The sequence below is a fragment of the Paralichthys olivaceus genome, chromosome 10 (genome assembly GCF_024713975.1).
Source record: "Paralichthys olivaceus isolate ysfri-2021 chromosome 10, ASM2471397v2, whole genome shotgun sequence".
NCBI classification, from domain to species: Eukaryota; Metazoa; Chordata; class Actinopteri; order Pleuronectiformes; family Paralichthyidae; genus Paralichthys; species Paralichthys olivaceus.
This window is the reverse complement of record NC_091102.1, coordinates 3,803,220-3,947,398: the sequence shown is the minus strand read 5'-3', so window position 1 is coordinate 3,947,398 and position 144,179 is coordinate 3,803,220. Positions and strand designations below refer to the sequence as shown.

The window sequence follows — 144,179 nt, the reverse complement described above, 5'->3', positions numbered from 1 at the left end:
CCTAATCATAACCCTAACCCTAACCCTAATTGCAACCCTAACCCATATTCACCATAAGGTGAATAACTCCGCGCTGCTTGCTCGAAACGTGCTGAAATTCGCCGTGGTTGTGTGGCAGGCTACCCTTTACTAAACATGAAATGCCCAAGTCTCTATGACTTTCAGAAAAAAAGTTATTCCGAAATATCTTGTACTTTTTTTTTAGATTTGGTGGTTTCACCATTTCTGAAGGTCGTAGAAGCTCGGGGATGGTCCCAATGGATCGGGCATAGCCACATTAGTGGAGATGGAACCAACTTCCAAGTCTCTATGACCTTCAGAAAAAAAGTTATTGAAGAATATCTTAAACTCCTATAGGTTTTCATCCCTAACCCTAACCCTAATCACAACCCAAAAATGTAACACTAATCACAACCCTAACCCTACCCCTTCCAAAGGTCGTAGAAGCCTGCGGGTGGTACCAATGGATCAGGCATACCCACATTAGTGGAGATGGAACCAACTTCCAAGTCTCTAAGACCTTCAGAAAAAAAGTTATTGAAGAATATCTTGATCTCCAATGGGTACTCATCCCTAACCCTAACCCTAATCACAACCCTAACCCTAACCCTAATCACAACCCTAACCCTAACCCTAATCACAACCCAAAAATGTAACACTAATCACAACCCTAACCCTACCCCTTCCAAAGGTCGTAGAAGCCTGCGGGTGGTACCAATGGATCGGGCATAGCCACATTAGTGGAGATGGAACCAACTTCCAAGTCTCTAAGACCTTCAGAAAAAAAGTTATTGAAGAATATCTTGATCTCCAATGGGTACTCATCCCTAACCCTAACCCTAATCACAACCCTAACCCTAACCCTAATTGCAACCCTAACCCATATTCACCATAAGGTGAATAACTCCGCGCTGCTTGCTCGAAACGTGCTGAAATTCGCCGTGGTTGTGTGGCAGGCTACCTTTTACTAAACATGAAATGCCCAAGTCTCTATGACTTTCAGAAAAAAAGTTATTCCGAAATATCTTGTACTTTTTTTTTTAGATTTGGTGGTTTCACCATTTCTGAAGGTCGTAGAAGCTCGTGGATGGTCCCAATGGATCGGGCATAGCCACATTAGTGGAGATGGAACCAACTTCCAAGTCTCTATGACCTTCAGAAAAAAAGTTATTGAAGAATATCTTAAACTCCTATAGGTTTTCATCCCTAACCCTAACCCTAATCACAACCCAAAAATGTAACACTAATCACAACCCTAACCCTACCCCTTCCAAAGGTCGTAGAAGCCTGCGGGTGGTACCAATGGATCGGGCATAGCCACATTAGTGGAGATGGAACCAACTTCCAAGTCTCTAAGACCTTCAGAAAAAAAGTTATTGAAGAATATCTTGATCTCCAATGGGTACTCATCCCTAACCCTAACCCTAATCACAACCCTAACCCTAATCACAACCCTAACCCTAACCCTAATTGCAACCCTAACCCATATTCACCATAAGGTGAATAACTCCGCGCTGCTTGCTCGAAACGTGCTGAAATACGCCGTGGTTGTGTGGCAGGCTACCCTTTACTAAACATGAAATGCCCAAGTCTCTATGACTTTCAGAAAAAAAGTTATTCCGAAATATCTTGTACTTTTTTTTTAGATTTGGTGGTTTCACCATTTCTGAAGGTCGTAGAAGCTCGGGGATGGTCCCAATGGATCGGGCATAGCCACATTAGTGGAGATGGAACCAACTTCCAAGTCTCTATGACCTTCAGAAAAAAAGTTATTGAAGAATATCTTAAACTCCTATAGGTTTTCATCCCTAACCCTAACCCTAATCACAACCCAAAAATGTAACACTAATCACAACCCTAACCCTACCCCTTCCAAAGGTCGTAGAAGCCTGCGGGTGGTACCAATGGATCGGGCATACCCACATTAGTGGAGATGGAACCAACTTCCAAGTCTCTAAGACCTTCAGAAAAAAAGTTATTGAAGAATATCTTGATCTCCAATGGGTACTCATCCCTAACCCTAACCCTAATCACAACCCTAACCCTAACCCTAATCACAACCCTAACCCTAACCCTAATTGCAACCCTAACCCATATTCACCATAAGGTGAATAACTCCGCGCTGCTTGCTCGAAACGTGCTGAAATTCGCCGTGGTTGTGTGGCAGGCTACCCTTTACTAAACATGAAATGCCCAAGTCTCTATGACTTTCAGAAAAAAAGTTATTCCGAAATATCTTGTACTTTTTTTTTAGATTTGGTGGTTTCACCATTTCTGAAGGTCGTAGAAGCTCGGGGATGGTCCCAATGGATCGGGCATAGCCACATTAGTGGAGATGGAACCAACTTCCAAGTCTCTATGACCTTCAGAAAAAAGGTTATTGAAGAATATCTTAAACTCCTATAGGTTTTCATCCCTAACCCTAACCCTAATCACAACCCAAAAATGTAACACTAATCACAACCCTAACCCTACCCCTTCCAAAGGTCGTAGAAGCCTGAGGGTGGTACCAATGGATCGGGCATACCCACATTAGTGGAGATGGAACCAACTTCCAAGTCCCTAAGACCTTCAGAAAAAAAGTTATTGAAGAATATCTTGATCTCCAATGGGTGCTCATCCCTAACCCTAACCCTAATCACAACCCTAACCCTAACCCTAATCACAACCCTAACCCTAACCCTAATCACAACCCAAAAATGTAACACTAATCACAACCCTAACCCTACCCCTTCCAAAGGTCGTAGAAGCCTGCGGGTGGTACCAATGGATCGGGCATAGCCACATTAGTGGAGATGGAACCAACTTCCAAGTCTCTAAGACCTTCAGAAAAAAAGTTATTGAAGAATATCTTGATCTCCAATGGGTACTCATCCCTAACCCTAACCCTAATCACAACCCTAACCCTAACCCTAATTGCAACCCTAACCCATATTCACCATAAGGTGAATAACTCCGCGCTGCTTGCTCGAAACGTGCTGAAATTCGCCGTGGTTGTGTGGCAGGCTACCTTTTACTAAACATGAAATGCCCAAGTCTCTATGACTTTCAGAAAAAAAGTTATTCCGAAATATCTTGTACTTTTTTTTTTAGATTTGGTGGTTTCACCATTTCTGAAGGTCGTAGAAGCTCGTGGATGGTCCCAATGGATCGGGCATAGCCACATTAGTGGAGATGGAACCAACTTCCAAGTCTCTATGACCTTCAGAAAAAAAGTTATTGAAGAATATCTTAAACTCCTATAGGTTTTCATCCCTAACCCTAACCCTAATCACAACCCAAAAATGTAACACTAATCACAACCCTAACCCTACCCCTTCCAAAGGTCGTAGAAGCCTGCGGGTGGTACCAATGGATCGGGCATAGCCACATTAGTGGAGATGGAACCAACTTCCAAGTCTCTAAGACCTTCAGAAAAAAAGTTATTGAAGAATATCTTGATCTCCAATGGGTACTCATCCCTAACCCTAACCCTAATCACAACCCTAACCCTAATCACAACCCTAACCCTAACCCTAATTGCAACCCTAACCCATATTCACCATAAGGTGAATAACTCCGCGCTGCTTGCTCGAAACGTGCTGAAATACGCCGTGGTTGTGTGGCAGGCTACCCTTTACTAAACATGAAATGCCCAAGTCTCTATGACTTTCAGAAAAAAAGTTATTCCGAAATATCTTGTACTTTTTTTTTAGATTTGGTGGTTTCACCATTTCTGAAGGTCGTAGAAGCTCGGGGATGGTCCCAATGGATCGGGCATAGCCACATTAGTGGAGATGGAACCAACTTCCAAGTCTCTATGACCTTCAGAAAAAAAGTTATTGAAGAATATCTTAAACTCCTATAGGTTTTCATCCCTAACCCTAACCCTAATCACAACCCAAAAATGTAACACTAATCACAACCCTAACCCTACCCCTTCCAAAGGTCGTAGAAGCCTGCGGGTGGTACCAATGGATCGGGCATACCCACATTAGTGGAGATGGAACCAACTTCCAAGTCTCTAAGACCTTCAGAAAAAAAGTTATTGAAGAATATCTTGATCTCCAATGGGTACTCATCCCTAACCCTAACCCTAATCACAACCCTAACCCTAACCCTAATCACAACCCTAACCCTAACCCTAATTGCAACCCTAACCCATATTCACCATAAGGTGAATAACTCCGCGCTGCTTGCTCGAAACGTGCTGAAATTCGCCGTGGTTGTGTGGCAGGCTACCCTTTACTAAACATGAAATGCCCAAGTCTCTATGACTTTCAGAAAAAAAGTTATTCCGAAATATCTTGTACTTTTTTTTTAGATTTGGTGGTTTCACCATTTCTGAAGGTCGTAGAAGCTCGGGGATGGTCCCAATGGATCGGGCATAGCCACATTAGTGGAGATGGAACCAACTTCCAAGTCTCTATGACCTTCAGAAAAAAGGTTATTGAAGAATATCTTAAACTCCTATAGGTTTTCATCCCTAACCCTAACCCTAATCACAACCCAAAAATGTAACACTAATCACAACCCTAACCCTACCCCTTCCAAAGGTCGTAGAAGCCTGAGGGTGGTACCAATGGATCGGGCATACCCACATTAGTGGAGATGGAACCAACTTCCAAGTCCCTAAGACCTTCAGAAAAAAAGTTATTGAAGAATATCTTGATCTCCAATGGGTGCTCATCCCTAACCCTAACCCTAATCACAACCCTAACCCTAACCCTAATCATAACCCTAACCCTAACCCTAATTGCAACCCTAACCCATATTCACCATAAGGTGAATAACTCCGCGCTGCTTGCTCGAAACGTGCTGAAATTCGCCGTGGTTGTGTGGCAGGCTACCCTTTACTAAACATGAAATGCCCAAGTCTCTATGACTTTCAGAAAAAAAGTTATTCCGAAATATCTTGTACTTTTTTTTTAGATTTGGTGGTTTCACCATTTCTGAAGGTCGTAGAAGCTCGGGGATGGTCCCAATGGATCGGGCATAGCCACATTAGTGGAGATGGAACCAACTTCCAAGTCTCTATGACCTTCAGAAAAAAAGTTATTGAAGAATATCTTAAACTCCTATAGGTTTTCATCCCTAACCCTAACCCTAATCACAACCCAAAAATGTAACACTAATCACAACCCTAACCCTACCCCTTCCAAAGGTCGTAGAAGCCTGCGGGTGGTACCAATGGATCGGGCATACCCACATTATTGGAGATGGAACCAACTTCCAAGTCTCTAAGACCTTCAGAAAAAAAGTTATTGAAGAATATCTTGATCTCCAATGGGTACTCATCCCTAACCCTAACCCTAATCACAACCCTAACCCTAACCCTAATCACAACCCTAACCCTAACCCTAATTGCAACCCTAACCCATATTCACCATAAGGTGAATAACTCCGCGCTGCTTGCTCGAAACGTGCTGAAATTCGCCGTGGTTGTGTGGCAGGCTACCCTTTACTAAACATGAAATGCCCAAGTCTCTATGACTTTCAGAAAAAAAGTTATTCCAAAATCTCTTGTACTTTTTTTTTTAGATTTGGTGGTTTCACCATTTCTGAAGGTCGTAGAAGCTCGGGGATGGTCCCAATGGATCGGGCATAGCCACATTAGTGGAGATGGAACCAACTTCCAAGTCTCTATGACCTTCAGAAAAAAAGTTATTGAAGAATATCTTAAACTCCTATAGGTTTTCATCCCTAACCCTAACCCTAATCACAACCCAAAAATGTAACACTAATCACAACCCTAACCCTACCCCTTCCAAAGGTCGTAGAAGCCTGCGGGTGGTACCAATGGATCGGGCATAGCCACATTAGTGGAGATGGAACCAACTTCCAAGTCTCTAAGACCTTCAGAAAAAAAGTTATTGAAGAATATCTTGATCTCCAATGGGTACTCATCCCTAACCCTAACCCTAATCACAACCCTAACCCTAATCACAACCCTAACCCTAACCCTAATTGCAACCCTAACCCATATTCACCATAAGGTGAATAACTCCGCGCTGCTTGCTCGAAACGTGCTGAAATTCGCCGTGGTTGTGTGGCAGGCTACCCTTTACTAAACATGAAATGCCCAAGTCTCTATGACTTTCAGAAAAAAAGTTATTCCAAAATCTCTTGTACTTTTTTTTTTAGATTTGGTGGTTTCACCATTTCTGAAGGTCGTAGAAGCTCGGGGATGGTCCCAATGGATCGGGCATAGCCACATTGGTGGAGATGGAACCAACTTCCAAGTCTCTATGACCTTCAGAAAAAAAGTTATTGAAGAATATCTTAAACTCCTATAGGTTTTCATCCCTAACCCTAACCCTAATCACAACCCAAAAATGTAACACTAATCACAACCCTAACCCTACCCCTTCCAAAGGTCGTAGAAGCCTGAGGGTGGTACCAATGGATCGGGCATACCCACATTAGTGGAGATGGAACCAACTTCCAAGTCCCTAAGACCTTCAGAAAAAAAGTTATTGAAGAATATCTTGATCTCCAATGGGTGCTCATCCCTAACCCTAACCCTAATCACAACCCTAACCCTAACCCTAATCATAACCCTAACCCTAACCCTAATTGCAACCCTAACCCATATTCACCATAAGGTGAATAACTCCGCGCTGCTTGCTCGAAACGTGCTGAAATTCGCCGTGGTTGTGTGGCAGGCTACCCTTTACTAAACATGAAATGCCCAAGTCTCTATGACTTTCAGAAAAAAAGTTATTCCGAAATATCTTGTACTTTTTTTTTAGATTTGGTGGTTTCACCATTTCTGAAGGTCGTAGAAGCTCGGGGATGGTCCCAATGGATCGGGCATAGCCACATTAGTGGAGATGGAACCAACTTCCAAGTCTCTATGACCTTCAGAAAAAAAGTTATTGAAGAATATCTTAAACTCCTATAGGTTTTCATCCCTAACCCTAACCCTAATCACAACCCAAAAATGTAACACTAATCACAACCCTAACCCTACCCCTTCCAAAGGTCGTAGAAGCCTGCGGGTGGTACCAATGGATCGGGCATACCCACATTATTGGAGATGGAACCAACTTCCAAGTCTCTAAGACCTTCAGAAAAAAAGTTATTGAAGAATATCTTGATCTCCAATGGGTACTCATCCCTAACCCTAACCCTAATCACAACCCTAACCCTAACCCTAATCACAACCCTAACCCTAATTGCAACCCTAACCCATATTCACCATAAGGTGAATAACTCCGCGCTGCTTGCTCGAAACGTGCTGAAATTCGCCGTGGTTGTGTGGCAGGCTACCCTTTACTAAACATGAAATGCCCAAGTCTCTATGACTTTCAGAAAAAAAGTTATTCCAAAATCTCTTGTACTTTTTTTTTTAGATTTGGTGGTTTCACCATTTCTGAAGGTCGTAGAGGCTCGGGGATGGTCCCAATGGATCGGGCATAGCCACATTAGTGGAGATGGAACCAACTTCCAAGTCTCTATGACCTTCAGAAAAAAAGTTATTGAAGAATATCTTAAACTCCTATAGGTTTTCATCCCTAACCCTAACCCTAATCACAACCCAAAAATGTAACACTAATCACAACCCTAACCCTACCCCTTCCAAAGGTCGTAGAAGCCTGAGGGTGGTACCAATGGATCGGGCATACCCACATTAGTGGACATGGAACCAACTTCCAAGTCCCTAAGACCTTCAGAAAAAAAGTTATTGAAGAATATCTTGATCTCCAATGGGTGCTCATCCCTAACCCTAACCCTAATCACAACCCTAACCCTAACCCTAATCACAACCCTAACCCTAACCCTAATTGCAACCCTAACCCATATTCACCATAAGGTGAATAACTCCGCGCTGCTTGCTCGAAACGTGCTGAAATTCACCGTGGTTGTGTGGCAGGCTACCCTTTACTAAACATGAAATGCCCAAGTCTCTATGACTTTCAGAAAAAAAGTTATTCCGAAATATCTGGTACTTTTTTTTTAGATTTGGTGGTTTCACCATTTCTGAAGGTCGTAGAAGCTCGGGGATGGTCCCAATGGATCGGGCATAGCCACATTAGTGGAGATGGAACCAACTTCCAAGTCTCTATGACCTTCAGAAAAAAAGTTATTGAAGAATATCTTAAACTCCTATAGGTTTTCATCCCTAACCCTAACCCTAATCACAACCCAAAAATGTAACACTAATCACAACCCTAACCCTACCCCTTCCAAAGGTCATAGAAGCCTGAGGGTGGTACCAATGGATCGGGCATACCCACATTAGTGGAGATGGAACCAACTTCCAAGTCCCTAAGACCTTCAGAAAAAAAGTTATTGAAGAATATCTTGATCTCCAATGGGTGCTCATCCCTAACCCTAACCCTAATCACAACCCTAACCCTAACCCTAATCATAACCCTAACCCTAACCCTAATTGCAACCCTAACCCATATTCACCATAAGGTGAATAACTCCGCGCTGCTTGCTCGAAACGTGCTGAAATTCGCCGTGGTTGTGTGGCAGGCTACCCTTTACTAAACATGAAATGCCCAAGTCTCTATGACTTTCAGAAAAAAAGTTATTCCGAAATATCTTGTACTTTTTTTTTAGATTTGGTGGTTTCACCATTTCTGAAGGTCGTAGAAGCTCGGGGATGGTCCCAATGGATCGGGCATAGCCACATTAGTGGAGATGGAACCAACTTCCAAGTCTCTATGACCTTCAGAAAAAAAGTTATTGAAGAATATCTTAAACTCCTATAGGTTTTCATCCCTAACCCTAACCCTAATCACAACCCAAAAATGTAACACTAATCACAACCCTAACCCTACCCCTTCCAAAGGTCGTAGAAGCCTGCGGGTGGTACCAATGGATCGGGCATACCCACATTAGTGGAGATGGAACCAACTTCCAAGTCTCTAAGACCTTCAGAAAAAAAGTTATTGAAGAATATCTTGATCTCCAATGGGTACTCATCCCTAACCCTAACCCTAATCACAACCCTAACCCTAACCCTAATCACAACCCTAACCCTAACCCTAATTGCAACCCTAACCCATATTCACCATAAGGTGAATAACTCCGCGCTGCTTGCTCGAAACGTGCTGAAATTCGCCGTGGTTGTGTGGCAGGCTACCCTTTACTAAACATGAAATGCCCAAGTCTCTATGACTTTCAGAAAAAAAGTTATTCCGAAATATCTTGTACTTTTTTTTTAGATTTGGTGGTTTCACCATTTCTGAAGGTCGTAGAAGCTCGGGGATGGTCCCAATGGATCGGGCATAGCCACATTAGTGGAGATGGAACCAACTTCCAAGTCTCTATGACCTTCAGAAAAAAGGTTATTGAAGAATATCTTAAACTCCTATAGGTTTTCATCCCTAACCCTAACCCTAATCACAACCCAAAAATGTAACACTAATCACAACCCTAACCCTACCCCTTCCAAAGGTCGTAGAAGCCTGAGGGTGGTACCAATGGATCGGGCATACCCACATTAGTGGAGATGGAACCAACTTCCAAGTCCCTAAGACCTTCAGAAAAAAAGTTATTGAAGAATATCTTGATCTCCAATGGGTGCTCATCCCTAACCCTAACCCTAATCACAACCCTAACCCTAACCCTAATCATAACCCTAACCCTAACCCTAATTGCAACCCTAACCCATATTCACCATAAGGTGAATAACTCCGCGCTGCTTGCTCGAAACGTGCTGAAATTCGCCGTGGTTGTGTGGCAGGCTACCCTTTACTAAACATGAAATGCCCAAGTCTCTATGACTTTCAGAAAAAAAGTTATTCCGAAATATCTTGTACTTTTTTTTTAGATTTGGTGGTTTCACCATTTCTGAAGGTCGTAGAAGCTCGGGGATGGTCCCAATGGATCGGGCATAGCCACATTAGTGGAGATGGAACCAACTTCCAAGTCTCTATGACCTTCAGAAAAAAAGTTATTGAAGAATATCTTAAACTCCTATAGGTTTTCATCCCTAACCCTAACCCTAATCACAACCCAAAAATGTAACACTAATCACAACCCTAACCCTACCCCTTCCAAAGGTCGTAGAAGCCTGCGGGTGGTACCAATGGATCAGGCATACCCACATTAGTGGAGATGGAACCAACTTCCAAGTCTCTAAGACCTTCAGAAAAAAAGTTATTGAAGAATATCTTGATCTCCAATGGGTACTCATCCCTAACCCTAACCCTAATCACAACCCTAACCCTAACCCTAATCACAACCCTAACCCTAACCCTAATCACAACCCAAAAATGTAACACTAATCACAACCCTAACCCTACCCCTTCCAAAGGTCGTAGAAGCCTGCGGGTGGTACCAATGGATCGGGCATAGCCACATTAGTGGAGATGGAACCAACTTCCAAGTCTCTAAGACCTTCAGAAAAAAAGTTATTGAAGAATATCTTGATCTCCAATGGGTACTCATCCCTAACCCTAACCCTAATCACAACCCTAACCCTAACCCTAATTGCAACCCTAACCCATATTCACCATAAGGTGAATAACTCCGCGCTGCTTGCTCGAAACGTGCTGAAATTCGCCGTGGTTGTGTGGCAGGCTACCTTTTACTAAACATGAAATGCCCAAGTCTCTATGACTTTCAGAAAAAAAGTTATTCCGAAATATCTTGTACTTTTTTTTTTAGATTTGGTGGTTTCACCATTTCTGAAGGTCGTAGAAGCTCGTGGATGGTCCCAATGGATCGGGCATAGCCACATTAGTGGAGATGGAACCAACTTCCAAGTCTCTATGACCTTCAGAAAAAAAGTTATTGAAGAATATCTTAAACTCCTATAGGTTTTCATCCCTAACCCTAACCCTAATCACAACCCAAAAATGTAACACTAATCACAACCCTAACCCTACCCCTTCCAAAGGTCGTAGAAGCCTGCGGGTGGTACCAATGGATCGGGCATAGCCACATTAGTGGAGATGGAACCAACTTCCAAGTCTCTAAGACCTTCAGAAAAAAAGTTATTGAAGAATATCTTGATCTCCAATGGGTACTCATCCCTAACCCTAACCCTAATCACAACCCTAACCCTAATCACAACCCTAACCCTAACCCTAATTGCAACCCTAACCCATATTCACCATAAGGTGAATAACTCCGCGCTGCTTGCTCGAAACGTGCTGAAATACGCCGTGGTTGTGTGGCAGGCTACCCTTTACTAAACATGAAATGCCCAAGTCTCTATGACTTTCAGAAAAAAAGTTATTCCGAAATATCTTGTACTTTTTTTTTAGATTTGGTGGTTTCACCATTTCTGAAGGTCGTAGAAGCTCGGGGATGGTCCCAATGGATCGGGCATAGCCACATTAGTGGAGATGGAACCAACTTCCAAGTCTCTATGACCTTCAGAAAAAAAGTTATTGAAGAATATCTTAAACTCCTATAGGTTTTCATCCCTAACCCTAACCCTAATCACAACCCAAAAATGTAACACTAATCACAACCCTAACCCTACCCCTTCCAAAGGTCGTAGAAGCCTGCGGGTGGTACCAATGGATCGGGCATACCCACATTAGTGGAGATGGAACCAACTTCCAAGTCTCTAAGACCTTCAGAAAAAAAGTTATTGAAGAATATCTTGATCTCCAATGGGTACTCATCCCTAACCCTAACCCTAATCACAACCCTAACCCTAACCCTAATCACAACCCTAACCCTAACCCTAATTGCAACCCTAACCCATATTCACCATAAGGTGAATAACTCCGCGCTGCTTGCTCGAAACGTGCTGAAATTCGCCGTGGTTGTGTGGCAGGCTACCCTTTACTAAACATGAAATGCCCAAGTCTCTATGACTTTCAGAAAAAAAGTTATTCCGAAATATCTTGTACTTTTTTTTTAGATTTGGTGGTTTCACCATTTCTGAAGGTCGTAGAAGCTCGGGGATGGTCCCAATGGATCGGGCATAGCCACATTAGTGGAGATGGAACCAACTTCCAAGTCTCTATGACCTTCAGAAAAAAGGTTATTGAAGAATATCTTAAACTCCTATAGGTTTTCATCCCTAACCCTAACCCTAATCACAACCCAAAAATGTAACACTAATCACAACCCTAACCCTACCCCTTCCAAAGGTCGTAGAAGCCTGAGGGTGGTACCAATGGATCGGGCATACCCACATTAGTGGAGATGGAACCAACTTCCAAGTCCCTAAGACCTTCAGAAAAAAAGTTATTGAAGAATATCTTGATCTCCAATGGGTGCTCATCCCTAACCCTAACCCTAATCACAACCCTAACCCTAACCCTAATCATAACCCTAACCCTAACCCTAATTGCAACCCTAACCCATATTCACCATAAGGTGAATAACTCCGCGCTGCTTGCTCGAAACGTGCTGAAATTCGCCGTGGTTGTGTGGCAGGCTACCCTTTACTAAACATGAAATGCCCAAGTCTCTATGACTTTCAGAAAAAAAGTTATTCCGAAATATCTTGTACTTTTTTTTTAGATTTGGTGGTTTCACCATTTCTGAAGGTCGTAGAAGCTCGGGGATGGTCCCAATGGATCGGGCATAGCCACATTAGTGGAGATGGAACCAACTTCCAAGTCTCTATGACCTTCAGAAAAAAAGTTATTGAAGAATATCTTAAACTCCTATAGGTTTTCATCCCTAACCCTAACCCTAATCACAACCCAAAAATGTAACACTAATCACAACCCTAACCCTACCCCTTCCAAAGGTCGTAGAAGCCTGCGGGTGGTACCAATGGATCGGGCATACCCACATTATTGGAGATGGAACCAACTTCCAAGTCTCTAAGACCTTCAGAAAAAAAGTTATTGAAGAATATCTTGATCTCCAATGGGTACTCATCCCTAACCCTAACCCTAATCACAACCCTAACCCTAATCACAACCCTAACCCTAACCCTAATTGCAACCCTAACCCATATTCACCATAAGGTGAATAACTCCGCGCTGCTTGCTCGAAACGTGCTGAAATTCGCCGTGGTTGTGTGGCAGGCTACCCTTTACTAAACATGAAATGCCCAAGTCTCTATGACTTTCAGAAAAAAAGTTATTCCGAAATATCTGGTACTTTTTTTTTAGATTTGGTGGTTTCACCATTTCTGAAGGTCGTAGAAGCTCGGGGATGGTCCCAATGGATCGGGCATAGCCACATTAGTGGAGATGGAACCAACTTCCAAGTCTCTATGACCTTCAGAAAAAAAGTTATTGAAGAATATCTTAAACTCCTATAGGTTTTCATCCCTAACCCTAACCCTAATCACAACCCAAAAATGTAACACTAATCACAACCCTAACCCTACCCCTTCCAAAGGTCATAGAAGCCTGAGGGTGGTACCAATGGATCGGGCATACCCACATTAGTGGAGATGGAACCAACTTCCAAGTCCCTAAGACCTTCAGAAAAAAAGTTATTGAAGAATATCTTGATCTCCAATGGGTGCTCATCCCTAACCCTAACCCTAATCACAACCCTAACCCTAACCCTAATCATAACCCTAACCCTAACCCTAATTGCAACCCTAACCCATATTCACCATAAGGTGAATAACTCCGCGCTGCTTGCTCGAAACGTGCTGAAATTCGCCGTGGTTGTGTGGCAGGCTACCCTTTACTAAACATGAAATGCCCAAGTCTCTATGACTTTCAGAAAAAAAGTTATTCCGAAATATCTTGTACTTTTTTTTTAGATTTGGTGGTTTCACCATTTCTGAAGGTCGTAGAAGCTCGGGGATGGTCCCAATGGATCGGGCATAGCCACATTAGTGGAGATGGAACCAACTTCCAAGTCTCTATGACCTTCAGAAAAAAAGTTATTGAAGAATATCTTAAACTCCTATAGGTTTTCATCCCTAACCCTAACCCTAATCACAACCCAAAAATGTAACACTAATCACAACCCTAACCCTACCCCTTCCAAAGGTCGTAGAAGCCTGCGGGTGGTACCAATGGATCGGGCATACCCACATTAGTGGAGATGGAACCAACTTCCAAGTCTCTAAGACCTTCAGAAAAAAAGTTATTGAAGAATATCTTGATCTCCAATGGGTACTCATCCCTAACCCTAACCCTAATCACAACCCTAACCCTAACCCTAATCACAACCCTAACCCTAACCCTAATTGCAACCCTAACCCATATTCACCATAAGGTGAATAACTCCGCGCTGCTTGCTCGAAACGTGCTGAAATTCGCCGTGGTTGTGTGGCAGGCTACCCTTTACTAAACATGAAATGCCCAAGTCTCTATGACTTTCAGAAAAAAAGTTATTCCGAAATATCTTGTACTTTTTTTTTAGATTTGGTGGTTTCACCATTTCTGAAGGTCGTAGAAGCTCGGGGATGGTCCCAATGGATCGGGCATAGCCACATTAGTGGAGATGGAACCAACTTCCAAGTCTCTATGACCTTCAGAAAAAAGGTTATTGAAGAATATCTTAAACTCCTATAGGTTTTCATCCCTAACCCTAACCCTAATCACAACCCAAAAATGTAACACTAATCACAACCCTAACCCTACCCCTTCCAAAGGTCGTAGAAGCCTGAGGGTGGTACCAATGGATCGGGCATACCCACATTAGTGGAGATGGAACCAACTTCCAAGTCCCTAAGACCTTCAGAAAAAAAGTTATTGAAGAATATCTTGATCTCCAATGGGTGCTCATCCCTAACCCTAACCCTAATCACAACCCTAACCCTAACCCTAATCATAACCCTAACCCTAACCCTAATTGCAACCCTAACCCATATTCACCATAAGGTGAATAACTCCGCGCTGCTTGCTCGAAACGTGCTGAAATTCGCCGTGGTTGTGTGGCAGGCTACCCTTTACTAAACATGAAATGCCCAAGTCTCTATGACTTTCAGAAAAAAAGTTATTCCGAAATATCTTGTACTTTTTTTTTAGATTTGGTGGTTTCACCATTTCTGAAGGTCGTAGAAGCTCGGGGATGGTCCCAATGGATCGGGCATAGCCACATTAGTGGAGATGGAACCAACTTCCAAGTCTCTATGACCTTCAGAAAAAAAGTTATTGAAGAATATCTTAAACTCCTATAGGTTTTCATCCCTAACCCTAACCCTAATCACAACCCAAAAATGTAACACTAATCACAACCCTAACCCTACCCCTTCCAAAGGTCGTAGAAGCCTGCGGGTGGTACCAATGGATCAGGCATACCCACATTAGTGGAGATGGAACCAACTTCCAAGTCTCTAAGACCTTCAGAAAAAAAGTTATTGAAGAATATCTTGATCTCCAATGGGTACTCATCCCTAACCCTAACCCTAATCACAACCCTAACCCTAACCCTAATCACAACCCTAACCCTAACCCTAATCACAACCCAAAAATGTAACACTAATCACAACCCTAACCCTACCCCTTCCAAAGGTCGTAGAAGCCTGCGGGTGGTACCAATGGATCGGGCATAGCCACATTAGTGGAGATGGAACCAACTTCCAAGTCTCTAAGACCTTCAGAAAAAAAGTTATTGAAGAATATCTTGATCTCCAATGGGTACTCATCCCTAACCCTAACCCTAATCACAACCCTAACCCTAACCCTAATTGCAACCCTAACCCATATTCACCATAAGGTGAATAACTCCGCGCTGCTTGCTCGAAACGTGCTGAAATTCGCCGTGGTTGTGTGGCAGGCTACCTTTTACTAAACATGAAATGCCCAAGTCTCTATGACTTTCAGAAAAAAAGTTATTCCGAAATATCTTGTACTTTTTTTTTTAGATTTGGTGGTTTCACCATTTCTGAAGGTCGTAGAAGCTCGTGGATGGTCCCAATGGATCGGGCATAGCCACATTAGTGGAGATGGAACCAACTTCCAAGTCTCTATGACCTTCAGAAAAAAAGTTATTGAAGAATATCTTAAACTCCTATAGGTTTTCATCCCTAACCCTAACCCTAATCACAACCCAAAAATGTAACACTAATCACAACCCTAACCCTACCCCTTCCAAAGGTCGTAGAAGCCTGCGGGTGGTACCAATGGATCGGGCATAGCCACATTAGTGGAGATGGAACCAACTTCCAAGTCTCTAAGACCTTCAGAAAAAAAGTTATTGAAGAATATCTTGATCTCCAATGGGTACTCATCCCTAACCCTAACCCTAATCACAACCCTAACCCTAATCACAACCCTAACCCTAACCCTAATTGCAACCCTAACCCATATTCACCATAAGGTGAATAACTCCGCGCTGCTTGCTCGAAACGTGCTGAAATACGCCGTGGTTGTGTGGCAGGCTACCCTTTACTAAACATGAAATGCCCAAGTCTCTATGACTTTCAGAAAAAAAGTTATTCCGAAATATCTTGTACTTTTTTTTTAGATTTGGTGGTTTCACCATTTCTGAAGGTCGTAGAAGCTCGGGGATGGTCCCAATGGATCGGGCATAGCCACATTAGTGGAGATGGAACCAACTTCCAAGTCTCTATGACCTTCAGAAAAAAAGTTATTGAAGAATATCTTAAACTCCTATAGGTTTTCATCCCTAACCCTAACCCTAATCACAACCCAAAAATGTAACACTAATCACAACCCTAACCCTACCCCTTCCAAAGGTCGTAGAAGCCTGCGGGTGGTACCAATGGATCGGGCATACCCACATTAGTGGAGATGGAACCAACTTCCAAGTCTCTAAGACCTTCAGAAAAAAAGTTATTGAAGAATATCTTGATCTCCAATGGGTACTCATCCCTAACCCTAACCCTAATCACAACCCTAACCCTAACCCTAATCACAACCCTAACCCTAACCCTAATTGCAACCCTAACCCATATTCACCATAAGGTGAATAACTCCGCGCTGCTTGCTCGAAACGTGCTGAAATTCGCCGTGGTTGTGTGGCAGGCTACCCTTTACTAAACATGAAATGCCCAAGTCTCTATGACTTTCAGAAAAAAAGTTATTCCGAAATATCTTGTACTTTTTTTTTAGATTTGGTGGTTTCACCATTTCTGAAGGTCGTAGAAGCTCGGGGATGGTCCCAATGGATCGGGCATAGCCACATTAGTGGAGATGGAACCAACTTCCAAGTCTCTATGACCTTCAGAAAAAAGGTTATTGAAGAATATCTTAAACTCCTATAGGTTTTCATCCCTAACCCTAACCCTAATCACAACCCAAAAATGTAACACTAATCACAACCCTAACCCTACCCCTTCCAAAGGTCGTAGAAGCCTGAGGGTGGTACCAATGGATCGGGCATACCCACATTAGTGGAGATGGAACCAACTTCCAAGTCCCTAAGACCTTCAGAAAAAAAGTTATTGAAGAATATCTTGATCTCCAATGGGTGCTCATCCCTAACCCTAACCCTAATCACAACCCTAACCCTAACCCTAATCATAACCCTAACCCTAACCCTAATTGCAACCCTAACCCATATTCACCATAAGGTGAATAACTCCGCGCTGCTTGCTCGAAACGTGCTGAAATTCGCCGTGGTTGTGTGGCAGGCTACCCTTTACTAAACATGAAATGCCCAAGTCTCTATGACTTTCAGAAAAAAAGTTATTCCGAAATATCTTGTACTTTTTTTTTAGATTTGGTGGTTTCACCATTTCTGAAGGTCGTAGAAGCTCGGGGATGGTCCCAATGGATCGGGCATAGCCACATTAGTGGAGATGGAACCAACTTCCAAGTCTCTATGACCTTCAGAAAAAAAGTTATTGAAGAATATCTTAAACTCCTATAGGTTTTCATCCCTAACCCTAACCCTAATCACAACCCAAAAATGTAACACTAATCACAACCCTAACCCTACCCCTTCCAAAGGTCGTAGAAGCCTGCGGGTGGTACCAATGGATCGGGCATACCCACATTATTGGAGATGGAACCAACTTCCAAGTCTCTAAGACCTTCAGAAAAAAAGTTATTGAAGAATATCTTGATCTCCAATGGGTACTCATCCCTAACCCTAACCCTAATCACAACCCTAACCCTAACCCTAATCACAACCCTAACCCTAATTGCAACCCTAACCCATATTCACCATAAGGTGAATAACTCCGCGCTGCTTGCTCGAAACGTGCTGAAATTCGCCGTGGTTGTGTGGCAGGCTACCCTTTACTAAACATGAAATGCCCAAGTCTCTATGACTTTCAGAAAAAAAGTTATTCCAAAATCTCTTGTACTTTTTTTTTTAGATTTGGTGGTTTCACCATTTCTGAAGGTCGTAGAAGCTCGGGGATGGTCCCAATGGATCGGGCATAGCCACATTAGTGGAGATGGAACCAACTTCCAAGTCTCTATGACCTTCAGAAAAAAAGTTATTGAAGAATATCTTAAACTCCTATAGGTTTTCATCCCTAACCCTAACCCTAATCACAACCCAAAAATGTAACACTAATCACAACCCTAACCCTACCCCTTCCAAAGGTCGTAGAAGCCTGAGGGTGGTACCAATGGATCGGGCATACCCACATTAGTGGAGATGGAACCAACTTCCAAGTCCCTAAGACCTTCAGAAAAAAAGTTATTGAAGAATATCTTGATCTCCAATGGGTGCTCATCCCTAACCCTAACCCTAATCACAACCCTAACCCTAACCCTAATCATAACCCTAACCCTAACCCTAATTGCAACCCTAACCCATATTCACCATAAGGTGAATAACTCCGCGCTGCTTGCTCGAAACGTGCTGAAATTCGCCGTGGTTGTGTGGCAGGCTACCCTTTACTAAACATGAAATGCCCAAGTCTCTATGACTTTCAGAAAAAAAGTTATTCCAAAATCTCTTGTACTTTTTTTTTTAGATTTGGTGGTTTCACCATTTCTGAAGGTCGTAGAGGCTCGGGGATGGTCCCAATGGATCGGGCATAGCCACATTAGTGGAGATGGAACCAACTTCCAAGTCTCTATGACCTTCAGAAAAAAAGTTATTGAAGAATATCTTAAACTCCTATAGGTTTTCATCCCTAACCCTAACCCTAATCACAACCCAAAAATGTAACACTAATCACAACCCTAACCCTACCCCTTCCAAAGGTCGTAGAAGCCTGAGGGTGGTACCAATGGATCGGGCATACCCACATTAGTGGACATGGAACCAACTTCCAAGTCCCTAAGACCTTCAGAAAAAAAGTTATTGAAGAATATCTTGATCTCCAATGGGTGCTCATCCCTAACCCTAACCCTAATCACAACCCTAACCCTAACCCTAATCACAACCCTAACCCTAACCCTAATTGCAACCCTAACCCATATTCACCATAAGGTGAATAACTCCGCGCTGCTTGCTCGAAACGTGCTGAAATTCACCGTGGTTGTGTGGCAGGCTACCCTTTACTAAACATGAAATGCCCAAGTCTCTATGATTTTCAGAAAAAAAGTTATTCCGAAATATCTTGTACTTTTTTTTTAGATTTGGTGGTTTCACCATTTCTGAAGGTCGTAGAAGCTCGGGGATGGTCCCAATGGATCGGGCATAGCCACATTAGTGGAGATGGAACCAACTTCCAAGTCTCTATGACCTTCAGAAAAAAAGTTATTGAAGAATATCTTAAACTCCTATAGGTTTTCATCCCTAACCCTAACCCTAATCACAACCCAAAAATGTAACACTAATCACAACCCTAACCCTACCCCTTCCAAAGGTCGTAGAAGCCTGCGGGTGGTACCAATGGATCAGGCATACCCACATTAGTGGAGATGGAACCAACTTCCAAGTCTCTAAGACCTTCAGAAAAAAAGTTATTGAAGAATATCTTGATCTCCAATGGGTACTCATCCCTAACCCTAACCCTAATCACAACCCTAACCCTAACCCTAATCACAACCCTAACCCTAACCCTAATTGCAACCCTAACCCATATTCACCATAAGGTGAATAACTCCGCGCTGCTTGCTCGAAACGTGCTGAAATTCGCCGTGGTTGTGTGGCAGGCTACCTTTTACTAAACATGAAATGCCCAAGTCTCTATGACTTTCAGAAAAAAAGTTATTCCGAAATATCTTGTACTTTTTTTTTTAGATTTGGTGGTTTCACCATTTCTGAAGGTCGTAGAAGCTCGGGGATGGTCCCAATGGATCGGGCATAGCCACATTAGTGGAGATGGAACCAACTTCCAAGTCTCTATGACCTTCAGAAAAAAAGTTATTGAAGAATATCTTAAACTCCTATAGGTTTTCATCCCTAACCCTAACCCTAATCACAACCCAAAAATGTAACACTAATCACAACCCTAACCCTACCCCTTCCAAAGGTCGTAGAAGCCTGCGGGTGGTACCAATGGATCGGGCATAGCCACATTAGTGGAGATGGAACCAACTTCCAAGTCTCTAAGACCTTCAGAAAAAAAGTTATTGAAGAATATCTTGATCTCCAATGGGTACTCATCCCTAACCCTAACCCTAATCACAACCCTAACCCTAATCACAACCCTAACCCTAACCCTAATTGCAACCCTAACCCATATTCACCATAAGGTGAATAACTCCGCGCTGCTTGCTCGAAACGTGCTGAAATTCGCCGTGGTTGTGTGGCAGGCTACCTTTTACTAAACATGAAATGCCCAAGTCTCTATGACTTTCAGAAAAAAAGTTATTCCGAAATATCTTGTACTTTTTTTTTTAGATTTGGTGGTTTCACCATTTCTGGAGGTCGTAGAAGCTCCTGGATGGTCCCAATGGATCGGGCATAGCCACATTAGTGGAGATGGAACCAACTTCCAAGTCTCTATGACCTTCAGAAAAAAAGTTATTGAAGAATATCTTAAACTCCTATAGGTTTTCATCCCTAACCCTAACCCTAATCACAACCCAAAAATGTAACACTAATCACAACCCTAACCCTACCCCTTCCAAAGGTCGTAGAAGCCTGCGGGTGGTACCAATGGATCGGGCATAGCCACATTAGTGGAGATGGAACCAACTTCCAAGTCTCTAAGACCTTCAGAAAAAAAGTTATTGAAGAATATCTTGATCTCCAATGGGTACTCATCCCTAACCCTAACCCTAATCACAACCCTAACCCTAATCACAACCCTAACCCTAACCCTAATTGCAACCCTAACCCATATTCACCATAAGGTGAATAACTCCGCGCTGCTTGCTCGAAACGTGCTGAAATACGCCGTGGTTGTGTGGCAGGCTACCCTTTACTAAACATGAAATGCCCAAGTCTCTATGACTTTCAGAAAAAAAGTTATTCCGAAATATCTTGTACTTTTTTTTTAGATTTGGTGGTTTCACCATTTCTGAAGGTCGTAGAAGCTCGGGGATGGTCCCAATGGATCGGGCATAGCCACATTAGTGGAGATGGAACCAACTTCCAAGTCTCTATGACCTTCAGAAAAAAAGTTATTGAAGAATATCTTGATCTCCAATGGGTACTCATCCCTAACCCTAACCCTAATCACAACCCTAACCCTAATCACAACCCTAACCCTAACCCTAATTGCAACCCTAACCCATATTCACCATAAGGTGAATAACTCCGCGCTGCTTGCTCGAAACGTGCTGAAATTCGCCGTGGTTGTGTGGCAGGCTACCTTTTACTAAACATGAAATGCCCAAGTCTCTATGACTTTCAGAAAAAAAGTTATTCCGAAATATCTTGTACTTTTTTTTTTAGATTTGGTGGTTTCACCATTTCTGGAGGTCGTAGAAGCTCCTGGATGGTCCCAATGGATCGGGCATAGCCACATTAGTGGAGATGGAACCAACTTCCAAGTCTCTATGACCTTCAGAAAAAAAGTTATTGAAGAATATCTTAAACTCCTATAGGTTTTCATCCCTAACCCTAACCCTAATCACAACCCAAAAATGTAACACTAATCACAACCCTAACCCTACCCCTTCCAAAGGTCGTAGAAGCCTGCGGGTGGTACCAATGGATCGGGCATAGCCACATTAGTGGAGATGGAACCAACTTCCAAGTCTCTAAGACCTTCAGAAAAAAAGTTATTGAAGAATATCTTGATCTCCAATGGGTACTCATCCCTAACCCTAACCCTAATCACAACCCTAACCCTAATCACAACCCTAACCCTAACCCTAATTGCAACCCTAACCCATATTCACCATAAGGTGAATAACTCCGCGCTGCTTGCTCGAAACGTGCTGAAATACGCCGTGGTTGTGTGGCAGGCTACCCTTTACTAAACATGAAATGCCCAAGTCTCTATGACTTTCAGAAAAAAAGTTATTCCGAAATATCTTGTACTTTTTTTTTAGATTTGGTGGTTTCACCATTTCTGAAGGTCGTAGAAGCTCGGGGATGGTCCCAATGGATCGGGCATAGCCACATTAGTGGAGATGGAACCAACTTCCAAGTCTCTATGACCTTCAGAAAAAAAGTTATTGAAGAATATCTTGATCTCCAATGGGTACTCATCCCTAACCCTAACCCTAATCACAACCCTAACCCTAATCACAACCCTAACCCTAACCCTAATTGCAACCCTAACCCATATTCACCATAAGGTGAATAACTCCGCGCTGCTTGCTCGAAACGTGCTGAAATTCGCCGTGGTTGTGTGGCAGGCTACCTTTTACTAAACATGAAATGCCCAAGTCTCTATGACTTTCAGAAAAAAAGTTATTCCGAAATATCTTGTACTTTTTTTTTTAGATTTGGTGGTTTCACCATTTCTGGAGGTCGTAGAAGCTCCTGGATGGTCCCAATGGATCGGGCATAGCCACATTAGTGGAGATGGAACCAACTTCCAAGTCTCTATGACCTTCAGAAAAAAAGTTATTGAAGAATATCTTAAACTCCTATAGGTTTTCATCCCTAACCCTAACCCTAATCACAACCCAAAAATGTAACACTAATCACAACCCTAACCCTACCCCTTCCAAAGGTCGTAGAAGCCTGCGGGTGGTACCAATGGATCGGGCATAGCCACATTAGTGGAGATGGAACCAACTTCCAAGTCTCTAAGACCTTCAGAAAAAAAGTTATTGAAGAATATCTTGATCTCCAATGGGTACTCATCCCTAACCCTAACCCTAATCACAACCCTAACCCTAATCACAACCCTAACCCTAACCCTAATTGCAACCCTAACCCATATTCACCATAAGGTGAATAACTCCGCGCTGCTTGCTCGAAACGTGCTGAAATACGCCGTGGTTGTGTGGCAGGCTACCCTTTACTAAACATGAAATGCCCAAGTCTCTATGACTTTCAGAAAAAAAGTTATTCCGAAATATCTTGTACTTTTTTTTTAGATTTGGTGGTTTCACCATTTCTGAAGGTCGTAGAAGCTCGGGGATGGTCCCAATGGATCGGGCATAGCCACATTAGTGGAGATGGAACCAACTTCCAAGTCTCTATGACCTTCAGAAAAAAAGTTATTGAAGAATATCTTAAACTCCTATAGGTTTTCATCCCTAACCCTAACCCTAATCACAACCCAAAAATGTAACACTAATCACAACCCTAACCCTACCCCTTCCAAAGGTCGTAGAAGCCTGCGGGTGGTACCAATGGATCGGGCATACCCACATTAGTGGAGATGGAACCAACTTCCAAGTCTCTAAGACCTTCAGAAAAAAAGTTATTGAAGAATATCTTGATCTCCAATGGGTACTCATCCTTAACCCTAACCCTAATCACAACCCTAACCCTAACCCTAATCACAACCCTAACCCTAACCCTAATTGCAACCCTAACCCATATTCACCATAAGGTGAATAACTCCGCGCTGCTTGCTCGAAACGTGCTGAAATTCGCCGTGGTTGTGTGGCAGGCTACCCTTTACTAAACATGAAATGCCCAAGTCTCTATGACTTTCAGAAAAAAAGTTATTCCGAAATATCTTGTACTTTTTTTTTAGATTTGGTGGTTTCACCATTTCTGAAGGTCGTAGAAGCTCGGGGATGGTCCCAATGGATCGGGCATAGCCACATTAGTGGAGATGGAACCAACTTCCAAGTCTCTATGACCTTCAGAAAAAAGGTTATTGAAGAATATCTTAAACTCCTATAGGTTTTCATCCCTAACCCTAACCCTAATCACAACCCAAAAATGTAACACTAATCACAACCCTAACCCTACCCCTTCCAAAGGTCGTAGAAGCCTGAGGGTGGTACCAATGGATCGGGCATACCCACATTAGTGGAGATGGAACCAACTTCCAAGTCCCTAAGACCTTCAGAAAAAAAGTTATTGAAGAATATCTTGATCTCCAATGGGTGCTCATCCCTAACCCTAACCCTAATCACAACCCTAACCCTAACCCTAATCATAACCCTAACCCTAACCCTAATTGCAACCCTAACCCATATTCACCATAAGGTGAATAACTCCGCGCTGCTTGCTCGAAACGTGCTGAAATTCGCCGTGGTTGTGTGGCAGGCTACCCTTTACTAAACATGAAATGCCCAAGTCTCTATGACTTTCAGAAAAAAAGTTATTCCGAAATATCTTGTACTTTTTTTTTAGATTTGGTGGTTTCACCATTTCTGAAGGTCGTAGAAGCTCGGGGATGGTCCCAATGGATCGGGCATAGCCACATTAGTGGAGATGGAACCAACTTCCAAGTCTCTATGACCTTCAGAAAAAAAGTTATTGAAGAATATCTTAAACTCCTATAGGTTTTCATCCCTAACCCTAACCCTAATCACAACCCAAAAATGTAACACTAATCACAACCCTAACCCTACCCCTTCCAAAGGTCGTAGAAGCCTGCGGGTGGTACCAATGGATCGGGCATACCCACATTATTGGAGATGGAACCAACTTCCAAGTCTCTAAGACCTTCAGAAAAAAAGTTATTGAAGAATATCTTGATCTCCAATGGGTACTCATCCCTAACCCTAACCCTAATCACAACCCTAACCCTAACCCTAATCACAACCCTAACCCTAACCCTAATTGCAACCCTAACCCATATTCACCATAAGGTGAATAACTCCGCGCTGCTTGCTCGAAACGTGCTGAAATTCGCCGTGGTTGTGTGGCAGGCTACCCTTTACTAAACATGAAATGCCCAAGTCTCTATGACTTTCAGAAAAAAAGTTATTCCAAAATCTCTTGTACTTTTTTTTTTAGATTTGGTGGTTTCACCATTTCTGAAGGTCGTAGAAGCTCGGGGATGGTCCCAATGGATCGGGCATAGCCACATTAGTGGAGATGGAACCAACTTCCAAGTCTCTATGACCTTCAGAAAAAAAGTTATTGAAGAATATCTTAAACTCCTATAGGTTTTCATCCCTAACCCTAACCCTAATCACAACCCAAAAATGTAACACTAATCACAACCCTAACCCTACCCCTTCCAAAGGTCGTAGAAGCCTGCGGGTGGTACCAATGGATCGGGCATAGCCACATTAGTGGAGATGGAACCAACTTCCAAGTCTCTAAGACCTTCAGAAAAAAAGTTATTGAAGAATATCTTGATCTCCAATGGGTACTCATCCCTAACCCTAACCCTAATCACAACCCTAACCCTAATCACAACCCTAACCCTAACCCTAATTGCAACCCTAACCCATATTCACCATAAGGTGAATAACTCCGCGCTGCTTGCTCGAAACGTGCTGAAATTCGCCGTGGTTGTGTGGCAGGCTACCCTTTACTAAACATGAAATGCCCAAGTCTCTATGACTTTCAGAAAAAAAGTTATTCCAAAATCTCTTGTACTTTTTTTTTTAGATTTGGTGGTTTCACCATTTCTGAAGGTCGTAGAAGCTCGGGGATGGTCCCAATGGATCGGGCATAGCCACATTAGTGGAGATGGAACCAACTTCCAAGTCTCTATGACCTTCAGAAAAAAAGTTATTGAAGAATATCTTAAACTCCTATAGGTTTTCATCCCTAACCCTAACCCTAATCACAACCCAAAAATGTAACACTAATCACAACCCTAACCCTACCCCTTCCAAAGGTCGTAGAAGCCTGAGGGTGGTACCAATGGATCGGGCATACCCACATTAGTGGAGATGGAACCAACTTCCAAGTCCCTAAGACCTTCAGAAAAAAAGTTATTGAAGAATATCTTGATCTCCAATGGGTGCTCATCCCTAACCCTAACCCTAATCACAACCCTAACCCTAACCCTAATCATAACCCTAACCCTAACCCTAATTGCAACCCTAACCCATATTCACCATAAGGTGAATAACTCCGCGCTGCTTGCTCGAAACGTGCTGAAATTCGCCGTGGTTGTGTGGCAGGCTACCCTTTACTAAACATGAAATGCCCAAGTCTCTATGACTTTCAGAAAAAAAGTTATTCCGAAATATCTTGTACTTTTTTTTTAGATTTGGTGGTTTCACCATTTCTGAAGGTCGTAGAAGCTCGGGGATGGTCCCAATGGATCGGGCATAGCCACATTAGTGGAGATGGAACCAACTTCCAAGTCTCTATGACCTTCAGAAAAAAAGTTATTGAAGAATATCTTAAACTCCTATAGGTTTTCATCCCTAACCCTAACCCTAATCACAACCCAAAAATGTAACACTAATCACAACCCTAACCCTACCCCTTCCAAAGGTCGTAGAAGCCTGCGGGTGGTACCAATGGATCGGGCATACCCACATTATTGGAGATGGAACCAACTTCCAAGTCTCTAAGACCTTCAGAAAAAAAGTTATTGAAGAATATCTTGATCTCCAATGGGTACTCATCCCTAACCCTAACCCTAATCACAACCCTAACCCTAATCCTAATCACAACCCTAACCCTAATTGCAACCCTAACCCATATTCACCATAAGGTGAATAACTCCGCGCTGCTTGCTCGAAACGTGCTGAAATTCGCCGTGGTTGTGTGGCAGGCTACCCTTTACTAAACATGAAATGCCCAAGTCTCTATGACTTTCAGAAAAAAAGTTATTCCAAAATCTCTTGTACTTTTTTTTTTAGATTTGGTGGTTTCACCATTTCTGAAGGTCGTAGAGGCTCGGGGATGGTCCCAATGGATCGGGCATAGCCACATTAGTGGAGATGGAACCAACTTCCAAGTCTCTATGACCTTCAGAAAAAAAGTTATTGAAGAATATCTTAAACTCCTATAGGTTTTCATCCCTAACCCTAACCCTAATCACAACCCAAAAATGTAACACTAATCACAACCCTAACCCTACCCCTTCCAAAGGTCGTAGAAGCCTGAGGGTGGTACCAATGGATCGGGCATACCCACATTAGTGGACATGGAACCAACTTCCAAGTCCCTAAGACCTTCAGAAAAAAAGTTATTGAAGAATATCTTGATCTCCAATGGGTGCTCATCCCTAACCCTAACCCTAATCACAACCCTAACCCTAACCCTAATCACAACCCTAACCCTAACCCTAATCACAACCCTAACCCTAACCCTAATTGCAACCCTAACCCATATTCACCATAAGGTGAATAACTCCGCGCTGCTTGCTCGAAACGTGCTGAAATTCACCGTGGTTGTGTGGCAGGCTACCCTTTACTAAACATGAAATGCCCAAGTCTCTATGACTTTCAGAAAAAAAGTTATTCCGAAATATCTTGTACTTTTTTTTTAGATTTGGTGGTTTCACCATTTCTGAAGGTCGTAGAAGCTCGGGGATGGTCCCAATGGATCGGGCATAGCCACATTAGTGGAGATGGAACCAACTTCCAAGTCTCTATGACCTTCAGAAAAAAAGTTATTGAAGAATATCTTAAACTCCTATAGGTTTTCATCCCTAACCCTAACCCTAATCACAACCCAAAAATGTAACACTAATCACAACCCTAACCCTACCCCTTCCAAAGGTCGTAGAAGCCTGAGGGTGGTACCAATGGATCGGGCATACCCACATTAGTGGAGATGGAACCAACTTCCAAGTCCCTAAGACCTTCAGAAAAAAAGTTATTGAAGAATATCTTGATCTCCAATGGGTGCTCATCCCTAACCCTAACCCTAATCACAACCCTAACCCTAACCCTAATCATAACCCTAACCCTAACCCTAATTGCAACCCTAACCCATATTCACCATAAGGTGAATAACTCCGCGCTGCTTGCTCGAAACGTGCTGAAATTCGCCGTGGTTGTGTGGCAGGCTACCCTTTACTAAACATGAAATGCCCAAGTCTCTATGACTTTCAGAAAAAAAGTTATTCCGAAATATCTTGTACTTTTTTTTTAGATTTGGTGGTTTCACCATTTCTGAAGGTCGTAGAAGCTCGGGGATGGTCCCAATGGATCGGGCATAGCCACATTGGTGGAGATGGAACCAACTTCCAAGTCTCTATGACCTTCAGAAAAAAAGTTATTGAAGAATATCTTAAACTCCTATAGGTTTTCATCCCTAACCCTAACCCTAATCACAACCCAAAAATGTAACACTAATCACAACCCTAACCCTACCCCTTCCAAAGGTCGTAGAAGCCTGCGGGTGGTACCAATGGATCGGGCATACCCACATTAGTGGAGATGGAACCAACTTCCAAGTCTCTAAGACCTTCAGAAAAAAAGTTATTGAAGAATATCTTGATCTCCAATGGGTACTCATCCCTAACCCTAACCCTAATCACAACCCTAACCCTAATCACAACCCTAACCCTAACCCTAATTGCAACCCTAACCCATATTCACCATAAGGTGAATAACTCCGCGCTGCTTGCTCGAAACGTGCTGAAATTCGCCGTGGTTGTGTGGCAGGCTACCCTTTACTAAACATGAAATGTCCAAGTCTCTATGACTTTCAGAAAAAAAGTTATTCCAAAATCTCTTGTACTTTTTTTTTTAGATTTGGTGGTTTCACCATTTCTGAAGGTCGTAGAAGCTCGGGGATGGTCCCAATGGATCGGGCATAGCCACATTAGTGGAGATGGAACCAACTTCCAAGTCTCTATGACCTTCAGAAAAAAAGTTATTGAAGAATATCTTAAACTCCTATAGGTTTTCATCCCTAACCCTAACCCTAATCACAACCCAAAAATGTAACACTAATCACAACCCTAACCCTACCCCTTCCAAAGGTCGTAGAAGCCTGAGGGTGGTACCAATGGATCGGGCATACCCACATTAGTGGAGATGGAACCAACTTCCAAGTCCCTAAGACCTTCAGAAAAAAAGTTATTGAAGAATATCTTGATCTCCAATGGGTGCTCATCCCTAACCCTAACCCTAATCACAACCCTAACCCTAACCCTAATCATAACCCTAACCCTAACCCTAATTGCAACCCTAACCCATATTCACCATAAGGTGAATAACTCCGCGCTGCTTGCTCGAAACGTGCTGAAATTCGCCGTGGTTGTGTGGCAGGCTACCCTTTACTAAACATGAAATGCCCAAGTCTCTATGACTTTCAGAAAAAAAGTTATTCCGAAATATCTTGTACTTTTTTTTTAGATTTGGTGGTTTCACCATTTCTGAAGGTCGTAGAAGCTCGGGGATGGTCCCAATGGATCGGGCATAGCCACATTAGTGGAGATGGAACCAACTTCCAAGTCTCTATGACCTTCAGAAAAAAAGTTATTGAAGAATATCTTAAACTCCTATAGGTTTTCATCCCTAACCCTAACCCTAATCACAACCCAAAAATGTAACACTAATCACAACCCTAACCCTACCCCTTCCAAAGGTCGTAGAAGCCTGCGGGTGGTACCAATGGATCGGGCATACCCACATTATTGGAGATGGAACCAACTTCCAAGTCTCTAAGACCTTCAGAAAAAAAGTTATTGAAGAATATCTTGATCTCCAATGGGTACTCATCCCTAACCCTAACCCTAATCACAACCCTAACCCTAACCCTAATCACAACCCTAACCCTAATTGCAACCCTAACCCATATTCACCATAAGGTGAATAACTCCGCGCTGCTTGCTCGAAACGTGCTGAAATTCGCCGTGGTTGTGTGGCAGGCTACCCTTTACTAAACATGAAATGCCCAAGTCTCTATGACTTTCAGAAAAAAAGTTATTCCAAAATCTCTTGTACTTTTTTTTTTAGATTTGGTGGTTTCACCATTTCTGAAGGTCGTAGAGGCTCGGGGATGGTCCCAATGGATCGGGCATAGCCACATTAGTGGAGATGGAACCAACTTCCAAGTCTCTATGACCTTCAGAAAAAAAGTTATTGAAGAATATCTTAAACTCCTATAGGTTTTCATCCCTAACCCTAACCCTAATCACAACCCAAAAATGTAACACTAATCACAACCCTAACCCTACCCCTTCCAAAGGTCGTAGAAGCCTGAGGGTGGTACCAATGGATCGGGCATACCCACATTAGTGGAGATGGAACCAACTTCCAAGTCCCTAAGACCTTCAGAAAAAAAGTTATTGAAGAATATCTTGATCTCCAATGGGTGCTCATCCCTAACCCTAACCCTAATCACAACCCTAACCCTAACCCTAATCACAACCCTAACCCTAACCCTAATTGCAACCCTAACCCATATTCACCATAAGGTGAATAACTCCGCGCTGCTTGCTCGAAACGTGCTGAAATTCACCGTGGTTGTGTGGCAGGCTACCCTTTACTAAACATGAAATGCCCAAGTCTCTATGATTTTCAGAAAAAAAGTTATTCCGAAATATCTTGTACTTTTTTTTTAGATTTGGTGGTTTCACCATTTCTGAAGGTCGTAGAAGCTCGGGGATGGTCCCAATGGATCGGGCATAGCCACATTAGTGGAGATGGAACCAACTTCCAAGTCTCTATGACCTTCAGAAAAAAAGTTATTGAAGAATATCTTAAACTCCTATAGGTTTTCATCCCTAACCCTAACCCTAATCACAACCCAAAAATGTAACACTAATCACAACCCTAACCCTACCCCTTCCAAAGGTCGTAGAAGCCTGCGGGTGGTACCAATGGATCGGGCATACCCACATTAGTGGAGATGGAACCAACTTCCAAGTCTCTAAGACCTTCAGAAAAAAAGTTATTGAAGAATATCTTGATCTCCAATGGGTACTCATCCCTAACCCTAACCCTAATCACAACCCTAACCCTAACCCTAATCACAACCCTAATTGCAACCCTAACCCATATTCACCATAAGGTGAATAACTCCGCGCTGCTTGCTCGAAACGTGCTGAAATTCGCCGTGGTTGTGTGGCAGGCTACCCTTTACTAAACATGAAATGCCCAAGTCTCTATGATTTTCAGAAAAAAAGTTATTCCGAAATATCTTGTACTTTTTTTTTAGATTTGGTGGTTTCACCATTTCTGAAGGTCGTAGAAGCTCGGGGATGGTCCCAATGGATCGGGCATAGCCACATTAGTGGAGATGGAACCAACTTCCAAGTCTCTATGACCTTCAGAAAAAAAGTTATTGAAGAATATCTTAAACTCCTATAGGTTTTCATCCCTAACCCTAACCCTAATCACAACCCAAAAATGTAACACTAATCACAACCCTAACCCTACCCCTTCCAAAGGTCGTAGAAGCCTGCGGGTGGTACCAATGGATCGGGCATAGCCACATTAGTGGAGATGGAACCAACTTCCAAGTCTCTATGACCTTCAGAAAAAAAGTTATTGAAGAATATCTTAAACTCCTATAGGTTTTCATCCCTAACCCTAACCCTAATCACAACCCAAAAATGTAACACTAATCACAACCCTAACCCTACCCCTTCCAAAGGTCGTAGAAGCCTGCGGGTGGTACCAATGGATCGGGCATAGCCACATTAGTGGAGATGGAACCAACTTCCAAGTCTCTAAGACCTTCAGAAAAAAAGTTATTGAAGAATATCTTGATCTCCAATGGGTACTCATCCCTAACCCTAACCCTAATCACAACCCTAACCCTAACCCTAATTGCAACCCTAAGCCATATTCACCATAAGGTGAATAACTCCGCGCTGCTTGCTCGAAACGTGCTAAAATTCGCAGTGGTTGTGTGGCAGGCTACCCTTTACTAAACATGAAATGTCCAAGTCTCTATGACTTTCAGAAAAATAGTTATTCCAAAATCTCTTGTACTTTTTTTTTTAGATTTGGTGGTTTCACCATTTCTGAAGGTCGTAGAAGCTCGGGGATGGTCCCAATGGATCGGGCATAGCCACATTAGTGGAGATGGAACCAACTTCCAAGTCTCTATGACCTTCAGAAAAAAAGTTATTGAAGAATATCTTAAACTCCTATAGGTTTTCATCCCTAACCCTAACCCTAATCACAACCCAAAAATGTAACACTAATCACAACCCTAACCCTACCCCTTCCAAAGGTCGTAGAAGCCTGCGGGTGGTACCAATGGATCGGGCATAGCCACATTAGTGGAGATGGAACCAACTTCCAAGTCTCTAAGACCTTCAGAAAAAAAGTTATTGAAGAATATCTTGATCTCCAATGGGTACTCATCCCTAACCCTAACCCTAATCACAACCCTAACCCTAACCCTAATTGCAACCCTAACCCATATTCACCATAAGGTGAATAACTCCGCGCTGCTTGCTCGAAACGTGCTGGAATTCGCCGTGGTTGTGTGGCAGGCTACCCTTTACTAAACATGAAATGCCCAAGTCTCTATGCCTTTCAGAAAAAAAGTTATTCCAAAATATCTTATACTTTTTTTTTTAGATTTGGTGGTTTCACCATTTCCGAAGGTCGTAGAAGCTCGGGGATGGTCCCAATGGATCGGGCATATCCACATTAGTGGAGATGGAACCAACTTCCAAGTATCTATGACCTTCAGAAAAAAAGTTATTGAAGAATATCTTAAACTCCTATAGGTTTTCATCCCTAACCCTAACCCTAATCACAACCCAAAAATGTAACACTAATCACAACCCTAACCCTACCCCTTCCAAAGGTCGTAGAAGCCTGCGGGTGGTACCAATGGATCGGGCATAGCCACATTAGTGGAGATGGAACCAACTTCCAAGTCTCTAAGACCTTCAGAAAAAAAGTTATTGAAGAATATCTTGATCTCCAATGGGTACTCATCCCTAATCCTAACCCTAATCACAACCCTAACCCTAACCCTAATTGCAACCCTAACCCATATTCACCATAAGGTGAATAACTCTGCGCTGCTTGCTCGAAATGTGCTGGAATTCGCCGTGGTTGTGTGGCAGGCTACCCTTTACTAAACATGAAATGCCCAAGTCTCTATGACTTTCAGAAAAAAAGTTATTCCAAAATATCTTGTACTTTTTTTTTTAGATTTGGTGGTTTCACCATTTCCGAAGGTCGTAGAAGCTCGGGGATGGTCCCAATGGATCGGGCATAGCCACATTAGTGGAGGTGGAACCAACTTCCAAGTCTCTATGACCTTCAGAAAAAAAGTTATTGAAGAATATCTTAAACTCCTATAGGTTTTCATCCCTAACCCTAACCCTAATCACAACCCAAAAATGTAACACTAATCACAACCCTAACCCTACCCCTTCCAAAGGTCGTAGAAGCCTGAGGGTGGTACCAATGGATCGGGCATACCCACATTAGTGGAGATGGAACCAACTTCCAAGTCTCTAAGACCTTCAGAAAAAAAGTTATTGAAGAATATCTTGATCTCCAATGGGTGCTCATCCCTAACCCTAACCCTAATCACAACCCTAACCCTAACCCTAATTGCAACCCTAACCCATATTCACCATAAGGTGAATAACTCCGCGCTGCTTGCTCGAAACGTGCTGAAATTCGACGTGGTTGTGTGGCAGGCTACCCTTTACTAAACATGAAATGCCCAAGTCTCTATGACTTTCAGAAAAAAAGTTATCCCAAAATATCTTGTACTTTTTTTTTTAGATTTGGTGGTTTCACCATTTCCGAAGGTCGTAGAAGCTCGGGGATGGTCCCAATGGATCGGGCATAGCCACATTAGTGGAGATGGAACCAACTTCCAAGTCTCTATGACCTTCACAAAAAAAGTTATTGAAGAATATCTTAAACTCCTATAGGTTTTCATCCCCAACCCTAACCCTAATCACAACCCAAAAATGTAACACTAATCACAACCCTAACCCTACCCCTTCCAAAGGTCGTAGAAGCCTGCGGGTGGTACCAATGGATCGGGCATACCCACATTAGTGGAGATGGAACCAACTTCCAAGTCTCTAAGACCTTCAGAAAAAAAGTTATTGAAGAATATCTTGATCTCCAATGGGTACTCATCCCTAACCCTAACCCTAATCACAACCCTAACCCTAACCCTAATTGCAACCCGAACCCTAACCCTAATCACAACCCTAACCCATATTCACCATAAGGTGAATAACTCCGCGCTGCTTGCTCGAAACGTGCTGAAATTCGCTGTGGTTGTGTGGCAGGCTACCCTTTACTAAACATGAAATGCCCAATGCCTTTTTCTTTTTCCTTGTTGTGTCTATTTACCAGAAAAAGATGGATGTGTTTGTAGGGATGATGATGATGATGATGATGATGATGATGATGATGATGATGATGAAATGAAGATGCAACATATGTGGTTGAATCACTTTCACATTGTAAATTTGTGTTTTTCTATTGGGTTAAATTACTTTGAAACCACTTTTAATAAATGTCTGCAGCCAAGATGAATATGATGTTTTTTACTATCCGAAGAGTAAAGTTTAATGTGTCCTAATAGAAACTTTATTGTTCTTACTCCAAACCATCGTGGGGCCTGTATGTGTCTCCATTGGCTAAATGCTACTGAGGCATTTCATTGAAAGGAAATATCACTCACATGTCTGCCTCAAAAACAAAGCACCTTCATTCACTTTTGATGAGGACAAAGGCCTGAGGAAGTAAATTATGTTTTAAGGGGCAGAAAAAAGCAGCAGATCATGACAGGGGAGCCCACAGGAGCCCACACGCCTTCTGAAAAGCCCATGGACATCAGCAGAGAATGGCGTCTGTGGTGGAGGTGCGCTGTGATTTAAATAGGCAGCCCGCTGCATAAAAGCCTGTCTCGCTGTTCTTCTGGCTGCAGCCTTTTCCGCTTGCATGGTTATCATAATTGTTCTTGCTCAGAGGACATGCTGCTTCCGTCAGGGCCACGTCTTCTTGCATTAGAGCTGAGGAGCCTCAACCAAGCAGAACCTGGCTCCGCAGGTAGACGCCTCTCTTTTTCTCTCATCTCCTCAGAACACCTCATGAAGTTTGATACAAGGAATAATCAGAGGGTACCCAATCAGTGACAGAGTAATTGCTTATCAGCTTTAGTCAGCCAGCTCTGATTTGACCTTCTATCACTTTTCCATTGAACTTTCAAATCTTTTTTGACTTCCTCTTCAAGTAAAACTCCAAAAATCCACCGGCACCTTCTATTGTCAGAGTTACAAAGTTGAAACATGACGAAAGTTGCTATGAAGTTCAAGGTAATTGTAAAGAAACACTGTGTTACTTTGACTGAACAGCAGCGCCCTCTGCAGCTACACATATCCATTAGTTTGGTTCGAAGGGATTAATTGTCTTTAGCTCTAAAAATTAGCTTTCGAACAATTTTGATTCTAACATGGGGAGGGAGCAGCGGAAATGCCTCGATACTGCTCCTGTGCTGTCACCCAATTCATTCCTTTTCCTGTAAACATAAAACACACAAGAGAAAAGAACAACTTTAACAAGGTCTTGTTACGATGATCTGGCTGAGCCGTCTTTAATATAAAGTATTCTGTGGGAAGAAAAGAATGTCTAATGAAACTTTTAAAATCAAGCTGCCACAATAAACTACTTCTCTGTTGTCTATTTACTCATGTTGAGTTCAACTGTGTCTGTAAACATCTGTTTAGCCACACAGTGAAACATCTGTATGCAGCTTGATGGTTGGTGCAGTTTGGACGTTATGATGAAAGAATTAGAAAGTTTTACTGTCATTGCACATCTTCCTAACTAAATTTGCTGTGTTGTGCAGCAGCAAAACAACGATACACACACATCTGTCTACATTCATTATCAATAAACAAACAATACTAAGAAAAATAAAATCAGTAAAATAAGAGCATCATATCATAAGCATCGCAAAGCACTGTAAAAATATTGCACAAGTGTTACCAGTTGCACTTCAAGGTAAATAATCGAGTTCGTACTGAGATATTATGATGAATGTCTATTAGAGATCACTACAGTGATGCATCGTGGGAAAAAAGCGTTTTTTCAGCTGTAAAACCAGTGGACTTGGAAGGTTTTTTTCCAAAGCTCTCTATCAAGTCTCTTTAGTATGAAATTACATTTTAGTTTTTCGCTCCACAGCATTTGACTGTTGAGCTGTAAATGAAATTTGCAGAAGAATCAATTTAACTTCAGATAAAGTTTGAATCATATAATTGCGAGGTAATGATTGTGTGGATGCACAGGGCCAGTATTTCAGTCAGAGGAAGCTGTGATAATGAGCATACTCACGTTTTATATGTTGCTCGAGACACAAGTTTATCAAACCCTGACTGTCACAGCCCATAAACCTGAGACCTGCACGCACTAAATCAACATGCACAGGTGTGCGTCTTACTTACATCTCCCATCAGTCCGTCCTTTGGTTTTTAGATACACCCCTGGAGCGTTTATATCTTAATATGTTGTGTTTTCCCACAGTAGCGGCCAAATACCTCAAATTCAAAGGTGATGAATTAGCAAATTAGCTGCCAGCTGTCAAACGCCGGTAGCTTGAGCCTTCGCAGCTCATCGCTCCTCATCAAGAGCACCTCGCCCTTTTTAATATGTTGAAGATAAAGTAACAGGCGCCATGATGGCAGCCCTGCTAAATGAGCCATTTGAAAGCACGGCTCATTTTTCATAATCCCAGAGAAGTCAATTAAGGGACTTGTGGAGCTCAGGCCGGCCCAAGGAGACCCTGAGGTGCAACAGTAGAAAAGAGACACCAGTGAGTTTTTGGTCACAGGAAGAAAGAAAACAAGCAGTGGAATGACACACAATGGAGAAATGTGAGAAAAGAGGAAAACAACCAGCTCTCACAGCCTCTGACTGGACAAAGCAACATAAACCAAAACACAGAAAACACTTGACTAAAAGAAAATGATTGTTCCCCTCTGCGTGTTTCCGTCTGCTCCCTGAGACCCTGAACATCCACAGCACCAGAGGAGGAAATTACGATTGAACTCCAGCTGAAAGTGTTTGACGGAGGACATGAATGTATTTGTTTAGACCTCATTGTAAAAACTGTTGTTTTCTTCTCACAACATCCCACAAAGCAAATAAAATGGCTGCTGCTCTGTTTGATGTAGAGATAAAACTGGGTTTGATCGGATTCTGATTCCTCTCTTGGTTTATTAAAACTTCCAAAATTCAAAACAAATAAAGAAACTCAGTAATGTGAATAAATACGTAGATGCATAAAATCGTTAAATACATAGATAAAGATGAATATATAATTATGAATATAGTCTGGTGTCCCAAAAAAGCTTATTTCTGCATTTGTAAATGTATTTATTCATTTCTATATTTATCAATTTCCATATTTATCTACATTTATTTATTTTTAGATTTCTACATTTTTATTCGTACATTTATTAACTTCTTTATTCATCAATTTTTTGTGCTTCTTCATTTCTTTATTTATCTTTTTCATTTTGGCAATTTTTGACTGTTTGGTTTTATCTTTGACATGAATTTAAAACACTAAAATCTGAATTCTTGCTTTAGTCCACTTGAGGAACTAATACATAAAAAACTATATATTTTAACTTGTACTTAATGTTTGAGTAAACTGTAAATCAAGTTTAAATATTTTTGTGCCTCTGCATGTTGTGGTTTTCTGTGTATTTAGTTTTATGACTCTTATTTTGTATATTTATGACTTTAAACCCCTACGGACCACTTTAACATGAAGCCACATCAATGGAGTCTTGGTGATTGGAAACATTACAAACACATTATGAAGTTCCACTGCTAAAACAAAACAGCTTTCAGTGTTTGTCTTAAAACCATTTAAAGCAACTTTTCCTGGGACTCTATCTTCAATTCTCTTCCACCATAAATAACAAACACCCACACACCCACAGTAAAATGTTTAAATGAAAAACATATTGTCTTTAGCCTGGTCAGGTTTAAATTGTTCATTTTCAATTAGTTTGTGTTATTTTATACATCAGACTTTTGGTGGTTCACAGAGAACACAGGGGAAGAGGAACGAGCTTAAACTGTGTCAATAAACTGAAAAGTCAAAACAAAGCGATTCTCTTTTCCGCTGCAGGATTTGTGATGAATGCGTGTGACAGCTCGTCTAAAACCAAAAGCAGACCGCCATAAAACAGTGGATTAATTGTACGTCCCCGCAGGCCTGTTTTGTAAATGCCATGCAATCATTTGCGGCACACCCAACCTGAAACCACCAAATCTGATCTCATGTCAGGCCATTTGTGAATGTGAGGCCCAGGTCAGGAGTTGCTGTCAGCTTTAATGGCGCCGGTTCAAAGGATCACAAAGGGAAAAGTGATCTTATATAGATGAGGTTAAATTAATCACAGCATCTTTATATGTACACACACACAACCAGTGATGCTAAGTGGAACCAGGCTGGAATTCAGTTTATCTGTGTTCAGACTCAGAGATGACTGTTCTCACCAGAAACCAGAGAATGAGCTCATCCCCGGACGGGCCACCAGGGGGAGGGCACCGAACAAGCTGGCTTTAAATGGAAGTTTAAAAAAAAAAAGAGTGAGTGAGGTCAAGGCTGCAGGTCACACTCACGCTCACGGTGATTCGTGTTTGAGGTACGACAGGAGCAGGACGATTTCCGAGAAGGCAGGAGTCCTCGGAGGCTTTGACTGCTCCCGCCTCGGGACGATGAGCGAGAACATTATTGAGCTGCCAAAATAACACAGCAGATGAGTTCAGGTCCCAGCAGAGCCAGAAGTAATCTGCTGCTTAAAGGCTCAGTCTGTCAGACACATGAAAACAACAAGGTAAAAAAACTAAACTCACGACTGCAACCGTCCATCAATCTTACATAGACTGACACGTGTTGAATCATTTTATACTCTGAAGGGAAAATATGTTTTTATGGTGTTTGGTCTTGAAATGCTTAAAGAAGGAACCCAGAGTTTTCAGCCATGTAAAATTTAAACATCAGCCAAGTCAGACTTTATGTATATAGCATTTTTAAAGTTTTTATCTAAATGTTGTTTATCTGGTTTTGAAAGATGCTATAGAAGTTTATCATTATTATTATATGTTGGGCTCATTTCCTGATGTCAAACATTCATTACTATTTGTTGGTCTAAAGAGGAAATCCACCGATATCGCATATTTTGATCCGTTTACTGGATTATTGCCTTTGTCTGATCTACTCCACCGATGACATCAGCTCTATGATGTCATCTGTTGCGCCGAGACGATTTGTCACGTCTGAGAAAATAACCTAGATGATGTCATCAGAGTTATTCGAAGCGTTCATCGAGCTCCACCCATGACAGGAACCAACAACTTGTTCCTCTATAAGCTAAAAAAAAAAAAGTTGTATAACGTTTCCTTAAACCGAAGCAACAAGCTAATGAATGCATTAAAGTCTGGTCGGTGCATCTGTAAAGAAAATACACAGGAAATAATGGACCAACAAGCAAAAGTGCTGCATCCACAACAGCTGAGTTTTGAGTAAGTAGCTCTGCTGTGATAATGGAAGCAAAATAATAACATAACTCAAAGTTTGAGAGGTTTGAGATGTGCATATCTATACTGGGACGAACTGGAAATGTAGATTATTAGTGTACGAGCCACTAAATAAGAAAAATCTTAATAATAACCTTCATCAACAACAGGAGAACAAAAGCGTCATTATTCATAAAATGTTCATTTTAATAAGGTGCTGGAAATATTCTAGTCACATTTGTTCTTTTCCTTTCCACTGAACAAGGACATTTATAACCCAGAGCCCAGGAAACAGCAGAGTGAACAGAAGAACATGACCTTTAACTCTATATACAGACATAATAGTCACAGTGTGGATGAGAGGGACACGGAACGCACTGCACCGGGCAATTAAGGCAACACGTCAAAGAGGTAAAAAGACAAACTTCTTCTGTACAGGGAGAGTAAAAAATAAAAAATACACCAAGCACCAGGAAACACGGTACAGAGTTTCCTTATAACCCACAGGAGATCACATTAAAACACGTCTTCTAGACAGAGACACAAAGTGAAGTCATGGACAAGTCAAAGAGAAAGTTTGTCTGTGAGCGACAGATGTTTTCCATTTGTCTTCATGTGTTTCTTTGTGGTTATTTCCCTCTCGACTCGGAGCTGCTTTCTTTCACAGCTCCTGTTTTATCAGTCAAGGAATCCATGAAAATGGCAACTTCCTCTCCTCTTTTTCTTTCCCTCAGGGGTTTCTGTCAGTGAACTCTCAGTAGGCGCAGAGACACCTGCTGGTGCTTTGGAGGAGGAGCAGCTTGGCAATTACAAAACAATATCATATAATCCTCATGACTGTAATAACAAACAATCTCCCTCAGTGTGTCGCATCCTTGTCGATTTCACAACCATTTTCTACGCAGCTGAGTGTTAATGTTGTTAGTGTTGAGACGTTTCCAATAAATACTGGCAGACTGCTGAGGAGAACCAATGATTACAAACTTTAGAAAACAAATTAACATTATTCCTTTTGATTAAAAAGCAATTCTCCCAGAAATGGACACAAATGACAATAAATTATTCAAAAACAATCTGAAATGTGACGATGTAACAGTTCAGATGACTTCCACGTGGACGATTCATCGGTAGCAAAAAAGCGCAGGCTTGTGAAATCCCAGACCACGTCGGTAGCCGTCATCCAATCATCGATCTCGGCCCAGTTTTGCATATTTGTCTTGAGAAGGTAATGAGAACATAAATACCTGTCTCTCAGTGACAAGAAGTCTCACGTGTTGCTGAACAGCGTCGGGTCCGTCTGTAGCAGCTCTAAAACACCCGGAGGTCCCACGTTGATTTCCACTCAGCACAGCCAGGCCTGCTGATTGGCTGATGAAGCTCTCTCTTGTTACCGCCCTTCGATTCCTCGTGCCATTGACGACGCCTGACGCTGACCTGGAGTCAGTGACGTCCGGCTCGTGAGCTTTGAGACACTGTCCAGTTTATTTTAAAGACGATCAGGGAGGATGGCGAGTGGAGCAGCCGGCGACACTGAGAGCAACTTTAAATATTCCATTATCTGTAAACAGTCTGTCACGCCTGGTTCAAATAAAAACATTTGTTCACATAAAAACACAGGCTGACATATAAAAACAGGTAATAACGTGTTAGACAGTCACATCGCATTGAATTGAACACATTTAAATAGGAAACACTGATGTGGAATCACTTTGTGGTTCTACAACAGCAATCCATCACCACCGTCCACGAAATATATTTACATCCTAAAATCATAAAAGAGTGTCCACTTTCCCTTCACCTCCCTTTTCTCCTTTCCTTTGTGCAAAGAGTAATTATTCAGTCCCTTTTGTTGAGTCGTCTTGTTATTGTCCCCCTTGCGACGTCACACGGCGACGAAGACGTCCAAGTAGAGGCGGTCGTACGACTCCCTGAAGAAGAGGACAAGGACGAGGCTGAAGACGCAGGAGCCCGTTAGACACCAGTTGAGCCACGACAGCTCTGAATGGAGAGAGAGAGAGAGAGAGAGAGAGAGAGAGATGATTAGGGTTAGTTTTTTTTTAGCGTTCAGTGATGTCATAAGGGTTTGATAACGACAACTTCAGTCAGACATCAGTCAGGATCTAAACCTCATTCAAAACCTGAGGGATGAACTGAAAAGCTTCGAGCCAGAGGCCTCATCACCCGACATCAGTGTTGCTATGACAACAGAGAGATGCCCAAGGTCTGTGGAATGCCATGTTCGACAATCATATGGGTGTCCACTTACATCTGGCCACTAAATGGAGTAAAATAATTAAATAAAAATGTTTATATAATAAGATAATACACGTGTACGTAATATTCGTTGTGGTTCAAACAGACACATTCATCAAATCGGTTATTCAAGGTGACATCATATCAGATTGGTGCATTAGCTGTTGAATGGAACAAAGATCCCACTGACTTCAAGGTTGTCTCAGCACAGAGCAACAGACCACAACATGTGACCATGTGTTCCTTCATCATGAAATATGAGTCATCTCCAGACCCCCGGTAAACTAATGACAGGTTTTACAAAGGGACCTTGAATAATTTATGAGAACAATACGGGACTATTGACTAATCAATAGGAAATCCTGACACAACATATCGGAAATGAGCACAGCCTCCTGATTTTGAATTATTCAATAATGCTGGCAGTGGTGCCCATTATCACTGACCTACACTTGAACCTAAACATGGTGCAGAATGAGGCGCTCTATTTTCTCAGCTCTTCTCAAGCTCCATTAACCACAGGAGAGGAGCTGCCTGCAATAACGCAGAATGTGGAGGACAGACGGGAAGCTCGCCGCGCCGCTGAACCACCGGCATCTTGACTCATTAGCACACAGACAACTTCTCCGTCTTCTCAGCCTCTGTGAACGCTCCCTGATTTTATGTTCGCCTGCACATACACGCAATCACACCTGACACCGGCATCACGTCAGCACACTGCCCGAATCTATAAAACTCAGTCGTCCAGATGCTTTAAGTAGAAACTGTCAGCAGGACAAAACACCAATGAGTTGTCGACACAGCCAGAGAGGTTTAGCAGAATGTGCCCCTGCCTGGTGAGGGCAAACTTCTCAGCCAGGACGTGGCGGTGGCGGCTCGGGGCCCCGATAACGATCCAGACTAAATATAGAGAAATCAGGTCGTGTTTGCAGCAGAGCCCCGGGGCCCCCGCCAGCTCAACACTTCAACTCTGCCTCGACTTCACTCAGCCGGGTTTTCACAACATGGCCAATCAACCGCCCTGGTCGAAAGCAAGCACCAGATCAATGCCTCAAGACTCTGGTGTTTGGATGCAGACACTTTGTTATAACTTTCGGGACACAAACCGACATGTGCTCGAGGATTCAGGAAGCGTGTGGGGTAAAAGGTGCAGAGATGGAAGTGAAGGATAAATTGAGGTAAGAGATAGGTGGAGACGGGGCTCGCGAGTCGAGGAAGGTGAGGGATTGGGTGAGGGTGTTTGCAGCGAGGTGTCGAGACTCCTGAAGCAGCCTCATTAATCAGAAGCGTGTAAGCCGGACAGGGGGCGACCCGGCGTGGAGACGGGTTAATGGAGTTGTGTTTAACTGACCTAAAGTCTTCTCCGTCCAACTTTGTCTCGATTTCACACACGTGAGCCCGAACAAAGACACACGGTCTGTTTGTGTGTGACTGGTCTGATAGAGTTAGAGGAATGCTAATGTGCTGCTGAGAGATTCAATCAGGCGATGTGGTCAAAATGAACAAGCAGCTCAATCGCTCTCCCTCGGATGTCTGAGGACACACCTGCAGCAAAGTTAGGAGGAAACACAGTTAATGTTAAAGTTTGGATGAACGGTAAACAGAGAGGAGGGGAGATGAGGAGGAGGAGGAGGAGGGACGATGTGAAAAGATCAGAGCAAATAAGATAAAAGGAAGAAAAGATGAGCAGAGTCACTTTGCTCTGTTTCCGGAGGCTCCTCAGATCAGTGGTTTGCTTTAAAGTTGATTATTAGATTTTAATGATCACGGTTTAAAGGACACATAAGTCTGACTCCAGCTCTGTTGCAGGCCTGTAAACTTTTAACAGGACTGACTTTGAAACACTTTTATCTTTTACATCTCTCGTCATAATCATCCGTAACTTCTCACTTTTAATAGTTTTCATCTGTTGTGTCCTGTAGTTATCACCTGTTTTAATTCATTCAATTATTCAGCTTTCATGCAAACATGCACATGATGCAAACTATTAATCAGGCAATTAATCTGCCCGGTGCATGTGAATGAAATGAAAAAAATGGTTATCCTTCTCCTTCAGGTTAAATACCGCTGAGTCAGAATGAAAGAGGCCTCTTGGACGAGAGGTGAAATGTCTTCAAGTGTCTACAATTAATACCATTTGCCCTCGAGTCAACTTTTCTTGGAGTACCATGACCCGGATGACCGAGGTAATATTTGTATTTAATTTTCACTCTCTTTTCTTCCACTTTACCTGACTTGAGCACTGTGGTCCTCACAGCGGTGCCATGGCAACAGACTTGAGGTCAAAATCCTGAGCTTTAATTATCATCTTTGTCAGTTTCACAAGAGGAGACTTTTCCTACAGTGCAAGTACAAGAGAGGCATGCAATTTATTTCTTCAATTATGAATCTGAGCTGAAGCTAAAACTTATCTATCTATCTATCTATCTATCTATCTATCTATCTATCTATCTGTCTATCTATCTATCTGTCTATCTGTCTATCTATCTGTCTATCTCTATCTATCTATCTGTCTATCTATCTGTCTGTCTATCTGTCTATCTATCTGTCTATCTATCTATCCATCCATCCATCTCAATCTTAATATCCTCCATTCCTCTTGTTAGGAAATGTATGTCGTCTTTCCTGTGAAGACCTCCTCCCCCACCTCCTCTCACTCATCACCGTGGGCGTGCGTCAACATTGACAACCCAGCGACTCGCTCGCTCATTAGAAAACAGTTTCTAAATAAGCAACCTGCGACACTAGTCAAGGATACATGACACTGTGGCAAGTAGCACTTCATCTTTGTTTGTATCTGTGTTGTGAAGGAAAGAAACAGACTCACAAAGGAGGAATCACAGAAGATGCAATAATAATAACCATCTCCACCACAGGGGAATCATCACCTTTTCCTAACTTTGCTAGTTTTATTGTTAAATCTCTGCAGAGGCTAAAGATGAGATTCCTGTTGAATCATTAAAGATTTCTATTTCTTTATTTTGTGAATACTTTTTTTTGTTATCCGTCCAATTTTTATATTTATATTTCTGTTCTAATGTTGTCTAATGTTGTGTGATCATCAAATTGCTTTTAATTTCCTATTATTTGCCTTCAATTCTTAATTTGTGTTTTAAAGGGGGCTATGGAAATAACATTTATTACCTTTGTAAAGAATGTCAAAACAGTGCCTTTCATTCATCAGCAAAGGAAAATGATGAGGGAGGACATCGAGCGTCGAACACTGTTTTCAACAATTACACATCAGCCACAAACGAAACTCTGACTGGTCACTGGTGCCGTGAACTGGGGAGGGATCACTGTGACTGTGTGATCATGTTCAGAGGACGTCAGAGGGAACAGTTCATCACATTAACAGCTTATTACTGTCTCTGTCAGCAGAACAAAGCTACAGATGAAGAGAGAGACACGAGTGGACAGGCGAATTATGGCCTTGATCAATTTTAATTGAGGTCACTGCAGCGTTATAATTAATGTGGCTTGGTTCTCCTTTACGACTGCAGCCTTTGTTTGAGAGGACTGGGGTCGCACCTGCAGTCACATGGACGAGCTGTGTGATGACCAATCACAAAACTTTCTCATTACGACGCATGGGGAAATATTTACCGTAGTCTGACGTGTATTTTTAAAGTGTTCACTGTGTATTTACCCAGCTAGCATTGCCTTGAACTCTTACGATTCCAAATTGAAAAAAAAAAAAAAAGCTTCTTATTCTCCCAGAGGTGACTGAGGCTGTTTGTGTTGTTTTTAAACACCTCCATGGTTTTTACAGGGCGGGTGGAAAAAGTTAGACTGCAAAGGTATTTTCCACTTCAGACGAGAATGCAAAGTTTAGTAGAAAGGGGGGAAAAAAGTGCTCGGGACTTAAGAACTGCAGCAATTATTTCTGTGTGTTGAATAATTTCTGCTTTACCCCAAATGCAGAAGTCTCCAAACGGAAACTCAACACTACCCCTCCCCTCGCTCCTCATCTTTCATCTTCCTCCTTCCTCCACAGAACCTCTGAGGCTCTGTTGCTCCACAATACCTTTCTGCTGCTTTGTATTGCACCCGACGCTCCGAGCTAAATGACACAAACACACAGAAGATGAAATTGAGAAAGAGCAACAAGCGTGGATATACGACCCAGAGGTTTCCATTCATGTTTCTGAGTCACATGGTTCGGAGACTTAGGGGAGATTTTAGAAGCATGAAAACAGAGTCAAGAGGACAGTTAGGGATCAATGATACAAGACCGAGCCTCTCGTGGATATTAAAATGGACACGGAGCTAAATTCATGAACTTCTTTCACCTCGCAGGGGAAAAGGAGCCATAATTCAGAATGCATAACGAGGCAATGGGCAGCCGAAGGGAAAACCCTGAAATGAACTATAAACTGGAAATAGATGGAAATCTTTAAAGGCAGAAAGTTGCCAATTTTCAATATCAGGAGTTGAAAGGGTTTTGAAAAGACGAGGCTCATGGAGAATTTATCAGTTGTGAAGTCTGCATATTTTTTTCCAAATCCATTATGGGACACAAGAGAGGAAATTATAGTAATGAAACGGCCCAGTAGAAAACTTCCAAGGGGAATTTTGCATAATAATCCACTTCATCTTCACAGGAGTGATCGCTTCAGGAGAACAGCTGGTTTCCAAACAGGAAACGTGCACGTCTTGTCAATTCCCATAGATTCAATTAGACATTAGTAAAACTCAATGTCATGTCCTTTTTACTGTGAGACACCAATGATAGACATGACAGCTGTCCAAAAGTAACGCAGAATCATCTAGACTGCCCCCTGGTGGCGAGCTGCAGCACAGGTCCATCGATGACCCGTCGTTGATCGAGCGCATGTACAGTATCAGCGGAGCCTTGTTACCACGGCCACGACTTCGCAGACTCTGGTTCCAAATGAAGTAAAAAGCACAAGATGGCAGCCTCCAATATTTTTAGCTTAATTAAATGTTTTCAAACAAAAAACCTTCTGGTTTAATGATGAATTCCAAAGATGTGCACAAAGAGGTACGTTTTAAAGACAAGAAAAAATCTGTGTTCTTTTAATAGTGTTTACTGATCCTGTTTACTGCCGTCTGACTTTGAACGCGACACCAAGAAGAGAGAAAAGCAAACTCTTCTCAAGGTTATGGGTCCATCGCTTTTTTGATGGTTTTACCTGCTTTTAAAAAAACGAATTTGTTTATTTTCGTCAACTTCAGGGTGTGAAGTGAAGAAAACTGCAGCGAAAGCCTCCATCAAGTCAGTTTTATCTTCTCTACAGCTGCCACACGGAAGTTGTCAGCATCCATCTCAGCACATCAGTCGCTGGCTTGCCCCCCCCCCCACACTCACACACACACACAAACGCATTGAGGTGCACCTTCAACCACACCGAGACGCTTTAGTTCAACATTGTGGAGAGAAATGTCGAGCAGAGAATACGCAATGTATTTTTAATGAGTTCTACTCTACTTGTGATCGATTCTGTGTGTGTGTGTGTGTGTGTGTGTGTGTGTCGGCCTAGAGCTGCTCTACCTAAACTTCCATCTATACACACCTGTTATATTGTTGTCTAATCAATGATTCATCAACATATGGACACCTGACAGACACACACTACTTGTCATTTGAATCACAGTTTCATTTCTGTTTATTTTCTCACTTTTACCCCAGTTTTTAAATCGACATCCCTCCGTCTTCATCCTCAACTTTTTTACGCCCTGATACTAAAACTGATACCTGGGCTTTGGGTAGAGATCAGCGTTCGGTTATAAGATGTATTAGCTACAATAAAATGCATAAACAATTTGTGAATGAATTCTTAAATCAGTAGGTTGACAACACTCTGGCGTTGGGGGAAATCTATTGGCAGATGTTAGGCTGAGAACTTCAGAAGAGTATTTTTCATTATTTTCTGCATCCTATAAGACAAACTATTAATCATTCCATCAGAAAATATGATCCACAGATTAAACCAGAATGAAGATAATCCTTAGCTGCAGCTTTAATTTCGTCCCATGCTGATATCACGCCATGTTAGAGACCTGCTGTTCTTGACAAGACAAGCTGTTTTCCTGCTATGGCTGTCATACTTGTTAGCTGTCCCAGTGGGCTGCTGGGCCTCACGGCTGTTAAGGTCACACAAGAATCATATCCACCTTCGCTGGCAAGACAAGCCAGAAGGAAGGATGAAGATATAGTTGTTAGGCAGCAGCTGTCAGTGGTCTCGTAGCATTCCGAAGGATTTGGCAGAGGAAGAGGAGGAGGAGGAGGAGGAGGATGAAGCTCATGAATATTTATGAGGGTCTGAGAATATTTTTCTTATTTACTAAAACACAGGAAAGAAGGAGTGAGTGTGTGTGTGTGTGTGTGTGTGTGTGTGTGTGTGTTTGTGTGTGTGTGTGTGTGTGTGTGTGTGTGTGTGTGTGTGTGTGTGTGTGTGTGTGCGTGTGTGTCAGAGATGGATCAGTGTTTCCAGCCGATTGTTGCTGTGACGTAAGCCAACTTAGATATAGGGATGAAGTTTAAGACAGATAAGCAAAGATCATAGAGAAGCGGGACTCATGGAACATAACTTGAGTCCCGAGCACACTCTGACATACACACACAGACGCTAAGATGGATGACTGAGCCGGGTTTACTTAAGAATTCACTTGTCCTGTGAAAGCTGCAGTCGGAAGAGAAGCAGATGACATGCTGTCCTCTCAGCTGTGGCCCCAAATTATTAGATCAAACTCTGTCAGGCAGCCGACTCAGAGATAAGTCTGGGGCTAAATTACAGCAGGAAGTTTTTCTTTCTTTGTGCTGAATGTGTCAATTGCATTGGAGCCTAATTTTCACACTGTCCGCCTTTTATCGGCAGCATCTGCAGGGCTTCAGATGGATTTTTTTGAAAATGAAGGAGCTTGTGGCTTCTGAGAGGTGAGAGAAATCCACGGGGGGGGGGGGGGGGGGGAATAAAGGACATTTGACTGTTTTCTATTGATAAAAGAAACAGTTAAGTGGTTTTATCCTATCACCATGATGATCGGGACTTTGGCTGCAGAAAATGAACAAATGAAAATCTTTTTCTTTTAAAAATATTGATAAAGCAGAAGTAAAGTTTTTTTCTTCATGGTGTATTGATTCCTTATTTGAACGCACTAGAATGTAGATGCCCTGAGACGGGCCGGGTTGGATTTTTGAGTTTTGGTTGAATTTCAGTCACACCGGCTGAATGTGCCTGTAATCGGGATTCGGGTTTGGACAGAAAATTGCAGCCTGGGCTGCACTATGCTACACATGCAGTCTTACCTGTACAGTAAAAGGTGAGGAAGAAGAGGAGCAGGCCAGTGACCAGGTTCCCCAGGAAAGTGACCACTCCACAGGTGATGCCTTCAGGGACTGGGTACACCGTCTCAATGAAGAGTTCGAAGAATATCGGCACGCTGCTGTTGATAAAAATGCCCACCAGGATGCAGGAAGTGTACAGGATGGCTGTAAGAGTGCAAAAGGAAAAAAGTGAGCTGCGTTTCAACTGGGAACTTTGATGTAATTGGGCATCAAACACCATCTGAGCAACTGTTGGAAAACATCGGCATACCAGTCAAGTTTGTGGAACAGCAGATGTGATTTATTCCCCATCCTGAAGCTTCCTACTGAATCATTTGTTCTCAACAGCACTGAGATTTATGACGAACCCTCATCCAGAAACATTTCATTTAGAGTGTCGCCCCTTGAGGTGGCAATTTACTGGAAACAAAACCAAAATACTATAGGGGCTCTGAGGGAAAATGGGCACTTTGCAACAAAAACATAATTTCACATTTTCAAGTTTGTAATTGCCTTCACTTGGTCTGCAGTGTCACATGATAAGTTGTACATGTCAGGATTGTGTGTTTTTGGTCACGTGCTCACTCCTAGCAAGGATAAGATTGAGAGTTGGTTTGTTCGTCAGCAGGATTACACAAAACCTACAAACCAGATTTTAACACGACTTTGAAAAAAAGGATGCGACATGGGTCAGGGAAGAAACCATTCAATTTTGATATCTGTCACCTTAGAGACAGCTAGAAAGCCTCTTTTAACAAATCAGAAAAGGCCAAGCTTCCTAAATTTTAAATTGATTTCAAACCGACATAAATTCAATTAGAATTAATGATTTATGTTAGTGGAATCTTGCTGCTCTTAGTTTACTTGCATTCAGTGTGTTTGGTCGTCTCAGGGTCTAGTTCCAGCTCCGCTCCTTTGGCCGGAACCGAATGTAAAACGCGTGAACAAGTATTTGAGTGGATGTGCTGACAGATTAAGCCATCATCTCTGGAGCATCACGGCACCCTCCATCTCCCTTATCAGTGCAGATTGGTCCAAATGAGCTCCCCATTAGCCTCCACGTCCCTTTAATCATGATGCCTCTGAGGGCCCTCGCGTACCCGCCTGCCTGCCTGCCTGTGACAGGAACCCAAGCGGCACTCATGCAGCCATCAAAGCCAGCCACCCTGCTTGTCTTTATTGAACCCTAATGAAGCACTGATATCTAACCTCTAAGAGCACTTCAACCGCTGCACTTTTCCCCCTTGGGTTGTCAAACAAGACTATCTACTGCCAGCTCCCAGAGGGGAGCAGGAGATCACGGCAGCAGAGGAGCTTAGTATGCACCTCACTGGTCTGAAGAACAATGTTGTTTCTACAAATTATTTTAGGTGTCTAAGGTTCGACATGTTTGTATTAAGGGCTGCAACTGTGAATAATAATAAATGTTAATCACTTAACCTTTTGATCTGGAAAAGCTCAAGTTGATCAAATGTCTTGTTTTGTCCGTAACTCAGTATCCAGTAAACGCTGTTCTCTCTAAAATCATCTCCAATGGCTAATGAAGTATGTCACATGTTTGGCTGCAATGAAGGAAACTGAATCATTTTTAAAGTGGCTGAGAATTAATGTTGTATTTTGGCTGCTCCCATGGTGGGTTGCTGGAGCGGGTCACCATCTGCATACTTGAAATTTTTTTTTTATGTCCGATCTCCCTGATGACACAACCTGGGTTCAGGAGGGACCCGAAAGGCCAGAATGAGGGAACCAGGGCCAATTTCTGTACCACCTGAGCCACGGCCGCTTTCGCTAGAAAAGACTAATATCCCTTAATCGCATGTGAGTAGATGAGCAACGGTCTGAGAAAATGTATTCAAGTAAACATGCCGTTCCACATCAGTCTCTCCAATCATCTCTCTACTGTCAACTTGTTTTATTACTTTAAAAACATGTACATGTGAGTATTTACAGGAAAATCCATGCATAATAAATCAGGTGGGTCTAGTATTTTTTGAAATTTTGAATATTTTGGGGTTGATTTTAGGATGTCAATGTCTTTTGATAGGACCATAGCAATGAGACTACCTTTATGGAAACTCTTTTCACCCCAAAAAAAAAGATCAGGTGTTCGCAGAAACAGCAGATTAAGCTGATCTGTGTGTGCATGTGTGTCTGTCCCGCTGGGATAATGAGTGGTTCTGGCAGATTGTGTTGCAGCATCACGCCGCCCTCTTGTATGACACGCCAGGTGGATGAGCGAGGTTGGAGTCTGGCTGCTGCAGACGGCCAGTGACTCTGATAAGTGCCAGAGCTTGGGGAATGATGATAGATGATGATAGCTAGTATCAGGGGCTTCGAATTATATGCTGAAGCCAACTTCAGGAAAGGCAGCAAAGTCCACTAATGTCCCTGATGGGGTTATCACACATCTACTAATGGATTGATACCATTGAATGAGTACCAGTTTGTACAATTATTGCACAAGATCTACTAGATATGACCTTAGGAAGACAATGACCCTTTAAATTCGATCTAATGCAATAATTATGATTATTTAATGCAATAATTTCTGTTATATTTGTTATATTATATTTGACTCAATATTTTAGAACCTGGGGCAGCACGACAGCACTGTCCCCTCACAACCAGAAGGTTCAATTCTGTGTGGAGTTTACATGTTCTCCCTATGTTTTCTCCAAGCACTCCCACTTCCTCCCACAGGTCAAAGACACAGATTGGGGTTACGTTCACTGGAGACACTGTTAATATGAGTGTTGGCCCTGTGATTCGCTGGCGACCTGTCTGGCCTCACCCTGACCCTTGTGACCCCTAAAGAATAAGTGGTAGAGATGGATGGATGGGTTTTACAGCCGTCGTTCTTTGTCTTTCAAAGCAATGTGCAGGAGTGCAGGTCCGTACTTTATTGTATTTTGTGCATTGACAATCAATTCTATTCACTTTCATGCTGGAGTATATGTAGTAAGCTGAAATGTAAGAAAAAAAACATGTGCTGTCGCTCAGTGCAGATCCACATATGCATTCAGAGTGGATTGTCTGGCCTTTGGCAGATCTATCAGGGCAAAAGCACCGAACTGCCCACTCATTTCACTTTGGCTCCGGGTCGTATCAGAGCACACCAGCTGCACCGTCTGTGTCTGCAATGTCACCTTGGCAGCGACACTGTTTTTTGACCTACCTGCAGTGGACGGGAGGTGAGTATATCTGCTCAGACAGGTGAGTGTGAACCAGGTAGCGGACAGTGAGGCTCCTGCTAACATCAGCACCAAGATCAGCTTCAACATCCCTCGGATAGAGTCTGCAAACCTGCGGGTGTGGAGGGATGGAGAGGGGGGGGGGGCAAAGGAGGAATGTCAAACATATTCAAAATACTGATCTCAAAAAGCACAAGGACAAGATTACTGAAGGGAGGGACGACAGCTGCTTCAGAAACAAGAGGCATCCTTCATAAACAATGAGCAGCCATGTAATTTCTCAACGTCTGCCGCCTCTGTGACTTGTGTCATCTTCTATTACGGGAAACATGCATTGTTTCGGAGAAAGGCCAGATCATTTCCTTCTTCCACTTGTTTCCGAGTGTGTCGATTGTGCTTGTCATTACACAAGTAGACACTATTCCCAGAGTTGATTCAATTTGTCTCATCGGCTAAACAGACAGACTTGAGATGTGCGTTGCGTTATATTGTGGAAGACAACAGATTCGGCCATTCTCAAACTCTCAGGGGCATCGTGGTTTTCCCTTTGTAGCCTTTTCCAAACACTCATAGTTCATTAGCTCCTCTGCTCCTCTGGGTGAGCAGACATATGCTTGCAAAAAGATTAGACCGAGCAACAGAAGCCGGTAGCAAAGACAGACACTAATTACTTTTGTTTTGTCGCTCACAGATGAGATGCTTAAGAGGAGAGAGCTGAACTTGACAATGAACTTAATGCACGAATAAAAAGAAATGCTGGAAACGGCTGATTAGTTTGGCGAAGTGTGAAGTTCTGTCAGTATGCTGAGAGCCAGGGGAGGAGGGAAATCATGCTTTGGGCGGATAATGAGAACACCTCTACTCAGAATATTCCGGGATGGCATTTTTAGATGTCACTAATGTCCTCTGGGATTTTATGAGCTGTCATTCACGGCCTCGACACATTACCGTTTGCAGGACATCCACAGGACAGGCTACCTTTGGACTTCAAATCATTGCGGGAGAATTTAGAGCAGAGCTGAGGGGCATAGCATGATGAATTCTGTCTTTTCTGATTAACACATCTAAAGCCATCAACTTCCTTTTTTTTTTTTCCAAGAATGAGCTGGTTGCGCTGAAAAAAGCAGAGTCAGAGCTCGCCGCTGAACAGAGATGCTTCGTTTCTGTGCTCACAGCAACACCACTCAAATCTGCATCACGCATCTGCCACTGGCTGGCTCACGTCCACGACCCTTCAACCTCCCCCGGTGCCAGAGAGGGATAAAAAATCCTTAGCCTGCACGCAGCCAAACCCTCATCTCTTTACATAGAGGATCACAGGCTACTCCCCCGTATCAGTTCAAATCGATCCTCTGGGCAGAATCACCATAAGTAGCTTATTTTGCGTACTCAACCTCTGACGGTCCCTGAGTCCACTTGATAAAGAGCTTGGTCACTGATTGCCAAGATAAATCATGTGCGACACAGTTTGAATAAGAAGTGATACAAATAAGCAGAATATAGATTTTGAAAACGACCGAATTAGAGCAATAAATAAATAGATATCCTATATTTTTAATGGTAACCTGCAATATGTTCTTACTGTTTCCAAATTCTATAAAGACATACAGTCAATGCCACTAACAAGTAATGCCTGGTATTGTCAAAGCCTTGTTTACTCCTTTGTGCCACAGAGCTCTACTGTAATTCCAAAAGCAATTCTGAACACTTCAGTGAGTCGCCCTGTTGCCATGATTGAAATGTTTTTTTAATTATCACAAACATGGCCAGTGTAATTTAGTCTGAGTCAATCTATAGAGCGTATGCAAAGATTGACATCAGCACAGCTCCTCAAGTTAAGTTTAGGTCATAAATTCCATCTTCTCCATGTTAACAGATGGGACGTGGCTCAAAATGCGCAAGATAGCAGTGTCTGTACCCGGGACAGTTAATTTCTGGATAGTGGGAGGGCGTGGAAATGTGTTGTTCATCTAAATATACAGCCTTTAAGTCAATCACCCATAAAGAAAATGAAATTACCTTTTGTATAATAAATCTGCATCTTACTAATTACTTATTCTGTCAAAGAAGCCAAGTGATATATCTTGTTGGTTTTTCTGTTTGCATAGAATTTATAGACAATAAAGAAAATGATGTTATGATATTGTAAGAAAACACTTTTCTCCAGTATTCAGTCAGGGAGAGCAAATTCCAATAAACTGGTGGAGGACGGCTACTTCACTAATCCAGGTATCGTTTAATGTCATTCAGACGCTACACTACTGAGTAAAGAGGGTCATCTCATCTCATGAGGCAATGTCAGAATTAAAAGCCAATCTTTTACACTCCTCCAACAGGATTTATTAGCCATAAAGATGGGATCGTTTAAGAATCAGATTCCATTTTCTGCTCCTCTCCCAGTGCCTGCAGGGTATCATGAAATATTATCTGTGTGATATTATCATTTGGGCCTGTCGGTTTTTAGTGAAGGAGTTGCAGTAAATACCCAAATAGATGTCGACGGCATAATCGGATGACCAGCTTGCAATCACAGATAGTCCCTGTTCGCAGGCAGCAGCTGATACTCATTTGTTTTTGCTCGATCTCGTCTCATTAACCTAGAGTGTTGTCTGGCGAAGACCTTTGTGATGAGCCGGGGAGTAACACGGCTCGGTTTTCTGACACCTCCGCTCCCCCCCTCTTTTTTCCAAGGGCTTGTAATGGTAAGATAATGAGGGACCCCTGATAGTTATTCTTCCCCTCCTCAATCTGAGAAAAAAAACAGCCTCCTCCAATCAGCCTCTACCAAGGAAACACAATCAAACAGTTTCCAGACGTTTTGTCAAACGTTTCCAGGACGGGTGCCGCACCTTGGAGCATCCTCCACTAGCGACTGAGCCTGTTGCATTAAGCTCCCCGCCATTCAACTGGCAAGACACAGGCACTGAAATAATGTTTTTTGGCAAAGGGCAACTGCTGATCCCCTAAGAAATGCAGCTTTGCAGCCACTTAAAATGTGAGACTGCAACACAAAGATCATTTAAAGGGGGGCCATTTTCTGACCCCCTGTGGTACACTGTGCTCAGCGTTGGCGTGGTGCTGTGCCAGCTGAGGGAGAGGGACGGCTAGCGGCATCTAATAAGTCACATCTAGACATTAACATCTTGAGGGCTTCTAGTGGGTGCACGGGGGACAAGCATTGCTCTCTGCTCACTTCATTACCACGGGCTTTCTTGGGAATGTGTGTAATGATGCCACGTTAGCGTACGATGATGGAGAAGGAGAAAGAAAGAGCTGAGTGTTAAGTTTTAATGGAGTAGAGAGAGGAAGAAGAAATTAAAATCTGAATCAAAGAACCGCGGCCATATTGCAGCTCAGGGTCACGTCCTGATAGACTTTACAGACAAAGAGGAGACATGAGGGAACATCAGTCCAGTGAGTAAGAATTCCAAACGAATGGTCCGCTTCCTGTTTTACATCATCAAGGAGCAGCAGCCACAAATCACACCTCGATTATTATCTATCTCAGCATTAGATTATTACACACAGTGTAAGGGTCTAAGGTTAAATAGTAATAAAATATATTACTTTGAATTTCTGAACGATGAAATTATTATGCACGTAAGTTGTGTAACTACTTTTTGAAAGTGTATTAACTTTCATTGTGATCACATCCATCCACCTGAGTTTAATAAATTCATAATTTTCCATTTCACCCTTTAGCCACATTGATCTGTGTATTCATCAAAGTCAGACATTTTCGGTATCTGAGGTATTTCCAATGCTGGTATCTGTACTGAAATATCTCTAAAAATAAACATGATTATTTTTTAAATGTACTTTAATTTTGTAAATAAACGTTTTTATATATCTGTGTACCAGAAAAAGTAAAAGCCCATACCGGAATTTTTTGTGAAAGTCTCATATCGGCTGATTTTTATCAGCCAATTGACAAATTCTTCACGGAACACGACTCACCGACATGATCAGTGAAGTTCAAACCTACCAACCATGTGTAGTTGAACATAGAGCAAATAACATGCAGCATATTATTTCACTCAATTTCATTTAACTATCAAATGTAGCATCAAAGAAAGAATAATGAATTCCTCCTTGGACTCAATGTAATCAACACCGATAATTCAACAGCTCTGTTTACATACACTCATCTTGTGCTGCAAACAGTTTCATTGATTATCAGTGGGAGTTATGGGCTCATTTCCCTGATTACAACTTAAAGAAAACAGCGGTGCTGCCTGGAAGTGCTGATTGGGCGATAAACATACAGTGGGCTCCAAAACTCTGATTTAACTTTTCCTACTCTAAGTGAATGGGTAAAGTGGCCTCAGACCTTTGGACTCCCCTGTATATCTGTCAGAGCAGAGACGGAGCGGCTGCTTTTGCAGACTCCACACTTCATCTTCGCAGTGTTGCTTGTTATTCATCGAGGGAGGTGAAGTGGCAGATGCATTAGCGTCTATCCCCCCCCCCCACTCTATCGCAGTGTTGCTGGATTCGGATCGTATATTAAAGGAAAGTAGATTGGATGAAGAGAGCAAATGAGAGACCTGACCTTAACTCAAGTCAACCACTTTTCTATAGAACTGATGTGTTATTAATTATGTTATAAACAGTATAGCTAGTTTCTAAATTACAAGTGTATGCATACCAAGTGACCACTGTGAGGAAGATTCAAATGGCACAATCGTGTTATTCAGGTAGAAGAGACACAGGCAAAGCAATCACGTAGAAAACAAATTTCCCTCTGGGGGCAATAAAGTCTAGAACTTAAATTGATTATCTCTACATTTAAAGGGCAGTTTGTTCTATTTTTGTACTTTATTACACCTAATTAACAATAATTCCTGGAACAGGTGGTTGTTGACAGTGTTTCTGTCAACCCTCAGGTTGCAGATATGTTGGATTCGTGCTTACCACTGTGTAATCAAATGATTTTCTTCCTCCATTTAACTGACATAAACCAACAACATAAACCATTCCAGTGAAAGTAATTTCTATTTCTTTAAATTGAGCTCCAAATAGAGAAGTAGTCCCCAACATTTCTGTCCAGTAAACCCTTAAAAAGTCTCTATTTGTGACCATTCACCATTTTGTACACAAAGAGGTAAAACTGTGCTGTATTATATAAGAGAAAAAAAATGTTCTTGTCCAATAATCTACCCCTCAGATTTGTCTTACAAACCTTTTGTGGGTCCTGAGTCAGAGGTTAGGAACCAGTGATCTACACCACTTTGTTATATATTTTTGCTTCAGCAAGTACTTTTTCATAGTTCTTTCAACATATAACGCTCTCGACCTTTAGAGTAGAGTAAAAGAGTAAAAACCTTTTTTTCACTGTTACTGCCAAAAGATTTTCATCATTCTTCCTCACTTAAAGAAGAATTCCACTTCATTTCAACCGGGTGTATTTCCTATGAATGTGGCTCAATGGGACCAGCTAACTCTGTACTTCATCACCTCCATTGAACATATTCGGGGGAAACAAATATTCAGAGTATCCCCGGTTTGTAAATGTAAATGAGGGGTTACAGTTAAAGCTTATTTTCTAATTTGATGCCTCACCGGGTCCATCAAGTTCTCAGTGAGCTGGGTGGTATTAGCCTAATAATCAGACTGAATTGCCATTTTGTTTTCAACACTGAGTTACATAATAACATGGATGAGTAAGCTGTGTATAGGCAACCCAGGTCCATGGAGTCTGTTTGTGGGAAATGTTGATTAGGGAGCCTGTTACACATCAGCAGTCTAAACTCGCTTCACCAATCTTATGGTACAACTTCATGTTGAAAACGAACAAAGTGAGACAGTTACGTGATAAAAAGAAAAACAAGGTATCACTTACCTGGCCATTGCCACTCCGAACACACACCCGCCCACAGTCGACCAGAAGCCAATCCAACCTGCATCCACCTGTGAAAAAAAGATAATGGGATGATGGAGGGTTAGAGCCAAGATAAAAGAAGAAGAAGAAGAAAGAGAGAGAACGTAGAGTAGAGTTGCAAAGGGAAGGTTATTTAGCGTTCAACAAGCAATTCAAGACTATGAGGACAGAGACAGGGAGCAAGTGTCTGAAGTCCACTGAGGCCTGTCAGTCAGTGGGTCTGATAAATTGCCAGACAGCATAAGTATAAGATGAGGTAGGTGTGTGTGTGTGTGTGTGTGTGTGTGTGTGTGTGTGTGTGTGTGTGTGTACAACAGACCGTTGTCTCTTCTTCTTTATCCTGATAAAGGCCAACACATATATTTGGCCTTAAAGTCAGAAGAAAAAAATGTTGTGGCCGAGGGACTGCAGCAGAATCAATATGAGGTAAAGTGTAGTGCACAAGCAAACACACACGTGCACACACCCACAAAGCCAATCAGTGTGTGGCACCTAGGCGAGAACGTCTCCAAGTGCCAATGAAGGTGTTTGGTTCACATCAATCTCCCCGAGGCAATAACTCACATTCAACCAAATTCAACCAGATGGGAGATGAGACGGCGAGGGAGCAGAATCTCAAGTAGGATCTGATGCTTTTTGTTTAATCACACTCTGCAATGACCTGTCAGGAAAGTCTATAATGAAGAAAAGTGGACTATCAAAGTTATTAAATGTAAAACGTATTCTGGCTGAGTAAGTGATGAATGCCAGAATGTTATTATATTTTATCTAAATTACACTAAGAGTGTTCTGTGTGGGCCAGCCGCCTGTAACACACGTAATACTTCTCTGAGAAGCATGCATGGGCCGCCATGAGTGAACTCCACCTCGGCCAATAAATGCCACTGAACAAGATACCTGATTTGCAAACATTTTTGATACCCACAATCCCCATGGCACCTATACCTGCTGCTTGTTATCTATGCAGGCTGAGCAGCACAAATGCAAGGGTTTTTAACTGCGCGTTATGTCACATCGGTTTGTGCACCAATTTAGGAAGTGAAATACAAATTGCTTGCCAAGCCATTTCAATTCTGAGATGCAAATTACGATGTTTCATGTGCGGGTGGAGAGTTAATTAACTGCAGTACTCTTAGCGCCTGAAACCCTAAAAAAAGACCAGATTTGAAGCTTAATCACGTCTGGTATATTGCGATTATGTCAATAAGCTGGAGAGGACTGTTGTCAGGATGGGGAAAACCAGGTCTTCAGGCTCTTGACACATTAACGTGTTTGTTTTCCTTAATTTTCTCTCTCAGTCCCTCGTTATAAGCCATTTTAAACCAATAACCAAAGACCTCATCCTTAGCTTTATATTCTAAAATGGTATTCCTACTCCACTTCGAGAGTAAATCCAACCGTCTGTAATAGTGTTCTGTCTGAAGGCAGAGCATATACTCTGATAAACTTAAACCGTGTTCCAGAACTCTGAAAGTGGTTTCGTGGGGGAATAAAAACAGCTATCAAACTGAAAGAAGCGGGATCGGCCTTCTAGTTCTTTGCACTCTAAATGGCTCGTCTCGACAATGGGAACAATTATAAATGAGCGATGATCACAGTGCGGCACCTGTTTCCTGAGTCATACTCATTATGGTAATGCTAAGCTCTGTGCTCAGTCCTTCCGTCTGCAGGTCGAACACATTTCCACCCCGCAGAGCTCACAGAACAGATGTTCAGACCTCAGCAGGCCACTGCTTTTACACAATCTTTCACAATCCTGCTTCCACTTCAGATCCAAAGATCCAAGAATTACACACTTAAGCATTGTCGGACCATAACCTCACTCCCATCTCCCACCTATAATCACAGACACTGCACTGCTGCCGCATAATTGGCTGAATGGATCACTGCATGAATAAGAAGAGGTAAAGGTGTTCCTAATAAAGTGTGCAATGAGTGTGAGGAGCACAGACTGTATAAGATGGACGACATTAAAGCTCTGAAAAGTGAAGGCAGAGCATCTAAATCCCTCTCTGGTAGCTGGCTGCAGAATAGGTCACAAACCCAGCCATGGCTCAAACTAAAAAGTGGAAATAAACGTCAAATGAATCTTTCTCAAAGATTGTTGCTGTAATTTTAGGCAGTTCTAATGAGTGCTTGAGTTATTTGATGCTGTAAAAATGGAATGAAACATCATGATTGACAGCTGAGATAAACTACCGATGGATCAAGTGCATGGATCTCGATATACTGCTTCATTCCCTGATCCCTGGTACGCAGTCTCTGGCTCATAATGTCATCACCAGGGCAAGAAAGCAGCCTTCATAACCAGCATATTTTGACTTCATTTTTAAAAAGGAGGAAGTGGAGACGTATTGTCCATCTTCTAATATACCTCTGTTTTCAGGTCTATTTCTCAATGGAGAAGTTAAAGTGAAAAAGTTTCCCCCTGATCTGCCTGTGCCCTATAACAACAAGAGCTGGGCTTGAGAAGGTTGTGTGTGTGGCACTAAGCTGCAACGCCCAGCTGTTACTCTTCCCACCACAGCTTCACCCGGAATCAACCCAGTTTCCTAATTATGCATTTTCCACCATGACAGATGTGACCAGGGAGCTGGATTTGTGTTGGATCAGTCATTGGCAACTGTAGTGCCTGTTTCTTTTTCCCATTTCATTGTTTTAGGGTCTTCAGCTGTTGAATGGGCACGTTTGTGTTTCCCATCAAATAGATGGCAACATTTGTCTTTTTCTTCTGTTCAATGACAACTGGTCCTGCTGCCTCACAGCAGCCACGGTCACCTTTCAGCTGGACTGCATGGCTGGCAGAGAAGCAAATGACAGAAGTATCTATATCTTTAAAGAAACACCTGAAAAAATGCTGACAAAGATTTTTGGAGGGTAGAGAAGAAAGGATAGAAGAGGCAAGAGCTGGAAACCAGCTAAAGATAAATAATTGCTGGAAGCACATGTCAAATAAATGCTGTAAACTAAGATTAGATATACAGGAAAGGGAGAAAAATAAAGAGACATCCAACTGTAGGCAGAAACCTTCATTGAGGACAGACGATGTAAATAAACCAAGATAGCTGCAAAAATGTAAGTGAGGTGCATCACAGCATGTAAGTGGTGCACTTAGGCAAAAAATTATCATGCTTGTATCCTGCCTATTTGGAGCAGGTAAGATAAGGTAAGATAAGTGGTGAGCAGGCTACACAAAAAGAGTGGGCTGGGTTCCAGTTCAATGCAACAATTATCAGTAAAGTAAAGGAGCACCAATGCAAATCTTTCTGAAGGCACCCATCCGCACTAAAATGAACAAATTGCAGGGAGCATTAGCTTACAGGCATTCTGTTTTCCGAGATAACAGGTACCTGCAGTGTAAAACATCAATTGCAATGAGCCCGTGTGCTTGAGTACTCATGAGGCATAGTGAGATTCAACACAAAGACAACTCAATATTTGTTTTTCCACAGTTCAATTTGACTTGGAGAACATCTGTGTGTGAAGAATAACATAAACTTTCAAAACTCCTCTGTTGCATTAGTACTCCTCCAACTCACCTTGGAGGACTGAATAATTTATTTATTTCTTACCTCAAAGTTTTGTACCAAAGAGATCCTGTAACATACCTCACCTCACTTCAATAAACTCTTATTCTTAAGACACTTTTTTATCTCTTTAACTAACATGGAAAAAAGAAATGTGGAGGAGAAAAAAAACTCTTTTGAGAACAAATGAAATCCAAGAAAATCTGGCATACGCTCGGCTCCCTCTTGACAGGCGTATAAAGAGAGAGGTGTGACTGGAAGTGTTTCATCCTCCACTCGCCTGTATGTGATATCCTCTTAAGCAGCACATGTTTGATGACAACCTTGAAAAAAATCCTCAATTTGTCTTTCAGCATACTGCTGCATCGAAACCTGAAAGATTCAAACAGTACAAAGCTTTTTTCTTTGACCTGCACCTACAACCAGCCAGCCCTACTTAACCTCCTATTTTGACTCTCTGAAGTTGAAGAGCAGGCATGCAAATGGTGAATTGTAATTGATCGGGTCAATCACAAAAGATGGACAGAAGCGCTGAGTTTTTCCTCTTTTAACATTCCTGGGAATATGACTAAATCTATTCCTCAAGTCATCTCCAGTATGTAAGCATTGACTTTAAAGATTGGTCATTACACAAATTTGACGACAACATGGCGCCTCTCGTTTATACTTGTGCTTGACGTGGCCTCATTTGTGCAAGGTTCTGCAAAACGCTGGCTCACTGAGGTTTTCAAAATGGGAAAAGAAAAGAAAATTGAATGGCAAGCTACTCCTGCTGCTTCCTTTTTATGCATAAATACAATGGTAAGTATTCTATTCATGTTTCTAAAGTATCCACCTGAAGGTTAACCAAGATGAAACTCAAGTGTTGGGCAGAATACGTGCTGCTCTAGTCTGCACATTTTCACAAAAAACGTCCAAAATAGCAGAGGATTGGACCTCTTTGATGGACTGGTGTTTGAATAGCTTCCCACACAAACATTTCTTGGAGACATGTTTGCTGAAGAAAACGCCCACTCATAGAAAAGTAAGTGAACCCTTTGGAAACACCTGTTTCCTGCTTTATTTATCCATAAATAAAATATAATCTGATCTAGGTCACGGGTGTAGACAAACACAATGTGTGCAAGGTAAGAACACTCAAGTAAGTATAATCTATTGTGTTTTTAACAAACACATATAATAAAAGTTCACAAAACTGAAGGACAAAGTAAGTGAAGCCTTTTGATTTAATACAACAGGCAGCTACTTAGAGCTTCTTCCCCAACAACTCAACTTTAGTCCACAAAACATTTTTCCAGTAGGATGGTGCAGTTTCAATGTGCTCTTTAGAAAACGTAAGCTATGTTTGTGATGTTTATCTCTTTTGGAAGAGAAGTTGTTTCCTCCATCACGTCCTGCCATGAACACTGCACACGCGCTCCATCATTTGCAAACGTTAGATACATGAACATGAGATGTTAATCAAGCTCCAATTAATCTTTTAACTTTTGAGCAGTTTCTTTTCCACATTGTGCCTTTGGAGTCATTTTAGCTGGACTTGTAGAAAAAGTAGCCACAGAGCTAAAGCATCTATTTTTATAGTCAATGAACAGTGAACAGATGAATATCTACACTCTTCAAGATAACCCTTTCCAGCTTTTTTCAAGTCAACAATTCCTGATAAGACATCGTCTGAAATCCCTCTTTTGCAAGGCACTGTTCACATAAGCAGATACATCTTGGGAAACAGCAAATTCAAAATGTTCAAAGTGTTTTATTTCTCTAATCCACATCTCCTATCTTTTTTCATTGGTTCCTGACTTCATTGGCTCCTTCTTCACTGTATATGTGACTTTAGAACAGGGATTAACCCACACGGTGAATATATTAATGGTGTTTTCAGTATGGACGAAAGAATATAACGATTTATGTTTCATTAGTTAAAATAGATAGTGTTTGCTCAGTGAAGACAAATGTATACATAAATAAAGATAATTCAAAAGTGACCTTGATCTTTTTAAACAAGACTAACAACAACATTAACAAGATTAAAAGCGATATGTTATTCTGTGGTGTGTGTCTGCTGCTTACCTGACTGACTTTAGCTGGAGTAAGGACCATGTCAAGGACTCCTGTCCAGCCTGCAATCACTCCCGTGGGGACTGCATAGGCCAGCGCCACCATCAGGAACCGAAAGTTACTGCAGGGGACAAACACACAGACATTCATGAGTGCCCTCAGGAAAAAAAGTCTAGCATCTATATTGTTTATGTACTGACTCTTATGTGTTCTCTGACCAGGTGTATTTTGCAATGATTAGATTATGTTGTTAAATCTTCTATAACACACTGGACAACATAACGGCCAGTGAAAAGACGGAGGGTTATTATGCTCAACTCTCGTTTATATGTTAACCACTGATTTATGTCCTGTAAAAAAAAGCCTGTTAAAATTAAGTTCAGCTTACATCCTATCTTCACTGGCCTGAGATGAGAGAGCGACAGCAACATAATGGAATGTCTCCTTCTCTTCTTGTTCGCTGGAGTTTGGAGGCCTGCCATCACCTCCAGGTCTTTGCTATCACTTTACACACACGTACGCACAAACGCACACAGACACACACCCCTGGCTCATCTCCCTGCTCCTGTCACAGAGTAAGATCTATCCTTCTGCGGAGCTTAGTGACAGAGAGATAAGCAGCTAATGGGCAGAGCTGCCAGAATAAAGCTGAGAGGGATCACGGAGGTCAACATGCATCTAAGACTGAACAATACAGTCCAAAGCTATGGATTTATAGGGGTTTTCAAAATGCCCTCAAAGCTTGGCATGGTCCTGTGTTGTTTAACAGGTGGAGTGAGAGAAATTATGCAATCAGTTCGCTCTGGATTTAACAATAACAAACCAAACACTCTGACTCAAAATGATCAAATTGAATGGAAGCCCGTCTCCTTCTACAAAGACTGAAAAGCTGAAACTGGTGCTGCCATATCTGTGACTATCACAGCAACTTCTACAGTTTACGCTCAGTAAAATCAGCATATTTTAAAAGTATGTCTGATTGTTTTAATCACAATCCATGCATGATCCCTCGGGAAAATGGAGAAAATGTTGAAAAATGCCTCACGATGTTGAGGTGAACACATAACCTCATTGGTGGAGGTAAAAATAGGGGGGAGGGATGAGGAGAAATTCCTTTATTCTGTCTACTGTCATTATTTTCATTGAATTATCTCTTATTTGAATTATTCTCTGGTAAAACAGTGACAATATTTAAAAAGCCCGATCTCACAATGTTAAAGAAAGAGGAAGAAAATTCACAGATCGGCCCCCTGATCCAGATCTTCATCAAAATGTTAATGATATCTTCTCTAACCCAGGCTGCATCCTGACACGGAGCTTTGTGGAAATCACACCAATCAACAACAAATGTTCAGGGGTGAAAACACAACCTCCTTGGGGTCGGTAAAAATGTTACTTTCTACATTTCAATTTTCAGCACTATACTGAATGTAGTCACAGCTGATGAATCTTAATCAAGTTATCATATGAAATCAAACTTCACAATAAGAGATGAAAACAAGCGCCATCTCTAAGCTGTGATAAATCGCTTCAGGCTACAGATAGTGTGCTGCAGGGTTTCGTTTGGAGCCGTCTGCTGTATCTCATCAGCTCAAACGAGCGAGATGCGAGAGGGAAAAAATAACTTCCATATGTTTAGTTATGTATGCATATCCTGCATACACATAGAGAGCTCACTTCTTCAGGGTATATGGCCCCTTTCCACTCTCATGCAATCCAATTACAATCACTTGGAACACCCACACTAATCACCTTCGCCCAATGAGGTGGCATGCTGATTTAAATCGGTGCCACCTCCTCAACCCTAACAATGTGATTAGAATCGCTGGGCGTCTGACAAACGAGGCCGGGCTGCCAGAGCAGGCAGCAGATTCATAGATTGTTTTGTTTTTCCTGCTCTCCTCTTTTTTTTTGTTTTTGTTTATGGACGCTGTTTAATGCTGTTTATTCTCCACCTGCTCCCTTCATTACAATGCAGGCAGCATCTTGAGCAGTATCGTGCAGGGACATCTGGAGAACTCTTTTGGCCTCCCGCATCTCCACTGTGACTTCAAACGCTCGAAACACACACAAAGTTCACACACACACACACACACGCACACTTTGAGCCAGTCTTTGAATTGCAAACTATGGCAGGAACTTGTCCCAAGATACCAAAGCTGTAGAGCAAAAGAACTGTTGCTGTAAACATATGCACACCCTTCCCCTTTCCCTGACACTGGTGCACTTCAGCCAATGAATCGCTTCTTTTTGGAGAAAGCTTTGCTCCACATGGAAAACAAACACAGCCTGTCTCTCTGCTGCAGGCCCGTCTTGTCCTACGCAGTATGAAGCTATTTGGCCTTGCAGAGAGTAAAGAGGGACAGTCATAAAAGCTCCGTGATAGAGCACCCTCTTCGCTTTTCTCCCAGTACCCTTTTCATTAACCTAACCACAACAGCAGGAAATCAATATCCATGCACCTTTTTCTCCATCTGGGAGCTTATTTGGATAGCCAAACACACGCAAGCACCCGCTAGCTACTGGGTAAAGAGCCGGGACATTTTTTTTTCACTTCCCTTCCCGCTGGTGATGAAATATTTCCGAATAAGTCTCAAAGCTGCCGGTGTCATCAGCTAAGTGCCATTTGTCCTTGGCAGACCTGGCTGGGGATCAATGCATCAAAATGACAACTTCCATAGCTAGAGTGAGTATGACATCAATACTCGGGCTCCGGGCTGTTTAGCATTCCCTCAGACTGCGATCAGAATACAATCATAACTTTACACCATGTGTCGGGACATTCAGGCTTCTAATTAGACTGCTGCTGTGGAGGCAGATGTGAGCAGCTGGACGCACTCATCAAGCTGGAGATCATTAACCAGTGCTCGTACGCTGGCAGGCTGAATGGATGAACGGATACATCCACAGATAGGAATCAGGTGGACAAACTGACTAGTTGGCACCCACTGTCACTTTGAAGGGTAGAAGTTGTTATCATTTTGTCAACTTCTCAAGATAGAAACTTTACAAAACATGCACCAAACAACTCCACAAACTCTGTGGTAGTTTCTGAACTGATGCTGACCTTATTAAACAGAGCCGGTTATCACCCAGATGCCACAAATCCACTTTAAATACAGTTTCTTCATCGATGTCATTATAAAACTTCCCACTAAAACATTTATTAGGTCACAACCAACTTAATATTTAGAGCCACAGAAATCTCTTGCCTCATGTTACCTTACAAAAAAAATGGTTCACACTCTTGTGGTCCCATGTAATCTGGGGGGAAAGGAGCAGGACTTGCAGAATCCTCAGGCTCAGCCTCTGTCACAAAAGAGCTCTTATTAAGTTTTGAAGTTTAAACATCAAGTAGACACAAAGTAACATGAGCATTTATTTCGGAACAGGGTCGACCTCAAACAAGAAGGTCGTAGGTTCAAACCCTGCCAACTCCATTTTTATAGCTTTGTTGAAACCCAAAACAATGAGCTTAACAGGGCTTAAAGTTCCAAAGATGATTTTCTGTTGACTTATCATCAAACGTAACCCTGCCTTTTATTTAGTAGTGAAGCTTTAACCTTTCATTCTTGTGTTTCAATTGTTATATCTACCGACACTAGACTCTATATTCCTCCTTTATGTCCAGTCTCTGCAGCATAAATCTGAGGCTTGATGCTGCTGGACTGAGATACAACATGCTGCCCAAACAGGTCACTGGAAGGCTGCCTATCAGAAGTGGAACAGAAACCCTCTCAGCTGGATGGCCTAGTTAATTTAGCCAATGTGAGTGTGTGTTTGTCCAAAACTATGCATTGAGTTGCTATCTGCTCAGTCCCTGCCATCTATCTGAGGAAGCTCTTACAGCGAGTTAAACCAGTCGATGCTGGTCAGAGGGCTTACAGAAAGCCTGGTGCAGTAGTGAAGCTATTTCTTACTACAGGGGACCAAGATGAAGCCAACAGAGGCAGGCCAATTCCCCAGCTGCCATCGCCCAGCGTCTATTCTCCCTCCTCCAGCCCTTTAATCCCTGGCCACTGCCAAAGGCCTCATTCCCCCACAAACACAGCAAAAGCTTGCAGGATAAATATGTCCTCAGTACAAAGTGTAAGAAGAGGGGTGGGGTGTTGCAGAGTTAAAGGGAAATGTGACTCAATCGTTGTCTCTAGATTTCCTCCTTGCTCCTTTTTCCGGGGAGGAAAATAAATAGACAAAGGTGATGAAACATCAATATATGCATTCAACTAATACTGAGATTCAGGACCTTGTCAAGATAGATTATCTCCCTCGTTCTTCAACTACATGCTCCACTGGTGTCCTCAGAGTATATTGATAAGAGACTCTGATGGTATAGATGCAGAGGATGATGTAGATTTCAGCAGCGACCAGTGTATTAGAGCTTAGTAATTAATCCAGAGGGAACGCTGGGGTTTCTTTGATAATGACCCAAGCAGATGGTGAGTGGCAGACCCCTTCATTAAGATTCCATATCCTTCTCCAGAGTCTGTCACTTTAACTTTCTAAGAAAAAGAAGAGCTCTTTGCATCAGCAAATCAGATACCAAGCTAGACCTAATGGATTGGTAGACACAGTTGTTATAAAGCACTGGAGGTGTTGCAGAAATCTCCTGACGAGTTTGATGTTTTAAAATATGAGAGCATCTGAACCTGATTTCAATGCACTATTGAAGTTTCACCTTTTTTTGCACTCGAGTTAAATCAAGGACATATCAAGTTAGGCACAGTGAATGACTAAAAGAATGGTTTCAACAAAAGGCGTCAGGTGACATTGATCTTTCAGATTACTTTGTGTGTGTGTGTGTGTGTGTGTGTGTGTGTGTGTTTACCTGAGAAGTCTGCAGATGCTGCTTCTGTAACTGAGTCTCTGGCTCGCCGCGGCCACACTGGGAGGCATTGGGGGGCGTGATGGAAAATACACTAGGACCGCTGTAAAGAGCACTGCAATTGCTGCCAACTCTGCCGGAGCACAGTGACACAGATAAGAGAGACACACAGGTTATCTTCATGGAAAAGGCAGAAAGACCAATTTGACATTATATAAAAAAAAAAAAAAAAACGTCACTGTGAGGTCATCTAAACCATCTCTGGAATGAACAGAAAACTGTACTAGACTAGAAAGAAAGATGCCCATGTTATATTAGTGTGCAATATAACAAAGTACTGGTTGATATCTCATTGTTTTCTTGGCAAAGAAACTCATTTTACAGTTTGGTTATTTAAACAAGCGCTCAACCAATCATAAATAAATATGCAAATAACCCAACTTATGAACTACCTAAAATGGCAGAAACCATCTTCTAACATGGCAGAGGCAGAGTTTATGAGCTATACTGCAGCCAGCCACCAGGGCTTTACTTTCGGAGAGCCAACGGATCTTGATCGCTGGCTCAGAGAGAAATTCATTTGGCTTGTATTTTCACTTTTAACTTTGGTCCACGTCCCATCTGCTAACATAGAGGAGGTTTATGACTTGTACTCCAGATGTCGTCCACGTGTATATACAGTCTATAGTTATTTCTAAAAAGGTCAATTGCAGCCATATGCATGTTCCCTTTTCATTATATCATGTATTGAGACACTGAAAAACACCTGCTTGTTGCTCTACCTCATGTGTAGATGTAGTCGTTGCGACAATACAAATTGTTATGTGCTTCATATTTCTGTCATTTTTTGTTTTGATAACTTCTAAAACTTGGCTCATAAAGTGATCCCGCTTTGCCCTTTAAAAAATGAGTAACTATATTACCTTAGGTTAAACAAAGGCCACTGCCTCAATCTATTACAGGATGCTTGTTTCTTTTTTGAGCATGATTTTAATTTTCTGAGTCAGTTAAGCGTAACAGTCCCAGCAATCTATTTTTCAGAGGGGCAGTTATCAAGATTGCAATGGGAGTTTTTTGGTGTTTGTGCAAAATTCTTGGATCCCCCTCTCCTGATAGTATTTGTGTCCCTTGACAGTGCTGACATGATGTCGAAATGATGTGCTATTGATCCTCCGCCACCTGAGAGGTTCTGTACCTGCATACAAAACAAGCTGGATCCTGTCTCGGATGTAGCTGTCGGAAACTGCCGCTACCATCATGGGGGCTTTCTGGGTGTCATTGGGCGACGGCACAACAAGAGGTCCAATTACAAATGCCACAGCGCTTCCAAGGTAGGAGAAGAGCGTCGCCACAGCCGTTGCGGTGGCTCTCTGGTCGGGAGCAAACCACGTTGTTGAGAGGTAGGGGCCAGCGCTCATTATGGTCGGGCCAGCTAAACCGTTCAGAAGCTGACCTCCATGTATTAACCTGTCAGAGAAAGAGCAAGAAAAAATGGTAATTAATTGTCACTAAAAACAACAAATGAATAAAAAAAATTGCACACCATGTTGGAAATATAAAAAAGAGGTGTGGTTGTAGAGATAAACAAATATCAAGTTTTATAATCCTGTGATGACCATGGGTTTAAATCACCTTTTATAGTTAGGATACACTGTTTTCTCAAAATTCCCTTGAGATAATGTGTAGTCCGTTATTTGATGCAACGTAAGAACTAATTTAAATCCATCCATTATGTACAGCGCTTATCCTTTTGAGGGTCAGGGGGGAGAAAGGCAGGGTACACCCTGGACAGGTCTCCGGGGGTATCACAGGACCAAAACATAGAGACAAACAACCATAGACATTCACACCTACGGCCAATTTAGAGTCTCCAATTAACCTAACCCCAATCTGCTTGTCTCTGGACAGTGTGAGGAAGCCAGAGTCGTGAAGAAAACCGACAGACACAGGGGGAAAAAGGCAAACTCCACACAGAAAGATCCCTGTCAACCACTGCACCGCACACACTGCCCTAATTACAATCTCATATGAAATTAATTAATTACCCTGCCAGAGCACAGGGTAATAATTAGGGTAGTATATTCGAAGGGTGAGACCGGGCACTCAGGGTTATCTGGCCAATTAAAGTCTGACTGCTGGTATCAAGTTTTGTAATGAAACTGTCTCTGAAAGGTTGAGTCTGCATTGTGAGGGTCTATAATCACCTCAAAAAGCTACTAGACTATATTCATGAAGATATAACAATTCTCTATGATATTTAAGTTTCCCTAAACAAATATGAAATTTCAGCTTTCAGCAGTTGCAGAAATATTGCACAAAAATCAAGTTTGGAGGTCTGTGACACCTCTTACAGTTCATTTAACAGCCTAACTTTGACTTTATTACTACTACTATTATTTTGGTCAGTGTTCTCATTGTCGAGGACTTTTTTTTAAACTGGGAAAAATAAAAAATAATTTAATCCCTGTTTCACAACATGGCCACAGCCCTGAGCCTAAAAAAAATAAACTGCTGACATGAAAAAATGTGCTGGAATAATAAAGGAAAGAAAAGAAAAGATGCAATTATCTGCAGTGGCTAAACTAGTAACCTGCTCCACAGAGAGTCTAACTTATAGGTTCACTTGTGTAACTTCAGACTGAGCTGTATGAAACAGATTTACTCCAAGACGTCCCCTGATGGCACCAGACCCTTCACCACCGCTGGCCCCCTCGAGCTCCGTCTAACTGAGACAGCCAGCCGCCAGAGACAGCGCACGGCTGATTGATTGTCTGTGAGTTCAGTAAAGACCCCATTCATTCAGAGCAGTTTGAGACGGCCCAGCAGAGAGAGAGGGAATAAGAGGAGAACAAGGATGGAGGGAGGAAAGAAGAAGAGAGGAAGAGAAATGATGAGGAAGAGAGAGGACACGTGGGATCTCTGGCTAATTCGTTTTTTACTCATTATATTTCCATTCAGATTGTAGATTGGACAGCTAAGCGTCCCTGCTGTATCTTACTCAACATTACTCAACAAAGATCTTGTTATTACCATCTGGATTAAATATATCACCAATTAGTTAAAGGCAACATATTTGGAAATAATTACTTAAGATATATGGGATGATCATATCTTCATATTATCTAATATATTATTACTCAAGGTTTTGATTTGAGTAGAAGACTGTATCACGACTTGCTGAGATACTAAAATAACATATGCTGTAGCTGCCATGTTCTTGGCAACCATCAGCGCCGCTGTAAAACCAAGACATATCAATACAAGCGTTAGAAAATCAATCTACGTGGGGATGACGGATACGTTTATATAGAGCACAGTATTAGTACTGAGATGATATTAGAGCATCACCGTTATGGATTTTTTGGGGCGTAAAGTAAAACATTTCTGATACAGGTATATCGGCAAATATATAAAAATGTATTCTATAATTATTATTAACAGACAACTCACATTCAACCGTTTATTGCTGTAGTAGAACATAGTTTGTGTTTGGCGTCTAGGCTCCGACTCAATCATTCCCCCGATATGATTACACAGATGTGATGGGAGTGATGAGTAAATACTTGTAACCCCCCCCCCCCACTTCTCTGACCTCCAACTCTGTCTAACTTTGCTCTCCACTGACTCTGAGATAAGTGTCGTGGCAGAATTCAAAGCGCTGCGGTCGGTGACTAATATCCCCTTCCCACATCCCTGACATGCTAACACCCCGGCCTACACACCAGCACCTCCTCAAATACTCTTTGACACTTGCTTCTTTCTTTGTAGAGTTCTTTATAAAGTGCCTTCGTCTTTATTGCTCATTTAACTGAAATAGTTTTAAACTGGGTTCTATTACAGATTATTATTTTCCATGTGTCTGATCTAGTCATCTGCGTCAGTGCAGGGACGCTGTTATTTCATTCCTCCACATCCAACCTTTCTGTCGTTTCTATATCATGTGAGTTATCTCAGCTGTCGAGGATTAAACCCAGCGTCAGGACACTGCTGCTTTTACCACTGCGTTATTTTCTCCTTCTCTTTTGACAAATGATGAAAGAGAAGAGCGACAGGCAATAAAATCAATGTAATAACAGCCACACTTTCACTTCAGCATGTTGATCATTATTACAATGTCATTTAGATCTAAGCTGTACCTGCATACAAAAGAAGCCAGGGCATATTCAGGTTTCTCAAAATGTGTCTGCAGAGTATGATATCCACTTCTTTAAATGTACTAAGAACATGTACTCCCTGTTCAGATGCTGTTTTTTTTCCTCAATACTCAAAATGTCCTTAGCTACAGACGTCACTGAATAAATCAAGGTATTGTAGAATGACCTGTAGGGCTGGGCAATAACGCCAAGATCAATATCAAGACAGAAATTGTGCTATAAATTATGGATATCAATAACTATCATGAGAAATGTCACATTGTCATTCTTTTAAGTTTAATGACTTTAATGGTTACCTTGTGATTATTAGTGACTATTGTTTGATTCCCCCGCTCTGATGGCTTTCTTGTTAATAACACATCAGGGGCATCAAACACGTCTTTCAACATCTGTGACTGATTTATTTGTTCTTCCCTCAAACCAACTTCCATTCCAGCACTACAAAGTTCACATTGGAATCATTTGCTCTGGTTTGGCCAGATAAAAAGAATAATCTTTATTGTTCACAGATGTGGAAATTTGCCTTCGGCTTCACAGTTTGTTTTAGAACACAAATCACAGTAAATCATATTAAATAATATGATAAATAACACTTACAGTAACAGTCACCGTTCTAGTGGGAATGGTGGTTATGATCTCAACAAAGTAATTTAATTTGGTATGAAACAAACATGATCCAGATAATCCGCTATATTTAAAGAGTAGTTCAGGGGAGTGGAGTAAATAAGCAGTGCTGGGGCTCTGAGAGTGAACACCATTGCTCTAACTGCTTGGCATCGCTCCATGATAAACGAGTTTATGGTGGTCTGTCAGTGTCACGCGTTGTTTACTGCTAACTACAGCACCACGTATATCACTGTGGCCGCACTCCATTTGGCTGGGCCAGCGTGGCACTTGTTTCATAATTCTAAGAGTAGAGAAAACAAAATGAATGGAGCTCAGGCGTCATGAGGCAGCAGCTATGACAGTGAATCCCTATCAGCTGATGATCACACAGCGGCAGGTGAGTCGAGATGCTGCAGTAAATAAATTCAATCTCTCCCTGCTTATAAATGTTGGATGGGGCAGTACAGTGTCTTTTCTATGTGGATTTGTGAAAAATGTGTTTTTAGTCTGAACTGATGATCTTGATGCATAATGTATTTTATAGATGGAGCCAATCCCAACTGACAGTGGGTCAGAGGCCGTTTTTGTAAGCTGAACTGAAACTGACACCAAACCAAACTGGAAAACACCGGCATTGTGCTTGACAGGTTTTGTGATTACCATCTCATTTTGGCCTGTGAAGGGGTTCAGATACCAGACTATTCTACGTTGTACCGTATTGTCATTAAATACAGGGATTATTCCAAAACCTGCAGTTAAACCCAGCTTATCCAAACACTGAAAAGCAATGCAAATAATCACTATAATTTAAAACTAGAATGGCGCTCAAAAGAGCACATACCTCTGCAAAGGCCAAAGAGTTCCTTTTAATTCAACCACAGCTTAGTGCTCGCACTCTTACATATCAGTTAAAATACGCCAGATTTTTAATAATTAATTGTTCCCCAGGAAATTGGTGAAAATGTGATAACAAATTTCCAGATCAGCCCTGGTCAGAGGCAAAAACATAACCTTCTTACCCAAGTCACTAATAACTGTGACTTAGGGTGACCCCAATGGAAAGCATCATTTGTTTTTGATTGACTTTGATAGTTGAATATATTGGTTTGCCAAAAACAAGCCCAAAGTCATTAAGTGCTTCCTGTTTTCCAAACACAATTGACTGAACTAAAATGAGGGTATACATCAGAATAAAAACTAATAAAACTAATAATCTGACCGATTCAATGACGGCTTTCAGTGCTTCACAGCTTTTGAAACTTTTATGTTAGAAAGTTTGGTCAGTACTTTCAAAGTACTGCAGTTCATTACCCTGTCTCAGTGTCTATAAGACCTTAGGATGGATGTGACTAAGAAAATTGCCTTTAATGTGACAGGTGATGAGGACAGATGGTGACTTACATGAGGATGATTGGTCACATGAGGCGTCTGCACTGTGGCAGGAGACAGAATGAGGGGCAGGGAGCAGCTTCTTCTATTTTATTTTTCTCAACGAGAGATGATTAAGTTAATCAGTATTGATGAACCCTGTCAGGCGGCATGTGATCGAAAATGAGAAAAAGAAGCTGGTACTGTGGTGAAATCATGTGGCTGCTCTAAGTCGAACAGGGACAACTGGCCCAGTCATGCCATCCAATAAAAAAAGAAAACAATTCTGTCTTTAAAATGGCATAGTATTATGACAGCCTGCTGCGGGACCCACAGCATGTTCTAATGGCCAATCAGACGGTGTGAGTGACTAAGAGACACTTATTAATCACACCGCTCGTCTGGATTTAAATATATGACAGAGACAGACATAGAAAGAGACTGAAGGGGGCGGGAGAAAAGTGTGAATGCACGAAAACAAGAAATTGAAGAAGTTGATGTCTTTGATTTGAGAGCAGACTCTATCACAGCGACGTCTAATCAGAGACCACGGATGCCTGATCGCTGTCTGTCCCTGTCTGAACCTCACAACACAACTGCAGCAGCTATCCACAGAATATCGTGGTTATTAAAAAACAGGAGGTTCTGCTGTTTACATTACTTTTGAGTTCCTACAAATTATCTTATATACAGATATAGAGGAAGATTACATCATCAAAAGGAAAAGTACAAAAAGACACACAAAAAAGAATTGCCTGTCAAACATAAAACGGGATGCGGAACAAACACAGATCTGCAGGGGGCTAACGAGGGAACATGACTGTTTCTAAAACTGGAGAACTGCTGCCACTTGTCTTTTGATCAGGAAACACAAACACTGCTTTTGTTCCTGAACTCAACACAATGGAAATTCTGGAGCCACTGTCTTTGTCTCAAGTCGTCTAAATCCTCATCTAAGCCCAAACAGTGCTTCTGATATGAAAACAATATCTCATTTAAGAGAGCCGGCACAGGCAGCCGCACCACAGGTCATTTAACAAAGCTCTGGCAGTCTGCTATTGTTCCATCTCCACTACTGCAAAGCAAAGAGTGGCATCTACTGGTGATCCAAGGAGCTGCATGTTTCCATCAGCATAATCCATTATGTCATCCATTAAAACATGGCCTCCAGAGCTGCGACCTGTTACATTTACTATGCAAATTAAGCTGAACTGTGTCAGAGCTAACATTTACTGAGTGATTCCTGTTATCTTGGCGTTCCCCGTGCCATCTTGTTTTCCACTTTGAGAACCGAATCTAACCAGCTGAAGGTCACGGCTGTGCAGGATTGCTCAGACAAGTGGCTCTGACTGCTGCAACACACCTTGAACTCTGTGCAGATTTGTGGCTCCAGCTCTGCAAACACCAACATCTGATGCATTCTGTTGCACGGCTGGTTTCATGAGGGGTGTGACGGTTATTGTTTAATTGGAATTAAATTAAATTAACGTTATGTATAATATTTAGAAATATGTACAGACGAAAGTACTAACACAAAGGCATTTAAGTATTCTTAAATGTGGCCTGCATGAATAAAAAGCTTTTCAGTCCACAGATGACTTTCTTGCCGTAGCCTCATGAGTCGCAGCAAAAAAGAGACTGAGAAGCAAAATTGATTTATCTGCTCTCTGAAGGCCAAAATTATTATTTTTTTAAATCCTCAAATCCATGGAGTGAAATCTATATGACTCATTCTGTGGAAATACAATTTCCTCCATGTATTGATATTTTATGATATATTGCCTCATTGTGAGGCTTAATAATAGTCATTAGACAGATTACGATGTATAACTATTCAATGAGATTACAATTTTAAAAAGGCACATTATAATTGAAATGACCTTCTCTGAGCTCTCGCACTTTCCAAAAGAGGAACTCTGAGCTCACGAGTAAGACTGAGAATGAAACAGAGAGAATAATGGGATTTTTTATGATTTCAGTGATGGTCTGTCAAAGTGCAGGCTGATAAGGTTGGAAACTGGCAGCAAGGACACAGGAAAAAAGTATAGGATCCACACAATATTGAGCTGTCTTTCAGACTCCTGTTCTCAAGCAGCCAGATGCTTTCTGACCGTTCCTCTATCCAGATACACGTAGAAATAAACAGGACCTTGGTTTGAATCAATACAGCTGAACACAGCATGACAAAGCAACAATAAAAGTCATTAACTTTGCTCTACAATTCCTAAATACAACTAGAACTCAGTGGAGCACTTACTTCTGCCAGGACCCAACAGTCGCCTTAAAGTTAATTAAACTGCACCTGACTGCACACATTCATAAATATCAGTCCCCTTAATATGCTGGATTTTTTTCATCAAGATCCATGACTTACTTGACAAGAATAGTAGTAATGTCAACAGCCTATCAAGCAATGTTTAAATACTTATCCCTACATGTACTTCACCATGGTCCCTTCCAGCTGTATCCTATCACATCAGAGTCAGGGTGAATCAAACTCACATGGAACTGTGTGTTGTGTCAAGTGTCGTGGCCACTGTCCAGAAACATGGATGTAAAAAGTTGAAGTCCAAGAGAAATGGACAAAAGACTATTTTTTGTCAAGACAAACCAGTCTGCCTAGTTTGCAAGGACGGACTTGCGGTGATGAAAAAGATCAATCTCCAGCATCATTACATCTCATGCAGCTACACTGGAGAGTTAGATAAAGCTAACCATGTCCAACAAGCAGCTTTCACAAGAGTGCATTCTAGACATACTCATGCAGCCAACTCTTGGGGTGAGCAAGCTAAGAAGCGTTCTTCCTGACGTGTTGCCACTGTGGAGCTACTTGCACCAGACAAAGTAAAATTTCACAAGCAAACAGTTTAGTTTCCTACTCGGCAAGAATAAGACCCTGAAATGACATCTGAATATCCTGGTGAGTGAGCACAACTCCTTCAGGCACTTGTCAACATGAAACGTAAACAAAAGGAACTGAACATATCTGTTAAGCAGTTTATTGTGGACCTGGCGATAGCGCCTGACAACTGACTACATCATATCATTGAGCTGCACTGTGACGACAAGCTGTTCGTCCTGAGGATTTTACCGTTCAAGGGAGACTCGCTCTGAAGTTTGCTTCTCTGTTTGGAACAACCTGCTGCTGTGGGCTGTTGTTTTCAGAACTGACACTTACAAAGACCCACACCTGAGAAGCCAGTGGCATCATCATCATCACCACAACCATCCGACATCAGAAGCCTCCTCTCATCATCACACTTGCCCTCCTCGAACCCCCAGCTGTTAATAGGGAAGTCTTACCATCGTCTGAGAAGCAGATCTGTTAGTGGGATGCTCCGCAGAGCTGCTCCTATCAGCATGAGGAATGCAGAGAGGAGGAGGGATGCCCGCAAACCTGGAAGACACAAGACATGATTATAACAGGGGAGAAAAACAAATAAAAATGGCTGATAGGAAATGGCATTAAAAGGGGGGAATTATGGTTGAAGTCACCAGTCTATATTTATAATCTAATTATTTTACTACCTCCAATGGGTGATTACTGCTAATGACTATTTCCAGTTCTAATTAACTGAATGTGTAAGAAATTAGTCTGACCAGAAGTTCATATGCTAAATATACTCACTTTAAAATAATTAAAAGACAGTGACAGGCAGTAAATCCTCTCATTTCAGAATCCTATCTTTAGGAATGTTATAATGTTCAGTGCTTAAACAGATTAAGAGATGTGTTAATTCTACTTGACTAATTTTGTGGTGCTGTTGAATTGTATTGACTTACAAACATCAGTGTACAATCATTGATATAACTCAACAGCACCAAGCACTGCTGCCTCCAAAATGACCAAACAGTTCACACCAGTCTGTATTAGACATATTATTAGTAGTTTCCGTTTGGTGACAACAGGAATTCCACAGTTCCTTGTTTGATTTCGCATGAGGCAGCATCAATAGGAAAAAATACGCATTTTTCTGTCAACTCTCAAGTCTCAGTTTCACCCACATGACGTTCATTTAAGGAAACTCTCTCTACTTCCCTCTGCTGTTCTCTTCCCCTGTCAAACATATTTTATTGATGCCTGATGGGAAAAACTGGTCATAACTCACCATTATGACCTTGCACGTGTTTGAAAGTAATCACACTACAGCCTATGCTGACAATGTTTGCATATATTCAGTCAGTCGTTTGTCTCCTTGTTCTGCAGCATCAAATATCAAAACTTAACATTTAAAGAGCAAATAACTCTATATGCTGCATTCGTTCTGACACACGCAAAATAAGCCAACAGCCACAGAAAGTCAAAAACCCAGTGAGGCCCCAGAGGCCAGATTCTCCAAGCCGACATACAAGCATTACAACCTCTGTTAAACAGGTGGACCAGCTTGTGCTAACACATTCTGCAGGATCAGCTTATATGAGCCACTGCATCACATATCATAAATGTAAGGGCTTGATCTTCAGATTTTACAGTCTCTCTCGGGTGGCAGCTACTGAGTTGTTGATACGTTTAACCCCCAGAGGGAAGTAAGGCATTTTCCCTACTGACAACCTGAAGTAGAGCCGAGTTCTTGTGTGACGAGAGTGTGTATCCAACATAGAAAAACAGTTTGAGACTGTTGCAGCCTCTGGATGTTATGTGGGATTTTTAAACAAGGTCACATTGTGGTTTAATGCAATTTGTGAGTGCTTAATGCCCCTAATTCAATATATGACTCCAGAGCAGACTTGTTTGTAACGCAGGTGTTACCCTGAGCAATAACTTCACAGGTCTAATGGGGGTCGACACCAGGATAACTTTACTTTAAGCAGTCTTATCAGTAAAATGTTCCTACCACTCACTGGGAGCAGCAGGTATAACATAGCAACCTAACCTTTGCAAACAAAACACCCAGAACCACTAATCGCTGATGAATCAGAATCACAAGATCAAGATCATGTGTAATGTCTTGGCATGATTTGTGGTCTTCACATCGTCAGCAGCCTGGTTACCCTGATCTTGTCACTGTTGTTGTCATCTGACAGTTCATCTATGACGTGTCAGTCAGGTGATGCAGAGGAACTGGTTTCAGTGAAGTGTGTCTAACTCCGCAGCCGAAGTCAAGAGGGCGTCACCCTGTTATCACTCAAAGGTACTTTAAGTAAATTTGTCCTCTCCTGTGAATTTGAAACCTCTTGAAAGAGAAAAGATTTTTCTCAGACGAGTAGTTTTTATCCCTCAAATGTCTCCATCTCATCTACATGGAACAGTGGACACGGGAAAACCATTTTACATACACTGATTTTGAAAAGTTATACGAGTCGTTTTATCTGCCAGCGTCAGATAATCTGAAGTCTGTTAATACAAATCTCAACTTCACCTTAAAGTGGATGAAAGTGAAACGTGTACATCTACATGAAGAGCAGTGCTAAAATAACTGATAGAAAACTTTATCAAATAAGTAAAAATACTAACTACTGAACTCTTCTTATCTGTTTCAAACCTTAATTATTTTTGAAAGTGGGTTACATTAAATATAATTGAAACTGTATAAGAATTGAAGATTAATTAATTAATATATATTATATTATATTATATCTATAATTAATTATGAAGTTTTGGATTGAAAAAAAATCCACTTCATGAACAATAAACTAATTAATTGATTAACCAATAAAACGCATCAATGGTAAAAACACATTGTAATCATATAAATAAGTTATCCAGTAGAAATACTAAATTTTTGCACTTGTCTCTTTATTGAACTCTTCCTTTCTTTTTAAAACCTTCAATATTTTTCAAATGAGATAAAATGTTAAATAGCTGACCTTGAATATAAGTGATATATGAGTTAAATGGGTTTTAAACTTTAGATTTTTGAAAACTTTGAGAAATTATCATGTTTTTTCACTGTTTATAGACTTAATCAAATAAAAAAATACCTCTTTCTCAAAATGATAATATGCCTCATAATATATTCTGAATCGAAAAGTGAAACAAACTCGAGCTGGCTGGTTTAATAAAGGGATTATCTCATATTGATGTGAATTAATCAAATCATACCATAACAGGTCTATGTCCACTGTTATTCACTAATTTAAAAAAGGTTGGTTGGTTTATCAAATACACAGACAATCTCTTGAAAGTTCCTGATATCAAAACAGTGACTTTACTGTATCTTCAACTTTTCTGATAACAACTATCACCAGCATGTGATAACTTTGTCTTTTCCTGTTTGTCTCCAGTTTCCAATCATTTCTACAGAGGAGCTCCACACACGGTCTCCACTAATCCGCTCCCAACGGGGACTCGAACAGTGGGACACGATGTACCACAGCAGAACCGCTCACCTCGTTTGTCCATCAACCACATGAACAGCAGCCAGGGGACGAAGCCCGCCGGGCCCCACAGCACCAGCACCGCGATGTCGGACTTGGTGAAGCCGAAAGCGTGCGCGGCCGAGTTCTGGATGGGTCCCCAGAAGTTCCACACCATGCCCTGCAGGAGCCCCAGCAGAGAGAACAGGCTCAGAACCAGCCATCTTCTCCCGTACACCCTGCCGCTGTTCACCGGCTGTACTCTCGCCTCCGCGCCGGAGGGACCGAGCAGCGGCTCCCGCTCTGCCTCGATGCTCGAACCGGCACCCATGGTCCTCCTGTCCCGGTGTCGCTTCGGTCAAACTCCCGGGTCGAGGGCCTCGTTCAGCGGCGGAGAAGTGGAACGACCCGCTGGGGCTTTCTGCTCACAAAACAATAACAGCCTCTGCCCTGTCACTTCGCTTCGTTGCGCGTGCGCGAACGCAAACCGTCCAGGAAGTGGAAGCTGTTGCCGTCGGCGGCCATTCCGGCTCCTCCGGACCGTTAGCTTGACTCGGGCTGGTGCAGCGGCCGCGGAGCCCGAATGGAGCAGCTGCAGGGTGACGAGCTCCAGATGTAAAGCGGACGCCCTTGCACTGTCATGTGACTTTTGTTTACTTCCGCCTGAAACTCGACTACACGTGTGGGCGCGAGGTGAGTTGTTGTTTGTGTTTCAGAAATCCTCCCGGGCTCCGGTTACGGCTAACTTTAGCATCCCCGTGGTGTATCTACACAAACAGGGAGGTTAGCTGGTAGCATCGGTATTTAGCTAAAGGCAGCTAACTAGTATTGTCAGAGTTGTGTGATTAAAAAGTAAAGTTTCGTTTGCCCACGTTAAATACACCACGGTGCCTCATGAGAATAGCATGATAAGAAAATGGCCACACGTGTCTTTTAAGAGGATAAAGAGCAGTTAAAGGAGTTAGCAAGTATGATACCAGTGACATGAATGCTACCTAATGATCAGTTAATCGTTGATTCATCATGTTTGAAGTCTGTGGCATTGTTCCTTGTGTTTTATTTTACTAATCCTATCATCTATATAAGCTAGTGTTGGCTTCAGTTCAGAATGTAATCAGCAGTTAAATAATGGGATGAAGTAGTGCAACCAGTTTTGTCAAGTGTGAAATCATTTGGATATAGAATATGAATGTTTTAGACCTGTGACTTTAGGGTCACAGAGAAATTGATGTGATGCATGACCAGAGTCTTCACGTAGAATGTGAACGTGTTTTTACTCTGTGCACAAAAATAAGAAATATGTTGAAATGCTTAAGACAATTCAAGTGAGGAAAACAGAAATAAAAGGTGACACTCAAAAAAAATCTGTTTTTTATTTATTTATTTACATCTTCTGTTGCAACCCACTGCCAGCGTGAATTACAAACCATGGCTGCCTCCGACGCTGTGAAACCCTTCAGCACAGCAGAGACCCAGAGGATTCTGCATCGCCTGCAGCAGCCGGCAGTCTTCATGAACATGACCTGTGACTGGCCGGCGCTCCAGTGGACGGCAGAGCACCTGTCCGTCTGCCTCAGCGACAAATTGATTCGATTTAGACTCGGGAGAAAAGAGGAGATCAACAGTAAGAACGGGGTGTTGATGAAGACAGGGCTGGTAGACGGTATGTTAGTGAGACCTGATGAATTGAACGCTGTGACACAAGCCAAAAAAGGCATCGAGGGGATTTGGCTTCAAGCATCTGGTGTATTTTGCCGTCCTAGTGGCTCTAGACCAGCTACAGTAATGTCTCCTCCTGTGATGAATAACAGGGAGCGTGTCCTCTGATAAAAGCAAACTAATTAGATTTCTAAATCTTTTCCTGCAGCAGCTGACAAGCTAACAGGACATTGCTCATTATTAATGCCATCACTCAATTGTAGACACATTTGTTTGAAACAACAACATAAGGAAATATTTTATTTTTTCCATAAAAGTGTAACAGAATCTCATGCCTACATTATGATACATAGTGCTGTGATTCTCTAATTGTACCTCTTTTCTTTTTTTTTTCCTGATTTCAAAGCCCCTCTGTTTGAAACCCAGTGTTCATATGTGGAGGCCGAGCTGGAGCACTTTCTCTGTTGGACCCGGGGTCAGTGTGGGACAGATGTTGGGCCTTTCTCTGAATTCTCATACTCAGAGTATTGGGCTTATGCTGACTACAAGTACATCGCCATGTTGTTTCAAGATCAGCCTTTCATGTTTGAGGTAACCAGGCTCCTGCGTACATATCTACATGTTTGAATTATACCATCCCACCTGCGGGACATATTGGCTGTAATGGTGCTACTTTAGGTGGGTTGTGGTCTGTACCGGCCTCAACGTTCACACAACCATGTCACATATCTGAGGCTCAAGTCTCCTCATTCTGTCTGTGTGAATATGATTCCCATATCACAGCTGTTAACAAAGAACTGGTTCAGACTTGTGGTTCTGGCTCCACTACAGATCTCATATGTGTAAAAAAACACATGTCTAAGATGTGTGTGCCTCTGTAACTGGTTCAGTGTCTCTTCGAGTCATTCTGACTCATTGGCTGTTGAATTTAAAGAGTTACCCTTTAACATGGACCAGCATTGACTGTAATCAAAAGGGTTGGAGAACGGTAACCCATTATGAATAACAAATGTTTTTTGGAGTTGACAATAACCACATATAGAAGCAGTTTTCTAAAAGTTTAATTTAAAATAATCATTTCCATACTATTACCTTCTAATCGGGTTGCAACAGCTTAAGCTTATCAACAAATGAAGAATTAAATACAGACCATTTTTCATTTGTGACTTTTTTTTTCACAAAGTTTATTATTCCTTGTTTTGACATTTTCAATTAAAATATCTTCTCACGTACACTTTCTATTAGCGGCTATTTTTGTCCTGCGGTAGGTAAAGACATAAAAAGTGCCATCATTTCTCCACCCACTGCAACTCGTTCATTTCATTTTTATCTGTGCGATACATTTTTATTAGACTTCCACCTGCAATTATTACCCGCCTGTCTTATGCCATTGAGACAGGCAGACATGGACTTTTCACAGGATAAATTGTTCTGGGAAAAGGCTGCCTGAAGGCTAGATTGACCAGCCTGTCATTTACAGCCGTCTGCATATATGGTAATGAATTCATTATTCAGGATGCTGCCATGATTGCTACACCTTTATGCTCTGACAGGACATGATTGACAGGCCGGTTTTTGTGGAAAGATGACAAATATTGTAGTTTGCTTTCTAACAAAGAGACCTCCATTGGTCACCTATAATAGAGCCTGTCAAAGCAGCTGACGAGGTGGGGGTACCTCTGTGAGCAGAGCTGTGACAGTGTGACAAAAAATAAGAACAGACTGTGTGTGTGTGTGTGTGTGTGTGTGTGTGTGTGTGTGTGTGTGTGTTGCAGGATGTAAAGTGGTCCGACTTCGGTTTTGAGGGACGCAATGGGAGAGAGAGCACCTTGTGGATTGGCACAGAGGGGGCAAACACACCTTGTCACCTGGACTCTTATGGCTGTAACCTGGTACTACAGGTGCAAGGACGGTAAGACGGATCACAGCATATGTTTGCTGCCTTTTTTATGCACCAAAGTAGACAGATTATAAATCCATCCGTGTATAAAGAGCAGTAAAAAAGCAAAGGAAAAAATGAGTGGTTTGCGATTAGATGAAACTGCCTTTAATCCCCTATTTCCTTAGAAAAATTGACTTATCTGATTAGAATAATCACGTTCACATAAACAGATACCTAGTTCTTTGGTAGGTATTACTCTTTACTCTTCTTTCACATCTTCAAGCTACTTGTTGGATTCTTGTTGCGATTAAGTTACAGAACTCATGTCTGTTATTTCTGTTTCGATTGAACAAATATGACGTGATTACCTTGGAACTTGCTGCACATTTTAACACATTTGTAGCTGAAAATAGTCCCCGATTTGTGAGCCAGAAATAAGCCACACAGCTCAACAGTACAATATTCTTTCTGAAACGTGTGAATGCGGTCAGTAATGAACAAATGTGAGATGCATCTTTAAATATGCACCCACTGTGATGTTATCGACGGGACTTTAAATAAAAACATCACTCATTTCCTCGCCTCAGTGGTTTGTCAATACGGCTTCAAGTCATAACAAAGGCTTTAATTAAATGCAGCACAAATCAAAACTGAGGCAAAACTTGCGGCCTTGAAACTTGTGATATGGTAAAATTGTCGGTGCAATAAGAAATAATCTTTTGCTCTGTGCTGCAGATCAAGGACAAATAGTGTTCAAAAATATAAAATGTAAGAGACATGCACCATCTGCATGTTAACTAGTGTTTGACAAGATGACAACAAACTTTATTTATGTTATAGGATAAAGTGCAGCTCAAGGTGCTTTACATGGAAAAGGTTGTTAAAACAGGACAAAGCAAAGCATGTCAAAACAATAAACTCATGTCATAAGAGGCTGCATGTCCAACATTTAATCAAACTACACGCGAATCATGGAAACACCAAGAAAACTGGAAATGACTGTGCAAATAAAAAAAGATGTCAAGCTCCACTGAATCCTTATCCCTGTTGGCTAACCCTTGAAACAAAGGCAGTTATACATAGCACAGAGATAATAAACTAGTGAAGCTGGAGAATATAATTTGTAATCCTGTATATCATCTCCTAAAGATTGATAATGCTTCAGCAAGGACCCATAGCTGCCCACACTGCATCCTGCCACCAGGCTTAATGTAAAGTAGACTCAGAGTTTGGTGCATATGGTTTACTGGGGCTGAATGTACAGTCTGACTATTATCTAATCTTTATCAGGCACCAGAAATACAGAGAGAGATACACCCACAGAGATGCTTTAAAAAAAAATGACATTGCTCTTTCGCTGTGATAATGGCTCTGTGCTCTTTATGGAGTTGTAACTGAGCAGGGAGGAGACTGAGGATTCTATGAACTCACAGCTGTATTTCAGCACGCCGATGATGCTGGTGGCAGTTTTCTGCCCGTTAACCATGTAACCGAAGGGGAAGGGTAGTGTAACTGCTGACACAGATTGTGATCCGTCCTCTGACCTCTAAGAAAGAATTAACTTGTCACAGAGCAGGAGGGAAATGGAGACTGTGAGGGCGAACTGATCACATTTTGGTGGTCGATAATAATTCAAAAATCATACACTAATTATGACAAAAAGTCTTCACTACATATATTACATGACTTCAGGACTAAAGTGTGAACTTGACTGGTTTGCGAGTTGGTAATTCCAGTTGTATCTCACTTCTCCTAGAGAGCGAGAGTTTATCTCACTCTGTGTAATTGGCTCTCAGGTTCTTTTACTCGTTATTGATCTCAGACAGAATGAAATTCAGCTCGAGCAGTTTTTCGACACTGCTGATCCATGAAAGTACAACACTGCTGATTGATTCCATGACATTTGTGACAATGGATCAGAAACAATGATCATTTGTTGTTTGGAGAACACTGGATTCTTTTACACTAATTATTTTCTAGGTAGCTCCATCAGCTTATATCATCTCTCAGGATTCAGAATTTTGAACTTCTGACGAAGACGATGTGATGGGAATCTGAAAATACAAGAGGCTGGATTACAAAATGTGTCTATGTTCATTTTATTCGGGGCTTTCTGCAAAAAGGATCAGAGTACACAGAGTGTTGATGGAGAGCAGTCACATGAAAGCATCTTCTATAGGAGAAGTAAGGCTGTTTGTCTGAGCCGGTTCAGACTGGTTCTGTAGGTTTCAGACAGGAATTAAGACACAGGAAACGTATTTGTATTGGTTTCCTTTTAAGAGAGAGCATAATTACGTGGACAGTCAGTAAGTAATAGAAGGGCCATGCAGGTTTCAGTTCACAAACAGTTTTCCACCACACTTAGTTATTTTTCCACTACAAGGACAAATCGAAATTTAATTTTTGTTTTTATTCAGATTTTCAACAATAACAGCCAATAAGCAAATAATATTAAAAACAGTGTAGATTGCCTGTATTTCACTGAAGTACTTCATAGTGAGAACATTTGGTGCGATGGACAACTGTTTTCATAATCTAGTGTTTACTGCGCTCTGTCACAGTGCATTAAAGGTTTTATTTACAGTTCTGGAAAGCTGCGTTGTTGGCCAAGCCACTCAGTCTGAATTTATGACTCACTGGGTCATTTACTGACTCCGTTCTGAATTAATATCTTACAACAGCGTTTGTGTGCTCTGTTATCTGAAGTCGTATCTCATGGTGATGTTTCCTCTCTTTAGGAAACGTTGGCACCTCTTTCCTCCAGAGGACTCTTCCAAACTCTACCCAACCAGGATCCCCTATGAGGAGTCCAGTGTCTTCAGCCAGGTGGACGTGCTTCATCCAGACCTGAGGAGGTTCCCCGACTTTCAGAGAGCCAGGGTCCACGTCGTCACTCTGCAGCCAGGACAGGTCAGAGTTCTCTGAGATAGTATTTACAAGAATACCTCAATACTACAGCTCCGTTCCCCAATAGCTACTGCTCAGAGTCTGGCTCCAAATGATGTTTTTAATCTTTATTTTTGGTATTGATTTGGTATAGTGGCAGGAATTGAGGATGTGTCGTCCATCTTATTATACAGTCTATGGCTTATGTACAGAAAGTAAAGGATGTAAATAAATTGATAGCAAATATCCACACTGATTTTCTTTAAAAACAACAAACATCAATGATGATGGGTCAACACGCCATTATTTAAATTATAATTTTTTCTCCTTTTAATTACATTTTTTATACACAATTATCAAATTTTTTTCTAGGCATTTTATTGTTCCGTTTAGTTTGAAGTTAAAAAGGCCTTTGAATTGAATCTACATAATTGGATAGTCACAATCTAAAAGCTTGCTCATATGTACAAGACCAAAGCTAAGAAATAATTAGTTGATTCACCAATTAGTGAAAAGACTAATAAAAAATAATCTGCAACTAATTTCATGGTGGGTGAATAATCCTAAATAAAATAAACATTATCCTGTAGCAAGCTGTGATGAAAACTTATTTTAACGTGTTTTCCAGGCATTGAAAACCTAGTGTGAGTGATTTACTGATGCTGGATCTTATGCAATACTGTCACTCTGCATTTATGAGATAAACTGCTTGTGGCACAGAAGCAATAACAATAAAATATTGCTTTATTGGTCCTTAAGCTCACAACATGTAAAAGTAGACTGAACTGTGAGATTTATTTGTCGTGGTGTCCACCGTAAAAGCATGAAGCAAGGCAATGGTCGGACCTTGTGTTCCAAATAAATTCAGGCCTCCTCAGTTAGTGTTTCACCTTCAGCAGCCTGAAGGTTTTATGTTTAAGGAAATGGAGGGTTCAGCTACAACGGACAAGTAGAGTCTGCAGCGTCATCGCTCCTGACGTCTTATCAAGCAGAGAATTTAAAGGATCACCTGTGGGTCAGCAGATCCACTGACAGATCGCTCAAGTCCCCGTCCTCAGTTCTGCTTTCGAAGCAGGTGAGTTCAGAGTAGTGACAGTTATAACTGAGAGGTTGTGCAACCGGAAGCTAACCTGGTTTTCAGAGACTCATAGTGTTCCAGGGTGATTTTGTTCTAGAGCATGACTGACTTGCTTTTTACAGAATAATTACAATCCTCAATTCAAGCTATAAATACATTTGGTCATATTTTTGTTATATTTTTTATTTATAGTTATTAATAGTTCGGTTGAAGTGAAAAAATTTCAAGCTTCAGTTACATTTCTGTGTCATGAGGGTTTGATGACGACATCTCAGGAATCATTGAGAATTTGAAAAAATCTTTAGGATTACACAAGAAGCAGCTTCGCTAGCTAACAGCTAGCAGTTATATTTAGGCTCACCGTTACCTTCACGTGGATCCCAGGGTCAAAGGTCTGACGTTCTTTTAAGCACAGCGACCTAGACCTTTTTCACAGCAGACATATTGTCACACTAGAACAGACCCAGATGTTCCTGATAACAGCAACAAAGGCTGTCCCAGTAATTGATTTCATTATTTACACGAGTATGTTTCCCGCTGTGAAAAAGGTCTGTATAATGATTCAATCTAATCATTAGGAAGAAGGTCAGTTTCCTGGCTTCCAGATCTACCAACAACATCTCACAGCCTTTATTCAGCAAATGTTTGCTGAGGTGTTATTGCGTGACCTCGTTACTCAGTCGTACAACAACAAGTAGTAAAATATGGGAAACAGGTTGTGACCGCAATCTTGGTTCAAGTCTGACCTTTGGCGTCAGATGTCGGCGGTCTCCTTGATCTCTGTGGGGCTGTGTATGATTTATAAATCAATGAGCTGGCCTTTACATGCCATTGAAAGCTATATTGTTGTGCTTAGATTGTTTTTACCAGACACTTGAAAATAGCTAAGCTGTTGAAACAGAATGGATAGTTGTGGGATAGAGATATTCTCCAACTATAAAAAATGGCTCCACCTCTGCAAATTAAACCAAAGGACAGTCCAGTCCGTCTGTCAGGTTTTATCAGATCACAGGCCATGAATGAATCAAGACTGCTGAGAAGGCAGAGAATCAATGAGACTGAGAGGGGGAAGGTGTAGGCTGCCATCTAGTGGACAATCAAACAAGTTTTGAAATCTCACAACATTTATCGCAGGCCTGAAGACAAAGAGGAGAGGAGTTGGTGATGTCTCTCAAAGGTCCAGTGTGTAAGATTCAGGTGAAAGGATCTATTGACAGAAATGTAATGTAGAATAATCCTCATGATGTTTTCACTCGTTTAGTCTAAATTGTATGAATTGTAATTTTCTTTACCCCAGAAAAGACCCTTTATATTTAAATACTTTATATTTACATGGAGGGGACCCTCTCTACGGAGGCCGCCATGTTTTTTACATTAGTCCAGACTGGACAAACTAAACACCTTTTCAGTTTTTATAACAACTGAAGCTGCCACAGGTTCTTTTTCATGTTTGGAAGCAGAGGGGGAGGTGAGGGGTGTTCAGCTGCTTCATGCAACGTCAACACTAGATAGATATCACTAAATTCTACACACTGTACCTTTAACTGTGAATCCATTTTATCTTCTGTCCTCAGGTGCTTTATGTTCCCAGACACTGGTGGCACTACGTGGAGTCAGTGGATCCCGTCACTGTCAGCGTCAACTCCTGGATTGAGTTGGTAAGCAGCCCCAGCATCCCGGCAAGTTCGGCTCACAACCTAAAAAACAAAAAAGAAAAGATGTTCCATGACTTTCCGTGTCTGAAATAAATAAGAGGCGCGTTAGCTCTCCACCTCTTTGCCCTCCGACGAGCCCCTGCTCCCAGATGAAGGCTGCTCTCGGCTTTGAATAATGAACAGGTCTGGCAGTAAAAGATTCCCTGTCATTATGATGAGTGTATGTGGACATCAAGGAGTGTGTGCTGCATGAACAAAAGTCTCCGTGCCGCCAGACAAATGTTTATTCAAACATCGAGTCCCCGTGCAGCTTTCCCTGCAAGGTCACAGACACAACAAAGTGTGCCTGCAGCCAACACCGACACTGTGTCTGTATCATTCAGTCCAATTATCTTGATGTGCGGTTCTCGAATCTCTGTTCCTGCACAGGAAGCAGATGATGTGGCCAGAGTCAGTGAAGCGGTGACCAAGGCTGTTGTCTGCGCCATGAAAAGTGACGACAACCCTGACGACTGGCTCAATCCAACAGAGGTAACAAAATAATACCGTTATTATTAATGAGTCGCTCAAATTAATAGCTCCCTGATTACTACAGCGTCTTAGTAAAGAGGATCACAACAACAAAAAAACATATTTACTCATATCTTCATCTCACCTGTATTGAAGGATTTGAATCCATACATTGTTCTTGTTGTTCTGACTTTATATTTAATGCTTATAAAAACTTTTATGATGTTATTAGTGTGACGCACTTTGTGTCACATTAAATAAACTTTACTTACTAATTTTAAAAGTAAAAATGTGCATCAATACATATATTTACAAAGTAGTTTATTGATCTATAAATAAATTGACTAAAGTACAAGGTACTTTATTTGATATTTTAATGGACGACAACATCAAGTGCATGATTTGAAAATACAGAAATAATTCATGAATAAATAATGGGATTGTAATTTGGATTTGCATTTTAAATAGAGAAATAATCCGATTTACAATTTGAATTAAAAGCACAGATTCCGAAGTAGTTTCACATTTCGATGTTATAGTGGCGGTTTGTGGTTATTTAGTTTTCCTGTTTTATGTTTCTGCAGGAAGGAGTGGCATCCCATAATGAGAACATGCAGTATTTGAACCTGGCAATAACAGCATGTGCTCAAAGACAGAAGAATCTCTGCAGCAGCCAACTGACCCAGGACCCCAGAGACGCCCGCCCTGCTAAACGGGACTCTAGCGGACAAATTAGGAAAAACATTGAATCAATAAGGGATTCTGCACCCTTCAGCGTTCCCTTCGGGCCAAATCTCATCTCCGTGCGCTGTCAGCAAGACGACTCAACAGAAACGAGGGAGACGACCCCGAAAGATGAGGAGGTCAAATCTTCCAGGAACCGAGGAGGCAAATCTCTAGAGGACTTCGCTGTCAGCTCAGACGCAGCACAGAGAACTGAGGCGGACACGAAACACAAACGCACCCCTGGTTTGACTCAGTGTGGATCATGTGACTGTTCTGATGGAACATCTTCAGAGGATTTAGAGGATTCAATAATAACCACTAATGACCTTTTAGACTGCCTGGTGCATCCTGATGTCATCTCCCGTGTCACTGAGCTCTTACTGGAAAGGCACACAGGAACTCAGAGGACCTCTGCACCATCCCAGCTTTAATATTCGCCTGCCACACACAGTACGCACGTTAGGTTCACTGGAGTTCAGTGAGTTAGAGCTGGAGGAAAATAAACCTGCAGATCCTTTGCTGCAGAAATCCATCCTCTGAGCTTACAGTAATGGTTTGGTGTCAGTAAGAAGTGACAGAGGAGAGCTGAAGATTAACACTTTTCTCCCTCCGGAGATTGACCCCAGCTGCGAGAAGTCTCAGACCAAAACTAATTGTAATGCGACGACCGACACCATCGAGTGGCTCGGAACATTTCCTCGTTTTGTTGTCCTACACAGACTAATCCTGTTTGCTTCTTCCCCAGCAAGAAATACGATCATTTAAATCAATTTACTATGCTAATAAGGCAAATAATGCAGGATGATGTCGCTGGGATGTGAACATTTGTTTTCCGCGTAATGTTTCCTGGTTGTTTAGTAATGAGCACTGTCATTGGACGGGAACAGGAGGCAGATTGTAATGGTTGATGATTGATGTGAGGAGCCATGAAAGAAATCAGTCTCAGACGAAACGAAAGACGAGTGTGCGCCTACAAATATAATAAATATCATGTCACCAACAATTTGTCAAATGTAATTTGTTGGGTTTTTTTCCACTGACACAAATTTTATTGTACAGACGTGAACATAGATAATCACAGATTAATACAAAAATACAGATGTACATTTTAAACTTCATTGAAAACTTCCTACAGCAGCAAGTTTTAACAACGCATGGGTCTATTTACAGAACTTAACAGGGAGCAGCATCATTTACACTTCACCCTGAATAAAACATCAAGTATTTAATGACTTTAAAGGACCAAACTGTTGGTTTTGCATGTTTAAGCACATTAAACAACTCAACTCACAAAAAAAATTAACTGTGGAAGTGAAAGACCATAAACATCCAGGACCCTGAAAGTGAAGCGGCCACATTCAGCCGTCATTCATTTGAATATTTACACCTGTGCTTTTTGAAATGTCTCCTCTGACAAAGACTAGTATTTTGTACTTTCTAATACTACAAATGAAACCATACAACAGTGCACTGTAAGATAACGATTCATCATTTTTATCATCTCAGCTGCTAGATATCTGGTTTCAAGTCAACTCAGAGGGATCAACTAAGATTTCTTGTGAAATGTAGTTTTTCAATAGATTCTGTGTTTAACTTCTGCAGTGATGTTCCATACGCTTATTTTGTCATTATTGGCTTGTACCATGCAAAACCACTAGTTACTATGGTTCCTTATTATCGCTGTTGTAGGTTCACAATGTAAACTTCACCATTTCTCCAACGTGTTCTGTCAAACACAGTAAAAAGTTGTGATCATTATTTTACGACACAGAAATTACAACATTTAGACATTAGTGTTAGTTTGCAACGAATATATACAGCATATAACATCTGACACTGATCTGTAAAACACGATTGATCATGGTGTGAGAAACCACACACTGCCTCTTTTAAACACTGGTGGAGTGTTAATGTTTTCACAAAATATATTAAATGACAAATATTTAACTTTTAAAACACAAGAAAAGTTCTTAGTGCATCATTTTAACAATAGTACATGAATATAAAAGAAAGAAAATTTGAAACTGAAAGAAACTTACAACCTCACGACGGCTGCTTGTCTAAATCTGAAATACTTCACCTTTGTTATGTGGCACGATTATAATTTGGTGGTCTTCCCCGTCTTGTTCAGGTGTATGTCATTTGATTTTTGCTTCATCTTGTCATCGTCGTCGTCTCCCTCCTTCCCTGAATCGTCCAGGTACAACTTCTCCACCTGATCAGGGTCAACGTAGGTGTAGAAGTGGGACATGATGGAGAAGATGATGCAGACGCCCAACAGCAGGCCGGCAAACAGCAGGAACTCCTTCCACTAATGGAATGAAAAGGTGTTTTATAGAATTGAATGACACAGAAAATGACCCCCACAGAGAAATTAGTCTTTTTATAATAAAGTATTTCCAACAATAATTCATATTAAACCCCAGAAAATGTTCCATACACAAGTTTTTTACACTCCTTATCTTTCTTAAGGAGTTTTGATGTTACCTGAAATACCTCCTGAAGACTTACCTGTTCCAGTCCCGCACCCTCGGCCACAATCAGCACTATCACGTTCCCAAACGCCACGGTGAGCAGCCAGCCGGCCTGGAGGACTGACTTCATGTTGGCAGGAGCCTGAAGGGAGGAGAGACCCACGGTTAGTAAAGACAAGAAGGAACCTCGTTCGGTTAATGAGTTGGATGAATTATCAGCTTATTCAGCGGTTTGATCGCTTCTACCGACAGAGCAGCTCACCGGGCTGAAATCTAAAGTCTACAGGGTCATCACCTTATTTAACGTCAGTGAGTTTAATGACAGACCTGTGAGTAGGAGAACTCCAGGCCAGTAATGGAGAACATGACCTCTCCAGCTGTTATGAGCACATACTGGGGGATCTGCCAGGCAATGTTCACGTTGTTGGCTCTCACGTCCTCCACCCTGTGGGCCACGATTTTACCTGATTCCTGACAAAGCACACGGAGATGGTGGTGTGAGTTTGGACAACTTTTAAAATCTTTGTTTATAAAGATGCTGTTTTCTATCCTGACCTCAGTGAGAATGACGGTGTAGGAAGCTCCGAAGTCCAGGAGGCCCAGGTCAAACTCAGAGCACCTCTCTGACTGGAGGCTGCAGCTGACGTATGGGTATCTACACAGAGGCAGGACAGAGGTGCAAGAAGGATGAGATAGAAAAATAGAAAAGCATAAGGTATTAATAATAATATTAATAATAAGAAAATGCAATTAAAATCACCCCCCCTCGTGATTGTATGGTCAATATTTGATATTTCATGTTCAAACGGTCAAAAACTTGTTTTCTGAGGCCATGATGAGCTTAACCTTTGACCTCTGACCACTCAGATTGAATCACTTCATCCTTGAGTCCAACTGAATGTTTGTGTCAAATTTGAAAATAAATCCCCCGAAGTGTTCCTGATGAATCACGTTCCCAAAACCAAAAACCAGTTCAAATTCCATTCAGCTGCGTGATCCTATGTGCAAACACTGCAGCACATGTCAACGGTTCCCTGGAGGTGTTCCTGAGATGTTGCATTCACAAGACAAAACATTTGGATTACGAGCTCAGGAGCTTTGACCACCAAATTCTAATCTGCTCATCTATGAGTTCAACTCAACACTGGTTCCAGATACGTGTAAACTCCCTCCATGCATTCTTGAGATATTTCTTTTTGTTTTGAAAAGGGCCAATGGCAGAAATCTTCTCTGTGAGGTGGAACTGATTTACAGAAGCTGGTTAAACATCGGTGAGACGAGCGGCGGCTTCTGGATTTTAGCACTTCCTGCAGATTTAGAGCAGATGAACTCACTCTCCCCGCTCCACAGTCTCGTTCGGAGTGATGCTGTAACCGGGCGCCACGTGGAAAGTCACGTCTCCAACAGTTAGGTTCATCGCTTCTGGCTGCGTGTTGAGAAACCTGTTGAATTCGAATTTTAAGAACCGATTAAACAAGGTTGGTAAACTGAGCTGTGATAAAATGTTTATTTTAACAAGGTAAGAATAGAAATGAAGATTAAACAAAGTTCACCTCAGAAAGGGATTCCCATCTTCATTTTTCTTAATGGAGTCATTCACCTGGGTGATAAATAAACACACGTGTCGATTATAAAGGTTTCTGACATCAAACCCAGTTCTCGCAGGTTTTCCTTCAGTGCACTCACAAGTTTGCACTGGATTCCTGCAGTTTGGGAGTAGATGATGAGAGTGTAGGTCTTCTGCTGTTCAAACGTCTGGTTACACACCGAGGTTTCTCCATTCAAAGTGACTTGAACCGCCAGTTCTTTGCTGGACGACCCCAGTGGAAGTGTTTCATATTGAGGAGGGTCCTGACACAAAGAGATTGCATGTTCAGGTTCTTTACAATTAAATTAAATTCATCACTGAGAACTGGAGGATGTAGATTCTAGTTTTTAACATTCATCAACACCAGTTTTTGAAGATGCAAAATTTGTAAAACAGAATCAGAAACATCACAGTACATATTTTCTAAAATGGCAAAAATGATAATTTTATCCTTCAGATCTTTTTAGATTTGAGCTGATCCCTGTTTATTCTCTTCATATTTTAGATGTAATACAAAAATCTAATTTATAACAATCTGTGGAATAACATGTGGACTTCATGTGTTTCTTTGTGTTTTATCTGACACATGTCTTCTTGCTGCTGATGTCTCAGTAAGGACACACTCCTGCAAAACAAATGTTTGACCCCAGTGGTTGAACGCAGCAAATTACCACTGAGGGAACGAGTCATAAATCCTCTCAGCGCTCAGGTCAGCTCCCTCTCACCGAGCAAACACACTCAGACCTCTGGTAAATTCAGAGTCTGTCCATCCTGACACCGAAAACCCAGATAAAACCCCAGAATATGGTTTGTTGAAATAATCTAAAAAAAAGTGTAAAAACCTGCAGGTATGGGATCGGCTCTTTAAACAGGTCGCTGCCAGGAAAATCCACCACGACATCACCTCCTGCCAGGTTTAAGGCCTGCACCAGACATTTCCCTGAAGGTGCAGGATCCACCACGGTTTTCTAGCAGACGGAGAAGGAAACAAATGCACCACATTGATAAATACCAGAGAACAAAGTCTTATAATTAGTGTTATAGAAAGACCTTGTTATTATTATAAGACAAAAACTTATATACCATGTTTTATGGTTCGCTTTTTGTGTTATATTATATCAGAGGCATTACAGTGTGTGACTGCTGCCCATACGCACCACAACGTTCACCTCCACCAGTGTGGCCGCTCCGAAGGCCAGCGCTGCAAAAACCATCCCTGCAGCCATTTTCTTTAGAGGCCTGAAGGCAGAGAGAGTCGGTGACAGACAGTTACACATCCTCCATGACTCCAGGCCCAGTGTGTGCTGACTGTTTTAAATCACTTCATAAATCTGAGCCATTTCCACATCTGTCAGAAATGTATCAACCTGAGCTTGATGCTATTTGCACATGAAAATCCACATTTGTACTTTTGAATGCGGTTTTAGTTTCTATTCCTGGGAAATAAATGATGAGGTGTGATCATTTATTCTACATATTAAACCATGTGTCCTTGGGTAATAAAGAAAGGTCACTCGGCTCATTTTGCTCGTTGAAGAGGCTTTTTAATAAAGACGAGAGGATCCACAACAACAAGCGTCGACTCACGTGAGGTGGATTCTGCAGAGGCGGATGAGCGGATAGATGATGAGGTCAAAGATGGGCACAAAGAGAAGAATCAGCAGAGCGTTCATCATCTACACAGCAGGGAGGAGGAAAACACACTTTAATTGAGTCTGTAAAAGACTCGTAAAAGCATAAAGGTTGGAGTTACACAAGGATAAGGACAGATCGTAATTCGCCAGAAGGAAAGATCGTGGAGATAAACAGCTGTAAAAGTGTTTTCACTCAAACATCAGTCAGATTTATTGTGTTAAATGAGACGTACACACGTTTTCAGAAAGAGGCAGAAAAAACATTTCATGCCACCACCATGAAATGTTTCTGGATGTACGGCAGGTTTTCATTTGAAGTGTAAATCAGTTGTAGGCTGTTACTAAGCTGCTCTCTCTCCGCTGGATTAACTGAGAGCGAGTGGATGGGTTGAAGTCGTTTCCAACACGCAACAGACGCAAAAATAAAAGAAACTACTGACACTTTGTCATTCTTTATGTTCATGCTCAGTCTGCACTTTGGTTATATTTTTGATATTAAATTATTTTTCATATAATATGATTGCAAACAAAATTTTTCCAAAAATCCAGAATGAACTTTATATCTCATCATTAAGCTTCCATGACACAGAATATGGTGAAAACTATATTAGACGAGAGGGGATATGATTTATAATTGTATAATTCTGTCATATTGGTAAATTTTTATATTATGGTTTATGGAGAATTTGAGAAATTGAACACAAGCTACATCCCCAGTGAGAGCAGAGGCACAAACCTGCATTTGGTCCGGCTTGATAACGAAGGAACCTCCCTGAAATAAAAAAAAACAACAGGATTATTGCTTTCACAACACAGATACTTAAAACTTTAACTTTTTAAATCTGATGAGCAATGATTAAACCTGTTCTCTTTTTTTTTAAGGCCATAAACGATGAAATGTACTGGAATAAACTGATTCCCGTACAAAGGGAGGAACTGTTTGACAGCTGACATCTTGTGCAATCGAACGGATGTCACTACCCACCCACTGGGTTTGTGCAATAATAAAAGACGTTATCTGATTATTATTTTATTTTGACAACGAGTGTTAATTCTCTTACAACAGCCATGTTCATCCTCGTGGCTTGAAGCGTCCAGCGGGAACCCTGCAGTAAAAAAAAACAAGAACAAAACCGACTGTGACGGACGACAGACAGTTTTTTGTGGAAAGGACATTAATGAGGAGCTGACAAACATTTCCAAGAAAGACAAAGGTCTGACAGTGAGGGTGAAGGGAGGGACATTTGAGAAAGCTGAACGTGGCTTTGAGGTTAACTTTGAGTCCATCTCTCACAAATCAAAATTATTGATATGACCGTCACACCTGATCCTTTTTCTCAGCTCTTCCTTATCATGTGCACATTTCACAGTATAGTTCATCCAAAAGTTGCTGAGATATTTCAGCCTGGATAAAAACCAACAGGCCATCGTGGATCTCTTCACTTCATCTTGGACACGTTAACCAGTCAAACTGCTGTTGCGACTGATGTTCATACGTGGTTTTTCTGCACATACCTGCTGATCGAACAGAGCCCAGAACATGGGCAGCGGGATGTAAAGCACCAACACCCGCAGCACCATCTTAATCTCCTGGATCAGACGCTTCTGTGAACACAGAGAGCCACAGTGTGGAGGGATTACTGATGCACGGGCAGATGTAAATCTTCTCCTGGAGAGAGAAGTTATTAACAGTCGCCCTTCTCTTACCGAGTACTTCTCCTCAGCCCAGTCCAGCCAGTGATTCCTCTTGGGTTCGTACTTTGAGCTCCTCCAGCGGCTCTTGATGGCAAACTGTGGACCAAAATGAAATAACGGAAATAAAAATGGTGATGTGGACAGGGGCTTCGTGGCTATAATGCAGCACAATGATTCTTGACAGCGAAGAGAATAAATTGTATATTGATATAAGCGGAGGGAAAGTGGGAGATGACTCACTCCAATGCAATTGCAGACTTCCAACAGGATGTTTCCCTGGGGAGGATTCCTCTTGTACAGCCCGCTGCCAGCAATGAAAACAACTGCCCAGGATGGATGGAGAGTCAGATCAGAGCCAGACGAGTGAAGAAACCAGTTTATGTTGGAGGTGAAAACGCAAAGAAATGAAAGCTCTTTTAGCTTCATGTCAGCCAGTAATAATAAACCCACAAATTAAGATGAGGTTCAGACTTTTACTTTTAAGGATATGTTGGGTTTTTTTGCTCTCTTACTCTGAAACGTTTCAGGGTAATAAACACTTCACTTGTTGTAAACACAACCCTTCAGGCCTCCGACTGAAGCCCCCACTTTGTCTCGCCCTCGCTGTGATGCATTCAGGGCCTCTGCAGAGCTACAAGCACTGTTTGTTTTCACTGGGAGCCTTCAGCCGAGCGTGAAGCACACATGGATCAGCGGTGACGGGTATTCTCAGACAGAGACAACTGAACGTCAGGACGTTTGTGGCCCAGCCCCGATCAACAGGAAGCCCAGACTGGACTTCACACTGAGCAAACATGATCTCAGCGTGAGACAAGCTGAGATCCTGAAATGTGATGCTCAGTTTAAATGGTTTTATGATTCAAATATTCAAATTGCAGCTTGGAATCTTTATGTATTTCCTGAATGCGTACAAATAAAATGTATTTGTTTTTTTTAAGAGATAAAAAGTTTTCTGTTGTGCCAGATTTAGATTTTACTTCCAAACAGCTCGTGTTCATTCAGCATCATCAGTCATGAATCACTGAGCAGCTTCAGTATAACTGGTGTCTAATTATAATTTATACGGATGTTATTTCCACTAGAATTCAAATTGTGTTCCTACCTTCTTATCTCATATATTTATAGTTACTTGCTCTCTTTTTAATGGTCCCCTTAAATATTTAAAAGTAAAAAATCCTGTCTAAGAATGTTATATTATCCAGATTGACCTAATTTGAGAAATCTTCCCCCAAAACATTTTCTGTTTGTGTTTGCAGCTCGATACTAAAGCACAGTTGAGCAAACTTTCAGCATCTGTAAACTCACATGCTCTGAACAATGATGTTGCACTGTCACACTGATGCTTAGCAGGAAATCCAGGTAGTTTTACAGCTACTTGGTCATAAACCAAAGTTAAGGACAAATAAAATTTAATAAAAAGATCAGATGATGGTGCGAGATGAAAGGTCAGATCATCTCCAGAGTGATAACAACTCAACCTGAGGGAAACGTGAACCACATGTCATGGCCGTCCAATAGAGGTTGACGCATCTCACTCGTCAAATCACTCGAGAAATACTTAGGGTTCACCGAATCTTATTTGACCAAAGTGTGGACTGACTCTCTCGGCCAGGCTGAGTGTTAAACCTCCTCCTCTACGCTGACGACACTCGATTGGTCGCAGCAGTCGGTCGAACACTCACCTAAAGCCACGACCATCAGAGCTGCAGGAACCCCGAAGGCCAGAGCGTAGCAGTCGCCACCGAAACACTGCACATCCCCTGCAGGAGCAAATCCAGCATTAACATCCAAAACGGTCAAACTGTGGACGGCAGCAGGTTCCTCTCACCAGCACTCACCTCTCAGTATGGGTGTGATCACAGTCGACAGGAGGCTTCCAGCGTTGATCGACATGTAGAAGATGGAGAAGAATTTCTGTCTCTCGCTGACCTGCAGGCGATCAACACAATCATCAGCACAAAAAGAACAACGGTGTGACATTTCAGAACAGGTTCAAAAAGTTATATGAAGACTTTTTCTACTCAGACACCGATTCAAGGTTCATTCATCTATTTTGACCACTAGAGGGCAGAAAAACCAGCCGACTGACGCACAGTGACGACTTCTATTGTTTACACGACTCGTGTGTTTGCAAAAACGAAATAATATATTTTATGTCATATTTTAGTTAAAGGTTAAAGTTTGTTGATGAGTGTGATGAACACAAGCCACACTGCTTTCATCGCTTCACACTAAAAAGACAAAGTGACTCACATGCTCCTCGTCAAACTGGTCGCCTCCAAATGCTGCCACGCAGGGTTTGATTCCCCCGGTGCCGAAGGCGATGAGTATCAGACCGACCATGGACAGAGCACTGCAACACAAACACAGAGCTACTGCAGGATGAGGAAATTCCTGATGCACATTCAGTTTGATGATCATTCATTTGTATAAACACAGACACAAGTTCCCTCTGGGATCAATGAAGTATTTCTGATATAATAAATAATTGTTTGGTTCCACAAACACAGACGAGGAGATTTGTTGCTTTTTTCATGTTTTATTCTGCTGCAAATTGAAAATCTTTGGTGTTTGAGCCGTTCATCGTGATCAGAACCTGAGATGAGCATTTCTCATGATTAGACCAAACAAATTATTTGAAGTGAAAAAGTGAAAGTGAAAAAAGGAGACCTATGAGAGACGCAGCTCAAAATGACGGACTCAGCTCGAGGTTACTCACATGTGCACGTTGCTGTTTCCCACAGTGGGAATGGCTCCGACCGACTTGACCACATGACCGATCACATAGACGACGGAGAGGTAGATGATGGTCCTGTTGGGAGCAAACTGTGATTATGGACATTCAGAGCTTTTGTTATCACACAAGATCTGTGTGTATATGTGTGGTGTGTGTGTATATGTGTGGTGTGTGTGTATATGTGTGTGGTGTGTGTGTGGTGTGTGTGTATATGTGTGTGGTGTGTGTGTGTGCGGTCAGGATGATTCATCTCCACTAATCTGGTGTCACACACTTTAGACAAAGTGTTGCTGAAACATCATCACCTCCATTGTACTGGGATGACAGAAATATCTCAGAACTTCTCAAATGAAGGGAAAGTGGATGATGAAGGGTTTCGGTGGACTCACTTGAATTTTCCGAGCCAGGAGTCGGCGATGAGCGCTCCCAGGATGGGGGTGAAGTAGCAGAGGCTGCTGAAGGCGTGGTAGACTGCGGTGGAGAGGTCTTTGTCCCAGTGGAGGTAGGTGAGGAAGTAGAGCGTCAGCACGGCTGTGGACAGACACACAAACGTCAGCTGGGACCCACTGTGGGAGACGGAGCTTCCACAAAACAAGAGGACTTGAGGGTGAAGTCATTTCACTGTCATTTAAATGTGTCTGAAAAAACAACTGACGGGCATTTTCACAATTATCTGACTATTAACAGACAATTAACCAATTAACTGATAATTAAAGAACACAACAATTTTTCAAAAGAGAGTTTCACTGCTGGATGCTCTATTTTACTTTATAATTACTTATATAGAGTCAAATATAAGCAGATACATTTATAGGGACGGTTATTTTTTTCTATATATCTTAATTTATGTTGTATGACACTGAGGTCATGTGTTTATTTAAACAGCTGAACAGGATGTTGGCTGTTTTTCATGCCATGTTTACGTGTGTGTGTGTGTGTGTGTGTGTGTGTGTGTGTGTGTGTGTGTGTGTGTGTGTGTAAATGGTTTAAAGCGCTGTGACGGACATGTTACAGTGAATGAGGTCATGTGAGAAGTCGTCGGTTCATCACCTCGCTGACTCACACATCTGAACAATCTGAGCATCACAACAACTTTACATCAGAGTCTTTCAACGGTTGTGTTCAAAGACCCTGAAGCTGCTCTGTGAATACGGACTCCTGCAGTTTATGTCCATCTCCTCCCCCCACGTGAATTTCACATACAGTACCTTTCATGCCATAGTAGGAGAAGCGTTCACAGAACTCATTCACCACTATGAAGCAGATGCTGGTCGGGTAGTTGGTCCCACATAGTTTCTGAAAAACAAAGGATGTGTGTGACAGTGATCTCAGTTTTTTAACATTGATTCAACAGCGACTCTGAATTTACTGTCAACAAAAAACCTGCACATTCCATCAATAGTTCCAGCGTCTCTAACCAGGAGTGGATCAATGTTCTAACACTGAACAGGAGACATGCAGCAAATACACACTTCCTTATAATACACAAGTTAATTATTGTCCAGATGTAATAGTTGGACAAATTTAAAGCATCAGATAAGATCATGCTCAACTACAGTGATAAAAAATATTCCATAGCAGTATTTACTAGAAAAACGTATATCTTTATAAACTTGAAACATGAAGATATGAGTTTAGGATTAAAGGGATTTGCTGTTCTCCAAAATCTCAGGTTATCAATTATTCAGTTAATCAAAAACATAATAAATAAATTCAGATTGAATGAAAACGATCATCTGTTGCAGTAGAAAGTCAATTTATGAACAGATTAAAACCTTTTCATCTGAATATTCTTACACTTTTAAAACGTGCGCACCATTTTCTAAAATGTTTCAATCTGCACTAATATATATTTTTATCATGTTTCAAAGTAAAAACTGATCCCTCCAACGAAGGGGGAGGTAAACAGATCAGGAAATCCACAAAGTAAAATAGGAAATATGGAGATACATGATTGGCCACAGCTCCGAATGGACCCTGGAGTCTGTGTTAAACTTGTGCAAAGATTAACCAAAGTGCAGAAAAAGAGTGTGTGCACACATGTTAGAGTCTGTTTCTTGCTGTGTCTTGGATCTGAATGCACAGAGAGATTCCTCTCTCACGTCCCGAGCCTCTTTATGTTAAAGGATTTTCCTTCTGGAGATGATGCGCCTGTTGCATCATCTCACCACAACTGAAGCGCAGCGGCCACGCGTAAAATCCAGCCAGGTTTCTTTTTTCATGCAACTTTCCAACAACACAACTTTCCAACAGCACAATCAGACAAAAGGACTCACAACACTCTCCAGAAACCCTCCTGTGTGTATTTACCTTGGCCATGGTTCTTTCTGTGCTGATGAGACTGTGGCTCTTCACTGCTGCTGGATTACACCACAAGTCCGTCCCACTCCGCTCAGCTCCGCTCTCTGGAGACACCAGAGTGAAACCCTCGATCCTTTATCCTCTTAACGAGAACTTTAAAGTTAATATTCCACCACAAACTGCACTTGAGTCTGCGGGAACAGCCTCCACACACCGGAGTGTTGAGGGGGGAAGCAACTTCATCCACGCGTGCGTCAATTTGCATCCAACAGTTTCAGCGTGTGAGTGTGTGTGGAGGAGGAGGAGGAGGAGGAGGAGGAGGTCCGGTAGTTTGTTGGAGGAGCAGCAGCAGCTCTGGTTGAACAATAGAGTCGTTGTTAAACTCACCGATGACAGATCTGACTGGGATAAAGGGTCACTGGGACCAAATTGCCTGTTTTCCTCAGAATGGCGAACGTGAACGCACCACCGAATGTGTGTGTGTGTGTGTGTGTGTGTGTGTGTGTGTGTGTGTGTGTGTGTGTGTGTGTGTGTGTGTGTGTGTGTGTGTGTGTGTTTATTATAAGGTTTAAATTAGGCTAAAAACTTAATTCCAAGATGTAAGTTGTGGTTGGGGTCAGACCTCTTACACAGAGACGTGACGTGCACAGTCAGGACATCAGGGCCAAAGATCCGGAGACATGATCTGGCATCATCTATTAATAACTAAATACTGTTTGTGTGAAGCAGATGGACAGATGGACACACACTCACACACACACACTCACACACACTCCTGAAGACAGAAGTTCACACAGGAACATAAACATTCATTCATCATGGTTTTATAAAGATCAGATCTAAGTGTGAGTGATTAGAAAACTTCAGAGCAGCACAGTCACTTGTCGACCTTCAGAGTAATGAGCCTCGGTGCAGTGGCGCTGCCAAGGGGGGGGCCGGGCGGGGCCACCTCCAGACACTAAGGGCTATAATCAGAGTTTGTCCTTTTTAAGTCTTGGGTGCAGGTCACAGGTCTGAGCTGAATGAATGTCAGTGTGCAGAGCACTGACCACTGTCATTCACTTACTGTCGCAGTCTGATTTCTGAACTGAAAACATTATTTTGTGAGAACAGAAACAAACTCTAATATGTTTTTAAAGCAGGGGAGTTCATATTTGTCTGACTGATTTTATTTCCTGATATTATTCAGGAGGGAGAAATATCTAAATGAAACCACACCTGACAACATCAGATACAGGCTAGTTAACTCTAGTCTTAAAGTAAAAGTACTCGTTTGACTGATTATTATATTATACTGTTAAGCTGTATGACACTTGTATCTTGGAAAGTTCTTCTCTTAACAAGGGAACAAAATGGGCTTGTTTTGTGTATAAATTAGTTTATTGATACAATAACAAGCAAACGGGACCAAAATATTAAAACCTTATGAGCAACTTTTGATTATCAAGTTTTAATTTAACTGTTTAGTGAATAGTTGTTGTATATGTTCAGAATTAAACCTTCTGAAATCTGCTTTTTAAAGGGACCTCAGGGGCCCCAGGCAACCCCCCCCCTCACCCCCAAAGAAACGCATGATACCCAAACCACATCATTCCAGTTCTTTAAATTCTTTAAATATCAACATGTTAAACAAAGTACATACTGTGCAGGCACACCACCAAACACGTCACACACACATTCAGACGTCTTCAACGAAATCTTTAAATTAAGAAGAATGTTGGTGGCGTGGGGCCTCGTGGGGGGGGGGGGGGGCACCTGTGTGAATACAATGCCCCTCTCTTCCCTTTAACCTTCTTGATAATAAACTTGTCACACCTGACTGCCTTCTTTTCTTAAAGCTCTGTGAATGTAAATTATAATTTCCCTTATAACCTTTTATCACGGCTACAATTTGCATAAAGCATCGTATAACTGCCCCCCCCCCCCTCCCCCGTCCTTCACTCTGTGTGTCTCTGCTGTCTCAGATCTGTTCTATCCAGCAGACTCACTGTATTTCAGAATACCGACACCAACTGAAGTTAAAGATTAAAAAAAAAAACATGTAGACTAAATAAAACCTGATCATCCTTCAAAAGCTTCACTTGATTATAACTTAACGAACATCTTCATCAATTCTTGGAAAACGTGTGTTACCAGACCCAGTTTTCAGTCCGGACTTTCCGGGTCAAGAGTTCAATCTCACATTTATAGCACATTAATAATAGTTTGTAGGGTGTCGCTTCCCAAACGTTTCCTGTCACGACTCTCACTCAGACTGATTCCTCGTCAACTTCCTCTTAAATGTAATTGTGATGAAATGGCAGAAAAACCCAAGACACTTTTTAATCTTACGTGAATAATAAACGCACACGGCTGATGACTGAAGAGCAAATGTAACGCTGGTCTCAGAAATATTGAAAATATGCTCAGAGGCAGAAATATAAATTGTAGAAAGTAGTTTGAAACTTTCACGTCATGGTTCAAAGTTTCTTTGAAAAAAGCCTTTTTCTAACTTTGCAGCCTAAAATAAAATAAAGAAAAAAGGAAAAAAACACAACGGAGTTATAACCACTGAGCATTAGAGCAACTGTTCTGTTATCTGTAAAGGGAATCCGACACTTTTACTGTCTGTCTAACATTGATAAGGTATGTAGTGTCATAACAGTCCACAGGGGAGCAGCATTGGTCAACTGCTGTTCAGACAACTGACAATAACGTCTGTGACCAGTTCCAACAAATATTGTCTGTGAAACCAACGATGTTTTTTGTTTCTCCCATTGAATTCCATAGTTGTAATAAAAGTCACAATGTTGAGCTGGATGACGTGATACTTCTAAATACTTCATTACTTTAACTATCAGTATTATATAATTGTACACGGTGGATGAAGAGTCACTCTGATGAAGTTTAGTTCTGGAAAAAAATTATCAAGATGTTGTTGTTTTTTTTATCTTTTATTTTTCACAGCATTTGTGAAAGAGTTGAAAACAAGCAACCAGATGAAAATAAAAAATAAGTGAATATTCTTTTTGTTTTCACTTTGTTGCCTTAAACGAAATAAAAAAAGTTTTTACTTTCTCTGTTTTTCCACAAACATCATTGAAAAGATATAAATAAAAATCTGGAGTTCGTAGACAGCGTAGGCTAAGACAGCTGTTTAGATGTTCCCAGACACTTAGGTAGGTATTTATAGTATTCAATAGAAATGATTGGGCAAATATAATAATACACATCATGCATGTGGTAAATTAACTCCACCGTGTGGTCAGTTTGATGTGTAGCACGCTGGCTACAGTGCTGACAAAGCTAACAAGCTCATCGTGCTAATGATTTGGCAAATTAAGTGGGTGCATGTTTGACATTCAACTTTAATTCTTTGAACCTTTATAAAAGTAAAAAGTATTTATGTAATATCTTGATGAATGTAAAGTATTTACATTCCCACCCACTGAAATTGTAACAAAATACAGTTACTCATAATTTGTAATTTAAATATTTATCTCTGTTACATCAACATGTTCATGTCGTCCCATCTCATTCCCACTGTTTCCCTCCGCAGGGAAGAACTCTTCAACTCCAGTTCATCATGAAAGTTTATCTGATAGTTGGAAACTATCGAAAGTTTCTAACGGGGTTTGTTGACGATCATTAAAATATAAAGTAAGAACAGAGGTCACATCACATTCTTCCTTCTGCCAGGCAACAGCTGAAGAATTTGATAAAAACAAAAACAGAGAAAACTCTTTACACTCGTACTAGTTTTTGTTGGTTGAAGATTTCATATTTACATGGATAAAACTTTAAAATGTCTATACACACTGCATTATAATCTTATAGACACAGTTTTGGTGAATTCCATGCAGCCAGTTCTCTTTATCTGAGCTGTGGTGTCTGGTGACAAGAAGGAAACACCAAGTGAATACTAAACCAGCTCACAGAGGAACTCCTCCCGCTGCTGCCGCTGGCTCGCCTCCTCCCTCTAGCGTCTCCTGTCCAGAAACTGCAGGTTGATGGGTTTAGCCGGGCAGAGCAGGGTTCTGGTGATGGGTGTCACTGTCTGTCCGGCAGGGTCTGGCCTCACTTCGAAGCGCTTTACCAACTTTAAAACAAAACAGAGAGGGGGGGGGGGGGGGGGGGGTTCACAGTCCACGTTAGAGTTAATGATTAGCAACGGCTCGACAGCTGACAGAATCACAACTGTGGTTTTCGATTCGGTCCAAAGTCAGACGAGTGATTTTTGGTTTGTGCCAAGACAAACAGAGGAGGAGCAGCCAGGCCGCGGTGCTGTGGTGGGGGGGGGGGGGGGGGGGGGGGGGGGGGGGGGGGGTTACTACAGGTCAGTGCTGCTCCCTGAGAGAAGCTTAAACAACAACTCATTTCCTGGGAATAAAAACAGACGATGCTCTTTAACTCGCTCGGTTCACCGTGTTGTTTGACTGCTGCTGGAGTCAAAGGTCGCTGAGGTAAAAAAAAAAAAAAAAAAAAGATTCATAAAATGAATATTAAAACAAACTAAAATTGTAAAAAGTCAATAAATTAAATTTAAAATAAAATAGTGGAATAAAACCAAATAAGAATATTTTTTAAAAGTCGCTACTAAGCGTTAAATTAATAATTATACTCCTACTAATAATACTAATAATAATAATAAAGTAAAATTGTTTGGAAAAATATCAAGAACAGTGATATGAGCCAAATCTTATAAAGCCTATCACAACTAAAATCACAATTTAAGCTTAGATTCAATCTAAACTGAAACTTTGCCATTTTGACTATTTGATTAAAAAAAAATTTAATTAAAACCAGACAGAATATTAATCTTCAGATGAATCCACATTTAGGTTGACCCACGTTATATTTTTGATTTGTCATTAGTTTCAAAACAAGTGAAAATATAAGAATAACAACCCTTCATAGTGTTCAAGGGATATGAAGCTGATACGCGACAGTAAAAATTAAAACCTATCTACCAGTTATAAGCAGTATCCAAACATTAAATAAATAGTTTATGACACACTTAGTTGTAGTAAATCAGCTATAAAGACATTTTAAAATTCCTTTTAATGAACAGTATTAGTCTACAATTTCATATCCAGGAAATATTACAACAGTATCATCCTATGGTATTATGTATTTATACAGCTGCCTCCACTTATTGTCGCCCAGAGAAGTTATACTCGTTAACAGCTTGATTATCAATAAGCCGTCACCGGGATTTTGTGTTTATGCATCAAACAGACGCTGATTTAAACGTGAAGCAGACACAGAGCAACATTAGCATCACGTGTTCTTACCCTGGACAGGAGGAGGTACATCTCAAGTTCTGCCACCCGTCGACCCAGACACGCCCGGATCCCAAAACCGAACGGCACCGACCCGAACGGGTGATGCTTGATGTTCTCCTCCTCTCCGCGGAGCCACCGCTGCGGTGTGAAGGTGTGAGGGTTGGGAAAGACGTTCTCATCATAGGACACAGCGTAGTGGCACAAGTGAAACAACGTCTGTGAGAGAGGAAATACTCGTTCATTAAACAAGCAGAACACACGAACTGAAAAAAACAAAAAAACAGCTACAGCTGCACGGAAAGCAATCGTGTCAAAGTGCCATGTGCAAAATCAAATATTTACTGAATATAACCAAAATAACATTTTTTCTTATCAACCATGAAATATCTGAGTTGCTGTGTGTCTCACATCTTTGGGGAAGACGTAATCTCCCACCACAATTTGTCCATCAACATTGACGCGGGCGTTTCCTGGCACCACTGGATACATCCTGGTGAGCACAGAGCAGAGAGGGAGTCAGTGCAGGTTCCATCCTCTTGGAAAGCAGCTCTTAGTTACTGCGACTCTACGTATTCATTGTTTTATTGTCTAGTATTTGTCTCCACTTTGTTTTTCCTTGTGATTAAACTACAAAACTCACTGAGATTTAGTGAGAGAATCGTTCTTCTAATATCACTTTTGGCAAAAATAACCTTGAATCCTGAGCAAACACACTTTAAACAGCCTAATAAACCATCCGATGTCCTAGTGATAGGATGCATTGATAAAAACAGAATCGTCTCTGCTACCGTAGCGTCTCCCTGACGACGGCCTTCAGGTATGGCATCTGAGTGATGTCCTCGCTGGTCGTCATCTTGTCTCCGGGGCAAACACTTATCACTTCCTGGTACAACTTTTCCTGGATCTCTGGCCGATTTGCCAAGTGGTACAGAGCCCACGAGATCGTGTTGGAGGTCTGCAACCGAGAGGAACTCGCACTGTTATCTGCTGCTAAAGCTGTCGGGGCGTCAAGTGGATTCATCTTTAATTCAGTGTGAAACTCTAAACTGTGCGTTGACTTTATTATGTTATTGGTGATTCCTGTGGCTAGCCAGATTTAAAAACCTGAGGACAACAGGTTGTGTGAATTAAGAGAGGCTGAGAATGAATCACATTTTCTTCTGTGTTGCCCTTTTTATGATATAAATTGAATCAAGTATCTATATTACATGAAATGAAATTATTCTGATAATCATATGATAATAAATTATCTACATTTGTTTCTAAATCTTGGAAAAAACATCAGGATGGTTAATTTGTTTAGTTTTGTTATTGATGCCTCTTAATCGGTTTTCTTTCTTTTATGGTACTCGTCTTGTGAACACACGACGTGTCGACTCACCGTGTCGACTCCTGCCAGCAGGAGCTCAGTCATGCTTCCCAGAATCTCAGTGACCGTCATCTTGTCGCTGAACAGCAGGTGTGTGAGGTACGCTCCCTCCAGCTCCTGGTCCAGTTTCACCTTCTCCTGGATCTCCTCCATTTTTTTCTGCACCAACTCCTCAGCTACAGGACACAAAGAGAAACTTCGTCTTTTTTAAATATAAGAAGAGAATTAGAAGTAATTAAGTCTTCCAGGTACTCGGAGCTGCTTTACAGAAATAAATAAAAATCAAACAATAATATAATAATAATGAAACTAGTGGGTTTTAAGGGCTTGACACTTTTGGCCAGTAGATGGCATAAGACTGTGAGGGATCTTGTTCAGACCATGGTTAAGACAATGATGTGGATAAAAGAGCAGCAGAATCCCCAAAGTCACAAAAATATAAACATAAGGAACATTTAACCATCAATTACTATAGGTAGTCAAAACAGAACAGATCTGTGAACTAAAAACTCAAATGTAGAGGAACACAAGAGGATTCTACAAGTCACGAAACAAGTCCTGCTCTACAACAGCGGCCTTTAAAAGCCTTCACCAGAGACCAGGTGCACGTAAGAGATTGATTCACTCTTATTAAACCACCAAAAATTGGCAGCACATCTGCGGAAAACACACCAGCAGGGCCCCGGAGCAGAGGCAGAGATTTGACCCTTGCTCTCCAAGGAATCAATATCGTCCAAGGTAAACTGAAGAGGAGTCAGAATCTGGATGATAAACTGATTTGCGGCTGAAGAAAAGTAATTCGATCTCCTCAGTCTGTACCTGGTCACAGTTGGAATTTGACCCACTTCCCTCCTGGGGTCATGGGCAAGACTTTGTTTGCACAAGATAAGGTCACCATACTATTCAAACCCAACTGACGGTCAAGGTCAGGCTGAAAAAGGTCTCTCTTCATAATGCACCCTGAAAATAACAGTGTAATACGGAGCCCTTGGAAGCAACATTACCCCAGACACAGAGAAAAGTTCATTCAAAGTGAACTCATGGAAAATCAGGGTGAAAGTGGTTAGTACTGAACTTTGGACCTTTCACTAATAAATATGAACATCACATATTTTTGATTGTTAAACGCTGGTGGCTTGTGACATGCTCCACTTTTTTGGTTTTCTGAGGTTGACGTTGCTCACCGACTTTGAAGAGGTGATCCCAGACCGCCACAAACTGTTTCCAGAAGGGAAGGTAGGGCCACGTGTACCTGGGGAACAGGATGACGATTTGGGAGAGCCGAAACATTTGCCCAACGGAGATGATGAACTTCTTGGTTTCCTCGGGCAACACCTGGTTCATGCAGCCCATACGTGTCTCAAACAACACGGAGCAGATACCTACATTTAAAAAAAAAAAACAGAATAAAATGAATAAAAAAGTCATTGTGAATATCATGAATAGATTTTAATTGGTCATGCACTAGTCTGAGATCTTCCTGTGGGTGAAAATTTTACAATCTACGAAGCGTGTGCAACCACAAGAAAAAAAAACTAATCTTTTTTGCAAGCTTTGTGTACGAGGGGTTGAGGACTTGCCCCAAACTGTTCTTCATTAGAAATAAGACACCTGGACCAAACCAAGACGCAACATGTCCTAGAACAAAACGTCAGAGGACTGAGGAGTTTCACCGACTGCCGTTTAGCCTGGCACAAAGACGAGGCCTGTAAAACCTGGCATTTTTACCACTTAAACATACAAAAAAAATATGTTAGAACGAGAACCAGAATGTCAGAGAGCTCGTTCCTCCACCAAGGCCCAAATGTCCCATTATGAAACCATATATAAATTCCATAGATCCACATTTTATTTGGATCTGCACCAAATTGCAAATGCCGTCTTTCCTGACCCCTACAGCAACGTTGACTAAAAAAAAACAAAGATTCAAACATGTCCTCCCTGGTGGAGAATGAGAATAATCAGAACTGGTAGTTGGAAGCTCTTTCAATATCGTCAGTGTTTACACTGAGCTATATATTTACTGACACACTAGGTTAAACTAATTCCCTGCAAGAATGTAAAAGAGCATGTTCATCGAGTTTCCCGAGTTTCTAATATTAATCATGGCTGAGGGGGGGTTTCTAAAAAGTGTTCTAATGTTTTGTAGACTTTGGTTAAAGGTCATGTAATGCACCTACTCCTCCCGGTGTGATCTCAGCAGACACTGGGATCAACCCCGCAGTTTATCTCTCGGTATCTAATCAGCGGTCAAGGCCAAAAGACTCTGCAACCGTGTCAAAGTGAACACCCCTGACTGACGGCACGCTCACCCACTCGGTTCCTCCACAGATAAAAAGAAGCTGCAAGATCTGATCTCACAGAGAGAAGAGGGCGAATGAAGTGACGCAGAGTGAAAGAGTCAAGGACAAAATCACCTCCCAGGCTGCGTAGGATTGTTAATAAATAATAAAGAGATTAAACCACTTTAAAAGGTTGAACAGACATTGGTTGGCTTTATCGTCTCAACTCGTATCTGTCATTCATTGAAATCTTTGCTTTTCGTCTTCTGTCTGTCTTCTAGGAACTGGCTCTCCAAGAGGAAATGATTGACAGATCAAATGATTTTTGCGAAAGTTGACAGAGATAAAAACATTTTTTAAAAACTGCAGAAAACCTTGTTCCATTCAACGTGTGATGAATGATAACGTATGTTCATATGTGCAGTGACACGTCTTCTGATTAAAGATCCGACCTTCAAAAGCAAATTTGTAGAGTTCTTCCGTCAGGTTATGGACCATAACTCCCTGCCCGTTCTTCTCCCTCAGCCAGACCAGTCTGTCGAAGAAGTCCGTCACCACCTCGTTGATGATGTTGGTGTAGGAGGAAACGTGTTTGGTCTTCAACATCCGCGGGTTCAAGATACTGCGGATTCGCTGCCAATTGGCCCCCATCCTAAAGAACGGATGATTAATAAGCAGAAATGAGGTTTGGGGCAGATCTGTTCATGTAGACTGAACTTCAGAACACGACCTGACAAGAAAACACAATCTTTTCATGACTTCTCCTCGCAGAGGTTTTCAACACAAGGATTTTGAAATCGCTCTGATCAGTTCTGCAGAGGGTGTTTGTTATGGTGCAGTAACCGGAGATCACCAAAAATCACAAAAAAAAATCACTAAATTCTAAATATATATTTCCTCGCAAGTGATTTCACTTTACAAAAAGAGCTTTGTTGTAAAAGGAAACTTTGACAATAAATGTTCTAAATGTTCTAAATACAAATGACACTATCTCGCAATAGCACCAGCATTTCCACCACCTCCATTTCAACACCTTCGCCCTGGCTCTATGAGCTCACCCGGCTGTTGCCTACAGTCTATGGACATTATGAAATAAGGTGAATGTGACTCATAACCAGAGGCCCCACATATTAAACAAACAAAATAAATTCCAGCTAGCTGCCCTGCGGATGTGTAAAATCGGTTGTGACCCTGGGGCTGGTACCACAGCAAACACACATGTTAAAAACACGAAACTGATCCCTACTAATTCCTGGAGTTCCACCTGACCCACTGCCAGCACATTACAATTGAAAAGCATCAGAGGAGTGATGCAAACTTTTTTTAAGGTTGTAAAAATGCTATCTGACAGTGAACTCGAAGTATTTTTCAATCTATATAAGCTTCAGGTAACATCTCTGGACACAGACACAACTCCAGAAAATGCATTGTTGAGCTCCCAATGCATTTTTTTTTCCTTTCTCTCCCCTCTGGCCTGAGAGACAAAGCTAAGAGAGGTCGACTCACCCTGTCAGGGGTCCGTGGGCCTGGTTCTTCATCTCTCGGTACAACCTCCAGTGGGGCATGTCAGTCCGGATCGGGTGTTTTCCCTCCTGCCTCAGAACCTGCTCTATCAGTTCTACCTGAGCCACGTTCACCACGATCAGGGGACCGTACACCGACTTCCACAGCGGACCGTAGATCTTGCGGTGCTCGATCTTTGAGCAAAAGACATAAGTTAATTAATCATTTTTTGTGGGACAGAATGTATTTAAATGAGAATTTGCTTGTGTGTGTGTTTGCAACGCTTGAATTAAAGATTCACTTTGACAAAACAGTTGCAACAAACTAAGTGAAAGTTGAAAGTTTTTCTTTTTTGTGTAACAGCGTCTCAATCACTCTGCTGTCTTCTTACCAAGCTGAGCATTAAAACCAAATGAACCTTGGGGGTTGACGGGTAGATCAGGTTCTACCTCAAACTACTTATCCACTTCCGTTCATTTAATTTTCCTCGTCTGTAAACCTCTCATCAAGACGCCTGAAGGAGTTCAGGCTCTCAGCAGCAGGTGCAGCTGTCATCGCAGGGTTTCAGGTTTGCAGAAGCCCTTCAAATTAATTCATCAATATCTCAAAAGAAATAAAGTTTTCCAAAGTACCATTTTAAGAAGCTCTGGGGGAGTTCAATGATATTAAATTCTTACTTTTCTATAGATGATAACTTAAGGAATGCAGCACTGTATGAAATGGCTTTTGTTAGTTTGATAGCTTATTTTATTGTTTTTCTTTTTAATCATGTTATTACACAGCGATGCATTTTCTGTTTTTATGTCTGTGAACCACTTTGTTAAATTATTTTTGAAAAGCACAATGTAAATTAAGTTTTTTTGTATTTCTTATTATTCTGGTGTACTTGTACTGTGATAGAGTAAGGGTGTTTCACAGTAGTAGGACATGAAATACCTCAAACACACTGGAGAATATTTCATAATCCCTAAACCAAAGCAATAGAATGTAGAATAATCCTCATGATGTTTTCACTAGGTCATTTCATCTAAATTGTATGAATAGTAGTTTTCTTTACCCCAGAAAAGACCCTTTATATTTAAATACTTCATATTTAAATACTTTATATTTACATGGAGGGGACCCTCTCTACGGAGGCCGCCATGTTTTTTACATTAGTCCAGACTGGACAAACTAAACACCTTCTGAGTTTGTAGAACAACTAGAGCTTCCACAGGTTCTCTCTCATGTCTGGAAGCAGAGGGGCAGGTGAGGGGCGTTCAGCGGCAACATGCAACGTCAACACTAGATAGATGTCACTAAATTCCGTGAAATTTAAACTCTGAAATTCGCCTTGAATGCGTTGAGTTCATGGTGGAATATGAGCTTCGGTGCGTGATACAGGTAGAAATGAGAAGCAACAACAACAACAACCACCACACAGATCAGCTCTGTGCATGTGAGACTCATCTTTACTCGCCTGCAGCTGTTGCGTCGTATCGAAATATCCCTTCACAAACAGCCAGTACAGGTTGGACCACAGACTGGGTCCGTGCAGCTCGTCCATGGTTTTCAGTTTGTTGGCGGCTCCCACCACGGAGCTGCTGCTGGAGGCGGCGCTGCTGGACGCATACCGCCGGAGGGAGTCCGGGCTCAGTCCCGCGGTCAGTGTCCGGATCTCTGCGCGCCGCGGGCGGTTCAGTCTCAGTCCGACGCTGGTCAGAGTCCTGCGCAACATTTTCAGCTCAGGCCCGGTGCGTTGTGTTCAGTGTGAGAGCTGCAGACACACACAGAGACACACAGAGACACACACAGACAGACACACACACTGACGCTCCTGCTGCTGCTGCTGCTCCTGCAGACTTTGACACCGTCGAAAACAGCAGCTGATTCCATAAACTCCGGTTTTTAACTGTGCACACATGAAGCTACAAGAAGTGAATCCTCATGAATTATTCACATCTTGTTCCTCAACACAGATCAACCTCAAGTACAGTGTGTCCACACGACGGTGACGTCAGCGTCTGATCCCTCACTCCTCACAGGGGAAAGTTTAAGGAAAATGTTGAGCCATAAATTCTCCCTAAGTTACACATATATATACATGTATATATATATATATATATATATATATATATATGTATATGTATATATGTATATGTATATGTATGTATGTATGTATGTATGTATGTATGTATATATACATGTATATATACATACATGAATACACATATACATACATGAATATATATATATACATATATATATACATGTATATATATATATATATATATATATATATATATATATATATATATATATATCTACACACACATGTATATATATAGATATATATATACATACATGAATACACATATACATACATGCATATATATATATATACACACATATACATACATGAATATATATATACACACACATATACATATACACACGTTTGTGGTGTGGCCACTGTTGAAGCTGCACCTAAAATGCTTTTTCAACAGTTCAAGATTGACTTGAGTTGAAGTCAAGTTTCTCTTAACTGTATTCAAGATCAGTTATAAAATACATCTGGTGATAACCCTCCAAAATTTACAGTAACTCTTCACTCGTTACTCGATTATTTCGACTGACAGGGAAAACGTGAATAAACTCAGGCGAGGTCGTTTTGTACAAACAAATACTTATCGGCATGAAGTGAAAGATGTTTAATGACATTTAAATGCTGCAGACGATAGCGTTCACTAAGGAGATCTTGAATTAAATAAAAACCAACATCAAAAACAATTAAAATCTTTATTCTTCTACAAAGAAATGACTCATATTGTTTACAAATGATGCTCGGAGGTGACCCCTCCGCTCTTTAAGGCTAAACTCACTGCATTATTGACTCCTCAGGAACAAGACGTCACGCCAGAGACATGCTGCAACATAAATAGCAGCTTCCTGTTTGCTGAGACGTCTCAGCAGCGATAAGGGGCAAAACAAGACGTCACATGTTTTAATAGGAAAAAGGCAAAACAACAAAAGGCACACAAAGTTTTCTTTAAGACTCAAGTCGCGGTGCTGTATCAAAGCATCTGGGTTGTTTCGCAGTAACGTTCACACCAACTTGCACTTCCTATTGCTTGGCTATTAAAATATATATAAAATATATTAAGCAATTCACGATTGGTCGAGTATAATTTGAAATATAAATAATTAGATTCAAGTATTGCAGGTTTAAAGCTACAAAGCAAGACCCTGACTGAGTCAACTGAGCACTAGTGCACTACATAAGAATGAATCGGACTCACTTCTATACTGAGATATGAAGAAACTAGGTTTTACAGACGTCTAAATCCTTAAAGCTGCAGTGATCAAAACTTTATATAAACATTGAATTCATTGATGATTAGAACGCAAGTTCTCCTGGGTTTATGAAGCTGCACAGACTCATCAGCCTTTCAGCTACAGCTCAGCAGAGCGTTCGACCAATGTTGACACCTGTTCTGAGCCACCGTCTCCTCTTGTCAAGCTTGTTTCCAGGATTTTAAAGAGCTGAGACAAAGTCAGCGACTATCTCGTCAAAGTACTGGAGCAGCAAGCAGCTGATCCACCAGATCAATGTCTTTGGGGTTGAGCACAACAGAGCTGAGCGGAGAGTGAATATTTCTTTGCATTAAGGTGACGTTAAATCGATGTTATGTTTCAGAGTGCATTTCTCCACCAAGGGCCCCGTCTAAAAAGATGGAGCCCATGATAAAATGAGTTACTGTACGTTAGTTGAGGTAAATAAAAAAGCCTACCCCTGTAGATCCGTGAATTATTCCCTCGGAAATCGATCTCAAAATGTTATAGAAAGTGTAAAAATGTCAGGGGTTGTCTCTCGGCCATTTTTTCATCCTTCCAACAAGATTCGTGGAAATCAATTCAGCAGTTTTTGTGTAATCCTGCTGAAAATAAACAAAGAAACCAACAAAGACATTTTCGTTGCCATGTGATTGTCTGGCAGCAGAATTAGTCAAAAACCACAGACCTTATTTCCATGAAATGTTGTGTCTTGCATACAAGACAGGGCATTAACCTCGGTGTCTTTCTAGTTTCATTAATGCAACTTTAAATGAAAAGATTTTGTTGCTGTGCAGCTGGGTTTCAGTAATTCAAAGCAAAAGGCTCTAAGGCTAACTATAATAACTCTATAAGGCAGCAGCTGAAGATATTTCTGTGTGGCTGATCCAAAAAAAGAAAAGATTTGCATCTCAAATCCAAAAACTAATACAGCGGAGATTCTTAAAAATATGCTGAAGCTTAATGTCTGTCCCAGGCACAAAGAGTTCCAAATATGAATCAGCGGAGATACAGTGGCGGTTTAAGGCAACTGATTAATGGTCAGAAACATCCATCTACACAACAGGAATATTTTCTGTCTCTGATTAAACACATCTTCATCCACTGAGATTAAACATTATGCATAGTTTACTGCTTCTCCTGCACCGACCACATCACATCTCTCCGAACTAAGACACCTCACAACACGATCTTCATACAAAACTAACAGATAAGGAAGCAAGAAATAAACAATAAACCTTGAAGTTTGTTGGCAGAGAAGCAACAAATTGTACAGTGTTCGCCAGCAGAGTCGTGGATATGTGGAGAAGACAGGCACACGCTAAAGGAAGCAGTGACAGAAACAGGTCCCCGCCTGGTTCCTTTACTCGTCACTGAAAATCCTCCCGATGGCCACAGGTCGGCAAACGTGCTCACGTGGGTCAATCACTTTCACTGCCCGACTCACTCAGCTGGAGGTCGCTCTCTGCAACACAAGGAGACGCAGGATATAAAATTAGTTTTGGAGACTGTTTCCATGCATTTATAAAAAACATGTCCCAGAGTCCTTTTTAACTTAAGACTTTTTAAGAACATTATTATGACATTTAAGATGATGGATATGAAGGAACATCAGAGTCACAGAATTACTTACACGTCTCCATAATTGAATATAAGGTGAAGTAGCCAAGTAGAGAAAATGTGCAAACTACAGGCATGATAGGAATTATCCAAAACATTTCTCTTAAATGAAACAAAGATTTTAGAGTAGACTTTTTAAGACCCCTGCGATAATTTTTGGGGTTTATTATCAAGTTTTGTTTGTTTTACAGTGCATCCTCCACTTTAGACAATTTGACTTATCTTTTGGAGAAACGTGCCGACTCTGTGGTGACGTACTGTAAACAGAAACATGTCCTGTCCCTCGCATGCTGTACCCAGGCACCAGCTCTCGCCTGAACGTTCCTGAAATGTTCCTGTGGCTGTGAAACTTCTGGGCGCACAGAATCTTCTGCTGTTTTCTTCATACGTTAAAAGCAAACTACACAAAATTTTCCAATTGTGTCTGCAAAGTGTTTGAAATTGAGTTGCGGCAGCAATCAAAGTTGTCCTGAGTCGATTACACCCCCAACATTTGCCCGAGGAAAAACTGGCTGTAATAAAGAGCGCTAGGATAAAGAGGCTAATCTCACTTTTATACTCTGAGAGCTACTCACTGAGCGTGTTCATAAGTCCGCCACTCTCCTGGTGGCGACTGCTGGTGTTGATGATCGGCATGCTGTGGTTGGCCGGGGCCGGGGGCGGCGCAGAAGTACGTTCGTCTTCTGAGTCGCTGCTGCTGGAGCTGCCGTCGCTGCTGGAAGATGAGCTGTTGGAGTCTGAGGAGCTGTCTCCGCTGCTCAGCTGGTCCATGACCTGTGCCTCTGCCATCAGTTCTGCACACAGAGTCATAAGCACAAAGTAAGACGAGGAAATGAGGTAGGAGTATTCCCAATTATGGAAAAGAATGAATAAAAACCTAGCAGTCAAACAAGATTCTGCATAAAAACCCTGATACAAATCTGCTAAAACCCTCAACAATCAATAACCAGTGCAGTTACAGACATTTTAGCAAAGCGTCACCTCTCTCAATGTCGTCCATGGGAGAGGCCGGGCCCGTCTTCTCTTTGGGAGGTGAACTCTTGGAGCTGGCTGAGGTTTTGTTACTGCCGTTGTCTTTGTTGTTGTTGCTCCTCATCTGCTGGCTCAGACGACTGGTCTGTTGCTCCATGCGAGAATGGATCTTGCTACTGCCTTCAGCCCTGAGAACACGCAGTGGAAATAATGATAGGATGTTTCCATTAAACAAATTCCTGCAAACAAAAATGTGAAGCAGAGCATGTTTCCATCTACCCCCGTCATGTGAACACAACTGAGAGGGCATTACAGGATTACATGAACTAATCCAGCATCAGTAAATCCATTCATCAGGGTATTTTATTCCTGCCAGTTTGCCTTTTACCCTCAGCCGAACTTAAAATCTTTTGTGTTTGGCTTTCACTCTAAAAGAGGTGAATAGAAACATGTTAACAGACACAAAAGTACAGTCGGTGCGGTTTAGTAAGAGATGTAAACAAAGTTAAAATGACAAACTTTAACATTATTTGTCAGTAGATTGTCTTTGTTACCCACCTGGTTTTCTTCACAGCTATGTTGCTGTTGAGTTTCTCCAGTCTATATTCTCCTGTGTCATGGTTCACGATGAGGATGCACTCTTTCATGTACGGCCTCTTGGAGCCCTTGAAGACTGTTACTGGAGCACTTGAACCCTGAAAAAAAACAAAGGCTGGGCTCATTTTAAAATACTGAAGTCATGTGTCCGAGTCTCCTTCACTCCTCTGACCACACACCAAAATTTAAATCAAAACTAAAAACGTTTAATCAGATTTTTTTAAACTCTTTTTGAAAAATACCTAATTATTCTCATTATCTACACATCTGAGAATACTTTTACAATAATTGATCGATTTTTGACTTATTTTTTTTATCATATGGCACCTTTCTAAGCCCATTTCAAAACCTTATACATAATATGTAAACACAAGTAAACCTACTCCTAAAGTCCAGCAGGTTCAAACTGCTGAACTTTGTTTATATAACACTCCAGAACCTAAATATGTCGAGCTGATTGTCAGAAAAAACACCAGGAAGTAGCAAATACCCACATTCAGAATCAGAAGTACTTTATTAATCCCTGTAGGGAAATTCTATTCAAATTCAAGAAACTAATAGCAGCTACTTTTGGGCAATTTTGCATAAAAAATGATTATATTACAATGATTGAGTCATCAAAACAGTTTTAACTGATTGTCTTGACAATCTGTGAATCATTTCAGCTCTGGCGTACAGCTTTGTTCCTGTTTGCCTGAGGAAATATTGAAAATGCCAAAAATACAAATGTGAGTGTCAACAGGGCTCTGACAAGCATTTTTTCACCCTCGAGCTGAAAGTCAAGAAAATAATACCAATAATTATTTCAGTGAATCAATAGGGATATATGAAAAATGTAACATGTATATCAACATATTATATTACTTATGCATTGAGCAAACACAGGGGACACATAAATGATTTGTAAAAAAAACTTTAAAATTAAACTTAAAAATAAATAATGATCCGACATTTGAGTTAATTATTCGTAAGTGTTGCTCTTGACATGCCGTGGTGCACAAGTTAATCCTGCCCTGGCAAACACCCACACATGCTTAACTGGTGCAGGAAACATCCCCTTCATCACCCTCTCACCTCTAAATTGGGCAAAGTAATAGTGACTTGCTCCCCTTTGCCCACTTCAAGCTCCCCTTCACACGCTGTGTCAATGGAGGCCGGTTTGAAATCATCTGTCGGAGGAGAAAATGAAAATGAGTCATGTTTAACACATTCAAATGAACACGACGGCGGCCAAGAGAGCTGGAGGCACTGCAAGTTAAATAAACACATGCAAATACTCGTGAATATTACTAGTATATTGTACTTTTACACACATGCACACAGACAGCTGCTGTGTTCACGTGTTTGCTTGCAGCTACACACCGGAGCCCAGCAGATGGCAGCAGAGGACAAATCGACGCGATGCTAACATTAGCAAACAGTCGGAACAGCTGGTTTATCGACACTTTAAATATCTGAGAATTTATTTGTTTATCAACGAACACGATGGAAACTCCGCAGAAGAGTCGGCTCGGTACAAAGTTCGGCCAACGGGCCGTTTGAACGGGGCTGTCGACGCGGCTAAACAGCTAGCTGTCGGACTTTAGAGCTAACAAGCTAACTAGCATGCTAGCGTTAGCCCCTCCGGGACACACAGTGATGGGGAGCCGTCACTTACAGCGCACCGTGTGGAAGCCGCTCTTCGGGTGCTTCTCGAACGTCTCCCCCAGTTTCAGGACGTGTTCCTGGTTGTCGAAGTTGGAGTACGCGGTCCCGTTCATGTTGACGCTTTCACCCAGCGTCCACGCTTTTCCCTACTGATTTATCCGATGCACGGACACGGCCCTGAACGCCTCACTGCTGCCGCTCAGTCCCGCCTCCTCCTGCTTATGATTGGTCGAACCCGCCGTTTCCCCGCCCCCTCCTGGCTGATTGGTTTAGCGCCTGTCAGTCACGACTTTGTGATGACAGGGGTATATGACACTTGGTTTCTTGATGCTCTTGAACACTTGTACTTTTACCAACACAGTATTTTTATGCTATTATATACAACTAATACATAATAAACATGCATATATATATATATATTTAGTGTATTGGTTTATAAAACTACTAAAGTATACTTTTAAAACAAATCTTAATACTTTAGTTCAACATTCTCTTAATCCATTTTGCTGGATTGATTGTTTTTAAATGTCTTGTTTATGCATATAAATACATGAATACATATGCATATATACTATTATATTTAAATATATCTGCTTAATTATATTTGCATCACTACAGTTTATTGTATTGTTTTTTTGCATAAAAAGTTTGTATGAAAGACACTATATAAATATGGTTTATTGATATACAGTATTATGTGCAGCATAGCGCTTCATGATAAGTAGTTTAACCATATGGAATAACTACATAGTATGAATGCACGTAACATTTAACGAGCTCTATATAAACGAAATGATTAAGATCTTAAAAGTAGGGTTTGATGCAGTTTTGATTTTGTGAGATAGAAGATGGAGAACAGGCCACAGTTCATAACGTACTTCAGAACTTTTCTTACAAATTTACAATAATTTACTGATTAAATTTCATCTGTATGCTAATGTGGCCTCGGCTACGATCAGTATTTTATGGCTTGTGCTGTTTGACAGGAAGATTTGTGCTGCACCAATTACTGTTATTGACTTTCTGTACAGCCTACTTATCCTAAAGTAAAACATCAATTGAAATGCAGCATGAATTGTTGCTCAATGATACAACGTGTTAGACTCAATAAAATGTGAATGTGTAGTATAGATGTTGTTCAGATGATCTTTGATATTACGCTTGTGTGTGTTAACTTTACAAATCTGAACGTGCTGAGTCCCGAAGCTTCAACAGATGAAAACTAACTGACTCTTCATTTCACATTACATATATTAAAATCTCAAGCTGCAGGCCCCAATGCTCAAAACTACTTTATGCACTAAATTAAAGCAGCAGCAGTGGGCGGGGTTGTGAAACTGCAGTAATTACTGAATTAGCTGGAAAAGCTCTGAAAACCAACTGTGAGGGTCCTGAAGGTCTGGCAATCAGAGACTAATGAACTGCTGCAGCAACACTCACTGACGCCCCATTCGATCTCACACAGGCTGCAGGGGCTCGGAGCTCCGTGAGGCAGCGACAATAATCTCTCTTCCTTTCTTCAAACTGAGTCCTAAGCCTTAAATTCCTGCCCTGTCCACACCTCACCATCGACCATATGCTCTGCTGCCTTCAAACATTAAAGGATCAACATCTGAGACAAGTGGAATGTTGAGATTATTCAGACGTGTAATCACCGGATTCACAACACGGTCCTGCTGCTCACAACATATGAGGTGGTGATGCATGGGTAGTTTGGGAAATACAAGAAAAAAGAAACGAGAGTGGAAGAGTGTTGAGAGGAGAGTGGGGCTGTTTAACCTTTGACCTTTAGCTTGTGGGGGGAAAGTTTATGAGCTGCAAGAAAATGGAGTATAATCGGATAGGGATGATGTCAGTAGAGGTTACAAAACATAAATTATTATAGATAACACAACCACCAACAGTCCCCTTCTGAAACAACTCTAAAATTCACTCTATCTGCATTTTTATTTGGATCTGACTCATCAGTATCAGTCCTGTAAATGTGCCTGATTTCTTTCATCAAGATCCGTGAATTGTTCTCGGAGAAATCAACCAAAATATTGAAAAGCGCAGAATCTCACAATGATGAGTAAAGTGAAAAATTCCTGGATCTTCATCAAAATGTGATAAGTTCTCCCCTGGAACGTGTGTCACACCCCTGCCCGACATTTCAAGGAAATCAAATGAGTGGTTTTTGCGTAACCCTGCAAACAAACGAACAAACAAATACAAATGAAAACATGATGCAAGTTGAAAAAGATGAGTCCTGTTTCACTGTGTCCACATCCCATGAGGAGAAGCCAGCAGGGGTCTGTTTCCATGGACGGAGGTAAACACTGGCTGCACTGGTGATATCAGTTACTGTGGTGGTGGTGGGGGGGGGGGGTTGCCCTTGGATCGTGGGAGGCAAGGTTTACTGTTTCCAAGCAACTATCCGCTCATTCTCAATACTGCGGCCCAGGCACAATGGAGAGTTCCTGGGTTGTGAGTGAGCAGCAGCGGTGACGGAGGCGACAGCCCCGCTCTGCAGGGGGGAGAGTGAAGACTCGCTCAGCCAGCAGCTCTCTGCAGGCTCATATTCAATCTGCCAGTTCATAGGCCTCTCATGTTACAGACTGTAAACTGTGTGGTGATCATATGACTGTAAGGGAAAAGCATGTGGTATCAAAACATGTTGGACATTGTACATCTCTGCCAGCTTTGTTTTATTACCTCGGCCAATACTTTCCTCTGTGTGTGTTTTTTTTTTCCCAGAATCAAAACTACGGAATTGATTTTCACAGAACTCGGAGGAGGGACGTAAAAGAACATTCACTTTTAGTGCAGGTGTGAATTAAAGTACTAGGAAGAGGAATTTTCTCGTTCTTTCACTCTAATATTGCAACTTTAAGATGTTTTTCAACATTTTTGTTGAATTTGGGGGGGAAACAATTCACAGATCGTCACAGACTTGATTGATTCTACTACAAGCGAGTGTTAAGTGTTGTTCGGCTTCCTTTGAGAATAAAGTTGCAATTTGTGAAGCTTGTTTTTAATGGATTATTCTCATATTTTTCATTATCTTAACTTTCTTTTCTTGTTGTCTTTTCTAATGATTGGTTCAGTTCATTGTAACATCCGTTGTTTTGTCAGTCACCTGTAAAGCACATTGACTAAACTCCAATGAATTTGTGCAATAGAAATGAAATGTATGTGAATGATCGATGATTTTTTTATTTCATGTTTTATTTCTTATATTTTTACACTTGGGAGGAGTCAGCTGTCTGTGTCTGTACACGTCATGTTCAGATTGATTCATGTCGAGTGATGGAGAGTGAACAGCCCCACCACGATCTGACCTCTCTGCCTCTGTGGTCATGGGGGAGGGTGGGGGTGGGGGGGGAGTAGGGGGGACGTAGTGTGACCACAGCCAGTTTTTTTTTTTTTTTTTTTTTTATCTGGACCAATCAGGAGCCAGAGTGAGAGCCTCGGTCTGGCATATGGCTGCAGGTGTCTTCACTTGCTGTCGGAAATATCAACGTCACAGCGTGAATGTCATGAGGATGAACCGCTACAGGCCGAAAATACACGAATTCCACTCAACACCTGCAGAATCCAGTCTGTGCATGTTCCCTTCTATACAGACCTCACCACCAGACTGACCGTCGTGAAACATTGGACTCATGTAACTGAGTGGTGAGCCGGTGCATTCTGCTTCTATGAGCCATCATGTCTTATTAGGTTATGCTACAGAAGCATTTTAAAGCAAATCCTTTATGATCTTGGGTTGTGAGTTGGTATAGAAGCTGTAAACGTATTGATTCATATGTTCAGGTCACATTGATGGTTCCTCGCTGCTGAGCTTTCCCACTTTTCTTGCACTGCTTTGAAACATGAATCATTTTCTCTTCCCTGCTGTCAGTCCTATATGAGCAATTCTTTCTTTCTTTCTTTCTTTCTTTCTTTCTGTCTTTCTTTCTTTCTTTCTATCTTTCTTTCACACTGCTGCCTTGTTATTATCAGGCTAGGGAGTGAAGGAATTAAACCCTCCCCTCCTCAGCTGATCCAAACATAACACTGCAAGGGAGGTTTTTTTCTACGAGCGAGGCGTGAACGCATCACAGTTCCCAAGGAGAAACCCGCACATGAAGGAGGTCGGTGTGTGCGTGAAGTAAATAAAAAACCTCTCATATTAACACTGAGTCCCGATGATCGCTCAGTGCGTGATTTCATGGCGGTGCCCGTCTCCGTCCATCGCGCACGGATCCCGGATTCCTTCAGCCCGAGGAACGTGGATCCACAGAGGATCCTCTGATGTGATGTGAAGGATCCCTGGAAAAACCCAGAGTGAGTAACCTGCCCGATGACACCATGTGTACGTGTGTGTGTGTTCATCTCCTAAATGCAAAACGCAGATGATTGACTGATGCGTGATGGACACCTCGTGGTTTTACGCGTAAATCAATGATGCGGTTTCACCTGAAGCACTGTGGAGATTTGTGTGTTTGTTTTTCCTCGACTGGGATTTTACACTTTTATGAGCTTAATGTTTCTCCCTCAATCACCAGGAATGGCTGCTTTCTATTCACTGTGTTTGACATATATACATATATATATAATATGGTTATTCTTATGCAACCGGTCATAGTTTGACTTCATGTGTTGAAGTATATATATATATATATGTTATAGAACTGGTATCAAATATTAAATAAACTATATTGCAAGACAAAAATGCTCAACAAAAATTAAAGGAACCCAAAGCGGCTTATTTTTCTTGTTATTTGAGATGTATTGATCATCTAAGATTGACTTTGATTTATAGATAGATTGATTTATTTTATTTATCATGTTTTAAAATAATAGTTATTATATATATATTCATTTATTTATTTATGTTGTAAACAAGTGTTTTTAAGCCATAGAAATTTGGACCTTTAACTGGAACGTCCGTGAACTAAACTGTTATTACCGTGTAATGTAATGTTGTGTTTTTAAATGAAAAGAAACTGTGAATTTGTGTTTTAATTGGAGCTTTAAACATCATTATTTTTTTTTAAATATACAAATATAAGAGAACCCAAAGCGACGTCTTTGCCTGTGAGTCAAATATATTGGTCATAGATGATAAAATATTATTTTCTCAATTTTTATATACAAGCAAATAAAACGAGAGTCAAAGCATTTTAAATCAGATATTTATGTAAATCCAAATGTTATTGTTCTGTTTTCTGTTGAGCAAAGCTCTGGCTGCTGCAGACATGATGGTCTGACTCCCACACACTGACGATCTTAACGTCATTACCTGAAGCCAAGGAGGGAAACAGCTGCCAGGCTGAACTCTCCTCACCTTTGGGAATTGTCCCGACAGCCTGATCGCTGATCGGTGTCAGACAGTCCTGTAGACAAACTCTCACTGAGCACGACAACTGGTTTTATTATCATGTTCATCAAATCGTAGGTGTAAGATTTGAGCTGGTGTGAACGATTTCAACCACAGATAATAGAGTTTATGCAGCTTTTTAAAAGATGACAGCATTTGTCTTTATTTTCAGTTCCCGCTGTGTGATGCTATTTAGTAAATGAAATACCGAGGCAGTGCAGTTGTTCCTCTGGGAGCCCCTGCAGGTTCTTGGATCCTCCCAGGAGTCCTTTAGTGGAACATTTTGGGGATGAGTGGTCGTCAGGAAGCAGGTGCATCCAAGCACTGACTGGAAACGCCCCCGGGGCTGATGGGAAAGCTGGCTGACTTCCAGGATGCAATCAGATAATGTTAATGAATTCAGTAAAACTGTCTTATTTCCACAAGTAGCAGTTCCTCTGTTTTGGTACAGGAATGGAAAATGCTGTATAATGGAGCTCATGCATAGTTGATGAAATGATGACTGACTGGTCACGTGAGTGGAAAAGCGTTTGAATCCAGCAGTGAACGGAGGCTCAGGACACGGATGAGTGCACCGTGAAACATGTAACTGCTTCGCTTGCATAATGTTTGACACACGTGGTTTAACGCAGAAACCACTGGCTCATTAGCAGGAATCAAATTCTTCATTCGTTTAGTTTTGCTGGCACTAATTGGGAGTGACTTGAATTTTCCTCTCCATCATTTTATGGATTAATTGAACCAATTAAGGCCGTTTTCTAGTGTCCCTGGAGAAGTACATGAATATAACCTATATTAACTTTGGATTTGATGCCTGTAGCTTTTACTGAAGTCATAGTTTTGAAAACCTGGATGGTTCATATGAGCTGAATCTATTTCTGTTTCGCAGACTTGAAGCAGTCATAACTGTAGATTTTACATTTTACGTACAAGCTGGGCTCCAAAAATCCAAAACCATTTTCTTTTCCGTGTGAATGAGATGTAAATTCAAACAAACTCGTTCTCGGGGGCTTTTTCTTTCAGTTTGTCGGTGAACATGACGAACTGCTGTAACGTTTAACGTCCTGAAAGAACACACACTGTAGACTCTCATAGATTTTCCATTGTCCTGCAGTGATGCCTTGTTGCTCCACACCTGAGCTCGACATGGATTCAGTCAGCGGGCTGATGTGATGAAAGGTCAAACAGTGGACCCACAGGCTCCTACACACACACACACACACACACACACACGTGCACTGCATAACAGGATTCACTGAGACCAGATTAAACGAGACAGGTCGATGTGTCCGGCTAAACCAGCAGAAATGCATGGCAGGTGTACACCGGGCTCCGGGGCCCTTCAATGCTAATGTGGCATCGTAATGCACTGGTTTTGTTTTCGGAGCAAGATCAGCTCGACCGGACACAGAATAATTAGCTTCCATTAACTTACTGGCAGAGTTCATGTGTTTTTGTACTTCATTGACTTCCAATTAGTCCGACCCTAAGTAACAGTCATTACTGGGGTCGTTAAAAGGATCAGGGTTGAATGTTGGGATTAGTTTTTTGCACGGTTTACAGAAGGGTATAGAAAATGACTCCACTTTATATGACTGGTTTAGATTTAGATAACAACACCTTATGGTTTCCTGAGAATGCTGATATTACTGATATAATTTTACATAAGTGTGTCTTTGCTGTATGAAGCTAGTGTTTGAATTAAGAAGGAACTTTAAACGTCCCGCATCGTAAACACTGTGATATTGTTTTAAACGTCGCGTGATGTTGCTGCTGTGATTACTTCTGAGTGAATGATCATCAGCCCAGTGGAGGTCGGATAGGCTTCAGATCCCGTGACCTTCCACAGGACACACGGGTGCGCTGTAGATCATGGATGGATGATTCCAGCCACATCACCCAGCTCCAGAAGAATCTCCAGCTCCAGTGGCTTTTGCTGATTTTCTTCTGTGGGTTCAAACCTCCTCTCGGCTTGAGTCAGTTTGACCACACTCAAAAATACCCTTTAATTTCAAGCTGTGGAATTTTAGAGTCTAAACAAATGAATGCTCTACTTTACTCTTGACCTCCGCTAAAAGACTCTCGGCCTTGATGAGAGGAACGCCACCTTGATTCAGCGTAAAAAATTCCAAATATCCAAACGAAGTGACGCCTCGATGGAATCTCATTTGTAGATTTATACTGAGGATGGTGAAATGTGCCTCGACGCTGACGACAATGGGGGATGTGTTTATGGTCGAACCACCAGACTGAACCCTGTCGTCCCCTGAGAACCTCCTTTGTTCCAGAGTCCTGCCTGAAGGATCAACTGTATCTCATCCCCCTGTGTCCTGTTAGAACATCAGTCACAGCTGCATGCACAGCCACATGAAGGCAGCCAGACTCCCAGTGTGTGTGTGTGTGTGTGTGTGTGTGTGTGTGTGTGTGTGTGTGTGTGTGTGTGTGTGTGTGTGTGTCACCCGTCCTCCTTGTGTTAACAGAAAACACTATAAACAAAGGGCATTGTGGGTGGATGACAGTCTGGAGTCCCTATCCCAATTATAGACAACCACTAATTACCAGCACAGTAATTAAGAATCCTGCAGCTGTGGCAACAACAAACTGCTGCAGAGCGACCGAGGAGAAAAATGCTGCCGGAGGTGAAACGGTCAGTTTAATCCTTATTACGTTTCACGTGCACGCCAATCAAATTACATCCACACAGTCCTCTCTGCATGTGTTTTCAGACATGAACTCATCAACTCGGAAAAAAAATATCCAGAAAATTGGGTCCGGACATTTTCCGCAATTTGGCTTTCACTGATTCAAAACGCAGCAGGAGATCAGACGTGTTCAGAAATAATTAGTATGCAAGAGGCGTTAAGTTTAAATTCCATTGTGGAAATCGAACGTTTTCATTTAGGACACATCGACACTGTCATTGTCACCAAACGCTTGAATCTCGCTGTCTTTCCAACTTCTTCTTCTGCATCTTCTACGTGCACGACTCCTCCTTTTCATCCTGAGGTATTTGTAGTATTTCTATATATATATATATATATATATTTATTTCACTTTGGTGTCTGTCGCGTGTTGGAAACATCATCAACCACTCGCTCGCCATGATATTTCCCGATTTTCCTGCTGTATTCTCCTGTCGGCTCACAGGGACATTTTTTGGAAAATGTCTGGATCTTGCAGATCTACATGTTGTGTCTTAATTGAGGGAAAAGAAAACTGACTGAAGAGCAGGAAGGTCACTTGATAAAATGCTAATACGAGCATGTAGCTTCCGTGCTCCGTCAGTCTGACGAGGCTTTGCTGAGATAAACACACACACACAACGCACACACATGCAGCCGCTTTCAAAATCAAACACGCGGTGTGAAGGACACAGGTTGTGTTTCAGACTCAAGAAAACGTCCCTGAGTGGTTTGATCTCCCTGATAAACACACAGAAGGAAAAATGATAATTTTGGAATGTTTTAGGTTCAGTTTTCTATTTATCATCCTAAGAAATAAAGAACATTGCACTTTCTATGATGTTTAAAATGATTGTACATGTTTATCACATGTGCGTCACCATCACAGACGCCAAACAGCATTTACCTTGTGATGATAAGATTTTGTCACGTACCTGAACTTGTGGTTTTCAGATATCTTTAAAAAACAAAGTATTTAATTTCACGTAAGAAAACATGATGTCCGCAGGTTTTTACCGATGCTTCTGACTGATTGAAAACCTGTTTTTGACGTTTTACTTTCTTGCAGCATTAATTTCTAATGTACGAGACATGTGAGGCATTCCTGCTCTAATGAAGCCTTAATCCCATAATAACATGATCTGGATTAGCCTGTATAATCCATTCAGGTTCATTACTCTGGTAGCATTAGCATATTGTCATACAGGACATGCAGTTGTGGTTCATAATCCGTGGTGCAGCGGTGCTCGAGGAACAAAACAAATAAAACATTTGGAAAAACTATTTGTTTCCTAAATGAAATCTACAGTTTCACAGTTTGCTTTTTCACTTTTCTTTTAAATTGTAAATTGTACATCCTCCACATTTTCAACAATTTCCCTAGAAATAATTGGATCTTGATGAAAACCACCAGGCTCGTTAAGAGGACTGATACCTCTGAGTGATTCAGATTTGCTGCTGCTTGAATTTAAGGGGACGGTTGGGTCTTGGCGGAGGTCTGAGCTCTACTTAGCTCCACTCCAGTGTTTTTATTGTTATTTGTGTGTCTCTCGGCAGGATTGCTCAAAAATGACAAAACAGATTTCCATGAATATTTGTGAAGGGGTCCGGGATGACCCAAGGAAGAAGCCATTACATTTTAGAGGGGCTCCAAACAAAAGGCTGGATCCAGGAATTCATTTGCTTCTTCATGGCGAGATACAGAGTTAACCTTGGAGGAGGTATGCGCCCTTCCAGTATTGTTTTGTGTTCCCGTTATATATCACCGTGAAAAAGCTTTCATCGGTTTAAAATGTGAGTAAAGATGTTTTACTACCTCCTATATAACTGGAGCACCACCTTTAAATCAAAGGTCAGACAAAAGATGTAGGCGGTGACTTCAGCAGCTTCTCTAAGCAGCAGCAGCTTCCCGTCATTTATTGGAAAGCTCGACCTCGCCGACAGCGTTCGGCAGAGTGAAAGCTCCTTCGATGCGTGACCTCTCCACCCGTCATCTGTAGTGTGAGCTGCAGACGGGGCTCACGCTGAGCTAACGCCATCCAACCTTTTTCCTTCACTAACAACCATTCGTAACCTCGCTCTCATTTTCTCTCCCCTTTTCCTCCTCTCCGCTACACGCTCTGATGTTCCCGCCTGATCCCCTCGTTCCGAACCTTCATTTATCTCAGTTCTGTTCATTGCTTCTTTCTTTTTGTCCAGCGGAGAGGAACAAAACTGGGCTCAGCTGGAGGTGAAGTGAGCAGACCCCACATTAATACCCCGTGACACACTAGCATGTTTGAGTTTTTCCATCACGACTGATCCTTGCGTCCATCCATTATCTATACCACTTATCCTCTGAGGGCCGCGGGGGGAGCTGGAGCTAATCCCAGCAGGCATTGGGTGAGAAACATTAGTGCAGGGTGAATTCTAACTGCAGAGACAAAGCTTTCCTTCAGCTTGGAGAGAAATCACATCTCATACAAACAGACCATGAAGCTCGGTATACATTGGGGGGGGTGCATACCATGTAACAGCCAGTAACATCCAATGGGTGCAGGGGAGCAGGTGTAGGGGGGCGTGTAGTGTCCTCAGACTCCACCCCCTGCTACCTCTGTATTTGCATCAGACCATTTACTTCTTCCGTTGTTTTTCTTTCTCGTTTTTTGTTTTTGCCGCAAATCTGAACCGATGCAAATGCGGCAAACTGACGATGTCGATCCTCCTCCGTGTTTGATTTTCGCTTGATCACGTGAGTTTCGAGTGTGTGCGCTCTGTCGATTATCAGATTAAAAAATCCGTTAAGTCTTTCGTTATGTCTTCGGTCTCTGTTTTTTGAAATGAAAAATCTTCTAGTGTGCACCAGGCCTTAAAGAGCAAGAATTGAACGCACCACACAGTGAGCTAATGTTCTCTCAGTTATTCCATCCTCAGCGCAGTCAGTGGCATTTCACCGGCAGAATGCACATTCCTCTGGGTGTGTGTTTGTGTGTGTGTTGTGAATCCAGATGCAGAATGTTAATGAGACTGAAAGCCTGAGTGCCGCTCTACCTGACATCTTGCAGAAAGGCCTCTGCGTGTGCCTTTGTGTGTGTTTTCTGCACGTATTTGCGTCCGCAACTTTCCGCTGCACCATTAGGATTCAGGTCAGAGCACATTTTTTCACCAGGAGGAAGGATTATGCTGAGAGCAGCTGAATCGACAGACCTGTGCTCAGTAAAGAGGTTGGTTAGTTGATCACCAGGGTCCCTGAGGAAACTGTCTGGTTCAAGAGGCTGAAGACCCGGCGCTGACTCTCTGTGCATCTGCTTCGCCTCCAGCAATTTCATCTTTAACATACAGATGAACTGTTGGTCTGTACGACCTCCGTCCTCCGTCTGTCTGCTCCATGAAGTGCTGAAATAAAATCCGTGGATGTTTCTTCTCATACAAATCAAGGATGTAAAGAAGAATCGTGGAGCTCTGTAAAGCCCCCAGAGGCAAACTTGTAATTTAAGGCAACAAAAAAACTGGACCTGAGCGGAAAAGTCCTGTTGATCCGTTTATAAACTGCTTTGATCAGCGTTTTCCTGCAGCAGGAAACACAATAACTGTCGGGCTGCCAGGGACTTTAATTCCAGAGGTAAACACTTTTCACTGATCTTGTCTTTTTAAAAAGTGGCTGAGCTGCTGAAATTGTTCGGCGCCACAAACTCGTTTACTCAACCTGAATCGACACAGCCGCTGGTGATGACACAATGATACGAGCTCCTTCGCTGCTGTGATCCCTTCGGCCAGATTAGTCTGATTCCACTACTCTTGATCAAATGATTAAGATCCCATATTCTATCATAAAATTAAATTAAATGATTTGTAAATTACAAATTATTTTGCTATAGGCTTAGTCGCTCTCACCAATTCATTTGCTCCATTAGTTTTTTGTTTGTTCGCAGGATTAGGCAGAAACTACTGCACAGAGTTCCATGAGCAGTTCTCCAACATGAACTCAACATCCAGACTTTCTACAGAGTTTGTCTTCCACAAATAATGAACCCAGCAGCAGAGTCTCCGGGGACGAGGGGACGAGAAGGAGAAAGAATATCGAGAATACATTTCACTGCGGAGATCGCGTGTTGTTGTTTACAGCACATGGACATGCACAGCTCTCGAATCTTGTCTTTCCGAGTTGTCAACCCGTCCACTCGCTTGAATCCTCCAGATAATCTGTTGTTTTCTCACATTGGCTCACTCAAGGACATTATCTGGAGTCTTAACCGGACTTCTCAGATCACTCATCAGTGATTTGACACGGGATGACCCACGCACTGGTTTGATACGACATGATGAACCCTGCAAACTGGTTTCTAACATTGTGAAACACGATTTACAGTCACAGGCTGAAATGTTGGTTCTGAATGGCAGCTGCTTCACTGGCGGATGAGCCCTTTGATCCAGAGATAGTCCAAGGTTTCCTCTAATGGCTTTTCCACATGCAGTTATTCAAAGGCCAGCGACCTTGCGTGGCTTCCTGCTCTTTCCTGGGACCTTTGGTTATATCACCGTCATCGCCTAATGTTGCACTGTTCAACACAACTGTGTTCGATACAGACACGGACCTCGTCCTCATGCAGACTAATTGCCTCCAACAGTTCACAGCCGAGGCTTGTTGCCTTCACTCAGCCCCGAGTACAGTGTCATTGAGATTCAAAAAGCCTCGTCCACTGTCTGAATATTATGCATTATAATGTGTGTCAGCCAGCCCCCTCCATTGATGTGTAAATGCTGAATTTTCTGCTGTTTGCCGGAGCTTCCCTCTATTACCATAAAGATCGCCCTGGTGGAGTTGTGATGGCCAATGTGTTGTGTTTATTCCGACCTCCCACGCAGCAGCAGAGTCTTCACGAGCGGGCGCCTCTGGAAAACAGGAGCATTGATCTTCTTTTCAGTTCTGGAGAGATTCAATGCGCTCAGTTCACGGCACAGAGGAGAATCGATCGCAGTGTATTTACTGTATCAGCTGAGGCGATACGTTTAGATCGTGAACTCTGAGAGGTGTTTTTGTGGTGCAGCACATTTAGACCACTGTCCAGACTAGCAAAATACAGTCCCACCGAAAGAGGTGGTCTCCCTCCAGATCAAATGAACCATGATTTAGATCGTTTGCAGTGTGAAAACATTTTTGTTGGACAGTTTGGACTTTCGGACCGATTGCAGGAACTTGAGAAATAAAGAAAATTGAAAGCAGCTCACAGAAAGGGGGGAAAAAAAACCCTCTGCATATATAATGTTTGAACGACGATGTTCATTTTGCTGGTTGAAAGTGCCTCTTTCTCATTTACCTGTGGCTGGAAAGTAATCCTGCATCACATCGCTCCCTCTAACCAGATATTTGGTGTCTTCTGGTGGAGACCAATCAAGGCAGGCTGATTAGAGAGGCACGTAGGCGGTGCACTAAGAGACCCAGCTCCGAGAGGGACTTACTGTAGAGACTGATAGATCGACAGGAAAATTGGATTTCAAGGCTTCCCATCAGGAGGGCTGGGTTCTTTCGGTGCACGGCTGCAGGCAAGCTGATTATGATAGCAGCCTCCCCTCTGCACATGGGATTTAAATCAGCCAATACAGCGCTCAGGGGGGAGCATGTGCACACACTCACACTGTGTGCTGACACATTCATTCACAAACTGAGGTTATGCGTCATTTTCTTCTGCGTAACATCTGACATGTAAATGCCAGTTTAATGGAGTTCGGCTGCAGCGTCTCCTTCCGATCAGACCTGCAGATGCAAAATGTAATAACAAATGCAGTTAATGGGTCATGTTGGTAACGTGCGGCCTCTGTTTTTCATTTATTTCCTGTTTTCCAGACTGTTCCTTGCCTGGTCCGACCAATAACAACGCACACATTTAGGTCACCAGCATATTTGTCTGTTGCTGAGCAAAATATATCATCGCAACATATGAGCCTGCGTCGCAGTATGAGACACTGCCATGTTCTGTGGGTCTACAGTAGGAGGATTCTGTCTTTGTCTTTTGTACAGTTTTTGTAATTGATAAGTCGCTGAATCACCGTAAACTGTCATTGTCTGGGAAGAGTGAGTGTCGGTACAACATTTCCTGACGGTGCATTCAGTAGTTGCTAAGATATTCTGTCAGGACCAAAGTTTCCAGCGCGACATTCAAGCTGAACAGAATAAGTACGAGATATTCATTCATGTCCGATACGAAACTGAAATCCACCAGAGTGTTCACACAAAATATGAAATCAGCAACTCAAATGTAAAGTATGATAATGACTGCAGAGGTAGGATGAAGTCAGACTTGATTTCCAAAATAACAGCAGAGCAGTTTTGGAAAACACGGCACTAAACTTTTAAAATTCCTTTACAAATCCTCCCTTTTATGAAGATTGTCACGTTCTACCTTGTAAACATTCACATCCCACACAACTGATTCTCCTGAAATGAACTTGATGGGTCCCAGTTTTAAATAATTATGTCATATATATTCAAATCGCACCAAATGTGAAGCCGATAAGACGAACTAATCTTGACATGTTCGTTCCAGAGATTCGAGTCGAGCTGACTTTATTTTTACGTCTGTGGACAAAGACCCAGTTGATGGTTTGTATTTAGTTCAGTGTGTCAGGCTTGTGGCCGCTCTCCTGTATGTGTGTCATTGCGTTCCTTTGTGCATTGTGTGCATCAAACTCCACCCATGCCACCCATCACTCTATCGATTGCCGGGCATCAAAGAGCACCGCTGTGCCCCACAATGCCTCTGTGGTTTCCAAGTAATCAACCACCAGATAAACACGCTGGCAAAGGACGTGTTTTTTTACGACGTCCTGTATTAACACACTCCTCCTCCTCCCTTCGATGTGTAAACATTGGCTGCAGCCAAGAGGGTCAACAGCGATGCATTGTTTCTGCGTAGGAACAGTAACAGCTATTGTGCATAATGTGAACCTCGCTGCCTGAGCACACACGAGGCCTTCACTGTGTGTGTCTGTGTGTGTTTGCCGCTTCAGGAAAACCCTGCGCTCCGGTCGGCCGCTTCATGCTTTCAGGCTCCCACGGTTACTTACCCATCACTAAAAGCTGTCTCACCCTCCTTCATCCCCTCGTGCGGCTCCTCCCCTGAGTCACGGAGACTGTGCTAAATTTAGCAGGCCTCAAAAAGTCATGGTGTGGCAACTTCTTATTGAGTTTGCATCCCACAAATGTCTCTCTCCCTCTCCCTCTCTCGCTCTCTATCTCGTTTCCTTCCCTCTCTCCCTCCCTCCTCAGTAAAAGGCTCGTCCGTGACTCACCCACCTCAGAGCGAGGGCCCTATGAATTATTGAACCAATGGTGGAGACCTCATAAATTATCTAGCCATGTGTCGCCGGGCGGAGTAGGGCAGCTCAGTGGATACATCTCATCTCGACCCTCGGAGTCAGTACCACCTACACCTGCAGCTGTATGGGTGTGATCACAGGACAGGGCCAAACACAATACAAACACACACACACACACACACACACACACACACACACACCTCTTTTCTGTTCGGCTTCTGCAGAAACATGTTTGACCTTTTAAACCAGAGTTTACGAAGGAGGTGCAGAAGCTTAAATATCTAACATTGAGACATTCACCCGTAAACAGTCGACCTACAGTAGATTTCCTTCCAAATAGCTAGAATCGTATCAGATATCAGTTTATATATTATATCAATGGATCAAATAACTTTGTGAAAAAACGTCAAAGTCATATTTACGAACTATTGATAGTAAGAGTTTATCCCAAATCTTTTGTTGTCTCACAATCGTACGAGCACATTGGAGCAAAATGAAGCTCATCGGTTTTTGACGTGAACAGTTTTTCAGACGTCGTCCTCAACGTTCACCACCTGCCTGTTTCCAAAGCGAGCAGCACCTGCTGTCACTTCACCGCCACGTGCGGTGCAACTGTACGATTAAAATCTCCATTCCCGCAGTAATTACATCGCTGCATATTCATACGTAATACACATTAACATGCAGACCCCCCCCCCCCGCCCTCTGACGAAGCCCCTCCTGTGGTCGTCATATTGATTTTGTGACGTGTGATTGAGCTGCTGAACATTGAAGAAACACTTTACCAGACTTGAACGTTTTACTGTGTCTGTTGATGGCAGGAAGCTTTGTGATGCAGAACACTGGGCGCTTAGTGAACACACCCCCTGCTGTGAGCGGGCTGCATTGACCACTGGTAATGGCGTCACCGGTGCTTTATGGTGCTCCTGCTGTCACGGTGAATAATGGAGTCAGTTTAAAATAACCAGTGAAGAAAGCGACAGTATGGACGTGGGAAATGAAAGAGGTTCTTGGCTAATTTTGTCAATAAGGCATCTGTTGCTCTGTTTGTTTCTTAGACTCAAACGCACCATGAGCCGTCTGCCTAACGCCTGCATGGTGCCTTTCGTGACTGGAGTTCGCAACTGAAATCGAGGTTATGGGATGTCCCTGGAGCCTCCCTACATGTGACAGCCAATTCAAACAACAAAACATTAAAGCACATGTTCTCATATGTTTGTGCATCACCTGTTAAAATTGTTCATCGTCGCCTGAGGCCATTTTCAGACGTGACCAGCGGAGGACTTTCCTTCCACACATGCACAACTCAGCAGGAGGTTCTCTGCTCAGACGCGTTCACAATAGCAACGTATTCTCCGTTGCAGAGATGATTTTGTTTACAGCGCATTAACGCAGGCGTCGGCTCTTATCGCCACAAAATCTCCTGACATCCTCGTCAGTGTTTTCTTCCTGTGTGACACTGCTTTTTCATCTCCTGCTGCGTTCTCTCATCGACTCCTCCGGACTCTCGGCCCCCCTGGTAGCTTTCCCTTGGACATTTGCGGAGGACCTCTGGAGTTCAGTGCATGTCTGGAAGCAGCTTTACAGAGCTGATAATATGAATAGTTTAATAAATGTGCATATTAGTGAGGAAAATGGGATTTGATGGAGATGCAGACATCATATTAAAATCATCCTGGCGGTGCATTAGGACAAGTGCTGTATGGTGATGCAGGATTATATAATAATCCAATAATTCAATAGGCGTTTTAAATTATATTAATGGTTGTCAGCCATTTTATATGTGTAATAATGTGCAAGGCTCATAGCTTTACTTTAAATAAAGACAGTTATTGCTGTTTTTATAACATTATATCAATATTGATATACACTGTTCATGGCCTCCAGAGGGACACGAATCATTTTTCAACCATGTGCCACTCAGTAGAGCTCTTTACTCCACAGAGGCCCCTCATGAAACCACATTTATACTCAATGGATCCAGATTTTATTTGGATCTGCACCAAACTGCACACACTCATATCAGTCCTCTAGAAATATGCCTGATTTATTTCCATGAATTGTTTTCCGGCAATCAATGAAATATAGAAAAACACACAATATAAAAATTGGTCGGAGGAGTTTTGTGAGGACGTGTTCATGGAGAGATGATAAATCATCAGATTATGACAGGAGCGGCTCCAGTGACTCTTTTGTTCTGTGTCACATTTATCCAGGTTTTAACGCCGGTTGTTGAACGGAGACGTCTGGGCGGCGGTGGCTTTACTTTTATCCGGGACGCTGTGTGAAGTTCTGTATGTAATCCAGGTCATTGGACGACAGGGCAGCTGTCATTTCATTCATTCTGACTGGGGAGAATAAAGTCAGGCACGATGGAGGATTAATCAAGAGTCCAAACTGGGATGATGACACAGCACCTGCCTCCACTTGGCCTGTGTGTGTGTGTGTGTGTGTGTGTGTGTGTCTGCACCAGTAACAGAAAGCACCTCACAACTCAAACACAACAGCCGCTTCCCGGTTGCCATGCCAACCACAAGGGCTGTTCATGTCGGAGCATGCTCAGTTTGGCTCCAGTCCATGTAACAAAAGCCAGTGAGAGGGCTCACACACACACACACACACACACACACACACACACACTCTCTCTCTCCCTCTCTCTCTCTCTCACAAACTCACTCTGTCTCTCTCCTCCTCACACACTCTACTCCAGCTCGCAGTGGGAGCGAGACAGAGAGGAGAGGCTGCCTGCTGAGCTGCGGAGCTCATGACACACACCGAACCAGCAGACACACGCTCGCTCACACCGGAGGTGAGTACTCAAACCTGCAAAAGCTGCTTTTCTTCCAGCCGTTTGATTTCCTGTGATGTGGAGTTTCTAGCCTCTGTAGCTTCCTGGATGAAAGGAGCTGCAGAGTGGAGTGACCGGAGATGAAGAGGAAGCATGTGCTCTGCTTTACGAGTGACAGGATGGCATGTTTCCCCTTCTTATAAAAATATATATATATATTTGTATAATCATTTTACTCCTCGTTCCATCGTCCTGCAACCTTCACGTGGATATTGTCATTTTTATGAACGGCTGAAGCAGATTGAGAATTTATTCTGCTCAATCGGTTGTGTAGTAGTTGACAAAGCAGGGATCGCTCAATAATTCATGCAGCCTAGTGCTGAGGAAAGTCAGGGGGTGACAGCAGGTGTAATGTGATGCTCTGCATGGACACTCTTTGAGGACAGTGCAGCTCAGTTTTACAACCTCCTGTCGGATTATTCACATCATCACAACACATACGAAGAGTTTTAGAGGCTGATCTTTGAACGCTGACCTCACGTCAGCGTCTCTTCCAGAAGAACAGGAGGATACACACATGGAGTTTGGTGCAGGTTCTTTGTCATCTCTGGAAATGTTATACGATCTGCAGGTGGAGGGAATGTGAGGAGCTTCTCCTCTTGCTTCGCTGACCCTGACATTTTGTGTGTGTTTGTGTGTGCGAGTGTGTATCAGCGGCAGTCACTGTAAATTATATCTTCAGTATTATCCTGTAGTCTCGGCCTATTTCTACACACACACACACACAGACAGACAGTCAGTAACCGCCTCTCACAAGATTAATTGTTGTGGCGGATAAATTCCTTATTGGTCGATAGTTTATTCCTCCGCAGCCTGGCGTGTTTGTGCTGGTGTGTCTGTGCTGGCGTGTTTGTGCTGGCGTGTTTGTGCTGGTGTGTCTGTGCTGGCGTGTTTGTGCTGGCGTGTCTGTGCTGGTGTGTCTGTGCTGGCGTGCATTCACAGAGCATCACCTGACCTGGCCTGTGGCCTCTTATGTAAACTAGAGGTGTCACCAGTGATGGGTTATCTGGTTGGAATTAATATATGATATTATTGACAATATTCTTTTTGTCGATACTCTATTAGGCCATACAATTTAAGTTAAACTGTTGATAACACACTTTAATGAGTTGTAAGTAGAGCTGCCATGTGATATACATTTGTGTTACAGACAAAAAAGCCTGAGAAAAAAAACAGCCTGTTCAGGTTATATGCTTATAAAGTTTGTTGTTACAATCAGGTGTTGGGAGTTTAAATGCTCTATTGTTTTTGTATGAATTGTACATTTCCTATCAGTGTTTTGTTCCTGTTTTGCACAGTTGTGGCGTGATGGATGACAGACCTGGAGAGAGAGAAGCACTTCCCTGTGGGAAATTGGAATATGTATTGAGTTGACGCAGGCAGGTTAGCATAGAGATATCGATGCTGGGTTGTGGGAGGCGAAAATGTTTGGACCCAGGGTTTAGGAAGTTCATGCGAGGCTAATCATCCCTGTACCCACCGGTTAGAACGAGCTAAAGGGGGACCTTTTGTAATTAGTTATTTCAATCGTTGATACAAAGAAATAGACTAAATAAGAACCTATAATATTTTTGGGGGAGATCAGGTCAAAGGGGCAGAACCAGGATTTTTTTGATCCATTTATTTAATATTGTGAGCTTTAGCATTTTTTTGACAATTTGGTGCCGCTTGTTCAGAAGGGACCGTTAAGCCTCGGCAGAGGATATGTACCATTCTAGTTTGTTTGTCTGATTGTGAGCAGGATTACACAAAAAACTACTGAACACATCTCCACGAAATGAAACTTTAATTGTGGTACAGATCCCGGGGAAGTAATTCACGAATCTGGCTTGTTGAGGGGACTGATGTCTCCCTTTGTCCAGATCCAATTAAAAATCCGGATCTTGCTAATTTGAATGTGGTTTCTTAGGGGAATGTCAGGCCTTTGTGGAATATGTGCTCTGCTGAGTACCATTCTAGTTCCTCTAGCAACAAACAATCTAGAAAACAACCAGTTGTTGTTGGAGTCTGTTCCGTGTGTGGGGCAGAATATTAAGTAGAACCCACTTCGGGGCTGTCAAGTTTGATTTTCAGAGCTCAGAGTGGTTTGATGGCTGCAGAGCCGACAGACAGCGTGTGAGTAATGTGACACTTCAGCGATATGAGGGGAACCTTCTCTTCTCAATCCTTTTTTTGTCTTCTTTTCCTTCCACCTCTGTGGAAGATATTTTGGAGACAATGTGTTGTTTGTAAATGTCACAGATGAATTTAAATGCTGCACAAAAAGATCCAAAACCTCAACCATGCTGGGCCGTGAACCTGTGTTCACGTAGGAATGCCTCGGGATCCCACAGTAACAGTTGAAAAGTGTTGCGCGAGAGAGTGATGGCCGGCTACATCTATGACCCAGGCCCGGTTAAGTGAAAGACGATGGATGGATGGATTAACTAGCAGCATTACACACACACACACACACACACACAAAGACATCACAGAGTTCGTCCAGCCCTGGAGTGTTGACGCTTGTTAGCCAGGTCCCTGTAAACTGTGCAGACAGTCGATCAATGACCATCATTCCTCCTCATCGCCAAACCCGGCGCCCATCCATCCCCTCTCCTCTCCTCGCCACTGTCACTCCTCTTTCTCGTCTCTGTCTTCACTATAATCTGAAATTCTCTCCTCTCCTTCTCTTCTCCTCTCGTCCTCTCCTCGTCCTCTCCTCTCGTATAGTTTAAGCCAATTACACCCTCCTCCTCGTCTTCCTCTCCCCCTCTCTTCAAAGAAGGTGTGAGTCATACGATGACATCCAGAACGCCTTTGGCAGATACGGATCCCGCGTTGCAGGCGTCTCTCGGAGCCAGACAGTCGATAACCAGGCCGTGATGCATCTCCCGTGGATTCTTGTTAGAGCCGACAATGAGCCGACGAGAAAATCTTTTTGGAAAACATTGACACCCCCTCAGCAAGGTCAAGGGGCGGCATTGATCCAGAGTAAGGAGGCGACTGAGAACACATGACTGAATTTAAGAGCACTTGGTTTCAGATTGTGGTCACTTTTATTTTATGTAACATAAAATCTTCTTTTTGGACAATTTTGAAATTTCATCTTTAGAATCTAGCAGTTTTTATTCTGTAAAAAAGTCTAATCATTCAAACATTTTATTCACTTATTGATATAAACGTCTTTGCAGCTCGTCACCTCTTGAAATGATGCAAGGTTGTCTCATGACCTCTGCGGTCAGTTTCTTATGGGCGTGAGATCTGTGACGTTGAATCAGTTTGCTCTTTATTTCCCAAGAATGTCTGATCTCACCTCCCTGTCACGCACCCGGACGACACTGGACATCATTGTCCTTCTGAAACCGTCGGTTGTTAAATAAACTGCTCGTGTTCACTGGACTGTATCTGAACATGTCGACAGTTGGGGGGGGGGGGGGTCACATCTGATCAGAACACATCCACGCACAGGTTTTGAGTTTTGGGATGTTAACGAACTATAACCTTTAGCTTTAGCCTCTGTACATGAGGCATTCTTTTAAAATCTTCACCTAGGAAATAATTCAGGGGTCTTGATGAAGAATATGAGGCGTGTTTAGGAAACTGACACGATGTGGACTTTGCTGCGGTTTGATTGAGTTAAAGGAGACTGTTTAGGCCTCAGTGGAGTTTTGAGTCTTGAATATTTCATGTTATAGAGACAATGTGAAGTCTTCGGGGACTGTCGGCTTTTATTAGCAACATTTTAACCCCAACGCAGGCGACGTGTGGATTCAAAAAGTCACCGAGAAAAGAGTTTTCAGAGATGAAGGACACCTTGAGATATTTGTACTCTT

At 41.9% G+C, this 144,179-nt stretch overlaps 6 protein-coding genes across 12 annotated transcripts in view; 2 read left to right on the top strand and 4 right to left on the bottom strand.

Moving 5' to 3' along the window:
- Positions 1-39,542: 39,542 nt before the first annotated feature.
- On the bottom strand, positions 39,543-81,138 carry slc49a4 (solute carrier family 49 member 4). The gene is made up of 9 exons (XM_020104994.2): positions 80,841-81,138; positions 77,814-77,907; positions 69,578-69,849; positions 68,386-68,515; positions 63,570-63,678; positions 57,934-58,001; positions 52,076-52,203; positions 48,883-49,065; positions 39,543-41,354 (listed from the first exon to the last, which is right to left on the bottom strand). Exons 1-9 carry the CDS (start codon positions 81,136-81,138, stop codon positions 41,239-41,241), a joined length of 1,398 nt encoding a protein of 465 aa, XP_019960553.2. The 3' UTR covers positions 39,543-41,238.
- Positions 81,139-81,357: 219 nt separating this feature from the next.
- On the top strand, positions 81,358-92,203 carry hspbap1 (hspb associated protein 1). 2 transcript variants are annotated; one of them, XM_069533396.1, is made up of 8 exons: positions 81,358-81,500; positions 82,221-82,431; positions 82,873-83,057; positions 84,242-84,378; positions 87,087-87,258; positions 89,887-89,970; positions 90,397-90,498; positions 91,062-92,203. In XM_069533396.1, the coding sequence occupies exons 2-8, from the start codon at positions 82,236-82,238 to the stop codon at positions 91,632-91,634; spliced, it is 1,449 nt and encodes a 482-aa protein (XP_069389497.1). In that variant the 5' UTR covers positions 81,358-81,500; positions 82,221-82,235; the 3' UTR covers positions 91,635-92,203. The 2 variants fall into 2 exon arrangements, with proteins under 2 accessions (XP_069389497.1, XP_069389496.1); XM_069533395.1 differs by having other exon boundaries at positions 82,221-82,470.
- Positions 92,204-92,229: 26 nt separating this feature from the next.
- Positions 92,230-103,944, bottom strand: slc15a2 (solute carrier family 15 member 2). Of its 5 annotated transcripts, XR_011244394.1 has the most exons (24): positions 103,642-103,944; positions 102,540-102,627; positions 101,721-101,862; positions 101,314-101,406; positions 100,848-100,947; positions 100,433-100,523; positions 100,277-100,354; positions 98,835-98,917; positions 98,607-98,690; positions 98,415-98,504; positions 97,961-98,005; positions 97,636-97,671; positions 96,853-96,941; positions 96,423-96,504; positions 96,108-96,233; positions 95,364-95,528; positions 95,231-95,277; positions 95,012-95,119; positions 94,233-94,332; positions 94,005-94,148; positions 93,715-93,819; positions 93,284-93,514; positions 92,524-92,929; positions 92,230-92,316 (listed from the first exon to the last, which is right to left on the bottom strand). XR_011244394.1 is itself a non-coding variant. In XM_020105917.2 (23 exons), the coding sequence occupies exons 1-22, from the start codon at positions 103,648-103,650 to the stop codon at positions 93,302-93,304; spliced, it is 2,118 nt and encodes a 705-aa protein (XP_019961476.1). In that variant the 5' UTR covers positions 103,651-103,944; the 3' UTR covers positions 92,230-92,929; positions 93,284-93,301. The 5 variants fall into 5 exon arrangements, 3 of the variants coding, with proteins under 3 accessions (XP_019961476.1, XP_019961474.1, XP_069389494.1); XR_011244393.1 differs by having other exon boundaries at positions 92,524-93,514; XM_020105917.2 differs by having other exon boundaries at positions 92,230-92,929.
- Positions 103,945-106,961: 3,017 nt separating this feature from the next.
- Positions 106,962-116,055, bottom strand: cyp27a3 (cytochrome P450 family 27 subfamily A member 3). Its single transcript, XM_069533394.1, has 9 exons — positions 115,510-116,055; positions 114,054-114,244; positions 113,000-113,199; positions 111,450-111,647; positions 110,278-110,441; positions 109,685-109,851; positions 109,305-109,386; positions 108,906-109,112; positions 106,962-107,710 (listed from the first exon to the last, which is right to left on the bottom strand). The coding sequence occupies exons 1-9, from the start codon at positions 115,765-115,767 to the stop codon at positions 107,591-107,593; spliced, it is 1,587 nt and encodes a 528-aa protein (XP_069389495.1). The 5' UTR covers positions 115,768-116,055; the 3' UTR covers positions 106,962-107,590.
- A 759-nt stretch (positions 116,056-116,814) lies between these two features.
- eaf2 (ELL associated factor 2) lies at positions 116,815-122,402 on the bottom strand. Its single transcript, XM_020105923.2, has 6 exons — positions 122,209-122,402; positions 121,626-121,720; positions 120,513-120,649; positions 119,964-120,142; positions 119,558-119,776; positions 116,815-118,827 (listed from the first exon to the last, which is right to left on the bottom strand). The coding sequence occupies exons 1-6, from the start codon at positions 122,309-122,311 to the stop codon at positions 118,784-118,786; spliced, it is 777 nt and encodes a 258-aa protein (XP_019961482.1). The 5' UTR covers positions 122,312-122,402; the 3' UTR covers positions 116,815-118,783.
- A 3,864-nt stretch (positions 122,403-126,266) lies between these two features.
- arhgef49 (Rho guanine nucleotide exchange factor 49) overlaps positions 126,267-144,179 on the top strand; it is a 45,090-nt gene continuing 27,177 nt past the window's right edge. The window contains exons 1-2 of one of the 2 annotated variants that reach the window (XM_069532924.1): positions 126,267-126,506; positions 140,230-140,328. The gene's annotated coding sequence lies outside the window, so the exon portion shown is untranslated. The remainder of the gene's footprint in view (positions 126,507-140,229; positions 140,329-144,179) is intronic. The other variant, XM_069532923.1, reaches the window with a different exon arrangement.

Bases quoted from the DNA above. Each gene is read 5' to 3' on its own strand.
- eaf2 (XM_020105923.2), bottom strand. From the start codon at position 122,311: ATGAACGGGACCGCGTACTCCAACTTCGACAACCAGGAACACGTCCTG. The intron at 120,650-121,625 runs GTGAGAGGGTGA...GTTTTTTTTCAG, and splicing joins TTACTTTGCCCAATTTAGAG to GGTTCAAGTGCTCCAGTAAC. The intron at 120,143-120,512 runs GTGGGTAACAAA...GCGTGTTCTCAG, and splicing joins ATAGCTGTGAAGAAAACCAG to GGCTGAAGGCAGTAGCAAGA.
- hspbap1 (XM_069533395.1), top strand. From the start codon at position 82,236: ATGGCTGCCTCCGACGCTGTGAAACCCTTCAGCACAGCAGAGACCCAG. The intron at 83,058-84,241 runs GTAACCAGGCTC...TGTGTGTTGCAG, and splicing joins ATCAGCCTTTCATGTTTGAG to GATGTAAAGTGGTCCGACTT. The intron at 84,379-87,086 runs GTAAGACGGATC...TCCTCTCTTTAG, and splicing joins GTACTACAGGTGCAAGGACG to GAAACGTTGGCACCTCTTTC.
- slc49a4 (XM_020104994.2), bottom strand. From the start codon at position 81,138: ATGGGTGCCGGTTCGAGCATCGAGGCAGAGCGGGAGCCGCTGCTCGGT. The intron at 68,516-69,577 runs GTACAGAACCTC...GTGCTCCGGCAG, and splicing joins CCAGCTTGTTTTGTATGCAG to AGTTGGCAGCAATTGCAGTG. The intron at 63,679-68,385 runs GTAAACACACAC...TGTCCCCTGCAG, and splicing joins AGCATCTGCAGACTTCTCAG to TAACTTTCGGTTCCTGATGG.
- cyp27a3 (XM_069533394.1), bottom strand. From the start codon at position 115,767: ATGTTGCGCAGGACTCTGACCAGCGTCGGACTGAGACTGAACCGCCCG. The intron at 109,852-110,277 runs GTGAGTCGACAC...TCTCGGTTGCAG, and splicing joins TGCTGGCAGGAGTCGACACG to ACCTCCAACACGATCTCGTG. The intron at 109,387-109,684 runs GTAGCAGAGACG...TGTGCTCACCAG, and splicing joins GTCGTCAGGGAGACGCTACG to GATGTATCCAGTGGTGCCAG.
- slc15a2 (XM_069533393.1), bottom strand. The intron at 97,672-97,960 runs GTAAGAGAATTA...TTTTTATTTCAG, and splicing joins CGAGGATGAACATGGCTGTT to GGAGGTTCCTTCGTTATCAA. The intron at 93,515-93,714 runs GTAAGTCTTCAG...TCATTCCATTAG, and splicing joins AGGGTGCGGGACTGGAACAG to TGGAAGGAGTTCCTGCTGTT.